We start from the raw sequence: 110643 nt of genomic DNA, 5'->3' as shown, positions 1-110643 counted from the left end.
CGCCCCAATGAAATAGTTTCATTTCCTCTTTTTGGTGACATCAGTGAATGTCCTCTGTACACTGGGGGAAATGTACACTTTTGGCTCTGTTATGCCATTGTTTCATGCACTAATGTTTCTAATAACTATTAAGTTAGATATTCAAAGAGATTGTTAGCGGCATAAGCTGGCCTTTGTCGCCAATTTGGAGACAATGAAAAACAAATTAAACACACTGTTGTTGCAGATGTACAGCAATTCCCTCACTCAGAAATGTGGTAGTATTTGTATTTTGCAAAAAAAAAAAAATAAATATATATATATATATATATATATATATTAAAATATATCGGTCTCTGTCTGATTTGTTATCATTGCCTCGTTTTAACAGGATTGTGTGAAGACAGATATACTGCAGTTTCAGTCAAAATGATGAACCCTACTGAGTATGTACAGTGGGGCAAAAAAGTATTTAGTCAGCCACCGATTGTGCAAGTTCCCCCACTTAAAATGATGACAGAGGTCAGTAATTTGCACCAGAGGTACACTTCAACTGTGAGAGACAGAATGTGAAAAAAAAATCCATGAATTCACATGGTAGGATTTGTAAAGAATTTATTCGTAAATCAGGGTGGAAAATAAGTATTTGGTCACCTCAAACAAGGAAAATCTCTGGCTCTCACAGACCTGTAACGTCTTCTGTAAGAAGCTTTTCTGTCCCCCACTCGTTACCTGTATGAATGGCACCTGTTTGAACTCATCATCTGTATAAAAGACACCTGTCCACAGCCTCAAACAGTCAGGCTCCAAACTCCGCCATGGCCAAGACCAAAGAGCTTTCGAAGGACACCAGGAAAAGTATTGTAGACCTGCACCAGACTGGGAAGAGTGAATCTACAATAGGCAAGCAGCTTGGTGTGAAAAAATCAACTGTGGGAGCAATCATCAGAAAATGGAAGACATACAAGACCACTGATAATCTCCCTCGATCTGGGGCTCCACGCAAGATCTCATCCCGTGGGGTCAAAATGATCATGAGAACGGTGAGCAAAGATCCCAGAACCACACGGGGGGACCTGGTGAATGACCTGCAGAGAGCTGGGACCAAAGTAACAAAGGTCACCATCAGTAACACACTACAACGGCAGGGAATCAAATCCCGCAGTGCCAGACGTGTTCCGCTGCTGAAGCCAGTGCATGTCCAGGCCCGTCTGAAGTTTGCCAGAGAGCACATGGATGATGCAGCAGAGGATTGGGAGAATGTCATGTGGTCAGATGAAACCAAAGTAGAACTTTTTGGTATAAACTCAACTCGTCGTGTTTGGAGGAAGAAGAATACTGAGTTGCATCCCAAGAACACCATACCTACTGTGAAGCATGGGGGTGGAAACATCATGCTATGGGGCTGTTTTTCTGCCAAGGGGACAGGACGACTGATCCGTGTTAAGGACAGAATGAATGGGGCCATGTATCGTGAGATTTTGAGCCAAAACCTCCTTCCATCAGTGAGAACTTTGAAGATGAAACGAGGCTGGGTCTTCCAACATGACAATGATCCAAAACGCACCGCCCGGGCAACAAAGGAGTGGCTCCATAAGAAGCATTTGAAAGTCCTGGAGTGGCCTAGCCAGTCTCCAGACCTCAACCCCATAGAAAATCTGTGGCGGGAGTTGAAAGTCCGTGTTGCTCTGCGACAGCCCCAAAACATCACTGCTCTCGAGAAGATCTGCATGGAGGAATGGGCCAAAATACCAGCTACTGTGTGTGCAAACCTGGTAAAGACCTATAGTAAACGTTTGACCTCTGTTATTGCCAACAAAGGTTATGTTACAAAGTATTGAGTTGTATTTTTGTTATTGACCAAATACTTATTTTCCACCCTGATTTACGAATAAATTCTTTACAAATCCTACCATGTGGATTCATGGATTATTTTTTCACATTCTGTCTCTCACAGTTGAAGTGTACCTCTGGTGCAAATTACTGACCTCTGTCATCATTTTAGGTGGGGGAACTTGCACAATCGGTGGCTGACTAAATACTTTTTTGCCCCACTGTATAGGTGTACACATCAATAATTTTTAAACTTTCACATACGCTCACATATAATAATATCAAAATGCATTAAAATGGTTTAGTGATGGCATAGTCTGACATTATTTTATTTATTAAATTTCAGTTCAATTTTATTTATATAACACCAAATCACAAGAGCAGTCACCTCAAGATGCTTTATGAGTAAGCACTGGGCGACAGTGGGAAAGATGGCTCCCTTTTAACAGGGTAACTCCACCATTCCTCACTGTGTTACTGGAGGCCAAGCTAAGTACGCATCTGGTTATGAGATCCAGATCCCACAAACAACAGAAAATAAATTTTGATTTGAGCTCTCGATTTTTGCTGCATTGCCCAAAATAAGCAAGAAGACTTTAGCTGATAAATAAGTTTTAGGGGGGGGGGGGGGGGGGGGGGTTTCAAGGATTCAGCGAACACCTCCAGACTTGGAGATAAAGACTCTTCTCTTGTGATTCTCAAAGACTGGATTGAACTCATTTTACACTAGAAGCACAATCTGTGCTGTAGCCTGCTCTGCTCCAGTATCTTAGGACATTACCACATGTCAGTCACCGTACAAAGTTGTTCTTACTGACCACCTTTATCCTACTGTAACAGATTCTTGTTCTAATGGCAGTAATCTTTTTCTGGATGATGATTCCCATGAACAAATCCATTCATGCTCATCAGATCACAGCAGAGTTTAACAGCTATTGGAGCAAGGTGTTAGACATCCTCTCACCAACAACTGGTTGCAGGTGATGGCTGGCCCTCCCTGAGCCTGGTCCTGCCAGAGGTTTCTTACTGCTATTCCTTCCTTTATTATTGCAGGCTCTTTACCTTACAGCATAAAGTGCTTTGAGGTGAGTGTTTTTATAATTTGGTGCTTTATAAATAAAATTTGAATTGAATTGACGGTGCTGAGAATGAAGAATGTTGTTCAACCCTCACGCAGAGAAATGGAGAATTGCTGTGTAGGAGCTGGTCTCACAGCTGTAGCTCAGGAGGTAAGCAGTAAATGTACTCATCATAAGGTTGTTAGTCTTCCCTTTGTTTTTTCACTCACTAGTATTTATCTTCTTTATCTTTCTTCTTCTTCTTTATTCTTTATTTGTCACGTGCATAGTTATACAAGTATAACACACAGTGAAATGTAGCCTGACACGCTCTTCGACATGTGCAAAAATTGGGGGGGGGGGGTGTAGAGGATATCTGGATAAATATATGATAATTGCAAGTAATCCATACAGCACAAAGAAATCTTCATGTTTGTTTCAGCAGACTAACCACCAGAGGGCAGAAAAGACCGACAGCACTATAAACATTGGTTCTCATTTGTTAGGAATTACACCCTTTATTAGTCCAGTTTCAGTGGATATTTCTTGGTTTAAAAGCCAGTTTTACTAATTGTGTTTTTCATTTGTTACTAATCAAGTGTTTAAAGTCTTTGAATCCTTAAAAAGTATACATTTGATCTCTCCATGTACTCTGAGGCCTTATACACCTGAACTTAATATGACAGCGTGTGTGTGCAGATTAGAAAAGCCTGCGTACCTTCACCACTTCTCCCAGATCTCTAATGCAATCATAGATTGCTTTAACTCTGCATTTATTCACTTACCTGTAAATATACCTGTTTAATCTTTCCCAGTACTTAGCAAGTGGGTTTATGATTCTGCCGATCCATGACAGAAGACTCTGCCTAAAATTCTGCTTTGAAATACCCTAGGCACCACAAGTAAGCCAGCAGTCCTCTATTGTGGTGATACAATACTACAAGGTCATTAATGTCTGTCTATGAGGTCTGTCTGCAAACTGTTTGTTACCCTCAAGCTATAGCTGTCTGTGAACTTTGCCTGCTGACATACTCACTTTTACAAGCTGATATGCAGTGACCAAAGTGGGAACTTATCATGGGATTTTCATATGTGGCTAACACAAGAGAAGCACCTACCGTCTCTACACATCTCCTGCTGTGGAAACATCGACAGCCGCCCCTCCACTTAGTGCTCAGTCGCAGCTCACTGTAACACCACACTCTGGTCCGGTTTGGCCACCTCTGGAGGACATCCAGTCATCTCAGATATCTCCTGGCTCTGGCCGATGACATATGCCAAAGTCCCAATTGTGCTCTGCACCCTGCAACCCAGAGCCTGGTCCTGGTAAAGGACAGTAAGGAGCATACTAGGGAAACAAATCAACAAATTTGACCCACTGTAAAATGTTGATGTACCCTGCTTTCCAGTGCACAACCACCCAAATAACCAGTTAAGTTCTGGTCAGGTGTCTGCTCTAAAGCGGTTGATGCATCTGCCTCAGGGGTTACAGTTTGAGTACTGAAGAGGGGATGGCTGCCCGACAAGCCACTCCAACATCTCTCTTCATCCTGCCACTTCTTGTGATAGCCTGGTTGCCACTGGATTGGCTACTGCAGCTGTGTACCCTCTGCGCTCTCTCATCACTACACCTCTTGTCTGCCCTTTGTGGAGATAATTTCGCATAATTTCTCAACTGCACTGAACTTTTTAAACAAGATCGCCTTCAACAAATCCACTGGGGTTCAAGTATTCTGTCTGTAAACACTAAACCGGTTTATGCTTGACAATATTTTCACAGACCGGCCTTTAGGGTGTTGCGGATAAATACAACAAAATAAAACTAGTAACGGTACCGAAAAAAAGAAGATTTATTCATAACACACGTGAAAAGACCCAGGAAAATTGGGTTAACGATAAAAACGATAACAACGCTGAAAACCCTGAAAACCATACATTTCACACCTGAGCCTCAACTCTCGCCGCCCGGTACCAAACGACTCACGGACCAATAGATAGTAGAATAATACTTTTCTTCTCTCCAGCCATTTCTTTGGATGTTTGGCCTGTTTCAACTTTCTGAGGAAGAAGAGTTTCTGTTGTGCCTTCTTGTCTAGCTGGGGAATGTTAGTGTCAGCTGCACAGAGAGAGTGACTCCCCAACAACTTCTAAGCTTCTCCCCATCAACCTCCTCCAGCTGATCCAGCAGAACACCAATCACTTTGCTTTTATGGAAAGTAGGGGTGCAACGATACTCGTATCGATATTGAACCGTTCATACAGTGCTTTCGGTTTGGTACGCATATGTATCAAACAATACAAATTTTTACATTTATTTTATCAACTTTTCTTCTGACGATGCTGTCTGTGTTGAGAGCTCAGTGGATCTGCGTTCGACTACTCCGCCTAGGCTGCACTGTCGAGCGCATATCCACTGAGCGCAGCAAGCAATGATACTTACTTACAATGTTAGTAAGACATTGCCTTACTAACAATGTCTGTAAGGCATACACCATTAACAATGACATTTAAGGCACTGTTTAAAAAGTACATGCTTGCATTAACAACAGCCAATGTGTTATTGTACCTTGGCCCAGTTCAGTTCCTCTAAACAGGCCAAACCTTTTCCAATAAGCCAGTCACTGATTTCAGCAGCGGTAATATGGTAATATGAGCATATTTTATGCCACTGTTTATAGACCCAGATCAACGCCAGTAAATTTTGCATCAACATAACTACATATTAATGCTTGACATGTTTGCTGCTTGTGTGGCTGAATAAATTCTGCATCACAGCTTCAGTGTGAACTCTGTCTCCTTGTGTCTCATTTTGGCAGTCTGGCTTAGCTTGTTGGTCATCCGCAGGTGAGCAGGATTCTACAATAAAGGTCAAAGGTTCCAGTACGTTTCATACTTGAAGTAAGATAAATTCATTGGAAATAAAATGAGCCACTGTGCACATTAGCTCAAAGATTAAAACGTATGTTAGTCCATGTGGTAACCTTTTTGGGCAGGTTCAGAAGCAGTTTAAAACACACAGATCTCACCCAGCAAACCTCAGCTGTGTTTAGAAGTCATCAAGGACAGCCTGCCAATTGGCCGACAGCCCAGATTCCTGTCAAGCACTTTGCATGAATGTGTACACGAGTGCCTGGACTTCACTGTCTGCAACATACGCAACTTGCTAAAACACGCAGACACAGCAGAAAACAGGGCTTCATGTTTGTGTGCTGCACAATGAACAGACAGCTTAACCAAAGTTACACTTTAATTATTCATATTAGAAAGATGTCTGTTCAGAGGCATTGGACACAAGGTAACAAAGAGATCCTCCACTTAGTTGAGAGAAACCATCAGCTGTGCTGAGATCAGTGTAGCCACAAGATATTTTTTTCACATATCTGTATTTGCTACATCTTGCATGACTTTGTTGTGTGTGTGTTTTTTTTAATTTGGGGGGGACCAATTACACAGTAAGAGATTTGTAGGATTTGAGTTTCTTTATTTGCTTCTCATATTTAGGAGTATTTTGTGTTATTAGATTGATGCACATTTCTTTGTACTTTGTTTTTACCTGTGTTCTCTTAAACTGTGCTGAGCTGCCACACACTAAAACTGCAGCGCCAGAATCGTAATGTTGCACTTATACCTGTTTGTGCGTTTGAAAATGGTCTTAAAACAAACCCGTTTTCTTTTAAAGCAGTCCTGCCAGGCTAACTAACATGTGACTAAAGTTGGAATTATCTTCAGTACTTTCAATATAGTATACTGTTTTAGTCAGCCAGACACTGAAAAAGGCAACATTTCAAGTCAAATAACAAAGTAAGATTCATCTTTCATGGCAACACAATCAGGTCCTTTTAAAAATGTAAAGCCTATCTGTATGTCTGTCTCTTGGCACATGCCCTGCGTTGTCTCTGCCTGTGTTTCTTCATCCAGTTCAAACCAGTTTCTGTTTATCAGCCGGACAGAAGCCGCCTGTATAGCGGAAGCCAAAACACTATTCATGTGACCTCTCATCATTGTGTACTGGGTGGGTGGGGTTGTTTCGTGTGTGTGTGTGTGTGTGTGTGTGTGTGTGTGTGTGTGTGTGTGTGTGTGTGTGTGTGTGTGTGTGTGTGTGTGTGTGTGTGTGTTGTTATGTGAAAGTCTTGTGTAGTTAGATTCAAGGTAAAACTGAGTGAACAGAGGTGCAGCCCTCATACACAGTTTGTTTTTCACAGTAGATGAGGAAGAACAGCCTGTTCTAAGCATGCAGGAGCTCAAGACTGAAGACTCCTTCCCAAAAGGTGGTTGGCAAATCTTTAATTCTAAGTCAGAACTAGTTGGATCAGAATGAAGTAGAATTGTCGTAAAATATTATTATCCAAGGTGTGCTCTGCTTGTCTCCCAGTCACAGCTTGGATAGGTTCCAATCACCCTGTGACCTTGAGCTAGAAATTAGATATATGAGTGATATTTTATCAGAATTAAAGTTGGTAGTGACCGAAAGAACGAGATCGCGGATACAAGCGGCAGAAATGAGCTTCCTCCGAAGGGTGGCTGGCCTCTCCCTTAGAGATAGGGTGAGAAGTTCGGCCATCCGGGAGGGGCTCAGAGTAGAGCAGCTGCTGCTCCACATCGAAAGGAGCCAGCTGTGGTGGTTCGGGCATCTGACAAGGATGCCCCCTGGGCGCCTCCTGGGTGAGGTGTTCCAGGCATGTCCCACCGGGAGGAGGCCCCGGGGCAGACCCAGGACACGCTGGAGAGATTATATCTCTCGGCTGGCCTGGGAACGCCTTGGTGTTCCCCCGGATAAGCTGGAGGAGGTGGCTGGGGAGAGGGAGGTCTGGGCCTCTTTGCTTAGGCTGCTGCCCCTGCGACCCGGCCCCGGACAAAGCGGATGAAGATGGATGGATGGATGGATGGATGGATGGATAAAGTTCTTGTTGTGCAATAAACCTTCTCTGTCACTGATGTAGGTGTTTCAGTGGCTGCATGGCTCTGTTCTAAGACCTTCCTGTGCTTTGAATCACAGATGTGGAAAGTGTTGGATGGGAGTGTTGCAACTCAAAAAAGTAATATATTCCACATTACTTGTGACTTTCCTTAAAATAAGTCAGCAATTACATAATTGCTTTTTGCACTACTCATTACATACACATATAGATTAAAACGCATTGTTACATAAATACCAGTGAATAATATTAACTATCTTAATGAGGACACAAACATATGAGAACAAAACAAACAACAAAAAGCAAAAACGAAAACCTTAAACCAGTCCAAAGTGACTTTAAAGACTCTACAACAGTGGTTCTTAACCTTGTTGGAGGTACCGAACCCCACCAGTTTCATATGCGCATTTACTGAAGCCCTCTTTACTGAAAAATAAAATATGATTTTTTTCAAATTCAAGACATAGATATGTTTTTTACTGATGCACAAAATGAGCCGTGCATGTCACAGCGGAGGCTCTGCCGAACCCCTGAGACCGACTCACCAAACCCCTAGGGTTCGATCGAACCCAGGTTGAGAACCACTGCTCTACAAGAATAGGTGTTAGTAGTTTCAACGAAGCTGTGTCTGTCCTGGACAGAGCTTGCATTACAGCATCACACTCTTGTCTTTTGTGCAATAAAAATCAAGGTAATATCCTTAGCTACACTCCTCAAAAGTTGTAGACCCACTGTTTCTCCTCCCTGTGCAGGAACTGAAATCAGCTCATTGTACAGGGTGGGCCATTTATATGGATACACCGTAATAAAATGGGAATGGTTGGTGATATTAAAGTCCTATTTGTGGCACATTAGTATATGTGAGGGGGCAAACTCCTCAAGATGGGTGGTGCCCATGGTGGCCATTTAGAAGTCGGCCATCTTGGATACAACTTTTGTTTTTTCAATAGGAAGAGGGCCATGTGACACATCAAACTTATTGGTAATGTCACAAGAAAAACAATGGTGTGCTTGGTTTCAACATAACATAACACACACACCTTTCTCTAGTATTTAACATTATAACAAGCTACACTGGATTAGATTAAAAGGCTGAAGGCTGAAGAATTGTAAAATACTATTACTCCTACAGTTAAATATCTACTATGTTCCCCCAAATTACTTCTTTTTAGCTGTTGCTGACTGCAGCTACAAGATGGCAGTACTGTCTTTACAGCACATGGATGCAAACAGGCAAGATGCTTTATGAGCGTGCTCTCTGAGATCAAAGGAGATCGCTTTACTTCGGTATGTTTTGTAATTCACACCTATTTTTAGATTTGACATATGTCCTGCATTACACTCAACACTGGTAACAGGTCGGCCAGACACAGCTGATCAGGCCCTTTGATTGTACTACATTGTTAGCATGCTTTTAAATGCTATCAAGTTGTCTTTCTTAGCATTGGTTTCTTATCTGTCGCCAAAGTCAAGTGGGCATTCTAAGAAGTGCAGCTCTGACCTTAAAAATTGACTGAGTTCATCATTTGAAATCCTGCTCTGCATGTTTTCAGCAGCTGACAGACAATCTTATCACTGCAGGCTGTGATGCAGCAGCAAAAGTCATCAAAAGAATGTCAGCCAAAGGCTATGAGGTGTTTCTGTGGGGATTCCATGAGTTATTTCACACAGAATAAATGAGTGTTTACCCTCTACACACAAACACTCTATTTTTTCATGTAAGTAAGAGTGTACAACCAGCGTAAGACCAGTTTTTCAATTCAATTCAATTTAGTAACACAGCGCCAAATCACAACAACAGTCGCCTCAAGGCGCTTTATATTGTAAGGTTGACCCTACAATAATACATACAAGACTGTTTCTGAGAGAATGGAACAGAAAAGCATTCTCCAGCATTTCTATTTACATCTTTTTCCCTGCGAAGCTATGCCACAGCTCGAGTGAAAACAGCATTAAGCAAAAGCTTGACAGTGTGCAGTGGGGAACTAGGTCAGCAGCTCATGTGAGCTCTGTCCTACATCTGCTTTGCTACATCTCCAGCAGGCTGCTTGCTGGAGAGGAATCTTCAGCTGCAGTAACAAATCACAGGGTGTAACAAAGATTTTTACACAGTGGTGCTACCTCCCTTTTTTGTTTCTATTAATGTGACACATTTTTGCATTTTACACCATTACTCAGTGATGAAGGCCTCTTCTCCTTAGCAGTGTTCTTTTAAACTCCTGAAATATATAAATAAGATAGCAGTAAGTATTTGTACTACCACTTGATAAAAAAGTCAAATCAACACAAGTTGGAGAGCTTTACCTCCAATGGAAGAGCCACACGCCACATTATTTTTCTTTAATAAAAGTTCTGAAACCAAGTCGTGACATGTACCTTTAAGCAGGTTACGTCTCCAAACAAAAGCAGGCTGAGATCAGGCAGAATTATCAAATTGCTGCACTTTGACTTGAGCATCTAGAACCAGAACGGTAAGTTACATGTGTCGAGAAAAGATAAGAAAACTTATTATTTACAATTAAACCAGAATTTAGGCATTATTGGTTGTCTACATGTCTGAATTTAAATAATAATTTTTTGTTATATTATTCTTATTTTTATTGTTTGAACTTCTTAAATGGTGAGCAGACATGCCTCCTCGTACATAACGCTAAAATTTAGGAAATGTTTTGTACTGTACTGCTTTTTGATTAATGTTTTAAATTCCTGGAGAATTCCCTGCCCGTGATGCTAAGCTTGATTTTTGCAGTTTGTAATCACTGACCCACTGCAGTAGTTTCCTGGGTGTTATTGCAACATATAAGAATGATAACAAATACTCAGATCCACCGTCTTATGTTATAAAATAAATCTTTTATTTTATCAAAAGTTGATCATGACAACAATATAATGCGCAAATGGAATAGACAGCAACAGAGTATATGAAAAACTAGTGCAAAAGAAAAATCACAAATACAAAAATATATTGCACTTGGTAATCTGAAATTTTACGTGGAAGAAGTCATGTTTGGACAACATTCTCAATTTGATATATGCAACTGTAAACATTTACCTTTTATGCTTTGCCTTTTTCTTTTTTCTTTTTTTTGCAAGCACAAAGCTTCTGGATAAATCTACAGCAAGAGAAGCTCTAGTTTAGAGCTGAAACCAGCAGGCGACTTGCGGTATTTTATCTTAGTTAGTTGCAGTTGTGCTTTTTCTGTGGACCCAGTTGGGGTTTACACCTGGTCTCTAAACTTTCTTTCCCTCACTCACACACACACACACACACACACACACACACACACACACACACACACACACACACACTACGTGAGCTCTAAACGCTCGAGGTGGTCGTTGATGTGACACATTTCTGCATCAGTGATGCCATCTGTCTTTTTTTTTTTTTTTTTTTTTTGAATCTCAATGAATTTTCATCTTTGTTCAGGGGGGACAGTGGGGACAGTGGCAGCTTCAGGCCACAGTCACAAGTTCAGCCATCTGAACTACTGCAGATAGCTCTTATCCTGTCACTAATGTGCCCATTTAGAGTGAAATATTCTATGTATACATATACATATATATATACTGTAGCGTATAGGCCTGCGGCAATCTGCAGTATAGAAAACCACTGATAGTAAAACAGTAATAACGGCATGTGCAAAATTCACTGTGAGGCAGGAGGAGGCTTCTTCTGACCACTTGGAGTAGTCTTTGTTCTCTGCCTTGTCAGAGTCATAAAGTGGTGTTAAAAAACTGTCTTTTTTTGCCATGTCTTGAGCACACGATATGGCGGATCCAGCACGGCATGAAATCCCTGGTCCATCACTTCAATGGTCACCAAATACTCTCTCAGCTGATTTTCCCCGGGTCAGGCAGAGTCCAGCCTTATTTACGGTGATATATAATCTGGTGAGAAGCTGGCTGTGTGGGCCAGGTGGCTGAGAGCAGCTCTGTCTTTTTGTGCACAGGCTTCAGCGATCCCGGACTCTCCTCAGCGGGAGGGACAGGTGTCAGGTCTCCTGACCTCCACAGTCCCTTGCACCTCCAAGGGGTCAGGATAAGGATCGACCTAGAGGGAAGGGGTGGAAGGGGAAAACACAGCTTTATGACTACAGGATCCTCGTGAAGTGATAACTATAACACTGAAAAAAGGTGAAGTTTGTTTTTGTGAGGCAAATGTATTTTTGTGTGTCATTAGCCTTTATTAGTTGCGTCTACATCTTGTACCCATACAGGTGCTGCTTCCTAATTCTGTTTGTCAGTGATTTCACTTTGTTTTGGATAGGTCTGAAAATCATAAAAGTGGTTCAAATTCTATTTGTGATTTGGGCTCACTGAATGACATGTTATTTTAGATGTTTTTGTGTCTTGTCTGGATATTTTTTGTACAAAGACTGGACTTCATTCTAGGTCTGTTTATGTTGTTTGGGCACTTTTCCTGTGAGGCGACGATGTGTGTGTGTGTGTGTGTGTGTGTGTGTGTGTGTGTGTGTGTGTGTGTGTGTGTGTGTGTGTGTGTGTGTGTGTGTGTGTGTGTGTGTGTGTGATAAAAGTACCTCCGAATACAGTGGCGGAGGCAGATATCTGAACTCTGTGATGTATGTTAGCAGAGATCCGCGGTCCTCACCCTCCGCGTCAGACCTATCACATCCCTGCAGATAATCCTGCCTGTGAGACTCTGATATGGCCAGCTCACTGTAGCTTGGTGGAGCTGCAATAAACAAACAGGCGTAAGTTGACATTCTGTACCCTGTGCACATAAACATGCATGCAAGCATCTGCATTTACAGTACATACCCTCAGGTCTCTCTGGCAGGCCCAGCCAGCTCAAAGTGCTGCAGTTGCTGCTGATGCTGGAGGTGCGGGTGGTGCAAGCATGAAGAGGTATGGTTCCTATCACCAACGGCAATGAGAGTGACAAATTCAAACCACCTGGAATGTCCACGTACACCTGCAAGCAGGAAGCAAACATGCAAAGGAGACAAGTGAATGAATGTTTTAGTGTTTTAAAAGCAGGTTTATGATGAGTTTATTATTGTTTAAGGCTATCTGTACATCACAAGGAAGTAATATGTCTTTTGTTTTTGTACCAGCTTATTAGCCAAATAGTGCTAGGGTATTATAAAAAGGTTAGTCAGTTAATCAGATAATCAGTTCATATAATCAGTTAATCAGATGTCAGTAGCAAATAATTGTTTTTCTTTTGTTTTCTTTTATTTTTCGAAGGCATTTTTCATTGGATTTAAAATAGTCCAACGTATTTATCAAGTTGACTTTGAATGCAGTTTTATCAGACAAATGTAACCTTGCAAATATCCTGTATTCTGAATCCTTTGTTTCATGCTCCTGTCAGTGTCCCTGAATAAAATCAGCAAAGGGAAGCTTGGCATCATATTTCATTTAACATATGAAAAAACATGTGAACTCACCACAAGGGCGTATTCTACTTTGATGATGGGACAGTCCAGGATGGAGGGGGACACAGGAGGGATTTTGAGCAGTTTTCCCTCCCAGCTCTGGCTCTTCCCTTGTGGCAGAGGATCTCCTCGCACATTGGACACCAGCTGCTGGATCTCCTTCCCCTTCCCCTTAGCGAAGAAGGTCTGAGTCTGGTAAAGCGCGGCCTTAGGGACCACAACGCGTGATGAACAGTTCTCCACCTCAGCAAAAATTTGGATTGACTCACCTTGGAAAGAGGGGAGAAGAAATCAGTCTGTCAGACTGAGAGAGAAGCAAGATAAGTGAATTCCCAAAAATAGAAGAGAACACCTGGGGGAAGTTGTAGGAGGTGTGGCTTACCTGGTGTGTAGCCCTTTCGCTCTATTTTGGCACTGAGGGAGATGGGGCCTGAAGCACAGAACCAGCAGCACAGCGTTTTCTCCTTTGTACCAGCCTGAGGGGCCTGTTAACACATATGATCTCTTTAAACTGCTGGCAAAAGATTTTAAAGAAACAGCATTCAACTCAGAACCTGGACCCTTTAAAGGAGCAGTTTGACATTTTTAAAACCACTGTTTTCAGCATGAGAACAATGCAGCAATGGAAGAAGAACTAAGAGTAACACCACAATAAAAGCTGTCTATCTTTTTATTTGTGTGGATAAATAACATGTTACTTGTAGATGTGTTAGCAATGTTTCCAGTCTTAGTGCTAAGCTAAGCTACACAGCTGCAGTGCACTGGGAGTCATACGGATCTTTCCTCGTAAAGTGAACAGGCTTACCAGCAGCAGGGGGGTGTTGATGTCGATGTGTTCAAACACAATGAACTCCTTCTTCACTTTGACGGGGAGCAGCCATGGACGGTGCAGTTCAGCTTTCACCCAGTACCTCACACTGCCATGCTTCCCTTCAAAGGAAGTCGCCAGAGCCCTGAGAAAGAAAAAGAAAAGACGGGAAGGGAGGACGATTAAAAAGTGTGGGTGGTCTGTGGTTATGCTCTGTGTGCAAGTTCAACATCCTTTCCTTCAGAACAAGAACCAGTACAACAAGTCCTGGTACTCAGAAAAAAAATAACTGAAGGTCAGCGTCTCTTACTGCTGTCCCTCATTTTTAAATATACTATCAAAACCTAGGGGTCAAATACCTCCAAAGGTTCACAAGGTAAAACTCAGGGTCCTGGTATACAAATCTGTCTCTAATCTTTGTTTAATCTTCAAAAAAAAAAAAAAATTTAGGTAACTGTACCTGTCTGGGCCTTCAAACAGTTATATAAACAAAACCATGTGACAAATACAGACGGCAACAGTTACTTTAGTAAAATTTGCTTATAGACATCTGAAACATGAAGCCTCAGCTACAGTTACACAGGTCACGGAGCAGGTTCATAGTCGTAAGCGAAATCTTTCTTTACAAGGTAAACAGTAACCGCATTATTGTGCCTCTATACTGATACTATTTATTTATCCATACCCGCTCCACCCCCTTATTTTCCTAATTTTGTATTTCATCAGATACATTTGTCTGATTACAAATGTTTTGTTATCCAAGTTTCAGATTTTTTACATCATCAACAAGATTGATGTATCTCTCAATTACTTTGGTTATGTGAATATTAGAAGGTAGTATCTGTGGAAGATATGTTTTTAATGAGACAACATCAAGAGTGGAGACAGCAGTTAGGTTAGTGTAGATCGTACCGAAATAAGACTGATTAGTTTTATGTAATGTGAAATATTAGCTAATGGATACCACCATGGCAGTTTTGTATATTTTTGTATTACAACAAAAACATATTAGCTTAAAAATGTTAATTATACATAATCTTGTCCACGATGTGGAAGCACTCATTTGCAAAAATGTCCAGTGAAGAAACTAAATGTCAATTTTGGATAATGTGGGAATAAAATAGAAAACAGCTCCTCACAAACACATTTTTCTCTGTGCTGCGTTACATTTAAGTTCCAGCAGAAAATATATAAAAAAACAAAACAGGAAGTAGAGAGCATTCAGTTTTCTTTATTAATGTATGCATTTATTTCTTCACAGTCATGTCAGCAACCATGTCATGAACATGTTTTCACATCACATTTCTTCTTGTTGATCTTTGAGAATTTTTTTTAATCCTTTTGTTAAATTCTGATTATAAAAACAATTTGGTGAGTTTTCAATACAGTTTTAATGCAAATTATGTAATTAAATTACCTAAAATCAGGTGATTAGACTTTTAAATAAAACTGTGTGGAATAACTAGTTCACTGACATGAGGCAACAACAAAAGATTGTTTTATTGTAACAGGACAATAGTTCTAAATCTTAGGTTTAATCTTCAAATGTTTCTTCTCAAGACTGTAAAATTGTAAAACCTCAGCTCTGATGAAAATAAAGAGAAATGCAGTGAAGGGAAGAATTAATGATGAAATTCTCATGTACGTGTAGGTGTACGTGTACTCACATCTGAGGCAGGTTGAAGCTGAAAGCAAACTCATGTAAGCCTGGGTGCAGGACAGTCACGCCCTCCTCTGGACAGTCCTCATCTGAAAGACAGAGAACACTGAGACTGAGTACACCTGCACACTGCACCTAGCCTCCTACATTTTGGTACAAGCTATGGATGCACAATGTCAGGTAGCCTTATTACACAATGAACTCCAATTCACCTCAGAGGGATTATTAAACACACACACACACACACACACACACACAAAGAAAGGCATTTGATCACGAGGACAAAAAGGTTTGGAGATAAAAAAAAAAAAAAATGGCACAATTGGAGATGGAAAAATGGCAATACATTTTTTTTTTAAAGCAAAACTGCAGATTCTCCATTTGTAGCTTCCAGATATGCTGCTCTTTGTCATATTAAACTTTGCTATCAGCAGTTTTCAGCCTCTGAAACAAACAAGCCCTGCTTTACCTGTGCCTGTAGGGTGTTTACAATATAAAGCACCATGAGCCAACCGTACTTCTAGATAAATAAAATTGGATTGGTCTTTTATACTTAATATATTTGCTTTGTTGGTTAATCACAACAAGAATTAAAGATGCCACCCTGGCGACCTTCTGAATTTTATGAGGTTATGCCCTAAAAAATGGGTTGTTGGCTATATCTTACACTTTTTGGGAAGCACTCACATCCAGTCTTCTCTCTACTGTCACAAAATTCATTTGAGAAACTCTAGTAACAGTTGTTTTGCCTGAATGCGAAAAAGCAGCTTGTTTGCGGTGTCAGAGGGCTGCCAAAGCAACACACCCTGTGGGAGAAGCAGCACTTCCTCATTTCATCTCTTATTGTTTGTGTGTGATATTGCGTCTAAATGCTCCTGCTGAACTTCAGCTTCTTTCCACCTCAGTTCTGCTTCGTCCTCAGTCTCTGCTGTTTATGTATGTCTGTGTTTGCTATGAGAACTGTCATCAACGGCCAGTGTGTGTGTGTATGTCAGTGCGCGTATAAGCGTGCGCCCTGTCAAGTCACCGGCAACACGGAGCAAGCAGGAGTAGACCGGTATGAACCAGACTGAGCAGCTTCCTTCAGCTGGAAACTCCAACGCAGGCATTACAACTCGTCCTCCCATTGGTGGACAACGTGACATGAATTTGCAAGTCTCGCTCTGATTGGTTCAGCCCCGGCAAGCCCCTGCCCACAATTAGCCCAGCCATGTGGTGTGTGGCATGAAAGAGGAGAAGGTGGGGGAGGTAGAGAGGAAGGGTGTTATAGACACAGTGACAGCAAACTCCAGGTAACCTGCCGCTCTCACGCAAACTCTGAAACCACTGAACGGATGAAGGAAAAACGTCCTCTTCTACAGTCATGCCCTGTTATCAGAAGACACCCAGCTAGTTTCATCTTTCTTTTCTTACAGGCACTTCTGTGCTTAGAGAAAAGAGATATGACCCACGTAGAAGCAGAGTGAGTGAGAGTTTAGTGTTGAGGTTTTTGAAAGGGTCCAAACATGACCTTCAAGTTAATTTTACCAGCTGAGCTGAAATAATACTTAAAGTACTTTTAGCAAGCAAAAATGATGATATGTCTCCAAAGTCACCTTTTAAATGCGAGTGGTTACATCATTAGACGCTGGATATGTTCTGGTTTGGTTGATGTAAACTGTAACAGTCATTATTCAACTGAGCAAAGGATGACAATGATGAATTTTTTAACAGGAGATATGTGGAATATTCTGCCCTTCCATCATCTGCCCAAAAGAATTTTTATTTTAATGAATGAAATGACAAATAAGCCACTTAAATTGAGTTTTCTATCTACTGATTAAAAAATTGCATTTGTTCAAAAATACTGACAGACCTTTAAAAACATACAACGACTATTAATGGTAAGTCAATCAGTTAAACTTAAAAAATTGCAAATTTCTGATACTTCAAGGCTCGGACTTTTGAAAATGTGTTACTTTTTGTGTTGTCACATTATTGTACTGTGATTTGGTCAAAGTGAGATCTGCAAGGAACTCCAGGATGTTGTAAAGATGTCTTCAACTTACAACAAAGAGCCAAGCTGCATCTCCTGGAAGCTCATGAGATTTTTTGGAAGTCTTCAGAGACAGCCACCAGGTGGATGCAGCACTTTGTTTAAGTCTAAATACTCTGCAAGACCTGTGAAATTGTGTCTTTTCTTATTGACCTTTCCACCATCCATCGTTGAGTAAACAAAGAGCAAAAGCTGTGCCTCTAGACTGCTGGGAAAAGAAGCTCTGTCCACAGACCAGACTCCTGCAGGCTGCATCGTTTCAGTTTTGAGATTATTCATCTTCCCAACCTCTAATAATTCAAAAAAACCTGCTGAACAGACAGTTCACGTGTGACCTAAATCCTTGATGTGACATGTTTTACTCTTACCCAAATCATCTGGTCCTCCAACACAGGTATACAAGTGTTAGGAGCAGCAGCTGATTTTACAACACGCGCTGAGCGTCAGCCTGGTCCTCCCCCCTCCCTCTCTCGCTGGCAGTTTCTGAACAGGTTTGAACCGCTTCTAACAAAGGGAGTTGCCTGTGCTAGCCTAGTTGAAGATGTCATCAGTAAAAAGGTCCTTGTGCCATTAGTTCAACCAAAATGTTGCTCTAAAATACGAAGCGCCATGTTTTCGATTTTGCTCTTTTTCATCAAGTGTTTCACTGGAAGATTTCAACTTTTTCCCTCCTCCCTGTGATGTCAACATCCAGACAGTCCGCATGTAAAAGCAGACTCCCTCATCCCTTCGCGTATCAAACGTTTGCTTTAATAATTGGTTTTAAGTGAGGATGGATCGCGCCTACAGCTGCTGCATCAGTACCACTGCGCGGAGGGTCCCGGTGTTCTGTGGCTCTGGCACACGATTACGCACTCCGCGGTAAGAAAGTTTGGGGACGAGCTTCTGTCAAAAGTTTGCAGTGATCAGTTGCGCCGCACCACTTCACACAGATCACGAAACAGCAGAAGAAAAAGGAGCAACTCCTTACCTCTCTCCTCTCCTATCAAGGTGTCGTAATGATGCAGGTATTCCACCTCCTCTGTGTAGTTCTGAGTATAAGCCGTGTTTGCTCCGGCGTTTCTCGACTCTGTCCACCGGACCTTGGCGACTCCTCTCGCGGTTATGTCCAAGCTCTTGACCCGCACATCCCCAGTGACCTCCACAACAACCCTCCCCGACACCAGGTCTCCTCCGGAGAACACCGGCAGGTTGTTCTCATTCAGACTGTCAAAGTAGATCGCCAAGGCCCTCACTTTGCCCAGTACCATGATGACAACGAATGGACAAGTAAACAGGATGAGGAAAAGTGTCTATGGAGAACAAGTTGTGAGTAGAGCCGTGTGGCACAAATGCATGCGCCTCGCTCCGGGTGCCCAGCGCAGAGCCGGGTCTGCGGCTGTCAGTGATGGCTCATCTGGTAGCTGATGGTCCGCAGGAGATCTGCGCCCTCCTCCTCCGAGTGCGCCTGTGCTTCTCTACCGATCTTTGCTGGCGTCTGCTTCCAGCGCTGCGCTCTTAAAGCTTAAAGCTGGCCAGTTCGTGCGCACATGCGCACGAACTGGCCAGCCTGCTTACACAGAAAGGAGCACGGCTCAGCCTCCGCCGCTGACATAATACGACTTACAGACAAGACGTTTGCCAACTTGTCCCCACAGGGTTTGTCACAAAATGAGAGTTTTTAAAAATAATCTTGGAACGATAAGACGGTTTGTGGAAACACACAGGCACAGTGTGCAATAAAGAATTGAATAAACTGTTTTAATGCTCCCAGTTCCTTATTAATGTGACGTATTGTTACTTAGACGATTAAGTGACTGCTGCAACAGGCATAGGCCATATTTACTGAGGTATCAAATGGCGATTTAAAAGCTATAGTTTTACTTTATCTAAAAAAATATCTAAAAAAAAAAGTGTTAAAAACTGTAAAATATTTAAGTTAGCTTTTTCTGTTTATAAGGTGGAGTTTGTGTTTAAATGCAATATCAATGGAAGAGTATCCAGAGGGGATTGTGCAATACCTTTTAGACAAACGACATTCAGTAAACAGGTGTTATCAGTGAAAGGTAGTGAGATTTGGAACAATATTTGAGCTGTAATAAGAGAATGTGCTACCTTTAACAGATTTAAAACTAATTTCAAACAATGGCTAAAGAGGAATCAGATTTATGATCACTAGTTTCATATTAATATGTGTTATCTTTAATGTTGTATATTTTGTATTTATTTGTTGTTTTGTGTTTTATTGTATTATAACATTCTTTGTTGTAATTTTATGTATTTGTTGTCTGGATTAGATTGTTGTACATTGCCTGATGGCGTGCTAAATTCCTTATTTATTGTGTTTGTCTGACCTGCCAGGGACTGCAGATGCAAAGTAGACTTTTAGCTAATTCTAGAATATTTACATTTATCCACTGTCCCTTTTAAATAAATAAACTATTGTCCTGTTGATGACCCAGTTTTATCCAGGCTTTAGCTGTCAAACAGATGGCCTCACATTTGACTCTAGAACACTTTTGTATGCAGAGGAGTTTATGCCCAAATCATCATCCCTTCACCAGCAAGCTGACAGTTGGTCTGAGGTGTTTGTGCTTTTTGGTTTTCTCCAAAGGTGCTGCTGTGCACTCTCGACAAACATCTCCACTTTGGTCTCGTTATTCCAGAAATCTTGTGGTTTGTTCAGATGTATCTAGGGATGGGAATCAAGAACCGGTGCTTGTAGAGAGCCAGTTCCCAGTAGTTCTATTCGTTGGAAGTGTTAGCCTGCCTGCCTATCTATCCTGCTTATTGATTCCACTTGCACATGCACTACAATCAGCTGAATTAAGTGTGCAAAGTCACAGCAACAGTTGCTTTTTCACAACAACAGGTCATTTTACAGAGAAACCAGAAAGTAATGTAACAAGAATTAATGAATTACTTTCTCCTGGGAGTACTTAAGTAACATAATCCATTACTTTTAAGAAAGTAAGTAGTAGAACACTTTCTTGTTAAGCGAGACCTGCCCTCCGCTGGGAGATTGCACAATGATAAATTTACAAAAGAAAGAGCAGCTCATGAATTAACAGGCTTATGTCTTCTTCTTTTACTCTAATTGATGGGGAATGACAGATTCCCAGGAGAGTGTTATAAGTACTGAGGGAAGAATTGGTACCATTATTGCAAAAGATTTTTAATTATACTTCAAAACAAAGAGTCCATACCCCCAGAGTGAGGCAGTCATTTTGGTTATTCCCAAGAGCTGGTCTAAACAGAGTCTGTGTGTGAGTACCCTGAGTGATGGGAGTTATTCAGACCATGGCCCAGATTTGTAGGCAGGGTTTGGGTGTGGGGTGCTAATGTTTGTTAACTGTCCAAGTGGCCCAGGAGAAGAAGCTGTTTGTGAGGCTATAGTTGTGTAGTCATTGAGGCTGTCTATTCTAGTCTTTTTGTTGTTGGGAGTGATGCTGGAGGCCTTCAGACAGGTGGGAATGGTGGCGTGAGTCAGGGAGAGGTTGAACAACCTGGTGAGGATCCCTGCCAGTTGGTCCCACAGACTTTGACCTATAGCATACCAATGTGTGCCGCATATTGACCAGTCAGTGTAACGAGCCAGGATTTAAAAAAATATACACAAATATACCATTCTAACAAAAAGATTGGAGGAAGTGATGCCCTTTTTAATTGATGAGGATCAATCCGCATTTAGAGCTCAATGTTATTACAATAAGGGAAACGGAGTATAACATTTTTCTTCAGGCAGACAATACCATGATCAGAATTCAGAACGAGGAGTTTCTAGATTAATTAACTTGTTGCAGATGCAGGGTATACTCTTAATATTAATGTTTAAACTTCCCCTAGTCTCTCAAGCTATGAAATATAGGAGACCTTGGGAGCTACTTCTATATGTTATTTGGGTATAAGATTATGAATGTAGTAAATTTCTATTGAAAATTATGCACATATCAATAAAAAGAGAAACAAGGCTCTTGATAGATGGGCTCTCCTGCCATTAGAACTTGAGCAGAATAATGGTGGGAAAAACTAATATCTTGCCCAGACTGCTCTGTTTGTTCTAGTTTTGCTTATCCACATCCGTGATTACCAGTTTAGAGAATGAGACAAAGTGATAAATAGATTTATTTGGAAAGGTAAATTTCCTGGCGTGAATTATAAGCTCTCCAGTATGACACAATGAGGGAGGGATGGGCTTACCAAAGACTATTATTTATCAGCACACATAAAACTGTTATACTTTGATGGAGTCAGAAAACAGGAAACTCATAGAGCTGTCTTTATTAGGCAGGCCACTGCAGATGTTCACACAGTGGCCTTTCTAATAAAGACAGACTTTATATATTATCGATACTAAAATCATCTCAGACAGATGTGAAGTTCCTCATCAAGATTTCTTCTTATATCTCCAATTCAGACATTACTTTGAAAAGAGTATCAAAGGACTCATATGAAGTATATCAACTATTACATTATTACATAGATGGCTTCTTTCACTCCTCTTCGAGTGACCCACACCTGTTTTCACACCTTAACTCATGTGATTAATCAGAAGATCAATAGCGGGTCAAAGACATGAAAGGACGCTCCCAATCTGTCACGCTGGAAAGATTCATCACAGGGCCTTTCTTGCCATGTAAAAGTCTTCTAAATGCTTGACATGAAGATAAAACTAAGTCTGTCAATTCAAAAGCACAAGAAATAAAAGTTTTACTTCTTTCATAATGGTAAGATAAAACAAAAAAAAAAACATCCCATTCTCTGTTTGTTTTCTCTTCCTCCTCACCCCCAAACTGGTCACTTCTGGGATCTTCTGTTCATGAAAAGAGATTTCCTTCTCACCACGGTCTCCCTCTCTCTTCTCACCATCCTCATAGGGGATTGTTGGGGTTTCTGTCTAATCCAGTCTTGATCTCACAGTTCAAAGTGGCCTGACATTCAATATTTTGGTGCTATATAAAACTGAGCTCAAATAGATGGGCAGAGAGCAAAGAAAAGACATCAGTTAAAATCTGGCTTTGCACAGTTTTGCCTGTTTTGGTACTTCCTCATTCAGCATGTGTCTGTATGCTTTCTAAACTAGTTTGCATGGAAGCGATATTCACATAACTTTCTTGCATATTGGTATGGTGCAGGCTTCTGTTGAAACAGCTTAAATCCACTGTTTTTTCACATTTCACACCCTGAATTATAACAACAAGATTTTCTTAAAAACGTAAAACTGAAATATAATAATCTCTGACCTTCAGCTTTCTCAGAAGTGCAGTGCCACGGTTTTCTCCAGACATGGCACACAAAGTGAAGGCCAAATAATTAAATTCCTGGCCATTTTAAGTCTTTCAGCAGTTTTCAGTCATTTCAAGTCTCCTTTTTTCCTCCTTTTCAAACTTTAAACACAAGGCACACAACACCTTGCGAAGGCAATCATGCTCACATCCCATGTCTCAAATTTTGCACTAAAATCTCATCAGACAGGCTGTGAGAAGATTTGATCAGACTGACAAACTGAACTAAAAACATTTCCTGTATACATTGATTTTCTTTCAGGTGAAGTTGAGAGTATATAATGATGTTTCAGTTAGCTCCCACTTTATTCTAAAAATGTAGCTTTTGTTATGCTAGTGAATTTAAAATGTTAGCACATTTAGTTCAATTTTAGTCAACTAGAAGTCAACTGATACTTCTTGTTAAATTGACCCCAAGGCATCTTCTACCATCCACCATGACTTAAGGGGTCCCCCTGCTGGTAGATAAATACAAAGCCGTTACTGGCAAAGGGAGTTAAAACTCAGAACCTTGTTGCTGGAGTATTGAGATGGTAGTGCTAACTGCCGCCATCCATTTATCAGTGAAAGTAAATTTTGAAAGTAATCTTTTAGTTGGATGTTTGAGTTACAATCCTACCCCAGTGTTTCTTTGTGCTACAGTGAACTACTTAATAAAAAGAAATCGCTGAATTAATTTCATAAGCAAAAATTTGCAATAAAAAGTCAGAAGACTACAGCTTAAAAACAAAAATTTTACATGCAACACAAATCTTTGAAATTCAAATCTTCTACTTTACTCTGAATTTAAAATTCACTTTTCTCATTAACACTTTTTTTCCCTTGTGCTAATTTACTTAAAGTTAAAAGAACTCAATGGATTTATTTAGTCTGTCAAACATTATCATCACTGACACACTGCAGGCAGTCACTGTTTCACAAGAAGTGAACAGGAAGGGTGTAAATCTGTCGGCTTCATGGTTTAGGCTGTTTTAATTTGACCAGAGAGAATCCAGCTCCCCCAGGCCTGTTCCCAGTAAGCCCTATTCATGAGTCCCTCTATGTAGACACTACTTACCACCTTTGGAAATATAATGAATCTTTCTAAGGGATCTGCTCAAGCTCACTTTGTAAACTGCATATCAGACACAGAAAGCCATGTGGGTCTGTGTAGAAATATATTTTGCCAGAGGAATGCTACACACTTGATACAGTCTGTCCTACTTTTGGCTTCATTCCAACCACAGTAATTACAGACAGTGCAACAGGAAACAGAGAGAGATAATGTGCAGCGCGACAGACGTAATGATCTGGTGGTAAGAGTAAACAGTATCAGGTCAGTGCAGTTTGCAGAGATAAACACATTCAGCACCTTGCATATAATTTCAGTCATGCAAAACACATACAACCAGCAGCTTACGCAGACATGCAGATCACATCATGAAAACACGAGTGATTAAAAAGAACAGATGACGAGTAAGTCGAGTAACACTAAGATGTGGTCCAAAAAGGCAAAAAACAAAAAGAAACAGAGAAAGCAAACTGGAAGAAGTGAGAAGCAGACAAAAAGAAAAAAAACCACTGAGCTGAGATGTTAGTATTTCATCTTTAGAAAGAAATGTTTCCTGAAAAAGATAATATTTCCAAATAGGAGATTTTATTTACTGTAGGTGTATAAATGCATGCAGCTCTATCTTCAACATAGCATGGGACGCTGGCATCCCGTTTGAAATGGCACAAACATGTTGAGAGAAATCAAAAAGCTGGAGATGCAATGCTTACATGCAAACAGAAGCACATCTTCATTACATGCAGACTCTGGGACACACTATACATGTATACTCATGACAATCATTATTATTACCACAGTTACTTAGTTTGTGTGCAGAGTTCTTATGAGAAATGAGAGAGATTAAAAAACATGAACAGCTTCGTCTTGTCTTTTAAAAGATTTAGAAAATCAGTGTCCTTCCTCAGTAACAAAAAGAAAACACTTAACAGTTACAACTTCTCATAATAATTAAAATTTACAAGAAACATATAAACAAGATAGTTTACATTGTTTACAGCTAGCTCAGGTTTGTCCTCCGGCGTTTGCTGGGGCTCTGCCCGGGGTCAACTTTCAGCTCGTGATACTGCATCTGTCCATCAACACAAACAGATAATACTGTGACAACAGACAGACTCCAGCTCTGGTTCATACAGTATAGAATCTACCTAGAGCAGCACCAGTGACCTAATCTAACAACACAGGCCCAGCTTCACTTTCTTACAGAGAAAACACTGAGCTTTCTCTCTAGAAACAGCGTGAAGGGGAAATGCGCAGTCAGAGGTTGAGGGCAGCTGGGCAGGATCAGGAAATTCATTCTCTGAATGATTCCTAAGAGCTTAGATGGAGCACAAGAAAATCCAGGAAAGTCTCCTTCTGAAAAACCACCACATAAACCTGAAACCTGTATCTAACCACACCTGTACAAACGACCACAGAATATAAATTACTGATGTGCTTTTAATCAGGTTACATGTGTGTGTATGAGCAGGTCTCATGTTATCTGCTGCGTGATACCTGTAGGTGTTTATTAAAGCCACACACAACACTAATGCTCAGGCAGCTGTCGACAGCAAACAAGACTATGTGCTTCATCTATCATATAAATGTGACTTTAAAATGCTTTTCTATGACTTTAATGAAAATGCAAACACAGTAAATGACAGCTGTGTGATTCACTTAAATACTGTTCTTCCAATATGTTGAAAAGGAAACATTTCCAGTATTAACTGTGTCCATGCAGTACACTGACTGAGAACTCAGGGACTGAGGCGTGAATGCCTCGTGAATGACAGCCGCTGTAGCCTGAGGATTCGTTTTGTGAAACATCCTGTTCTGAAGTTCTCCTACATACGATGTACCTCTATTTACATGCTTTCTTCATGGATTACAAAATTACCCACCACTTGAACATCAGAGGGGACTCTGGAAAGGAAGTCAAGAAGCTCGTTGTTGTCGATCATGTATGGATCACGAAGTTTCTTGGTGAACTTATTCACACCTGCAGAAAAAACAACTGTTTGAGGACTAGCAGAGACCAAGCAGTCCAAGCTGAGACTGAGTCACCATGGTTCATTACATGATATAAATACAACAACACTAAGGCAAGATCTACAAGATCTTTTTGGTAACCATCAAATCAAGTTGCTTTGATAAAGTCCCATGTAAAAATGCTCATTTGCACTATGAATTAAGATGGTTGCAGCCTGGTATTTTAAAGAATGCCATAACTAATATAGTTTTTATTCTATTACTGTGTTACCTGGCAATAAGTAGCAGGTTTCTCTTCCAGGAAACTGCTTGCTTTAAAAGCTAACTCTACTCTCACAAATATGGTCCAAAAACCAACATGGTGAGCATAAATCATTTAGAACATAGAGCCCAGAAGATAGAAACAGGTGGATGTTTATCTAATTGGATTCCCATTAGATTAGTTACAAGTTTACCCACAACCTTAAAAAATAAAAATAAAATATGAGCACTAAGTATTTCATTAAACATCTAGAAGGGCAGAGACCTCATCCCCCTAAAGCCAGGACCATATTTCATAATTTTGAGGTAAACGATCTGGAGCCTCACAAAAATGTAACTGAAACTCCCTTTCTCGTGCACCAGCTCTACACCAACATAGCGTAACATTTTTTTGTCTGTGTGTGTAGTCGTCTGTGTGTTGTGAAATCAAGACTCACCCCATGCAAGCACGAGGTATCGTAAAGGTATGAGGTAGAGAAGAAATGTGGCCAAACACAAGGCAGTGATTGCCAACCAGCTTAGAAAAGGCACGGTCCAGTTAAAAGTGCTGCGGGTAGAAAAGGACAAAAGAGCTCATTAAAAAAAAACATTCAACTGGATGTATGTGAAAAATCACAAGTCACACCTAACAGCTTCACAACAAACAGCTGCAAAAAGGAATCAGAGAGGAAACTTGTTAACCCAGAAAACATACTTCTTCACTCTCTCTCCAAAGGACGCCACCTCATCCAGAGCATTCTGAACACTGATAAACACGTCCTGAATGGCGTACAGTTTATCCATAAAGCCTTTGGGCTCTGAGTCCTGACAGGGACAGGAGAAACATCATGAATACATAGGCATCATAGGCATGACTGTCCAGATGGTGATTGTGAAGTAATCTTTCCGTGTGTTTGTGTAGGAAAACACATCTTGACTTTGGAAGCCTTATCTTGGTTTTGAGGAACCTGAGACAGCTAGCTAGTTGTTCTTTCTAAAATGTCAGTCAGCAGCATCTAAACCTTCAAAATAAAAGCCCTAAAGACCTTAAACTCTTTAAGGACTTGAACTTTGTAAGACTGTACACAAAAAAACTTTTTCTTAAATGTTTGAAACACTTGTACTACATAAATTTCTAACAAAGAGCTATTATTATTATTATTACGAGGTTAATGGTCACAAGAATGCCAGATGCTACTTTTGCATATTTGCCTTCATATTTTTTAGGAAACTAATATTATATAATGTAATACTGAGCATGCAGATAGGCAGAAACACATTTTTATCTTTGAAGGCCTAAAAGGCAATCTGGGATAAGCCAAACACCTGTGTTCCTCTATTAAGAAGTCTCTTGGTTAATATTACATATTAATGTTTATAGTTTTAAAACATCATTACCTTTTCCTCTTTATCATCTTCATCAACTTCCCATTCAAACATGCCATCCATGGACTACAACAGAAAATGAAGCGATTATAACGTTGTCTGAAAGAGGAGCGCTTATAGAAGGCCTGCGTTTTACTTGTTTTCTCACCACATCAGCTCCATCCCTGCTGGAGCAGAAGAAGTAGTTCCACACAAGTAGAAGCAGCAAGGCTAGTGGCAGCATGTAGAGCTCAAAATTCCACACCACCACCACAAACAGCTAATAGAAAGCAAAACAACATGACACTCAGTAGATCATTCATCGGTCATGTGTACAGGGATGTGTGTGTGTGCATTAGTGCCTTTCATACCACAAAGGAGACAATGCTTCTCTGTGCAGACTCCCATTCAAAGCAGCTGTTGATGAAACTTCCCCAGCTAATCAGCACCATAATGCAGCGCTTGACTCTGTTGAAGTTCTGCTGGAGCAACTGAAAGACACAAAGATGTTTCTAAACATTTCAGTTGTTACATGACCTAAGCTGTTCCCCCGAGGATGTATGCTTGGACCACTCGTGTTCATCATTTACATACTGTCACAGATAATCCTCAACCATGGCTTAACTTCCTCTTCTGTGCAGACGATTAGCAGCTCTATATAACTACCAAACGCTCTGCCTAGCAACCCCCTTGATCCCTCTTCACTTATTAAATGTCCTTAGGATGTAAACACCAACAATATAGAGCTCCTGGTTGTGGCAATGCTTCAGAATTAGATTTACCTCTTCTAGTTCGTCTAGTTAAAGGCTACGTCTATGGTTACCAACAATGGTCCACACTCTGAGCATCATCCTGGAGTGCTCTTGTGACCAACATAACAATATAGAATAGAAAAGAAATATGCGTTATTGTCCCTCATTGGGGAAATTCAGAAATTCAGCAAAGAGACAGACAGACGGAGCACGCAAAATCACACAAAGATTAATTTAAAAAAAAAAACAAGAAACAAGAGACTGTACGGAGCAAATTTACAACATAAAAAAATACTGTACAGCTATTAAAAATAGCATATTCAGATTCAAAGAAATATGCAGCTGATTAGGATAATTAAAAAAATGTACAAATATATTATATATTACACAATTTCCTTAGGGATTATTAAAGTATTCTGATTCTGATATAGATACAAATATATACTTTTAGCACATAGTTGGCCTTCACTTTCCTTTCACATTGTCCTTTCTACTGGAAGTCCTGACAGTCCCAGTGACTCTGCAGTCATGGTTCACAAACACTCACATATGAAGTCCTGTATCTAGACTGGCTCCCACTAAAGTATCACAAAGACACAAGATCACAACAAAGTCTCTCTCCTCCTCACTCAACATCTCTTGAACCTTGTTCATTTCTACATCCTTCCCCCCCAACCCAAACTAACCTAAACATTGGGAAAATGACAGATCCCTTGGCACTTTGGAAAGTTTTCCTCTTAACACCAGAAATCTTGAAATCTATGACCCTTTTCAGAACCTTTACTCATATTTGTATTGTACTGGCTGGTTGTTTTTTAGTCTCAAGTTATAGAAGAATGATAAGTTTTGTCACCGGTTTGAAAAAACATCAGCAGGAAATACTGATACATACTTGCTTGGAGACTTTTGGTTCTTCTTCAATATATTTCTGTTCTGCAGGAACCACAGTCCTCAAAGCAGCTTTAACCTTAAAAAAGAGAAACACACAATACGGTCTGGCATAACATTTTCTATCTGGTCCAGGAGTTTGTAAAAAGTGGATGTACGTATTGTAGAGGTTTTACATTTTTATTGATTACATTTAGAAGCCAAAAACCTTGTTGACATAAATGTCCTGAAGAACTATGTAAATGGTAAATGGCCTGTATTTGTATAGCGCTTTTACTAGTCCCTAAGGACCCCAAAGCGCTTTACACAATCAGTCATCCACCCATTCACACACTGGTGATGGCAAGCTACGTTGTAACCACAGCCACCCTGGGGCGCACTGACAGAGGTGAGGCTGCCGGACACTGGCGCCACCGGGCCCTCTGACCACCACCAGTAGGCAACGGGTGAAGTGTCTTGCCCAAGGACACAACGACCGAGACTGTCCAAGCTGGGGTTCGAATCGGTAACCTTCCGATTACAAGGCGAACTCCCAACTCTTGAGCCACGATCGCCCTGTAAAACCATAACAAAAGCCAGCCTAAAGTCTTGCTTTGCTTAGTTCTAAAATGAGCATTCACAGCACAGCGTGACTCTCACAGCGTTGTAGATGACATCAATCTCTAGGTAGATGCACCCTTTGGTCGGTGCTGTCAGCTCCTTATTTTTCAACAGGTATCCCTTCTGCTCGCCATTACGAACCTAAAACACAAAAACATAATTGGGTTTGGCTTTAGTTACTATAACTGGTTATCGATTGTGGGGGTTTGTCTGTATTAATGTAGTCGCTTTACCTTACAATACAAAGTGCCTTAAAGCGACTTTTGTTGTGATTTGGTGCTATATAAATAAAAGTGAATTGAAACTGAACTGATTCTCTGTGATTCAAAAAGACTTTTACATGCTCAGTGGATGCATGTAAGACCAATCTAATGGGCATTCTCTGTTTTTTTAAGCACCTTGTAAGCTTTCAGTTTTCATGCTGCTATTCAAGGTACTACAAGCAATAATAACAGTCCAGCTACACACATGACATTTTGATCATTTGAGTTTCTGAATAAGTTTAGTATACTAAACATCCGCAAAATAGCTACTACAAGAATGAACTCTTTTTCTTTTCAAAGCCTGTCTGGGTTTGTTTTATATCTTAAAGATAGGAGCATCGTAACGTTGGTACTTGTGCCAACTCAGCCAGCTGTAGCTTATTGCTGTTCTCTAAGTCTCAGAGTTTCTGTGTTGATGGCTTCTTAACCCCTTTAATGAAATGATCAAACACATAATATGGCTTGCTATGTGGTGCTACCACTCTAAGAACTGTGTGCTATAGATTTGGAGAAATTCCAATATTTTCTTTGTCTGAATCGTTTGCACAATTTGCCTAGTGTCTGTTCATTACACCCATACAGCTGGATGCAACTCAACAACCAAACATGTTAGCACTTTACACACATACACATCGTGTGTCTTTCATATACTTTTATTACACTCACATTCAATAATGGAATTGCCACTTTTCCCAGGAAGTCTGCACTCCTGTCTCTGTCTTCATCAAACACTGTCACCTCCAACACAGAGTGAATGTCTTTGACATTACTGAGGAAAAAGGGAAAAAGTATGGTAAATGGACTGGTTCTTATATAGTGCTTTTCTACTCTAACTCAGCACTCAAAGCCCTTTATACAACTTGGCTCATTCACCCATTCATACACGCACTTTTTTCTATGCTCTTACTATGTAAGTGCTTTCTATCTAACATTCACACACATTCATATAGAGACAGATGCATCAGACAGCATCTTGGGGTTGGTATCTTGCCCAAGGATATTTGGCATGTAGATGGGGAAGAGAAAGACGGAACAGTTCATATGTGGAAATGTATTCAATATTTGGGAAGTGGCATCCCCTGCAGCTTAAGAAAAACTATCTATGAACACTATAACTTTTCTTGAAATTAATAAACCCATCCTTCACCCTTAATATAATGCTGTGTACCACAGCTTTGATCCTGATGTCAACTGTGAGTACGCTAAAACAAAAAGTTATCTAAGAGCTCTGTCAGAATGAAAGACAACAAGGCCAGAGGAAATGGCTGACGTCCTGTTGATTGATGTGTCTGACTGAAAATCAGATTTTGTTTTGTTTCTGATTGGCTACAGGAGGCTTTCAAAAGCAGCGCTAGTTCCACTTCTATTGGCATCCACCTCAGAAATCACCAGTCGGTTTGGCTCTACTTCATACATCGCTCGTGGAGAAGCTCATACAGAGATACTCATTCTTAGGGCTGGGTATCGGCTCTGATTTCTATAACTGATGGCCAATGCGATTCAATTCAGTTAGATTCAGTTTTGACTCAGACAGTCAAAAATATTATAATTTGATTATTTATCAGCACATATCCATATTTTATATCTATGTATAAAAACAAAGCTGACACTTATGAGACTTCCACAGAGGCGTAAGCATCACAGCAGATGCCTTTGTGTCGAAGTAACTGAGGATAAAACACAAAAACATAAAGGAGATTTTCCTGGCCTGGCTTGTTATAGCAGATAACCCCGTTAAAAATATTCTGCAGTAGATCATGTGGAGCAGGGAAATTATTTTACTGCTATTGTTAAATAATTGTCATCATTACCATTGCATTAATAATATAATCTGGAGTTTATATTGCATTCAGGGGTTGAACAGTGTGTGTCTTTCAGAAAGGCTAAAAAGTCACAGGCTGACAGGAAACAGGCTTGCAGAGAGTTGCAGAAGCAGGAAGTTATTTTGAGCAGCAGGCTAAGACGAGGCTTTAACAATGTAACAGACAGCTTTAAGAAGGCCTTAAGCAGTTATGACTATTTTATACACAATGCATATCTGTGCTTATTAAAGAGTTGGAGCTCGGTCAATTAATTGGGGGTCGGAAGCTTTGTTCGGCGCGATGTTCGGACAATCTATTGTGCAAGTGACTTGGAGCCATAGAAGGAATTGCAATACATGCTTACAAAACACTTATATATCAGATCATTTTATATTAAGCTTTTAAGTAGAGGTTCTTGGTTAAAACATTTATTTAGTAGAAGACATACACATAGTCTCAGTGAGCCTCTGGTCTAGTGAAAGCTCAGAAGTGCAACAGGTGAATTGAGAAAGAGCATTTGAGGACGAGACACAATTTTGAACCTTAACAATCAAAAACAGAGAAAAACCATGAATCAATATATGAACATTACCTGATGCTGGTTACAAGTTACAGAGGTTTTATTAGAGACACAGCCTAGCATTTTGTAGTTTGGCATGATTTGTAAAAGTTTACATTTCTTTGGTATTAAACAGCAGAAATTAGGCTTTCTTATTGGAGGTCATTTTTTTAAAAAAGGGAAAAAAACAAAACTGGGGCCGACAGCACTGAACACAACGGGAAACTGGTGCGTAATAAACAAGCGAATAATGCAGAAAATAGAGATTTTTTATGGTAAACTGGTAAATTCACGACAATGTTTTTTTGTGAAGCGCAGTTTTGACCTTCTTTTGCTGCTGGTTCAGTGAATTGGGTGGGAGTGACGAAACCTGCAGCATCAGAATCTGTGAGATGCCTCTTTCAGCACGCTATGGTGTGTCTGTGTACGTGCCACCATATTAACATGGGGATTCACACTTTGTGTTTCCATCTTTGTGCTGAATCTGCTTACTGGCTCTTTAATCATTTGCTGTTTTAGCTGTTTGGTGGTTGTTGAAATGATTTCCTGAGCTTTAACCTGAGATTCTGGCTTTACTGGCAAAATTACATTCATATTTAAAAATCACATTCTTCAAATTAAAATCGATTTGAGTCGATTTTTTAAACCCACCCCTCCTCATTCTACTCATCCATAAACTTTTTCCTCTGACAGCCAAGAAGGCTATATATGTATCACAAAAAGCATCCAACTCAATAATCATCATCTGTGTCACCTGCTTTTTAATGAGCTTGATTTGTTAACAGCTTATCTGCACTGAGCAAAGATTCATGAAGTCACAAAATTGCCGTGAAGTCACTAAGGCTTCAGTAACAGCTAAAGGTCCAGGTTCTTCTACTACCTAATTTAGTAGCAACACACAGAACAGTTACTAGAAAACCATAACCAATAAAATACAGCAAAGTGGCAATTTTCATGCATATATATTTTTAATACAAGGAGTTGAAACAAAGGAAATGGTTTGCTTTTTTCCTGGTTTTCACTGATAAATGTCAACTCACAAGGTGAAGACTTTGTTCCACTCTGGATTGAGGTTCTTGTAAACGGTGTGTGTCTGCAGCCTGTCATTGTTCAGCTCCAGCACACAGAAAGGGTCACTTTTACCTGAGCGACCAATCAAGATAATGATAATGGATGAATCACAGTAAGAATGAAGAATAATGCAAAGTATTATGAGCAAGCAAAGGCAAGAAATCAGAGTCATTTTTTCATTTACCGGTTACATCTGCAACCATGAGACCTTCTGCTCTCATCACCTTCACCTGTACTATGCCCACATCTTTTAAGTTAAAGAATGACTTCGTCACACCCTGCACAAGAAAATTGAGCACAACAGTGTAATATGTGTGTTAAGATGGTGTAGTTATTTCATCTGAGTTGCCCTCAGCGTGCTGCTTACATATCGTTGGAGTATCTCTCTACGCTCCTGTGGGTCATCTAGCGGGGTCACAGAGAGGTCGGCGATAGAGACAGCAGCCGAAGCGGTTAGTGTGACCAGCAGCACAACAAAGCCTTGAGACTCCTCTAGTGGCAGCTCCAGGTGATGCGTCTGCTCCTTAGCAAGAGTGGAGAGGTCCAACTGGCAGCTGAACCACATTCAAAACAAAACACACCGAGCTAATGAGCTGAACATTTAAGTAAAAATGAAGTTTGAACCAAAAACTGTTGCTATCTATCTATCTATCTATCTATCTATCTATCTATCTATCTATCTATCTATCTATCTATCTATCTATCTATCTATCTATCTATCTATCTATCAACACACAGACAGACAAACAGACAGATTGGGGGGCATTGCCCCCGAGTGCTCCGATCAGCACAGGTACCACTATCACTGACCACTTCCTTCACCCCTTGGTATTTCTCAACATTGTAATGTTCCTATGCCTGATGTTGCTCTCACTTGGTATAGTTACATGTATCTTCCTTATCTGATTCTCCACCACAACCATGTCCAGTTGGTTAGCCATCACCATCTGCATCTGAAAGCTCGGACATTCTCAACCACCCTAGGAGGCGTGTCCTGCTTTGACCTCTGGTAGGATTTCTTGATATCAGCCTCTTCTTCTGTCTGTCAGTGGTACATGCAGGCAGGGGCCTATCCTTTCATGATGGTTCTTTCTCTTTTCCTGTTCTTTCTCAGGTTTCTGATACCTGAGGTATTCACTACCACATGATCATTTGTGGCCATCATCCTGATGTATTCATGGATTTTTGCTGTTTTATCTGCTGGACTTGGGGTGAAACCCTTCATGCATGGTAAGGAGCTTCCTTGTCTTGATGTCAGTGGTTTCCCTCTCCTCCTTTGGCGGCCTTATTAACCCAGCAGGGTATCTGATGACTGGCAGGGCGTAAGTGCTGATTGTCTGGATCTTGTCCTACCGATTCAGCTGACTCCTCAGGACTTGCCTTACTCTCTGGAGGTGTTTGGTGGTTGAGTTTTTCCTAGCAGTCTCTTCATGGTTCCCATTTGCCTTTGAGCTTCCAGTATCAGTATCTCGTTCGTTCCTGTGATACAGCTTGATGTCATCCATGTAGAGGAGGTGACTAATGACTCCTCTTTTCTGTAGCAGTATCCATAGTTAGGCTTGCTGATGTTCTGGCTGAGAGGGTTTAGGCCTATGCAGAACAGCAGTGGGGACAGAGCATCTTCTTGGTAAATCCCACACTTGATGGTGACTTGGTTTGGTTTGAAGTTGAACTCTAGTATTGTTCACCACATCCTCGTTGAATGCTCTTAGGGTCCTGTTGATCTTGAATAGTTCTAGGCATTCCAGGATCCATGTGTTAAGCACTGACACATGGGTAAAATAAAATCCACTTTCAAACTGAGAGAAATTACATTACACTTAAACACTAGCATTTGTGAAATGTCAAATGTTCAACATGAATTAGAAATCAAAATCCTTTCTCCCAATAAAATAATAGCACACATTTCTGAAGCTTGTGTCCAAGAATGAGAACACAGACAGAACATTAAACACCACCTAACTAATGCCACCTCACTAACACCTATTAAAAGACAGTTTTTTCTCCATCACTTTTGCCATCTGTTTTCTCCTAGGGGACTGTTGGCTTGTTAGGTTTCTGTCTGCAATAATATAGGGTATTTACTTTGATAACGCTATATAAATAAAGTTGAATTCACACAGAAATCACCCAAACATAAGTAGAGACTGACCGCCCAATGAAATCGTCCCTTCTTCCAGTGTCTTTGTCCCACACCGTGATCTCTAGCACCCCACCTGTCTCTTCATACAGATGCAGGTCAAACTGCTCCCTCCACTGTGGGCTCAGGGTCTTTGGCACTGTCTAGACACACACACACAAATACTGACACATCTCCTCATTTGAAAGAGCTGGGCTTCAAACATGAAAGTATGACCTTAGTTGCACATGCTGTACCTTGCTCTTGTATTTCTGGGGCCCGAGTCTGAACTTGACATATGGGTCACTCAGACCGTTGGGATCCATGGGCATGAGGTTTCGACCCTCGATTAGTGCGATGCTGACTATCCCTCGCCAGAGCTGGGCTTTTCGATGTAGCTCTGACAGACGTATAGACTGCTGCTGCTGGGCCACACACACACACACATACACAACTTTATTTGCCACATAGTAACAACAAGAACACAATGCAGGGCTCTGTTGTTCCTGCTCTAAAAGATGATGATCAATCAAACCTCGAATCATGTTGCTCTGAGGTAAATACAAAAATTAAAAAAACTGCCAGAATAGAGGTAAAGTAGATAAGTCGATAAAGTCCAACAGCCTTGGGATTGGAGAAAAATAGATATTTATTTAAGATTTTTGTATGTTATCAGGCCATACATAAAGGATCCATAAAGTGAATTTCTTGAAAACTGACTCTGTTTTTTAATTCACTTTATGAACATTTTATTGCACAATTAGAATATTTTAGTGCTGCAGTAGCAAAATAAAATTTTGTGTTCAGCACATGTGCTTTTTATGTCTTTACTACACAAGTTTACTCAGCTGAGTTCAAACCCAATAGAGAAATGCAGAAATGTTTTCTCTGAGCAGATCCTTTTGTTTATGTCAGGAGGACAAACTGCTGGACATACTCATGTCAGGTACTTCTAGTAACACCTTTCTACTGAATTTGAGCAGTTAAAGCACTTTCTATTACAAATCCCATTCCACCAATCAAGAACACACATTCATACAGGCCTTTTATCTACATAAGCACTTTGTATTGCTTTCACACAAAATCCACCAACCTTTTAAATGGTAGATGATGCCAAAGGGGTTTGCATTTCCTTGATCTTGGGAAAATAATATTGTCCTCCTTATTTCTATATATAATATAGAAATATGGCTAAATAATGTAAAATAATACGATCATTTGAACTGAAAGTTATTCGATTCCTCTCATAAACCTCATAGGAGGCAGTTACTGTACAATGTCTAGACATTGCCTACGCCGGTATGCCATCTGTACAAACTGCCTTTCCACTCTTCCTGCTCACAAGTCTCTTCACATTCTTCAACTTTTCTTTGTTTGCTCCTTTTATGGGCATCTTTGATTAGTAAAGTTTATTCAAACAGGAGACAGAGCATTTATTGGGGACATGATTAAAGATTAGTAAATCATCCAACTTTTATTTGAAGAAGTAAGGAAGAGAATTAGCTTGGCCTGATAACACCATTATAACATGGATGAAGAACAGAGCCCTGGTGGCAGATAGTGGGTGGAAATGACAGCAGCAAGAGCAAAATATCTCTCGTGATAAAAATATGAACTCAGTAGGGAAAAAAAATCTCTGACACAAGATGGTAACAAGGCTGTCAAGGTAAAGACACAATAAAGTGAAGAGCAGAGTGATAAGCATAAAGCTGTAAGGACAGTTTAAGGAAAGCTGTTACTGCATGCACAGATGATGATGATGATGATGATGATGGGCATGGTGATTATTTACCTTAGTGGATCGTTTCCAGGACCTCCTGAGCAGCATAGTCTGAATATACATAAAAATGGATTATTTCTACTGACTTATGCAGGGTGGAAAAGTTGAATGGATAGCTGTAACTAAAGGGCTGCAAAGTGTGTCTGCATTTTTATTAAATAATATGAAAACAGCCAAAACCTCTTTCATTTAAATAGGGTACCATTGTGTTTAAGCCACTAGGGGAAGCTGTAGGATGGGGTTCTGTTAACTAAATGGGAAATAAAACTAAGGGGAGGTGTCCTGCTTCAATTAAGCTTTATAAATAAGGCACCAAAAAAAGAGTCTACCAAAAAAAAAAGATCTTCACCAGAACTGAGCATTCATTATCTCAGCCTCAGCAGTGTGCCAATTAGAGCCAATGAGACTTTGATCTGTCCAAGCTTTGATTTGAGTGTCATGGTTTTCTGTCTGTTGTTGTTTGTTGTCTTCCTTTCTCTCCGTCTCCCTCCAACTCTCTTTTTACTGCTGTTTCTCTGTATCTGTATCTCTGGCTGCAGCTGGAGAACAAATTCAGACTTGGCCTATTATGAATTTATGTGTTGAATTAAACATGAACAAGATGTGCTGTTTTTAATATCTCAGAGCTGAGGATACAGTTGGAAACCATCTCTTCATGCAGCTCCATTTAACTGAGCAGAAACTATAATCACAGCTAAGCAGACCAAAATAAATAGAATTACTGAGTTTATTCAATACAGTGCAGTCTATGTCTGCTGTATGCAGCTGTTTAAAGAGTTCTCTCCAAAGCCATCCTACTACACTTCTTTGTATTGGATTATGTTAAAGGTTAGCCCTGTCAAGTTGAGCAACTTGATTCATTTCATATCAAGTATTATAGGGCAAGGTTTTGTTTGCAGAGTTGGACAGTATAGCAATGTTAGGAAGTCAGTACAGAAAGAGAAAACAATATGTTATTATCGTGTTATAATCATATTATACACTGCTTTTCTGAAACACAAGTAATATATAATGATGAATGTAAAGACAGCTCCACCTAATGTAATACAGAAATGGGCACTCGCATCTCACACGGCCGACCCGATTGCAGCAAGAGTCAACTAGTGCTGTGGACAACGTTTCACAAAGTTAAACTTTTGCTTTTTACATAATACGGAATCCATTCATTGTGAAACATTGTGGGGCAATGTCACCACATTTTTGAAACATTTAAGGGAATTTTCATGAATAAAAACTGAGCTGGCTGCTGAGCGGAAAGACAAGCCTAGATGGGGATGCTGATATGTAACTCTAGCAACCGAACTGTGCAAAAATACCTCCCTTTAATTTGTTACATTTTGTTTGCAATGATCTCTGTTCTACAGCTTTCTGGAGGTCTTTCAAAGTTTTTCACTGATTTTGGCTACATTTTCACAAACTTTCTTCTTTGTTCTTTAATGGAATCTATGGAAATGCTAGATGTTGGGGTTTTGGGTTGAACTTCACCCAGATTTTGGGGATCTTGTAAATATTGATGAATTTTGATCCATCAGACACAATACTACCTGGAAAGCATCTAATCAGCAACACTTTTTTTTTCAGCACAGTAATTAACTAAAACACACTGCCAACACAGTGAGAGTTTACCTGGATGGGGAAAAAAAGACACACAGTGGTACACTATTACTCATGCACTGGTCTCCCCAGAGTCTGAACCTAAGCAGTATTGAAGTAGTATGGAATGATCCATATAGAAAACAGAAGAAAAGGCAGAAATATATAAAAAAGAAACGCCTTAAATGTCCTTCAAGAAGCCTGGAAAACTATGGCTTTCTGAAGGCTCCTTTCTGAAGAAAGCTGCCTCAGAGTTTATGCTGTGCTTTTATTTTATTTTATTAATTTTATTAATAAAATACATTTTCTTAATATTATTCTTATTCTTATTTCTTAATTATTAGTATTAATTTTAATCTAATATGTTTGCCCACTAACAATGAAAGGTCAGTCTATAATTTCAATGGTAGGTTTATTTGAACAGTGAGAGACAGAACAATAACAAAAAAATCCAGAAAAATTCATTTCCAAAAAGTTATAAATTAGTTTGCATTTTCATGAAGGAAATAAGTATTTAAGGCCTCCCTATCAATCAGCAAGATTTCTGGCTCCCAGGTGTATTTTATAGAGGTAATGAGCTGATATTGGGAGCCTCAACTTGTTACCTGTATAAAAGACAGCTGTCCATAGAAGCAATCAATCTATCCAGATTCCAAACTCTGCACCACGGCCAAGACCAAAGAGTTTTCCAAGGATGTTAGGGTCAAGATAGTGGACCTACACAGGGCTGGAATGGGCTACAAGACCATCGCCAAGCAGCTGGGTGAGAAGGTGAAAACAATTGGTGTGATTATTCACAAATGGAAGAATCATAAAATAACTGCCAATCTCCCTCGGTCTGGAGTTTCAATGATAATGAGAACAGTGTGGAACCAGCCCAGAACTACTCAGGAGGAACTTGTCAATGATCTCAAAGCAGCTGGGACCATAGTTACTGTACCAACAGTTGGTAACACAGTATGCTGTGAAGGACTGAAATCCTGCACAGCCCGCAAGGGCACCATTTGAAGCTGCTACTGAACATCTCAATGATTCAGAGGAGGACTGGGTAAATGGTAAATGGCCTGCATTTGTATAGCACTTTACTCAATCCCTAAGGACCCCAAAGCGCTTTACACTACATCCAGTAATCCAGTGATTAGTGGCTGACCTGCTCTGCCACCTGAGCTACAGCCACCCGTGAAAGTGTTGTGGTCAGATGAGACCAAAATTGAGCTATTTAGCATCAGCTCAACTTGCCGTGTTTGAAGGAGGATGAATTGCTGCCTACGACTCCAAGAACACCGTCGTCACCGTCAAACATGAAGTTGAAAACATCATGCTTCGGGAGTTTTTCTGCCAAGGGGAGAGGACAAGTGCACTGCATCAAAGGGAGTATGGATGGGCCCATGTTCCGTCACATGTTGGGTGACAACCTTCTTCCCTCAGCCAGGGTATTAAAAATGTGTCATGGGTGGGTATTCCAGCATGACAATGATCCAAAACACATGGGCAAGCCAACATGGATTGGCTCAAGAAGAAGCATATTAAGGTCTTGGAGTGGCCTAGTCAGTCTCCAGGCCTTAATCCCATAGAAAATCTGTGGAGAGAGCTGAAGGTTTGAGTTGCCAAACATCAGCCATGAAACATTAATGACTTGGAGAGGATCTGCAAAGAGGAATGGGACAAAATGTGTGCAAAACTTGACCTACAAGATATGTCTGACATCTGTGATTGCCATCAAAGGTTTTGCCACCAAGTACTAAAGCTTTAAAGCAGAAATTTGCAAAGGGATCAAATACTTATTTCCTTCATGAAAATGCTAATTAATTTATAACTTTTTTGAAATGCATTTTTCTGGATTTTTTTTAATATATATTGTTTTGTCTCTCACTGTTCAAATAAACCTACCATTCAAAGGTATGGCTATTTGAGGTTTTAATGTTTTTTCCTGACTGTATGTAGAAAGTGTCTGCAGTCCAAAAAAAGTAGTGGAGCAGCATGTAGCTAAGGAGATCATTATCGCCCTCAGGGATTGGTAGGCTCTAAAATCAGAGCACTGTAAATATTGAGTGATTATGTGGAAATAAATCACAGAACTCCATATGACTAGAAAAAGCACAAAAAATTGTGTTTCAGTGGTGTTTCATTCATTTGGAGAGTTTTTGTCTTTCAGTGGAGTTTTTGGTGTCTCATCGAAACAACAACTGTGACAGTATTTATATGTCAGAAAATCAAGCCTACTTTGATGAGGCTCCACATATTTGCCTTACTATAGTCAGTTTTCTGATTATTGCGAGAGCCAATCAGCCTGCAAAGACTCATCCATAAAGTCGGATTAGGAACTAAGATATTTGTTCTCTATAATCCCAAGTGAAACAACCATATGTTTGTGGTGTTAAAAATGTTGAAATTTAACAGCCAGCAGATATATCAGAAAAGATGCTACCCGTTTGCAATTTGAGATTAAAAGTTTGCTTCAAAATAACGTTTATGTAAAGACCCAGGAAGAATTTCATCTTAGCCTTTTGATCACTGGTGCAGGAAAATATAGTAACAGTGTTTATAATTCATGCTGATTTTATTTTATTCATAAGGGGTGCTGAGAAAACATGAAGCCAAAAGATGAAGATAAAAAAATTGAGAAAATGCTTTGAGAAACCTGAAAGTAAACATCGAAAGCTACAAAGACAAACTGACTGCACAAAAGTTATTACTAGCCTATACAAGTCTGACAGATGACTCTACTGCATTGTGCTCTCTATCGTGACTCAAAGCAGCTACTCAACTAGAGGTGACCTAGGAAAGGGTCAATCAAGGTGAAACTATGGAAAAGCACTAAGAGCCTGATCACCACTACACTTACTTTATGCACATAATGTTTTAGTCCATACTTCTTAACCTCCATCTGCAGCAGGAAACATAGAGACCCATCTTTACTGAAGGACAACAAAACTAAAATCAACTTCAAAGTTGATTTTTTTCCTATACATGTGCAAACCTGGAAAGTAACTAAATGTTTTGGGTTTATTAATAATAACATAATTATTAGTAAGCTACTGTATGCCAATTTTTCAATTCAATTTTATTTATACAATGCAAAATCACAATAACAGTCGCCTAAAGGTGCTTATATTGTAAGGTAGACCCTACAATAACATACAGAGAAAAACCCAACAATCATATGGCCTCCTATGAGCAAGCACTTTGGCGACAGTGGGAAGGAAGAACTCCCTTTTAACAGGAAGAGATCTCCAGCAGAACCAGGCTCAGTGAGGGGCGACCATTTGCCGCAAACAGTTGGGGTGAGAGAAGGAAGACAGGACAAAAGACTTGCTGTGAAAGAAAGCGTTACTCTGAGACAGCATATTTCTAATTTTAGAGATTGTGCAAATGGAAGAAAGCAGTTCTACATATTTGTTTAATATGTGCATTGAAGGACATATTCTGGTCAATAATAACTTCAAGGTTCCTCACAGCGTTACTGGAGGTCAAGGTGATGCCAACCAGAGTAAGAATCTGGTTAGATACCATATTTCTAAGATTTTCAGAGCCGAGTACAATGACCTCAGTTTTATCTGAATTTAGAAGCAGGAAATTAGACCTCTAATTTTCTACTTCAATCTTGCTTCCAGGTCTTTATGTCTTTAAGACATTCCTGCAGTTTCAAATTGGTGTGCGTTATCTGGCTTCATAGATAGATAAAGTTGGGTGTCATTGCATAGCAATGAAAATGTATGCTATGCCTTCTGATTATACTGCCTAAGGGAAGCATGTAAAATGTAAACAGAACTGGTCCTAACATGGAACCCTGTGGAACTCCATAACCTTAGTGTGTGAAGTGGACTCACCAAGGAGATGAACAAATTGGAGTCTATTAGACAGATATGATACAAACCACTGCAGGGCTAATAAAATAATAAAATATTATGGCCAACTGTATAGAACACTAAGGTCTAGCAGGACAAGCACAGAGATGAGTTCACTGTCAGACGCCATAAGAAGATCATTTATAACCTTCACTAAAGCTGTTTCTGTGCTGTGATGAGCTCTGAAAACTGACTGATACTCTTCAAATAAACCATTCCTCTGCAGATGATCTGATAACTGTTTTACAACTACTCTTTCAAGAATTTTTGAAATGAAAGGAAGGTTGGAGATGAAGGCTGGCCTATAATAAGCTAAGACTGCTGGGTCTAGAGATGGCTTTTAAAGTAAAGGTTTAACAACTGCCAGCTTGAAGGCCTGTGGTACATAGCCAATTATTAGAGATAAGTTGATCATATTTAAGATTGAAGCATTAATTAACTGTGGGACTTCTTTGAACAGTCTTGTAGGAATGGGGTCTAAAAGACACTTAGATGGTTTGGAGGAAGTAATTACTTAAGTTAAATGAGAAAGACCAAATGGAGAAAAAGACTAAATAAATATGAGTGGTACTTAAAGTAGCTCTAGATAATGTTACATCTGTGAGGTGATTACAGACAGTTACTGTTGGTGGGATAAGTAGTTGGATGCATAGTTGGAAATTCCATGCATAGGAAGCAGCATATGCTACGCTCTGAAAGTTGGTCTTTTGCATAAGAAGTTTTCCTCTGTGCAAGATGCAGCAACAGCCGAAGAGCATCTGCACATGCCACAGAATGGTATGTTTACTAAAAATTTACTAAAACTAACTTTAAAAAATAAACTAAGAATGCAAAATCAACAATACAAGTAAAATAAAATCAGGGTTGCAGGCAAGTGATACAATTTGATATCATAATGGGAAAATGGAATAACTGAAAAACAAGAAATACAAGGATGTTACTTTAGGCCATTCATAAGCCAAAGATATTAGAAGAATATTAGTTAAATTGATCTTCATATAACATCATGATTAGATGCAGCTTTATATAAAAAAAATTGCTCTACCTCAACAATTCAGCTTATCCATCAGTGCAAGAAAGAAGGAGAAACAGTGGAATGTTTTTCTACATAAAACACTTTTCATTTAATACTTTTTCACACTAACAGACTTCCTCTAACAGAACATTTTCTGTGTGTGTGTGTGTGTGTGTGTGTGTGTGTGTGTGTGTGTGTGTCTGTGTGCACGCGGGAGTGTTTAAGCTCTTTACCATGTCAACCAAATTTCACAGCTGACATGTAAAAATGATTTCCTTTCAACCTGCCCCTAAGTTCTGACTGCATTAACTCATGTCAGTGTATCAGTTGTGGTGTTTTTGACATTTATTTAACTAAAGCAGGTCAAATTAAAATAAGATTAAAAAAAAAGATCAAGTGAGAGAAATATCAGCTGACATAATCTTCATACATACTGTTGAGTCTCGGCGTTCCTCGATGGGACTGTCTTTAGGTGTCAGGTTGACGGCCAGCTCCAGAGTACCGAGGTCCTGATCAGGATACTGAGGGTCCTTCAGCACTAAAGTCACAGGTATCGTCCTGGAACACACAGTCATGAATATGTGCAGGTGTGTTTTCTGCTCTGCTTTCTGGCATGCTTTTTTTTTATAAGGCCAGTGTCACTACACGATGATTAGGTTCAGTAATTAGGTGCAACCTAATTCATTCGGTATTAAACGTACCTGTCTATGTAACTACAAATCATACCTATCAAATAGACTCCAAATTGTTCATGTAAATGGAGAGTCCTCTTCACACACACCAAGGTTAATTATGGAGTTCCACAGGGTTCAGTGCTAGGACCAATTCTGTTTACATTATACATGCTTCACTTGCGCAGCATCATCAGAAGGCATACTTTTTCATTGCTATGCAGATGACACCCAACCTTATCTTTCCATTAAGGCCAGATAACACACACCGGTTAGTTAAACTGTTTGAATGGCGTAAAGACATAAAGACCTGGATGACCTCTAATTTCCTGTTTATAAATTCAGGGGGAAAAAAGACACATAAATGTTTTAGATCGTCAAACAAATGAAAATATTAGAGAAAGATAACACAAGCAAACACAAAATGCAGTTTGTAAATCAAGGTGTTTATTATTAAGAGGGAAAAAAAACAATCCTACATGCCCCTTCATGAAAAAGTCATTGCCCCTTCCTATTATAACATAAATTAACTGTGATGTATCACGTCTTTTGGAAAGTTCAGCTCGAATAGGACCTGCCTGACAAAGCCTAAAAAAAGATCTTCAAAAGCCTTGATCCCCAAGACCTTTGTACAAATACTCTGTGGACTGACGAGATAAAAGCTGAACTTTTTGGAAGGTGTGTGTCCCATTACATCTATTGTAAAAAGTAACAGCATTTCAGAAAAGGAACATCGTACCAACAGTAAAATATGGTGGTGGTAGTGTGATGGTCTGGGGCCGCTTTCCTGCCTCAGAACCTGGAAGACTTGCATGGTACATGATAAATGGAACCACGAAGTCTGCTGTCTACCAAAACATCCTGAAGAAAAATATCCACATGGGCTCAAATTGTTGTCACCAAAATATGTAGTTTTTTGCTTTGTATCTGTAACCAGACCTTGAAAAAAATGTGTAACTTCTGTAAATATTTTTTACAAACAGACAAAAAAAATGTTATCTATGAATGCACAAACATAACATTTTCAGATATTTTGGTTTACAAGGTTATATAACTCAGTTCACAACTACGCAGTCTGATTTACAAGTACAAAATATTTATGACCACAGTTTGAACCCGGCCATCTGTTTGTGACCTCAAGCTGAAGCACACTTGGGTTCTGCAGAAGGACAATGATCTAAAACAGACCAGCAAGTCCACGTCTGAATCGCTTAAGAAAAACAAAATGAAGATTTTTGGGTGGCCTAATCAAAGTACTGACCTGAATCCAGTTGAGATGCTGTAGCATGACCTTAAAAAGGCGGTTCATGCTTGAAAACCCTGTGGCTGAATCACAACAACTCTGCACAACCAGTTATTAGGTTTAGGGGTTAATCACTTTTTCACTCTGGGCCATGTACGTTTGTACTTTTTTCCACCTTAATATTAAGCACCTCCATTTAGAAACTGCATTTTTTGTTTACTTCTGCTATCTTTGTCTAATATTTCTTCAATGATCTGAAACATTTAAGTGTGGAAAACATACAAAAAAAGGAAATCAGGAAGGGAGAAAACATTTTTTCACACCAATAAAAACATACATACAACAACATTTTATCTGTGTTTATTCTGTGTCTTTTTTCATTTCGTGAAACATGCAAAGAATTATTAAAATATTTCTTTATTATTTTGTTCTTGTTTTTCAGAACACAATGTTGGCACTAATATCTGACATACCTCTGCTGCTCTAGAGACTCCAGGTAAAGAAAAGCAGAACCCATGAAGTCATCCTGAAGGCCGAAGTCATAGTCAAACACCTGCAGAAGAGAAATAAACAATCTCCACTGACCAATGTTCATTAAGAATTTATATGGAAAAGCTGTGTATGTGTGTGTGTGTTAGTTCTAAGTCTTTACCTTGACATACAGAGGTTCATTCAGACTGTCAATGATTAAGGTCGTCTTCTCATCCCACACTGGGTTGAGGTTTTTATGGATGATTTTGCTCCTAAAAACCTCTTTGCCAGCAAGCTTGAACTTGACATATGGATCACTTGTTCCTACATCGACGAATAAAAATAGACAAATAAAGCTATCACACATGTATAAAAGCAAGAGCTGAAAAATGCAATTAACTACAGATGTCACTGCACCTCCTCTGTCTCGGACAGCCAGGTTGTGTCCTCTTTTCAGCTCGATCTCCAGCTTGTACATCCCCGACCGAGCTTGGTCAGAAGAAAACCCCGAAGGACATGAAGTACCCATTCCCTGTTAGCACAAATGAATGCATTAAATACATGCAATAAACTGCTTCTCTACAAAAGCCCTCTCAGCCACATCCTGACTTTAAACTCACCAACATTTTTTATGAGAAGTCTCTTCCAGCCTGTCACTGAAGTGTAGTTTCACTAACTCATGGTAGCTATCTACATCTAAGCTTACACACTTCCTCTGACCAAAGTGTCTAATTCAGCTTGGTATCTTGTCCCAGGGGTGATTACTAACAGGAAATTACATGAAAGAACCTTCCTCCTATCTGATCACAGTGCTGAGGTGCAAATTTTTTTCCATTTCCTAAAACTTTCATTGCGGTTGCAATATGATCACCTCTGTGGCAATGCAGAAACAGAATATAAGTAACAGCATGGGCACGAGTGGCCTAACGCTGCTTTAATACCTGTTATACAGTTTCTGCGAGACAGGACCGTTTAACTTCATTGAACATTTCTACACATATTGAAAGTGGAACTGTCACAGACATCTGCACTCTGCCATGCCAAAATCAACTATACATGGATATTTACAAAGACCACAGATGGAGCTCAGTGCATGGGTCAGTGGGACATGTTTCAGAGTCTGTGATCAGGGAGATTAATATAAGAACGACACAACTAGAGACAATAAATGACTATAAAAACTTACATACAAAGAGACACTAAATGACAGATATATAAACCTCATTTGTGGTCCCTGCATTGGCTGTGTGTCGTGACATGCTGCAGTTTTGTTATGGTATCACTATGCATCACTAAAACAAAACCCTTCCTTAATGCTGGTAAAGCCATTGAAAAGATCAAAACAGGAAGTAAAAGATTAAAGAGTTTCTCAGCATCAGAAAGCCTCATCTTTCCAGCTCCTGCACTGATAAATGATTAAAATGATGCTAAAGACTGACCCAGTCTCATGTTTGTGTCTTCCACCAGTTTGCATCTGCCTGCAACGATTCGCTTATTGAGTTCAGTCACTAATCCACAACTGAAAGGCACAAAACAACTACAGAGACACACAATACAACCATGGGTTCACCACTGTCAGTAAAACTTTACGCATTAGATAATGTAATGTAATGTGCAGTGAGTCATTTAATTCTTAGGTGTTCTTAAAACACCATACAGGTGGTATAACTCATCTTATTTTTAATTGCTGGAATTATTTCCATGCAATATTAAAGCTAAGACACTTCATTGAAAACATGTATGTAAGCAATCACTGACAATGAAACATCAATCTGCATCCATCACTGCAAATGTAACACAACTACTCTGCTGGGAGAGCAGCATCCTGTCAACACAAGCACTTCCACTCAGAGAGATGCTCTGATCAATATTTCTACAATATGATATTATATATGAGCTCCTTACAGTGGACTCACTGGAAAACAAACTGAGCATGTGTACTGTACTGTACACATATTCACAGACTACTTACAATAAATTTTTGCATTGCAATATATTGAATAATGTAGTGACAGCTGAAACTAATTTTGACTTTTGAGTAACTTCTTGATTTGTCTTCATTAATGGTTCAGTTTGACAACACTGTGAAAAACACTGTAAAATACCAAAATATCTACATTTATGATATAAAATGGAAAAAAAACTGCACACTGCAGAAAGAAAATTGGCTACAGACAAGTTTGTGATCTAAGTTTTCTAATTGTCTGTTTTATTTAATTCAGTAAACAGGTGCTACATTTCTTTTTTTTAAATATCCTGTCAAGTCTGGCAGCTTTTGTAATCAGAATTGCGATCTGAATGTATTGTGGTACCAAACAAATGTTGCTTTTGCAAGAACAGCTATATAGAATCTCTATAGCCTCCTCTTTCTTTTGTGAATCTTCAATATTTATTTATTTCTATTTGTGTTACTTCAGTTATCACATTTATAGGCAAGAGAGCAAAAAGAGGAGGTGGTGGTGCGGTAGAGGAGAGATACGGGGAGATAGAAACAAATAGAAATGCACAATGTATCGCCAACACCAGTACCTGTTAGAGACAAAACCACCCCTCTAATACGAGTTGAAAACAGGGTCCCAGGGCCCCAGACCACCCGGCAGAGCCCTCCCCCCCGATAAGGGAGATGTCCAGGCCACAGAGGGCCACCATGGGAGCAGCCCAGCGGCCACAAGAGAACATCAAGCCAACACCTTATTGTTCTACACTTTGGGACCAGAAAGAAGAGGAAGAAACTGAAAATCACTATGCAAAGAGAGTGAGTCATCAAAAAAACCTGAACCAGCAGAGCGCTGCAACTCAGCGCTGTACAGGGATGCTAGGTTGAGCTGTGGTTCACCAATCAGCTCGTTTGACCACTTAATTTGATTGAGTGAGTTTCTGTTCTTTAAAGATAAATCTCTAACACAGAGCAAAGGGATAAAATAAATTCAGTAAAAGTACAATAAAATCAAACCATCAGTTTTTTTTATTAGTTTGGCTAGTCGAAGTCTTGTCAAACATAATTATGAAGAAGCACACAGCTTCAGAGTTTCAAAGCTGTAAGATACAGCTTTGAATTTTGCAGCAAACTGTGAATAGAAAGAATTTTGTCAAATAAGTCAGAGATTTTGTGACTATAGTTTGAAATTAGGATTTTGTGGTTAGAGTTTTTTGGGGGGGTTTTAATGGTGGAAGGTTTCGCATATTGTGTTTTAGCGAGGGTGAAATAAGGTGACTGAGTTAAGACCTTAAGTCAAGACTATGTAAATATACATTTACAAAAAAAACTGTGGTAAAAGTGTGATTTTATATTGATGCAGTGATGTAACAACATAAATTATAAACCACTTTTAAAGCTTTATAGCATCAAGTCTTACAGCTTTCCTGCCCAGCTATAAATCCGGTAGACACATTATGAAACACAGGCTTGCTTTCTGAGGGTGAAACTTCTGAAGTGCGCCAAGTTATGCTCTGGCAAGCTGTGGAAATTCCACTGGCGGAAACAGAAAACATGATAATAAAGTGAGTGAGACTATCCTGTGTAACATGAGGAGGCTGAGTGTGTCAAGCTGTCTGTGTGGAGGCTGGATTGTTGGAGGAGGGCTGTTAAAGTCTTATGTAGCCTAGTCTCCACCCATAGCTGCATGTAACAAGTAGGGTAAGACATATGAAGAGATAAAATCCAACCAGCAGGCAACTCGTCTGAGTATAAAGTTTCCTGTGTCAATTTTACGTACTGTAAAATTACTGTGCCTGAGTCTTGAGCCACTCCTCATATCTTTACATGAGCTTTCTGAACGTCTTTCAAAGTCTTTCTTTAGACACTGGCTGCTCTTTCACTCGCTTTCAGTCCAGTTTCGCAGGACATCGCTTTTTCTTGTTGTTTGTCAAACCACTTAACTCTGACCTTCTAACTATTCCCAGATCAGTGTGGGTTCATTTTGTCAGAGAATCGACCAAAAGGCAGCGAACATCCAAAGAAGAAAACAAAGTCTATGTTACCTTATAAACTGTATGTGTTTTTCTATGTATATATTTTGAATAGCGAATGAAATGCAGACCTCCTTTTGCTCATTTGTCAGTGGTTGCGTTCATGATAAGGTTACATTGCATACTAAGCCTTTCTTGTCTGGATTTGGCTCCATGTTTCATGTCCTGTTTACATTAGGAATGAGTGCCTCTTTTTTAACTCATTATGAGAGCCCACTATTTGTGTGGGTTAACACAAGCATGTGCAGGTCATGTACAAAGGACAGTCTTGTGTAAAATGTAATCTACAGAGGTAGCTCTGGGTTATTATCACCTGGCTTACTCTAAAATTACCTCACAATGCTGGAAGTGATTGACTGTGTGCCCCAAAATGAGTCACTGAGCACATAAACTCATCGGGAAAGTGTTTGGAGAGGTTAAATCCAAGGGCCGTTTTCCCACTGACTTCTGTAGGACCAGATGTCTGTTTACAGCCTAGAGGAATATACAGGAAGACAGTATGTCTTCCAGAATCCAGCTTTAATGCACTTCCCACGTTGGCTTTGGGTTCAGATCCAGAAACTGAAATGTCCATTTTTTATTCTTTCTGTGATCCAGATCAAAGTACTGGATCACTGGTAATGTAGCCTTTTGCATGTTATTATCATCTTTTAAAACCTTGGGCATCAGAAGAGCTAATGACCTTTACACACCAAACACTTGAAACTCATGCAAATATTTTGTGTAATAAAAATTTTTCTCAGTTATTGCAGTTATTATAAAATGTAGCCATTTACACCGGCCATGAACTCTTGCAGAATTAATTTGCAGCATTTATTTTTTTGGAGTCATGCTTGATTTTTCAGATAAACAGATCTGACCAATCATACCGCTGCATTTGGCAACAAGCACACTCATAGCTCAAAGCCCACACCAGTACTGAACATGCAATGATATGGAAATCTTTTCGCAAGCCTCAACAGTTTCCCCTGTTTCAACTATTATGCTAAGCTAAGTGGATTCTAGCCTCAGCTACTTACTAAACACCCAGACAAACAAACAATAATTAAGTGTATTCCCAATGTCTGTTCCTTTGAGTTGTGAGAATTCATGCCAGTTTTACACTTGGTGGCATTGGTGATTGTACTTTTGCTTTTAAAGCGTGACTGGAGAAAATCTGTGGTATGAAGACTCTTAGAAAATGTACCAGTCACATCTCTTGTGTGAAGCTGTTTGTTATCTCTCATCTTGGCAGTCAACAGCAACCATCTATTGCGGTGTTACTTTGGCTTTCATTGCAACAGCTCACAGGTTTTACTGCTTCATTGTGACCCAGCATTAAAACGTCTTTGCACACCCTGCAGCCTATCACTTTGGCCGGTATGAAAGACGAAACAGATGAGTATGGAGGCCAAAAAGTGCACAAACCCAGTCCGAGGCTGAATCAGGATGTTTACATTATATGACTAACACGTTCTGCCAGAATTAACAAGCAGCTTAAGAAAGGCTTAAATGTCCTGTGGTACTAAATCAGGAAGCAAAGCGCCAAGCTGGGAACACCCCCAGCTACACCGATACATGCCTATTTTAGGACTGGACATCCATGTTTAAACACTCACCTCTACATCACATCTACAGACAGATATCATATTTTTGTAATACAGTATTTTATCTAAAGTAATGCAGATGTTAGTGTAAAGTAAGCCTATCATGACAATTGCTATTATATTACTATATCACTACTGTTATACACTTATAAGCTCACTAATTAATTTTAATTTTATAATCAAGTATGAAGGTCTGTAGTAATGCATCTCTGATGACATGAGTATACTCACTTTAACTGAAAGTAGTAGAATGGCTACTTCTTGGTTTTAGGAGATTTCACCCCAAATTTAAACTAACTACCTTAGGAGGAACCTCGTGTAATACTTCTATTAGAATGAATTAACATCGCATAGATAACAATAACAGCACTGCTTGTCTTTGTTCTTAATAACACTTTGGTTCTGACCACATCCGTCATCATTTTCACTCTGAATGAATCTGAAAGTCTTTCAGTTACTGATTGTCAAGCAGACAAGAGTTTGATCTGTAATGTGTAAAAAAGAAGGTTTGTTCGACAAAACTCTGGATTGTCATCAGTAAAGTTATATGGTAACGACTGCCATATAGAACCCAACCACTATAGGCAATATTTTGACATTAATACAAATATCTGATCATTTAAAAATCTAAATTTTTTTCTTTCAGACACAAAAACCATAAACAAAGTTCCCTACCATTTGATGTGTGCAGTTATGTCCTTGTTTACGCTCTGTTTACCCAATTGTGCTCAGCTGGTTGTTGTGTTTGTAGCATTACAAACATATTGGCAACAGGGAAAGTGCAGAGTGCCCTTTGGTGGACAAACTATGCAACGTCAAAGAAACACTCTTTAACATTGTTTCTTTACTTTTTCATTTTTATTTATCAACTGTTATGAATGTTAATACAGTCTGTCGGGCAAACAGCTATGATCAGCAATATCGTCCTACTAATAAACCTGTGAGGCGTCGTCAATGCACCCATTCACCTTCTTGCACTTATGCGAAGAAAATGGGAAAATACAGCAACATTTTCCAATTTCTCCCTGGAGGCCCCCAGGTCATTTTAACCCTTTAAAACTCAACCCATCAAAAAATAGCCAGAAAATTCGGATTTATTTTGGAGCTAAGATGTTTATTAACCCTTAAAACAAAATCCACATTTTTTTTTGCTATATCATGTTGTGTATGATCGGCAAAGACATGTCCGATCATAGTGTCCAAAGACATGCAGTTTGTGGGGATAGGTTAATTGATTAGTCTAAATTGCCCATAGGAGTGAATGTGAACGCGAATGGTTGTCTGTCTCTGTTTGTTAGCCCTGCGACAGACTGGGGACCTGTCCAGGGTGTACCCCGCCTCTCGCCCTATGACAGCTGGTCTAGGCTCCAGCACCCCCGGCGACCCTGAAAAGGATAAGCGGAAGCGAATGGATGGATGGATGGATTGGTTTTTGGCAAGTTTTTGTTAGCAACAATGGTAATTTTAGATTAAAAAAAGAAAGAGTTTTGTCCATAACATTTTGAAATGATGACAAGTATTGATCATGTTGAGGAGATAGAGGTCTCTGAAACTCATGTATCAAATATGAAACGAAGGGCGTTATAGGGTTAAAGCCAATAAGTTCTGGGTCTACCCTAGGGTGCCCTCCTAATTTTGTTTCCCCATAACAGTTTCATTGTTGCGCAGTTTTGTTTGTCAAAAGGCTAATTTAATTTTTTTTCTCTCTCTGCGGATTATATAAATAATTGAACAACTTATTACTGTTCAACTGTTTAATAACTGTAATGTGATTAATGAATTTTTTTTACTAATAATAACGTTTCACATCATAGAGTTACAGAAAAATATAATGGAATTACAGTATAACACTTCTTTGTAATGCCCCGGCACTGCTAATAATCTAATCTTTGTGTGTACTGTAAGTTTATAGGACACCTTTTAAATGGTGCTTACAGGTACCGTCACATGAAGCTGAAAATGAATCCAATAAAACAACAGAAAACTCAAGGTAGGAAATATCTTCAGCACTATATCTCTTTCATGTCCACAGCAGAGCCCTCCATAACATGTTGGCTTAACCTAATGTCCCCGATAACATAAATATCCCTGCTTATACAGACTGTGTGATCAATACAGTAACTAAAAGGCTGAGAACAAACCCGATTCAACAAAGAGAACACAGATGAGCTAAAGGAGTTCACTTTACACTTTTTTTTCACGGCGCCTACAAAGTAGCTGGACTGAGGAAACGTGTGAAAATGTGTGAGTTGTACTCTTTCATATTCAGTAAAGTTATAGCCGCGTTCAATATGTGAGCTCTAACATCATCGCGTGGTTGTCAACGCTGTGTGGTTAAAGTGACCAAGTAAATGGTTGCACCTGTGAGTGTGTGCACAGAAATGCATACAAACGCAGTTTCTCACGTACGCTCAGTAACCCCTAACACACACAGCAGATTTGTGAATTATGAGGCTGCTTCCTGGGTAGCAGAACCACCAAATGTTGTGCTATTTGCAGCAGTATAAATGCTGCAATAACCTGAATGCCCAGGAACACAGTCAAGCAAATCTAAACGCAAAAAAATGTGCAGCTAATCTCAAGTTTAAGAATGCTAGCCAGAATTCTTACTATTATTACCATCTCCTGTTTTTGAGAAATGACATATCTAGTGGAGCGTAAACCAGTTACCCACAAGATTAAAACCATCATCAAGCATCTCTCACACCAGGGCATAGACGCCGGACTTCTGGGATTGTCCTGTGTTGCCTCAGTGTTTATCCTTGGCCCTGACTGGGATCTGGGGAGTATGAGACCAGGACAAATGTTTGGTTGTATTTCTAGTCCCTTCATGTCTGCTTTAAGCGACTGCAGCTGTCAGGGAGCTCTCTTTAGGTGAGTGGTCTGTAACACTGGTCAGGTGGCTGGTATCGTTCCTATCGAGCTTCTCCAACAATTACTTAATACTAACTGCCTGGGTCTCTGCCTGAGTCACAGCTCACCTCATCATATTATTCAGAACCAGTTTCTTTCTCCTTATTTGTTTCATTTTTCAAAGTCAATTGCCCCAAATAGTCAATAATTGACATAATGAATGCTAGTCAGAATTATTACTAATATTAATATTCCCACAAAAACACAGAAAAAAACACAATCACAGAGCTGAAAGAAAGGTGGATAAAAACAAGTGATGGTATTAATGCTGGAATCCACTAGTGATGGGTCGTTCGTGAACGAAATGGCTCTTAGAGCCGGGTCTTTGATGTGAACGACCCGAGCCGGCTCCTTATCGCGAGTCGTCACGTGGGTTTTTGCTTTCTTTCTCTCAGCCTCTCTCTCGCACTTTTTTCCGCTTCACTCTGCACGGAGCCTTGTGCTTTACGCTGGGAAGAGGGGGGAGGGGCGGTAGTTACACTCAGTAGCACAGGAACAGAGCCAGAGGGAGAGAGAGAGAAAGAGCCAGGGACAACAACGTCACATTAGAAAGGTATAGTAATCATCCACAACTATTTTTAGTTGCGGATGATAAAGGATTCTGAAAGTTTATTCATGCAGGCCCATTTGACAGAGAATGTGCATCTTCTTTTTGTTTTCATATTTTAATTTATGTTTAATTGTGTTGTGGTTTGCAGTGTTTTGTGTTGTTTCACTTTAAATTTGTAAAAGGAAAAAGCTGAAAAATTAAATAGTTAAAAGTTGAAATGTGAATAGTTGATTTTTGTATTATATGATTTATTTATTAAATTTTATGTGGAGTGAATAAAAAAAAGTATATTTACGGTGGCCCCTACAGACAAAGCACATACAAACTTCAAATCACGTACGAACTCTGAAGCACATAAAAACTCAAAACACGTACAAAAGACAACAGAAGTGCTCCAGGATGCTGGACGCAGTGTTGAGCTTTTGTTACCTAGTGGCTACACAAGCCAGCAAGTACCAACGACCGGATTTGGTGTGTGGTAGTAACAGGTAAATGAACTTTTTTTTAAATTATTTGAATATATATGAGTGCCTGTGTATAAATACACAAACAATACACACATGCTTTCAATTGTGTAATTTAAGTGATCTAGTAGCTCTGCTTTGGAAGTTCAGTTCATGCTAGAAATGTGTTTTGGAGTTTGTACGTGTTTTGTCTCTAGGGGCCACCGCACATATATAAATAAAACCAACTTTTTTTTACGTTAGTAATTCCTTTTGTGCATAATTTTATATTATTGTTAATAATAAATTAATTAAAGCAAAAAAACAACCCGAAGAGCTGGTTCGGAGCCGAAAGAGCCGGCTCTTTTTAGTGAGCCGAACCGAACGAGCCGGATCTCTAAAAAGAGCCGGAAATCCCATCACTAGAATCCACAATGGCGCACATACTGAAGCACATATTCAAACAGCTCACCGACAGCAGCCGTCCACATGAGGAGATGAGGGGGAAAAAGTCATCCCTAGAGGCACAGCGGAGTAACCCCAGGATCGCTAGACGGGATTCTGCCACTGAGGCCTCACAAAGAAAGCGATCCAGGGTCGAGCAGTCACGGGAAGATTATACAGGCAAGGAGGTAAAAGGTGGAGTGAGGGGAGGGCAACTCTGACAGAGAAGCTCCAAAGGCCGGGACTCTGAGGATACTTCTGAAGCAATTCTACCCTGGCAGATGCACAAACTTCAAAAACCAAAAATGTTTCTCCCATGAAAAGTGTGGCAGCTGAAAAGGAGCAGGTGCAGTAGAGGAGGTGAGGAGGCTGAATGAAAGAAGCAGCAGTGCATGAGTGGGCGGGAGCAAGGTGAAGAATCATCCTGGTTGGCTTGCCTGTAATCCTTCCCTGGTGGATAAGCCTGACTGATGGCTGTACTAAGAGGTACACTAAGGGAAAACACCACAAGAGGTGTCTTAAGGTCACAGACCAAATTAAGGCCACAAAGCACAGCTCTAAACTAATATACGTAAGACTAAAAAGTCTCACAGCCAAGCACTCAAACATTATTCAGAGATAAAACTACACAAATAGGCTGGTAATAATATTGAATGTCAATTCCAATAGTGCTGGATTTAAAAAGACAAGGCCAAAAATTAAGCCTTAAAACTTTAGTGAAAGCACCAGCATTTACCCTGAAATCATGGTGGAGACATGCTCATGTAAAAACATGCACGTTGAATACTTTGAACCGAATACTGACAAAATACCAGTCTGTAGCCTGCAAACACACAGCTGCAACAGGTTAAATATATCCTACATTTATGAACTCTGCTAACAGATGCTGTTATGTCTTATTTAATTCAATTCAATTTTATTTATGCAGCGTGAAATCACAACAACAGTCGCCTTAAGACGCTTTATATTGTAAGATTACCCTACAATAAAACATACAGAGAGAAACCCAACAATCATATGACCCCCTATGAGCAAGCACTTTGGCAACAGTAGGAAGGAAAAACTCCCTTTTAACAGGAAGAAACCTCTGACAGAACCAGGCTCTCGGAGGGGCGGGGCCATCTGCCACAACCAGCTGGAGTGAGAGAAGGAAGACAGGAAAAAAAAACATGCTGTGGAACAGAGACAGAGGTTAATAACAGATAAGATTAATAAAGTATGATTCAATGCTAATCATACTTGTTATTAATGAAAGGTTTTCAACTAGAAACAATTCCTCAGTGAGAGAGATATCCTGCAGTATTCACCCTTTAATCAAATCGACCAACCTTAATCTAAAGTGACATTATGATCTTTTTTTAGCTTGAGCCAGGGCAGATATAAATGATACATATATCGTAGCACAGTAGCAACTGAACAAATACCCTGAAGTCCCTCTGCTAACAGTGTGACAAGAATGAGTATCACATTAGCTGATAGAGAGCCAGTCCGGTTTCACTCTTGTCCTCTCATGCTTCAGTTGACTTGCACACACAGGAGAGTCAACATAAGCTAGTCTTGTTCTGAGAAGCTGGTACATTTACTGAGGGGATTGGTTTCCCTTAGTCGGCTGCTCTTTGTACCTTACAACAACATAAAGCACCTTAATGCAAGTGTTGTTGCTCAAACAGCTCAAACTCAGTAAGTGGCACTTCTGTTGCCCACAGGATCACACTATTCACATGTATCCACAAAAGGAATCCACAGTGCTCCAAAAACAAAACTCTGTGTGAACGGAGCAGGACAGACACCCAGCAACAACCCTCGCACGTGGACCTCATCTCGCCTTTATAATGTCGGAGGGCTTTTTGTTGAGTGACCCCAGGTGGAGAAAAGGAGTGGCAGCAGGGTCCTCGAGAGAGCAGCACCACACACACATACACCCACACAGCTCCACAAAATCTAACCAAGCCCCCTTTTTTTAATTCTTGCACTGTAGTAATGGAGATTTGCATAATTCAGATTTTAAAATAAGCAATTATTAATCTTGTACTCTTCTTCTTCTTCCTAGCGGTTTATATCACCCGACGCAGGGTCCGCTATCTTGCATGCCTTCCTCCACTTCTTCCTATCGAGGGCGTCTTCTGGTGTAACATTCACAGCCTTCATATCATCCTTGATTCGGTCCATCCAGCGCTTTATTAATTATTAATCTTGTACTAATAGTGAGTTTCATTTGAAGTAAGAATTTCTGAGTTCCTAGTAAGGAACCCTCCTGTTTTAGCTCCTTGCCCTTTAAGAACACCTTTCTTGAGAGAAAAATTTCTCCCCCTTGCAAACAGAAGGTGGTAGAGCTTGTGTGTGTGATATTCATCCACTAATCATGAGATTAGAAAAAATACAGTTTGAAACCTGAGCTTTTGGCTCACAAGGATTAACTGTGCATGCTCTGACCTTTGACCAATGAGCATCTGTCCGTGGAACAGTGTATATATAAAGGGAAGGAAAACCATTAGCATCTGATTTACCAATAATCTTTTCTTATCTGCAATGACTATATTAATTTCAACATACATGGATAAGTAAATGAGACTTTGGAGTCTATCTTGCACAAGGAACCACACAGACCACAGTAGGCAGGGTAATATGATCCAAATGGTAAACTAAGATTTACAAATGTTAAAATGATTTGTGTGTGACTTTGGAGGACACACAAATGTGTTTATTGGGGTTCATTGAGTTACTGATTTAGTCCACTTAGACATGTTACTATTGACTAGCTACCAGGCCGCCAGGCGCACCTCTCTCTAGCCAATCCATTCTCACTCCCAAGTCATCACATACAACAATAGCAATAATATTATTTGTATAGCACTTTTTAAAAATACACAGTTACAAAGTGCTTCACTGTTGAATCACACATTCAAACATAAAAACACAGAGTCAAACACATGCCCTTATATTCATTACAGCAGACACACATTACCAGAACAATTATAGACAGAAATTTTGCAATGCTTCTGACATGAAAGAAACAAACTGGGTGAGCTTTGAAATGTGAAATTCAAAATGAAATGTTTTCTCAAAAATAACAGCAGCGTTCTTAGCAGATGTTAGTGTGATAGTGTCAGTTCATTTAAAAGTGTGATGTGACCACAGTGACGTCCCAATTTAAAGCATTTCACTTGCTAGGCCCACGTCCTCATTTGAGGTTTGATAGCGTTTTAGTAGATAAAGGTGAATGACTTGGACATGAATTGAGCTGCGGTTTAGGGAAGGCCTCAAAGGGGACTGGGTGGGCCCTGTCCGGCTAGAGAAGTGAAGAAGTTAAAGAAGTAAAACGGGGAGGGAGGGACGGTGGGGCACGTAAACGAGAACAAACAGCTTGTAGAACTGGGGGAACATATACAGATGAGAACCGGAAGGAGCGTGTTTGGAGGCGTGGCCCCGCTCCTGAATTTCAGATACTTTATCTCCAATTAGCTGACTGATTTGCCATCTTGGTTTTTGAAATCAGGTATGAGAAGCAAAAAGGTGACAGAAATATGAGAAGCAGGTCAGTCCTAAAGATGTTCTGCTTTATTTATATTTTTCACTTTATTAGGGACCAAAATGAAACTCAACATCATTTCCGTGTGTTTATAGAGCTCATAGAGGAGGGAAGACAGGGATCATTTTCCCAGAGAAGCCAAAGTTGTCTGGATCCCAGCAAGGATTTGAGAGCGATCTAAATGAGAGATGTGATATTACTTTTGTAAATTCAGTCTAAAGTGATGCCACTCACTTATGGCGTGCTGATGGGTGGGTATTTGTCAAGTGACCTAGAAATCTATTTCTCTCATAGGCCTTCAAAATACAAGAAGTCTACATGAAAACAGAGCCCCTTATTGGGAGTGTTATCACAGTTTATGGGTTATGGCTATTATTTAATATTATTTTCAAATATTTTAACTTATTTATTACAATGTAAATAATTTTATTTTTTAAATCTGCACAACAAAAATGCACAACAGAAGACGAATAATGCTAACTTCCACAAGCGGAGACTAATATAAGCTAATTCTATTCTATTTAACTGTCTGTGGACAATGTATATTTACAGGTCTAACTATTTAATAAAAGCACAAAGGAGGTCCCACTTTATTCTAACTAAATGTTGCATCATGAGTCTTTTTTTTTTTAAAGTTATTTATGCATCAGTAGCCCATGCTGCATTTTATATACCTCCAATGTCAGTCAGCGAAGCGGCTGCGGCACACCTGCACCAGGGCAAACCTCCGCCTACCCCACTCCTGCTTTACAGGTGAAAATAGAGCAACAGGACCGCTGAGTCTTTGATTTTATTTATTTTCTGCTGTGTTTTACTTGCATCTATTTTAAAGAGTGAGTGTAAACACAAAAAAATATTTTATTTTATGTGCTGGAATGTGCAGAAAATAGGTTTAAATGTTAAACAAATTTCTCCCAGTCAGAGAATGTTGCATATAATTAATTTTTTTAAAAGATTAAAACTAATAAAACAAGTTTTAAAAAGAGACTTTTCCATTTGATTACATTTTGTATGATGGATTATGCAGAAAAAGTAGAATTGGGCTGAAAGATCTATCGCTTTATCACCTATTCAGGTTGTAAATCTAAGTAATTAATTACTTTTGACAATAAGTAATCAGTAAAGTAATGGGATTGTCATGGTCCGCGGCCTGGCGTCCGGGGTGCTGCTGGGATGTCCACGCCCACGAGCGTGGCTGCTAACCCCACACCTGCATCCCATCCCAGGCGATCATCAGGTGGACTATTTAATCCTGCCCTACCTGCTGCTCCACGCCAGTCCGTAGTCGCCTCTCAGCGATCACAACTCGGCGTGTTTTTGTTTACGAGCCACCTGCCTGTCCACCTGTCCGCCTGAGATTTGGTTCACCATCAGCTTCGCCGTCTCGACCCCTTTTGGAGCTCCACCCCCCTCTGGTTCACTCGGCCCGGCTATCACCGTGAGACGCACACTCCACCTTCCCTCGTATGCTGCCTTTTTTCCGCACCCCAGTAATCTGTCTCTCTTTTTGTTTTACAGCCTCTCACAGCCCCGCTCTCGGCGTTCCCTGCGCGGTCCCTCGGTTTCTTCTGGTTCCATACGTTGTTTTTCAGGCTACCCTCACGGGACACCTTTAGTTGCAATAAAAATTACTTTACCTCCTACCCTAGTGTGTGTGTTCTGCTACTGGGTCCTGCCTGCGCTCGGAACTTCGGTTCATGACAGGGATTGCTTTTGGGGGAAGTAATCAGTAATTAGTTACTGATTACTTTTTTCAAGTAACTTGACCAACATTGATTGCTACACTCATCTTTGTTCCTGTCTTTTCCCTCACCCTCAACCAACTAAATCTCCTGAGATCTCTTCCTGTTAAAGGGGAGTTCTTGTACCCTGTGATTGCTTGGTGCTTCTTCGTACTCTGATGGTTATAACCATCCACATCCACAACCATATAGTTTGATTAGGTGGGCCCCACCTGTGTCATCAGTGCTAAAAAATATATTGATTACCTCACTTTGCCCAACCTGGGGCACACAACAACAGCCTATCCTTAAATTACTGTGTTTGCCCATGTCTATCCCAGGTGGAAAACCCAAGTGGGTCCTACGTGTGTTTCCCATTTTGGACCAAGTTAAGTGTTTCCCATGTTTGACCCAGCTAGGACCTACTAAAAGTGCCCACTTGGGATTGCCCATATGGGTTTAATGTGAAAAACCCAAGTAGGCCCCATACAAAAAGCCCAGTTTGAGCCCATGCCCACATGGTACCCATCCAGCCCAAGCAAAAACCAGGTGGGGCCCATATACACACGTTGGCTGGGTAGGGCTCTCTCTGATAAGAATACCACACAATAATTAAATACTTTATACAATGACTACTCTTAACTACTTAAAACACAGTAATGTGATGTAAAATGGAGATCACGGAACAGTTTTTTATTTTGTCATTATCTGTTAACCTATCAGATTTTGACGCATATGCCATTTGACACTTATCGCGTTACAAATCTTGTCATGTACTTGCTTGTTTCCGCTCACACACTCAAAACTTGTGATAGTTAACCTGCCAGTATGAATGAGGGCTAATCTAATAGTTACAGAACTGGCTCTCTCAGACATATATTCATTTGAAAACCCAAATCATCGAGGCAGGAGCTCACCAGCTGATCCTCACTGCTCTCCAGATGTGTCTTCTCCGCTGCGGCAGCTGTTGCTGCGTCGCCCCCGCCATCGCCGTCCGGAGGCTCGGCCAGCCTCTCCAGGCACGCAGACCCCAGAGAGGAGCTCTTGTGGTGGGACTGCACCAGCTGAGACACCGTGGGTTTGTTTGGGCTGGTGGACTTGTGCTTGATCGAAAACTGCAGCTTGTCCCGGCCGACTGCTTTGCCGCAGAGCTGTGCCTCCTTAATGTCCACATCATCCGGAGAGGAGAAGAGCAGGTCGGGCTGCGAGGAGGAGATTACCCGGTCCAGGACGACATTTTCCTTCCGCTTCATCTTCTTGAACATCCACATGCCTCGTTCCTTCTTGTCTTCTGGCTCTCTGGCGCCCAGCTTGGGGCTGAGCAGCGGCTTGGCTTTGGCTTGAAGCTGTTTCCACATCGTGTTTTGTTGGGATGAACTGCTCTCATTCTCGTCCGCCTCGCTCCGCTCCATTCCCGCCTCTACTCGGAGCTCCGGCAGGCTGTCACATCGGTGGACAGGACCACTGAAATACCCCGTTTGTACTATTTCGCCGCATCAGACGGCTGCAAACGCGCCGAAACCTGTGCCCAAAAGCACGGAAATACTTCCTCCAGCCAACAGGGCTGTGCGTAGCTCATCTGAAGACCTGAAACTAATGACGTAGTGCCCCTTACCCTGCACCATCAAACAGTCTACCAATAAGATCAGTTTACCATTAAACTTTAGATAATTTGTAGTACGAAAGTTTAACTGCACACCAGTCTTTCATTGACAAAGTATATAACTGTATATGAAAAATAAATGTTTAGACCTCATCAACAAAGAGATGAGCTACAATATTCTCACATGTAACCCTCAAAATATATAACCCCAGCAGAAATATATATTTTTATTTAGTCTCTTTGCTTTTTATACAGTGAAATTACATTATTTACTCTCCTGCACTGAAAAAAACCTTTGTACACAGTCTGGGAGTAACTTAAACTTTTTCTTTGAACATTATTTGCATTATTTTAAAAGAAATCAAATTATTAAAATTCATTTTACGGGACCTTAGAAACAGTGGGTCAGTGTAATAGTATAAATAATAACCAGCCTGGTTTACGACGCCTATTACTCTTTTTGGATAAGACGACGAGATCAGTGACTAACTTAAGCCTTAATCCAAATGGACAGGGTATTACTCAGTGGGTGTCCTCAGGATGAGCACCAGACACAAGCTGCTAAAGCAGCTGGATAAAAGGGACATTCGTCTTGTGCCAAAAGAAAGTTGGCAATGAAGCAACAAATGATGAAAAAGCATCCATGAACCCTGACTTTAGTGCATGTCGTTATGAAAGTTTAAATGGCAAAGAAACATCTTCAGGATCTAAATTTGTTTGATGGATTTCAATTTCAATTCAATTCACTTCCTTTTATATATCACCAGATCACAAACAACAGTTACCTAAAGCCACTTAATACTGTAAGGAGACCCTACAATAATACAGAGAAACCCAAACAATCAAATGACCCTCAGACAAGCACTTTGGCAACAGTGGGAAAGGAAAACTCAATTTAAACTGGAACCAACCTCTGGCAGAACCAGGCTCAGGGAGGGGCAGCAATTTGTCAAAATAGGTTCCTATGTCGTCCAGTGGTGCACTAATCTTAGTCTCTCACTGAGCATGCTCCTGTGACTGGCCAGCACATCAGGAATTGGTTGGGAGGTATTGTCCAGCATTGTCCTTATCTTGGACAGCATTCACCTCCCCGATACCACCGTAAGGAAGTCCAGCTCCGTCCCCATAACATTACTGGCCTTGCAGGTCAGTTTATTGAATCTGTTGGCATCTGCGACCCTCAACCGGCTTCCCCAGCATGCAACAGCATGCAGGATGACTCTGGCCACAACAGACTCATAGAAAATCCTGAACATTGTCTGACAGATGTTAAAAGACCTCAGCTGCTTCACAAAATAGAGAGGACTCTGGCCTTTCCTGCAGTGTCCAGGGTTTTTTAAATTCAGTCCAGGTTATTATCAGTGTGTACTCCGAGGTAGTTATAGTCCTCCACAATGCCCAAATCGACCACCTGGATTGAAACAGGGTGACAGGTTTCCTGGTCCTCCGAATGTCCACAATAGATTCCTTGGTCTTTGTCACGCTGCAGATGATTCTGCTCGCACCATGTAACAAAGCAGTAAACCACAGTCCAGTACTCTGTCTCATCACCGTCACCAATGCATCCAACCACTGTAGAGTCATCAGAAAACTTCTGAAGATTGAAGGGCTCTGTTCAGCGACTGTAGTCCTCGGTGTAGAGGGAGAATAATAAAGGGGAGAGGACAGTCCCTTGTGGTCGCCCAATGTTGCTGATCACCTTGTGAGACACACAATGCTGAAAGCGCACATGTTGTGATTTTCCTGTCAGGTAATCAACAATCCAGGACATGTGAGAGGCATGTACCTCCATCGCTTTCAGGCCTGATGGTACTGAATGCACTGGAAAAGTAAAAAAACACAACCCTCACAGTGCTTGCCAGCTGGTCTAGATGGAGGTAGACATGATTGAGCAGGTAGATGATGGTTTCCTTAACTCCAGAGCACTGCTGGTAAGTGAACCGAAGGGGGTCCAGATGTTGGTTGAGCTGAAAAAGTTTAAAGTATGGAGAAAGAGCAACAGAAACAGAAACAGACTGCATGCCAGTTAGTTCATGTGTCTGCAATAACAGACACATGGTAAAATAAGAAGACGGACACAAAAGAATTTTACACAAAAGAATTGTTTTATTTGTACCTATTATGGCCTTGTTATACTGCAAATCACTATGTTACGCTGTTCCTGAAAAGGGCTATGTTATAAAGAAAACTGTATCATCACCACATAATAAAGCTAGTATGTTACAAATATGGGATGTAGAACAATTTTAATTCAGGAAATATTCTCTAAAGCATTTTCAAAACCTCTGACATGACAGTCCATAAAATAACATCCGTAATATGGTAAGCATCAATGTTTCTTACACAGTGAGGATGTCGCCATTTAACCATGAAATTAAAACTAAAATACTGTGTCATTGTTGCACATATGACAATATCATAGTTGTAGTGAATAGTTGTCAAAAGATCCATATAAACAGAAAAAGTAACTGATGAACAACAGACACAAAAAGCCAAACAACACAGCGTTCCTCTAAATCCAAAACAATTTGCATAAAATTAAATCCTCAGTTGAGGACTTATAGCCAAAGACGCTTGGTTTAAAGAAGTACTCTGACTGAGCCTTCTTCCTTTAATGTTTATATTATTCCTCGCACTGGAAGGTTCGCCATCACTTGTCTTATCCTGCAGGTAACATTTGATCTGTGATTTTTTTAAATAACGACAATAGCTTTTTGGATTGAAAAGACTGATGTTTACCAACATATATGTTTTTATTATAACTATATTCTGTTGGTGAGAAACAAAGCGTTGATTCTGTTGGGATTTCTTTGACCCTTTTCCCATATTGTTTTCATCTTTTTACACAGCCAAACACACTGAAACAGTGTTCATCTGTCATAAATTAGAGTTACATGTTAATGATTTATGGTAATATATACAAGCTGATTTTTAATCTTGTGTGGAGATTTCAGTATTCCAAACTTTCGTTCCATATATCTTCCTTATAATGTAAAATCTCTGATGAACATGTTGCAAAAAGAGTGTAGAGCTCTGATATGATGGCTTTTTATTGTTTTTGTACAGTTTCAGTAAAAGTCTCATCAGCTCGATGTATATTTATTTTGACTTTAAATGCATACATAAAACAAAGTTCCAGATGAATCTGACTGATAGTATTATTGCTGTAATTATTATTACCATTACTGTTATTATTATGATAGATATTGCAACTTTTTTGTTACCACAGCAATCATGAAATAGAAATCTGATATTGCAACAGTCCTGTTGTATATAAAACAGAAACTATCTTGCACTGAAATGCAAAAAGGCAACATGAAATATACACCTGGTAACCCACAAGTGATTTTGTCTTACTGGATTCAAGTTGGTCTTAAAGTCAATTTATGACTACCCCTCTATAGTAGTGGCCACTTGGTATTTGATTAAACTAATTGTAACATTTGTTACATACAACAAACTACGAGGACTGCATGAACAGCATGCTCTGCTTGTGGCTCTGTTGGCTCATTCAGGTATATCTTTTTGCCAAACAGTGGAACTGCTTCACCTGTTTTGATGCTGCAGACCAACGCTGATCATTCATTGTGAATGTCATGAAGATGGTTTTATTTTTCTTTGTGTGGGTTTGTAGAAATACCAAATATTCTTAAAAAAAATAACAACATAAAAAGTTATGCCCCCTTTAAATACATGGATTTAAAAAGCATTTTGGCATTATCTTGTTTACCAGGCAACCCTTAAAGAGAGCCTATTTTGCTCATTTCCAGCTTTACTTTTATTTTTCTACAGCTAGGCCAGGTAGGAGGTGGTTCTGTACTCACGTCTGTGTGCGCCAGATGACCACATTATGAAGACCCACTCTCACTGACATCATGCAGAGCCAAAACCAGAGCTCATGTGAGCCTCTGGCCATGTTTAAATAAATAAAATCAGTTGTGTGAACATCGAACACTATAACAGCACTGAAACAAAATAGGTTCCCTTTGACTTTTTAGGATTGATATCTTTTTAGGTTGCACGTTACTCTTCCTACTCATAAATGCCTAGATTATTCACAATGCAAGACAACTGCAGACAGATGTGTAGGAGACTGTAATGTGCTTATTAACTGTACATTATATAAAATATGGATGCACCACCAGGTTAGAAAAGTTCAGCCAATGCAGAAGAGTCTTGATGTGTAATACCCCACCCAACCATCTCTGGGTTTAATAGAAACCCATTTAAAAACATCAGCATGTCCACTCAAATACAAAGTACTTTATATTATAATTTCAGTATTATGGGAAATAAGTTATTAGACTACTCCTGATCCTGAGTCCTGATCAGGACACTGATTATATTAAGCCTGATTAAGCAGATATTAAACCTCAAAGAGCAGTGTGTTTCTCCAGTCAGCATTTCAGTTCCACTCACTGTATCATCTGACCATTGTAGGAAAACCCCACATTCAGAATAAGTATTATTAGTATTGTTATTATATTACCAGCAGCTGTTCCAGCTGTTTGTCAGTCCACAAGTACAGTACAAACAATCAGTGAATAAACTACTTAATTCATTGAGGGCATACATGGAGCATTTCAAGTAAACTAACCATCCCTAAGCCTGTGGTCTAAAAATAACAAAGTGCAAGCTACTCCCTATTGTTTAACATGACTCACTTGGCTAATGACTGTACTTTATCAAACGGCAAAAACATCATGCTGTCATTCATCTACTATATTTTTTGTGACCAGAGTTTAAAGAATTAGGTGAAATATTGACACTGAAGAATTTTTCATCTCAACCCCTAAAAACATGGCATCGGTGAGGGATCACTGCCATCTAAATAAAGATATAAAGGGACAGAGATGCTGTGGGAGAGGGGAGTCACAGTTCCTGTTCATGCATCTGCTGCTGCATCTTCTGAAGCATCTGCTGCATCCTCCTCAGCTACAGACACACCAGATAAACACAAGACAGAGACAGGGGAGCAAGAGAAGCATGAAAGACAGCTTACATAATAACACATATGGGTCATCAATTCACATCAGTGTCTTGCTTATATAACACCCACTGTAATGTATTATTGAGCATCTGAGGTATATCACAGAGTCACAGAGTCGTGTTTTTGACACTCACTTCTTCATCTTTCGTCTTGATAAGCTTCTCAGCCTCAATATCTGGTGTAGACAGTGGCAGAATCGGGTTGGGGCTCTCCACACGCTTATCTGCATTCATCTTACTGTAACAGGACACATAAACATGAGGGATGAGAACAACAGGCTGCCGGCTTCCATTTGTTTCGCAGTCATCCATCACAGTAACACTGGATTTTTTTGTCAGCAAGACAGGAAAATGAGCTAACTCGTTCTTCTGTCTGCAATGGAAGCACAAAGTGTTAAAGCCTTTACTAACAGGATTGTTATCTGATAATAACTTCATTTGAATTATTATGATGGTAGATTCAAATGCAAACAGAAACCAAGGCTACAAAGTAAAATTGATGAGATAACAAGTCAAACTTTTGACTTAGTAATAAAGTCACATAATTTGGCTACGCAACTAATGACACAAAATTATGAGATTAAAAATAAATGTTGTGTTATTAAGTAAAAATGTATACTCACATTTGGAATATGCATATATACTGACTGCTCAAGAAAACTTTAAAAAATTACAAGAAAATCATGGTCTTAAGAAGTGTAATGTAATGAAATGAACTTTTTGTCACATACTTTTTGAATATGTCAAAGATCTACTAATCGCCCTGGTTTTGTTCTCCATATCTCAGTTTTACTCATAATTAACCATGTTTTGTGACCATGTGTAGGTTTTGTCAGGTTCACACCTCGTCATGTTCTGGATGCACTGTGCCCTGTAGTTCTCATAGTGACAGTCACTGGTGATGTCCTTCAGGTCGTGCATGTGGGTTCTTATCAGCATGGTTCTCAGCTTTACAAAGTCGCAGTGAGACGGGTTCTCCACTGCACGCAGGACAGGATGAACGTGAGGGTGAATCCAGACAGACTGTTGGCCAATCAGAATTGGAAAAGACAGCCGCACAGCTGCAACCTCCAGTTTAGAGCTGCTTACCCTCCACAATGCCCCAGGGGTAGACTCTCCCTCTCACTCTATGACCTCGAGCTTCTACCACAGTGTTGCTACCAATCACAGCAAACGGCGTGCTCTCCTGCATCACAAGCAGCAGCCACAGAGGAAAGATTCAGATTCCTAATGTCAGAATAAAAGTACAAATACTACTGTTTTATTTAGTGGTACTTCATTCCAAATAAATGTTTTCAATTTCATGTTTTTATTCAGCTAGAAGTAAGATTGTATTGAAGCAGGGGTTAGTTGCAGCTATCATCTGAAAATAGAAAACCATAAAGAAGGAAATTAAAGACGCTGTTTTGGACATATTCAATGTGAATCCTGCTCACCTTCAGCTCTTTATCTTGCTGCTTGAACTCTTCATCCTCATCCGAGTCACAGTGAGGGAACTGATAGATCTTTATCCCATATTTATCGATCTCTTCCCTCACCTGGAAGAAAAAACACATATGAGATGTGATGGATAGCAGCAGAACCACACACATACATACGCCCACAGAATGAGAAAATTTAGCAAGAAGTCAGTGCCCTTCTGTACTGTATATGAAGGCTTTAGAGAGATGTATGAATCATCCTGCGCTAAAAAGAGCTTCAAAAGATTTGCATGTCATCACAGAACTGGACCACAATTTAGGCTAAATGAGACAAAAATGGATCCTTTATTTTATCATTTTTTGTTATGTATTAGAAAAAACAAATAATAAATCATCAAAAACAACAAAGATTTTTCCAGCTCAGACATCAAAGGTACACTTTTATGAGACAGTGTAGCTGTTGCGTGCTATGCTTGCAGCACCCAATACCAATAAAAAAGTAAATTTGAAAAATTTTGTTTAGGAAATTGTTGATTATTTTGCTACGTAGATTATACATATCTTCACGAATACTGTTTCTTTGAGTAATTTTGTATTCAGGGCCACAGAAGTGTTGTTTAATAGTACTTTATATGTTTTTAACAATTTAATATTTGTTTAATTCCTATGCTTACAATATTATAATGCAATGCTAGCACTAGGCTAAAAAAATGTGTATTGTTTCAGAAAGATGCTAGCTGTGGACTGTCACATAAATAAAGGAAGTAAATGTTCAAATAAATTTGTATTCTTTTGATAATGTGGGTAACAGGGTTGCATCGGTTGAGTGACACTCAGAATAGTCAGAACAGATGAGAAAAACACAAAATATGTCAAAGAGGAGGCCATGAGGTTAACACAGAGCTCAATCATGTCACTTCCTTTTTGTTATGTATTTAATATATACTTTACGTCAGTTTATTTAACATTTATGTGTGTTTTCCTTAGGTTTTTGGTTGATATTTGGTCTCCATTAAAATTACAGTGCCATAATACTAGCAAAAGCATCTCCTAGTGAAAATGCAATGTGAATGCTGAAAATGTGAAGATTTTGCCTGAAAGGTTTAAAAATATTTGAAATATTCAAAGCTCAACTTGCAGAATAAGCTTAATTGCATAAGATTACCAAAAGATCAGCCAGCTTAAGTGTAAAAAACGAGAGTACCAAAACCTGAAAATGTGCTAAACAAAATAAAAAAACATACACAAACTAATCTTAATTTGTAGTCTAAGGAAGACTACGATGACCTGGGTGACTGAGAACCTTCACAGACATAATCTTAATTTGCTTACATTTGTGTAAAGGAAAGAGAAAGACATTTTTTTAATCATTCTCCACCCTCTTAGAGCAGGTGATGTCATCATGCAGTGGAGGAATAAATTCCATTAACTCAGTTTTCATGTTTGTAAAGTTTATTTATGGATGTGAAAGGGATTACTATTGCAAAAAAAGTAATTAAATTACTGTTACTTTCCCATAAGCACGCTGTGTCACTGCGTTACTGAACCGTGATTTTGTTAGTGAGAGTGTCTCATGATAATGACGTAAGCGACGGTCGTGGTAACAGACGTGTGTAGATCAACAATGGATAATATATAGAGTGCGGAGAGAGTACGACCGTGCAGCATTTAAAGCTTAAGTGCTGACATTACTTTGAGTTTGACTCTGTAAAAAGTGTCAAAAACATTAGCGTCCACTGTTCACTGCGTGGGAAGAAAATTTCTTTTTACAGCGAAAAAACTGAGCAAGTACTGAGCACGCTGCCACGGGAATGTGAAATTCACAGAGAGACCCCCGGATACTCCCACTGACATGACCGCTGCAGCACCGGGCAAACCTCCACTGGCTCCACGACTGCTAAACAGGTGAAAATAGATTAAGAAAATAGAAAATAGAGCGACAGGACTCAGAGCCGCAGAGTCTTTGATTTTATTTATTTTCTACTGCGTTTTACTTGCATCTATTTGAAAGATGCAAGTAAAACACAAAACATTATTTTATTTTATGTGCTGGAATATGCAGAAAATAGGTTTAAATGTTAAACAAATTTCTTCAAGTCAAAGACTGTTGCATATAATTTAATTTTTGCTTGATGCAATGTGCATAAGGTTTTTTGTTTTTGTTTTTGTTTTGTTTTTTGCCTGTCCCGTTTGGCTCTTTTGCCATCAGAATTATTGTCTAAAGGCGAAGAAAGATGCCCAACGGATTTACTTTACCAAATTGACCATCCCAGCCTTGCCGTAATGGTCCATTTGATTCACCTTTTATTGTTTATTTTATTTTCACTTACTGAATACGGGACAGACTTGACTGGGGGAAAGAAGGGGAGAAAGAAAGAGGGAAAGAAAAACAGCTGAGAAGAGGGACGGGGGAGAAGGGCAAAAAACAAAAACCAACAGAATAAGCAGAGAAAAAAAATACATATATCGATCACCTGTTGAGAAAGAAAAAAAGAAAACAAGCAGAAGAAAACAAGAGTAATAGAATAAACAACATCACAATGATATATGGGAATATGACAGTAAATACTAAATATTAAACATTATTGTGCAGCACATAAGATCAACAGAACACAGTGTGCTTTGAGGTAGGAGCCAAAAAGGGTGTAGTTTGTGTGTGTGATCACCCGTGTGTACACCTGTGAGCATGGACGCGCTTGTTTTTAAAAGGTTCCTTCATGTAATGATCTGCTAGAGCAGGGGTGTCAAACTCAAATGGGCCAGTGGGCCAAAATTCTAAACTGGAACAAAGTCGCGGGCTAACATTAATATTTATTGAAAAAAAAAAAATTCTTCCTCTAGATATAAGAATGAATCTTTTCTTATGGACTCAAACAAGTTTTGCTGAAAAACTGAATATGGAACAAGCAAAGCTTAATACTAAACAATATATATATTAGCTGTATAATACCAGTAGGCCTGCTCCAATAGTAATTTGGTATGGCTTTGCGGGCCAAATGTCATTAGGCTGCGGGCCAAATGTGGCCCGCGGGCCAGAGTTTGACACCTCTGTGCTAGAGGGTGTGGGGGAGCCACAGCCCCGTCCTCCAGGGCATGAAGCAGGTATGGAGGAGATCAAAACTCCAGACATCCAGAGGCCCCCAGAACACAAGAGACCAAGGAAGACCAACAGAGGGGCAGCCGCGCCACTGTCCCAGAAAGAGCTGAGGAGAGTCCCAGATGAGGGCTCACTCAGCAGCCGCGGAGCAGAAGCCAGGGGGGGTTGCAGTGACGCGCCCGTGAGCTCCGCCGGCAGCCAGCTGCGCCTGAGTGACCGAGCCCCAGGCCGAGAGGCCGGGGGCACCCCACCCCCGAAGTGGCCCGAGCAAGCCCCAGGCTCCAGGCCCCGATAAGCGGCCGCCAAGGAGTGAGCCGGTGTGTACCCGGACGCCCATCCCACAAAGAACCTACAATGCACCGATATCCAAGGGAGTCCGCCACCGGCAGGGGAAGTGGTGGGGGAGATAGGCCTCCAAACCTTGGAGGGCCTGAGATGTCCCCAGAGAGGTGGCGTCTGATACCCAACCTGACATATAGACACAGACATACAGGCACACACAGACACAAACATCCATCCCCACCCTCATGCTCTCATATGCACTTACTCCACACTCAACCAACGTGGAGACAGACATAAAGAGACGCTGTACACACGATCACACTCCCCAAGCGTACTCTACAAACCGGGTCTAGGTACCCTTGCCCCTGGAGGGGGGAACTGCACCCAGACCCAGGTGGTGTTACCCTTTTCCCTGCGGTGGGGAGAGGCAGACCACCCCGACTCCGCAGCAGCAGGGAGGCCCCACACTCCAGACCCCAGTCGGACGGCCAACTCCACCTAGCCCTCCCGCTCCAGCAGGCCGCAGAGAACGGGGGTGAGAGAAGACTCCAAACCTCCCTCCACCCGCTCATTGTAGTGTTGATGCATGTGTGTTCTAAGGTGCATTTAAAACCCAGGAGGGCATGGAGCTACCTGCCAGAGAGCAGCAGGTAAGCGCATAGCCCCTCCTGATAGCCCTCAATGTCTACGTGTATTTAAAATTGAGAGGTGGGCAGCGACGCCAGGGGTGAGGTGTACACCCTGATGGTAATTTGGACTCCGTGATTGTGCCCACCCCCAAGATCCTATATGTATGTGTTATGAGAGTGTGAGTAATGTGAATGTCTAAGTTGTGGGATAAAATTGAGGCAGAGGCAGCCAGAAGGGGACAGAGGGGGGGGTAGCCTCCTCTGCACCCTGGTGACATACCCCTACTCCAAGGCCCTGCATGTGTGGGTGGTTGTGGTGGAGCGGGAAGAGGGAGGCAGCTGGATAATGTGCATAAGGTTAAAGGATTAAAACTAATAAAACAAGTTTTAAAAAGAGACTTTTTCATTTGATTACATTTTGTATGATGGATTATTCAGAAAAAGTAGAATTGGGCTGAAAGGTCTATTGCTTTATTACCTATTCAGGTTGTGTATCATGTTTTTAATTTTGTTTTACAGTAGGTAATGACATCATGCAGTGGTGGGGAAAATGCCATGAAAAACGAAACTCTTCAGAAAACTTAAACTGTAACTTATAAGTTAGGGTGGATTTAAAGAGGATTGAAAGATTTCTCCATTAATTTGTCTGTAACATGAAGTATGCAGAATTGGTTAAGTGCTAGTTAAGGATCTCAGTAATGTGAATTTTTAAACAGCATTCACATTAATTTGGGACTTTTCATTTATTTTACAGTGAAAATACTTCAGCATAAATTCACTTTTTATTTTCCACATATAAAGCTGTCATAATTGCAGTGAAATCATGTGTCTTTATGATCTTACCCTTTCTTTGAGTTTCTTTATCTCAAAGGGAGTGAGGCAGTCAGCTTTAGCGATGAGAGGAACCACATTAACTTTATCCTGCAGGGCCTTCATGAACTCTATATCAACAGGATGAAGCCTGCAGGAAGATACGAACTTCCCTGAATCTGTGTACGATACATGTGTGCATATGTGTGTGTAAGAAAATATATATATATTACCCATGTCCGAATGGGGGTATGAAGTAGAGGCAGCAGTGCACTCTGTTGTCCTGTATGTTCTTCCTGTTGAGTCCGCTCTCATCTCTGAAGTACTGTTCAAACTGCTGGTCGATATAATCTGTAATGGGCCTCCAGCTAGAAAATAACGGCATATTTGCATATTTACATGTTTTGCTAAAAAACTGATCTACTTTTCTAAAGAGTCATTTTGATCTCGAAGGTGGTTTGCTTAGCTTACAGTAATAGCAGGTTTGTGTCTGTCTGAGCTAGCTTACCCAGTTCATTCACTCAAACATGGTCCAAAGCAGACAATCTGACCATATGAAAGGAGAGTCTACGTGGACTTTACTTAATAAGTAAAGTCCACTTTACTTAGAAAAATAAGAGGGCTTCTTCCATTTGATGTTTATCACCATGCTCATCTTGTTCGGTACAAACTCAACCCTTACCACGCCGTGTTGTTGACAGCATCTCCAAATCCTGGGGTGTCCACAACTGTAAGTTTCAATTTCACCCCCTTTTCCTCAATGTCCACAGTGTGCTTTGTGATTTCCACTGTCTGACTGATGCGCTCTTCGGGGCAAAACAACAAACAGATATGGATATTAAACCAGAGAGTTATACAATGACTCTGTAGTCACTGTATAACTGATGAAAGAAACAAGAAGAATGGTGTGAAGACGTCTGATAGATTAGTCACTCACCTTCAGCGTTGAGCAGCTTTCTGTCTTTATGAAGATCAGTGAGGAAAAGGCTGTTCACCAGAGTGGATTTACCTAGGCCAGACTCACCTGTAGGATACATATTGATCATTACATCAGTGTAACATGCTCACTGTCACATGGAAACTAATTTTATTGTCAGTTAAAGCAAGGGAGTAAAACTTGTGTTATTAATTAGTGTGGCTCGGATAAAGATTATCTGGGCCAATTGTTGTGAAGACTGAAATTTCTGGTGCTTGAATCTGCGATTTGACATGTTTACAGCAACGCTTTTTGCAGCTCATCTACCCCTCAAATAGTCTCGCACACCAAAACAAATCCCTACCCTAATGAGGACACACGCATGATCTTTCTCTTAGAATGTAGGTATGAACAAAGTCAATAGCACAAAGCAAATATAAAAACCAGCAGAAAGACACTTTAAAGTGATCACTACGGTGATTCCACCTTAGAAACATAAACAGGTAGAAACAGAGGATGCAGTCCGACTGCTCATCAGTTTGTTGTTACCTTTTGAAGTTCACAGTCTGGTTGCTGGGCTGGGGTCAGCATTCCCTCAGCTTTTCCTCAGCCTGCACCACTATTACCTCCTTCAGCACAAAACTGAACTCAGTTGATTGTAGTGCATGTACAAGTAGAATCAATAAGCGGGCTCGATAGGCAAACAGACTAGCAATTCCAAGAAATTGAACTACTGGGTACTGGTTCTTTACAAGAGCCGGTTCTCGATTTCCATTCCAATTTTGGTGTGTGTCTGCACATTACCAAAGTGATAGTTAAATCACACAAGCATATCCAGCATATAATTGAAGTGCAATCTCTCAGCCTTAACTCAAGGGCTTTAGCAAAAGATTTGTATTAATTAACTTTTCTGTTTTATTACTCAGTTACTTGCCATTAAATATCATTTATCGTCAGGGGGTTGCAGCCATATAGTTTATGGATGCAGGTGGCTATTGAAGTTTGCTAGCATTAGCTGATAAGCTAGCACTTAAGAGCCTGTTATCCAAATAAGGCCATTTCTGGTTCCAAAAAATGCAATAGCCATCTTTTATTTGCAGTCTGTGCGATACACACATTGAGCATTTATTTCTCAACTGATCAGGTAATCTCCAAAGCTATTCCTTAACAGGCAATATCAATTTCCCTCTGTCCTTAATAACAGGACTGTGGGTCAGATATCCATGCAACATGGATAACATGGATCAACACCTAGTCTATAAGGCGCCCAGGAGGCATTCTCATTAGATACCTGAAGCACTTTGCTTATTTCCTTTCAATGTGGAGGAGTAGCAACTTCTCTGTCTAATGCTGAGCAAATATACTTTTTGATGTTTTCTACTGCTTGTAGTCATAATCTCTTTCTTTCTACTCTTCACCACCCTGAGCTTGTGGCCATGGGTAAAAATGTAGATTGATCACCACAACAGACTGCAGAAGATACACCAATCAATCTGTCAGTCTTCAATCCACATTACCTCACTCATGAACAAGACCCTGAGAAAAGAACAGCAACTCATCCCCAACCGAGAGGGAGCTTTCCACCTTTTTCCAGTTTAGAACGATGGCCTTACGCTTGAAGCTGCTACTTCTTATTCCAGCAGTTCACACTCAGCTGCAAGTCTCTCAAGTGCAAGCTGAGGTCATGGTTCAATGAAGCCAACAGAACTACATCATCTCCAATAAGTCGAGATGATATATTAAGACCACAAAACCCAACATCCTCTACCTCTTGGCTGCACCTGAAAATGATGAACAGAACTGGTGACAGAAGACAGTCTTGGTGGAGTCCAGTACCACTGGGAATGAGTCTGACTTACTGCTAGCAATAAAAAACAAGCTGTTACTACACCAAGCTCCCACAACAATGTGCATGATACCTCACATGAACTTTGATGGCTGTGAGTTCTGGCCCTGATATGTTGATGGACATATTCTGAAATGCCCACATATATACTAGGTCTGTGAAGGTTCTCAGTCATCCAGGATCCAGGTCATCGTAGTCAAAGGAGCTTGCAAAGAAAAGCGTCTGGACTTCTTTAAGTTGCTTGAAGACGTTTCACCTCTCATCCGAGAAGCTTCTTCAGTTCTAAGGTCAAATGGTGGCAATTTCACACCTTGGCTCAGGCGATTAGAGGATCATCAGGGGGTCCTTTTGTCCCTCTTTGGGGGGATACTCCCACTAGGTTTAAATCTGGGACTCCCCACCATTTGACCTTAGAACTGAAGAAGCTTCTCAGATGAGAGGTGAAACGTCTTCAAGCAACTTAAAGAAGTCCAGACGCTTTTCTTTGCAAGCTCCTTTGACCACATATATACTAACTAGTCAAAGTTTTTAAATAAAATGTGACAGACTACTGTTAACCTTTTGCCTATAATATGTAGCTTGTTAGATGGCAATTCATATTTAAACAGGCTGTGCAGAAAGTGTAATGTGAAAGTTTGATGTAATGACATCCTGTCTTGGTTTGACACTTTTGGTGCATGACAAAGTTGTGTCCTTTTAAACCTCGTACCTGCAACCAAGAGTGTGAAGTCAAAGCCTTTTTTCACTGACTTCCTGTGCAACTGGTTGGGCAGTGTGGCAAAACCAACATATTCTTTTTCCTGGAAACAACCACACAGATAGAAAACAAAGCAGCAGTGGTTAACCCAGAAACTTTGGTTGACAAAGAACCACCTGTGTACACCAACACAGTGGATTTCAACTCAAACAAACAAGATGTGATTGAAGTGCAGATTTTTCAGCTTTAATTTAAAGGCTTAAACATCTTTCTCGGGCAATAACGAGTACAATATGCTTTATGTCTTAAAGATATGCCTATAGTTTAACTAGTCGGTATATGTCATCTAGCTTCATAGAAAGATAAAGTTGGGTATCATTTGCATAGCAACAAATATGTATGCTATGACTTTTATTGATACTTCCTTAGGGAAGCATGTATAAAGCAAAACAGAAATGGCCCCAGCATAGAACCCTGTGGAACTCCATGACTGACATCTGTGTGTGAATAAGATCCCCCATTTACATGAACAAACTGTAGCTTGTCTTATTATACGTGCAAAATCTCCAAGTATTCATAATACAGTATAGCAGGCAGTTGTTTCACAACAGGAGGGGGTGGAGAGAGTGTACAGTGCAGAGGCATACACGTATCTGGAAAGATGGGTGAAAAGGAACAAGAACCTTCAAACAGAGGCTTGAAAGAGACAGATGTCTCTGATATGAACTCAGTAGCAGGTCAAATATAAATCCAGGCTCTCCCATCATACATTAGATTTTCTCCAAATGTTTTCATCTGAGGATATTACAAGCTTTTAATATCAAATCTTATACACAGTGCATTAGCTGTGTTACTGAGCAGAGGTGGTTCTGAAGTTGGAGAATGTTTCTGTGTGTGTGTGTGTGTGTGTGTGTGTGTGTGTGTGTGTGTGTGTGTGTGTGTGTGTGTGTGTGTGTGTGTGTGTGTGTGTGTGTGTTACTGTTTTGCTTGCATATTGACAGTTTGTCTGTGAATGTGTTTGTAAGTCACACCCACACACAGATCATAAAATACAGAGATGCAGACTGCTGCGTCTGTGTCGGCTGCTCTGACTCAGCCTCAGCGCTGCTGTCCAACATGGCACCACAGCAGAAAACAGTGAAGCAGGATGAAGGCAAAAAAAATCAATTATTAACCACTCGTGGGATTTTGTAAATATAAATCTGAAAATAAAGAGTGAAGAGCGGATGCTGTATGTAAGAGCTGTCAGAATATCTTTTTGTGAAAATATCAGCTGCAGGGGAGGGGTGTAGCGGCAGTTCAGGGGGCATGGCTAGGGGAGGCTGGTCAACATACACCTGGAAGTAATTGTGGGATTTCACGACTCCTACTTCCTCCTAACAGTAGATGCTGGAGAGGGGTGCTGAGCCGTAAGCAGGAAGCAGTAACAGAGAGACAGGATGATAAGCCAGACACTGTTGGCCTGTGAAAATCACTGTGCTCGTGTGCATAGTGTAAATAAACTTGTCATCACTGCAACTCTTTGGCTGAGTATCAGGTCGTTATGCTACAAAAATGTTCCCTGAATCTCTGAAAAGCAGTCATTTACCAAACTGCACCAAATTTCACAGTAACATATTACAGTGGCTAAAGAGACTAACATAAAGTGATAAGAAACATTTTTGGAGTTGAATTCATTGATTATGTTATGAAATTTTCATCCAAATCATCTATGTTAACTATTTTTCAGCTTTGAACAGCTTGTTACAAAAAAACACACATCTTCTGACTTGTGACTAAGGATGTAGTCCACTCAAATTAGCTCTATGCTCTCATGCTTGGACACTAAAAAATGAACTTGATTCCTAGGTCATAAAAATTGTTCTTTATCTCATACTGAATTCATCCTCCAGATGCTCCATAACATCCTCCTTTAAGCTAATTTACTTTTCATTGACTGTGTGTTAGAAAAAGGAGGTTTGAACAATATAGGATGATTTTTCCAAGTTCGGAGATTGGGCTGGATATTCCTAATATGGTCATCTCAGTCACACAGCTCTGGATGAGCACAGACGCTAGACCCACATGCTGTCAAAACTTATCTATACAAGGGGCACTCTAAACAAAGGTGGGTTAAAGGGGAAGAAACTGAAATAACTTTTCAATTCACTACCACCATAGTTAGCTGAAATAATTAGCTAATCCAGTTGTACAGGATGTTTTCTAAGCAGAAATGGCAAAACCTCTGTAATTCTAGCTTCTTAGTGCAAGGGTTTGGTTTTTGTTTTTTTTCTGTTTCACATCACTCAGGATTAACTCGGGATCTTTAAGACTTGGAAAAGCCCAAGATGTGGAGACGTCACTGGACTAAACAGACTGACTCATTACTGAAACATTTTAATTTTTATTAAAAACTTTGACAGCCCTGCCAATGAAAGAAAGAAAAAGGCCCAAATACTGAGAAGCTGGACTCAATGAGATGATGACCAGACCAGCATAAAAGACCAAAAGTGTTCACAGAGCTGTCCAGCAGAGCTATGCTTACAGATGTGTGCAGATGTTACAAACTGCCCCCCTCCCTGCCAAGACTGCCCTATATTATTTATGTTATTTTTCCCCACTCTGTGAAAAAATTCTGGAGGCACCCATGCAGAAGTGGGGTCTCTGTTACTGCTGACCTGTAATATGCAGCGTCGTTGCTGCATATGCCACTGATCTTTAAGACAGGAAGAAGCGTCAGGAAATACTACAGCATTTCACCCGTGCAGGTGCTGCGCAGAATAGGGCTTTTATTTTGTAAGTCATGTATATATAAACACACACACACACACACACACACACACACACACACACACACACACACACACACACACACACACACACACACACACACACTTATCTGCTGTGTGCCTCTTACCTCTCCATCATCTGAGACGTGAAGCCAAATTCCATCAGACACGAGGCAGGGATGGCAGGAGGAGAGAATCCGAGCAAACACACGTTAAAACGCTCACGCGCGTCATGGAGGCACCACTAAGCAGCCTTGCTGAGAAAGCTTACCTGTCTGGGGCGCGCGGCTCTTGTACCTGCTGTCGGCAGTCATGCTGGACACAGCTGGTGGAAGATGCGTCCGGAGTGAATGAGAGAGGAGGGTCTGAGCCGTAGCTCAGTGGGCGGAGGGCTTCAGCACGAGCTCTGACATGTGCAGAAGTAAGAAATCATAAGACATAAAATACATAAAACCCTCTGTCGTCGTGTTCTACTCTCTCTCCCGCAGGTTTGCAGCATATTTATTGTGTAGAGGAAAAAAATGGATTGCAGTTCACGTGAAACCCCAGGGGGAGGCGCCACAACCCCATTATTGCGCAAAGAACGTCACTTTCTATGTCATCTGTCCCCCATTCCACTGTCATTTGTCCCCTTGACCCACATTTTGAGATGATGTGCCCCTGCTTTTAATAGGTACGTCCGGCAGAGTAGGCTGCCTTTGTGGGTCAAGCGCAGGTGAGCAGATCAGCCTGCTCTGCTGTGCCCACATGCGACTCACAGTCACGTGACACTAGCTACACATTTCGGCCAGTGTGATAAATGAGTACAGAAAATGCAGCTCTAGTAAACAATTGATTACTGGACGAACAGACTCAGGTATCACGTGACAGTTAAAAAAGAGAGGGGGGGGGGGGGGGGTGATGGCATTAAATGCATCGATGCTCTCAGAAAGACTGTGCTGCTTTCAAAGAATGATTGTCACTTTGTTGGTGAGTCAGTGTGATATCAGGTTACTTTGCATCTTTCGCTTGGAGGAGTGTGAATGTGCATATTGAACAGGTATGAACAAAATACAAACCTGTGCCTCCTAAATGCAGCGGCTCCCAGCCCAGGGATTTAGGCTTTCAAAGGGTCAAACCTATCACTGCAAGGTTGACCAGCTGGAGAGAAAGCTAACAAAAAAATCCAAGTGTGGAGTAATTTATTGTAGGGTTGTTTTTTAATGAAATGCTAGGAATTTCAGTTAAGTGAAAAATGATTACCACTGTAGTGAAAATGGTAAATGGTAAATGGCCTGTATTTATATAGCACTTTTTACTAGTCCCTAAGGACCCCAAAGTGCTTTACATATCCAGTCATCCACCCATTCACGCACACATTCACACACTGGTGATGGCAAGCTACATTGTAGCCACAGCCACCCTGGGGCGCACTGACAATATATGTTTAGCTTTATCCTTTCTTTAATTTCATTTTTAGCACTCATCATCTACTGTGCCAGGGGTGTCTGTATATTATTTAAATGACTGGGGATCACCATTTTGACCTTAAGGTCAGAGATGCAACATAATAACCTAGAGCTCAGTGATTTAATCCCTGCTTGAAGAAAATACCATGAAAACACCATTACAGAGCGCACACTTCTAAACTGAAAGTGCACCACTAAGACCTCTGATAAGTTTGCTACTGAACACAGAAACTGTATTAATGTTTAGTGAAATTTAAATACATTTTGTATTAAAATCATTTTTTTGTTTAAAACAGTCATTTAATTATATTTTAATGGCATTTTCATTTAAAATGCAAAGTGGAATGAGTATGCTGTTGTTCTGTGTGGCAGTTCTTTACATTGATTTTATTATATTAATTGAATCAGTTCCCAAAAAGCACTGTTGAACTGCTCGCATGGCTTATAGGGCACTGCCTAAAGTGACCGTCAGGTGTCACAGCTATACTTACTGAGAGAAAAATAACAAAAAAACAATTTAAAAAATCCAGAAAAATGCATTTTCATGAGCGCCACAGGGGGGATTTTGTCCCACACCTCTTTGCAGATCCTCTCCAAGTCATTAGTGTTTCATGGTTGATGTTTGGCAACTCGAACTCTCAGTCCCTCCACACAGAAGTTTGTGGAATGTGTGCGAAACTTGTGGTCAACTACAAGACACGTCTCTGTGATTCCCAACAAAGGGCTTGCCACCAAGTAGGGGAGACCGGGGATAGTTGTAACATTTTTGACATTTCTGTCTGTAAATTGGAGCTCTTTTAAGGTAGTGGATTCAAAATGTAATGCAAAGTATTTACATGTCTCTGCTATTAAATAGTGCAGCTATTTTCTCTGCAGCACAATTACCCATTGCATGGTATGGTCTCAAACACAAAGAGTGAAATGTTACAATTAACCCCATAGTCTGGGTTAGTTGTAACATCCTGGGGTAAAATGTAACACAATGAAATAAGGGTACTAACAAAATATTAACATGTAATCTTTGTTTATTCAACACATGAATGCACTTACATCCATTTATGTAGCTGTGTGTGTGTGTGACAGAATGCAGAAATCTAGCTTTTGAACATATTCCAACCCCCCAAAAAAGACAAATTATGGAAATTTCTGCAACTGAATATTTCATTAACTTTGGTTGGTCTTCCTTGAGTTTGGCCTCATTGGCTCAGTGGGCATTATAACCTACAACTCTTGCACCAATTTTGAACCTAACAATGAAGCTGAAAAAATGTAGTTGTTCACCAGCATCGCAATTCCATTACTTTTTATCATGGCTTACCTTGGTGTGGTTTGCAAAGTGCTTCAGAAAGATGAGGAAATCTGTTTCTTGCACTCATCCTGATTTATTTCCACTACCAGTACTTCCTACTGGTCCATCTCTGACACAGAGGTCTGCATAATGTATGTGTGGGAACACAAACAGTGGAGGAATTGTGTTGCCAATGGCATTAACCGCATATACAAAAGCGACCAGTGAACGTCTCTCTGCTGATGTCGTTGCCCCAACTTGTTTAATATAAGTTAAAGTAATAGTGTGGTAAGTTGTAACATCTGCATTATTGTTACAACTAACCCAGACTGTTGCTGTTACAACTAACCCAGACTCCTATAGCCATGAACTAGCTAACATTACAGCCAACGGCTAAAACATTAGCACTAAAGACCTACACAGAATATATCCCCATAGACATACAAATAACATGATTTAAGTTTGATGACTCTAACTGCAAAGCAGATAATGCTATTAAACATTGAAATAAAGTAGAAAAACTTACTTTTTGGCATACAAATTACTTTTTTTGGTGTTAAATTGTCTGTTTTTGACAAAATGTGCTGATTTTTCACATGTGATAGCAGAACTGAATTGGGCATGCACAGGATGAGTCACATCATTTGAAACTTAGCCCTGATTGGAGAAATTGGAAGTGTTACAACTGACCCACGTTACAACTATCCCCGGTCTCCCCTACTAAAGCACGTTTTGCAAATCAAATGCTTATTACATTCATAAAAATGCAAATTCATTTGTTCTGTCTCTCACTGTTCAACTAAACCTACTACTGTAATATAGACTGATTACAAAATTAGCAGGTGTTCAAATAATTTTTTCCCTGACTGAACATTTATGTATAAGTTATGACCAAAGTTCATTTCATTTTTTCCCTTTTCTTTTTGTGCTGGTGGAACATATATTTACTGTATGTAGCTTTGTGAGCATATACGTGTTTCTTCCTTACAGACAGAATTACAGTCCAAGGTCACACGGCGACTTTAGGAAACAGGCTAATGCAGGAAGGCTGGAGCATAGCTCAGTACAATGGCTGATCACACATGTTTTCTGTTGATTCCTCTGATGCTGCTGAGCGAACCGCTTTGCAGGAGGAAGTACTTATTGTTCTGAACAAGTATTTTCGCCCTCTCTCTGGCAGGTGGACAATGGAATCAGTAGAGAGTAGGGGAGAGATAGCCACAAGAAGCAAACAGTTTTATTTGTTTCTTGTAAATGACGCAGGAATACCAAGAACATTTTTTTATTAAGATTTACGGTCAGCATGTTGGGGGTCATACAGAAATTAGCTTTGTTTCTTGCTCACTCTAAAGGAACTAGGTGGGTCAAAATACCATGATTAACCACTGATAATAACAGCGACAGACTAATTTTTAATTTGTCACACCAATGTTTAATCTTTCAAGATTAGAGAGAAACAGAAGTAGGAGAAAAGAAAATGAATAGAAAGAGAAACAAAGGTGAAAATGGGAGAAACGGTTTGGTTTTTCTGTAATCGCTGATGGTGCTCCACAGAGGCAGGAAATGGTGCTGTTACACATAGGAAATGACCTGATGAGATAGATAAAGGCTCCGGAAATCCAAACAAATCTTGGCAGATACAGCTGAAGGGGACACAGCTCACAGAAACATCTGAAACCACTCCCATAGTGTGATTCACGGGCCACATAGGAAAGAATAGAATCAAATAGAAGAGAAATGTCCTTTATTATCCCTCATTGGACAATTTTATTTTTTTTTGCCTGTCCCGTTTGGCTCTTTTGCCATCAGAATTATTGTCTAAAGGCAAAGAAAGATGCCCAACGGATTTACTGCAGTGACATGCCCGTGAGCTCCGCCAGCAGCCAGCTGTGCCTGAGTGACCGAGCCCCAGGCCGAGAGGCCGAGGGCACCCCACCCCCGAAGTGGCCCGAGCGAGCCCCGGGCTCCAGGCCCCGACAAGTAGCCACCAAGGAGTGAGCCGGTGTGTACCTGGACGCCCACCCCTGGACACAAAGAACCACCGACGCACTGATGTCTGAGGGCGTCTGCCACTGGCAGGGGGAGTCGTGGGGGAGAAAGGCCTCCAAACCTTGGAGGGCCTGAGATGTGCCCAGAGAGGTGGCGTCTGATACCCAACCTGACATATAGACACAGACATACAGGCACACACAGATACAAACATCCATTCCCACCCTCATGCTCTCATATGCACTTACTCAACACTCAACCAACGTGGAGACAGACATGAAGAGACACTGTACACACAATCACACTCCCCAAGCGTACTCTATACCCCAGGTCTTGATACCCTTGCCCCTGGAGGGGGAAACTGCACCCAGACCCAGGTAGTGTTACCCTTTTCTCTGGGGTGGAGAGAAGCAGACTGCCCCGACTCGGCAGCAGCAGGGAGGCCCACATTCCAGACCCCAATCGGACGGCCAACTCCTCCCAGACCCCATCGCTCCAGCAGGCCGCAGAGAACGGGGGGGACTCAAAACCTCCCTCCGCCCACTCATCCTGAGGATGTTTTACCAGTCAGTGTTGCTGGAGTACTTTTCTATGCTGTGGTGTGCTGGGGGAGCAGCACAGCAAAGAAGGACTCATCCAGGCTGGAAAAACTGATCAGGAAGGCTGGCTCTGTGGTCGGCATGAAGCTGGACACTCTGGTGACAGTGGCAGAGAAAAGGACACTAAAGAAACTGCTGGACATTATGAACAATGCTGGGCATCCTCTGCACATGGCCATAAACAACCAGAAGAGTCTGTTCAGTGACAGGTTGCTTCTCCCAAAGACAAGAACCAACAGACTTAAAAACTCCTTTGTCCCACACGCCATCAAACTGTTTAACTCCTCTCTGGAGGGGAGAGGGAGGGGAGACAGGAGGACAAAGGAGGGGGGAACAACTAAGCTGTAGTGCCTCTTCACTTCACCGTGCAATACCTTTTGTGCAATACTTTTTCTTAATAGTCAATGGTGCAATAGACTCCATACTTAAAATGTGCAATTCACTTGTATTTTTATTTTTATTTTATTCCTATTTATTCTATTTATCCCCTTTGTAATGTCCAATGTCCTCATTGGACAAATTAAGGTGTTACAGCAGCAAATTGACAGGCAGATAGAGCATGCAATTTTAGACAAAAATAAAGAATATGAAAATAAAAAGTAAGAAATAAGAGACTGTAGAGTAAGGGAAATTTTTTTAAATGTACAAAATGTTCTGTATATTTGTGGTTAAAAAAAACAGACTTTTAGCAGAAAATGGAAAAACTGGGCAAATAACAATTTTTGCATAACATGAGTAATACAGTTGTTCAAAGTTGCTTTGTTTTCATTGTCAAAAGAGTAAAAATTTGTTAAAGTTTGTAAATGATAGCTCATAGAACTAAGCTGAGTCTCATTCAGGACAGAAAAAAAGAGAGACCCATCCATCCACTGTGACCTCCTTTTGCTGTAGCTTTGAGAAACTGAGTGTGGCCAGTGTAGATGGTTTTTGGCTGAGCTGATTTAATGTTAAGTTTGCTCAACTAATGTTCTCTGAGGATGGTCGTGTAGGAGATGATGTTCATAGTATTCTCAGTATTCTCAAAATATTTGTATGTATTTAATATAAATTATGGTATTTGGTGTCCATCTATTAATCCAAAATTGCCACTGGAAATATTGTGACTATGCAGTATTTTTCCCACGCCCCTTTATCCTGCCAATCCAACAATTTTTGTCCCTGTCCTTGACATGAAGGAACATGTCATGAGGCAGCAGCCTAAGCAGAGAAGCCCAGACCTCCCTGTCCCAGCCACCTGCTTCAGCTTGTCCAGCTGTGAGATAAATTCTCTCCAGAGTGTCCTGGGTCTGCCTCGGGGCCTCCTCCCAGTGGGACATGCTCGGAACACCTCACCCAGGAGGCATCCTGATCAGATCCAGCTAACAGGCCTAGTCTGGCCCTGTACCGTCCTTCTGGAGTTAACTGGCCTAGACCCGGCTCTACACCATCCTCCAGGAGCCAATTGGCTTAGGCCTGGCCCTGTACCATCCTTGTGGAGCTAACAGGTTTAGCACCGGCCTCGCATTATCCTTGTGGAGCTAACTGGTTGAGGTCCGGCCTTGTACCATCTCCGATGAGTTAACTGGCTTGGGCCTGGCCCTGCACCGTCCTTCAGGAGCTAATTGGCTTAGGCCCGGTCCAGCATCTTCCCACAGGAGCAAACTGGCTAAGATCTGGCCCTGCACTGTCCTTCTGGAGTTAACTGGCTTAGGCCTGGCCCTGTGCCATTTTCCTGGAGCTAACTGGTTTGCTTCACCCAGAGGTCTGTACTGTTCACTTCTGTTAAGTACTAAAATTGTGGATGATGGCAGTATTTACTATTCTTATATGCCTCTTGGCCTTTTTGGACCCTCGGATAAGCAATTGCTTATGGACACATAGCAGGGGAACCTCTGAAAATGATCTTTATTCTGAAAAAGGCACATGCTCTATAATGCTGCAATGCTACAGATGTCCAAACTACCTCAACGGACTCCTTTTGATGTGGAGGAGCAGCGGCTCTACTCTGAGCCCCTCCCGGATGGCCAAACTCATCACCCTATATCTGAGGGAAAAGCCAGCCACCACAATCTCTTTCTTTTGGTCATTACCCACAGCTCGTGACCATCAGTGAGGATGGGGACGTAGATCAGCTGGTAAATCAAGAGCTTCACTTTTACACTCAGCTCTCTCTTCACCATGATGGACCGGTACAGTGTCCACATCAACATGCAGCCACAGCACCAATCCGTCTGTCGATCCCTCGCTCCTCTCTCCCCTCACTCTTGAACAAGACCCCAAGATACTTAAACTCCTCTACTTGGGGCAGTAACCTTTCAATATTGTAAAAATTGAAAGTATTATGTGGGGGTTTTGGAGCCAAAAGAGCCAAAATGCAGAATCAAACCTAATATTGCAGAGTAATGCACTAATAAAACACTAGAAATGACTCACAGTTCACAGACTAAAAACCAGTGTTGGGTAAGTTACTTTAAAATAGTAACTTAGTTACATTACTAGTTACTTCTCTCAAAAGTAACTCAGTTACTTCAAGTTACTCGTTACTTTCAAAGTAACTAGTTACTAGGGAAAGTAACTTTGGTTTTACTCAGAATTCTCTTGTTAATGTGTTTCTTCCATAACTTTGCAGTCTTCTAGCTTGCTTACTTGCCACAAGTGCACTGTGCCACCTACCAATAGAAAGGAAACGATAATGTGCATATTTCCACAAGAGAAATCCCACGCCTGGACCGTCATTGACTGCTTCCATGATTCTAGCCTACGTCACAGCGTCATGTGCGCCTTTTACATCCAACACAAAAACTGCAGTCGTGGTGCTTTCGATTGTACTCAGAACTCGGAAATTCTGCCTTCTGAATAGGAAGATGTTGGTAACACCAGACTGCAGATGAGCTGCATACAGAGCTGGACTGGGACAGAAAATTGGCCCGGGCATTTTGACTAGAGACCGGCCCGCCATTATAGGAAAAATCATAAAGCCTTTGAATGAAAATAAACACTATTGTGACAGTGATGTACACTGTTTTGATGGTATATATGCATCAATCTATCAATCGTTTGTTGTAAGATTCAGATAATTATTTTTTAAAAGCTAGACATTTGAAATGAGAATAAGAAAGAAAAGTATTTCTTTGCGCCCACCTCTCCCTGTTAATGCCCTACATGCCCCCCTGGCAAAACTTTGCTAGATCCGCACCTGCACAGTTACCAGCTGTCAGCTACCTAAAAAAGGATCCTGGGGTTATTTGTCTCTCAGAAACAGTTCATAACTTCCCTTCAACTCATTCATGTTAACTAAAAGGTAAACCTGTTTCTCCATCACCTGTTCAGCTCTGATGATTCAGTAAGGACATCTCCTGGTTTCATCTTCATGTTTCCCTCTCACCAGATAACCAAACCATATCATGACCAGCAGCTTTTTTGCAGCTGTGGCTCCAGCAAGCATCAGCTGATAGTAGAAAGTAATATTAAATAAATTCTAACAACAGCTGATCAAGCTTAAAAGTGCAGCTGTTGTTTAGCGCAACATCCGCTGGTTTCCTCTTTCGGCGCAAAGTGAGCGATAAACAAACAAGAGAGCCGATCAGCTGATCATTGATCAGTTTTCATGATTGAAGTAGAAACGGGAGAGGGAGGGGGAGAATGAGAGAAGAAGAGGCAGCTGTGCAGCAAAGACACAGAATAACTCCAGCTTTGTGCCTTTTTCATTGTAGCTGAATTACGGGACAAACTGTTTCTTTTCACCTCAATAAGAAACGCGTAATATTTTCTCTGAATACCAGACAGGACGGTTGACAACTCTAATAACTTATGAACAAAATAAAGTTAAACATCATTAACTTCATAGCACCACCCAGCTGTATAGAAACTCCGTCATGCTAGCTAGCACGCAGTACGGAAAAAGTCAGAATAACGAAAATAAACTCCACCTAAACTTGGTTCATATCTGACCCAGAGAGACTGCAGGTCATAACTTCTTACCTGAAGTTCAGTTCACACTTGGACCGGCGGCCGCCTCGGGTCTCTTTTCCTTCTGCGTCCCCTTTCCTTCATCCACCTGCTGGCTTCCACCACTTGCTAATGTTACTGAATCTGTGGAAGCTCCGCGATAGCCACCACACGAAGTAACGAGTAACGACCCTATCTAAATCCCAGTAACGACTAACGCGTTCCTGATTTTGGCATAATAACTAGTTACCGTGCTCGTTACCACAATAATAACGTAGTTACTGTAACGCGTTACTTAATAACGCGTTAGTCCCAACACTGCTAAAAACACAAATGATTTTAGTGAGTCCAATAATTTAATTATAAATGCTCCAAAGGAAACAAACAGCACAAATGCTGTGAAAGAGTACCTGGCTGGCTGAAAACGTATAGGCGTATTAGTAGACTTTAGTTTGTTCTTGTCACGATCCTGGGTCTTATGACCCAGTGTTTTGAGTTTTAGTTCATTTTGATGTTGATAGTATGTTTAAGCTCATTAGGTCTCCTATGTTCATTTGCTTATTAGTTCCCCCTTGTGTTTCCAACCCATGTTAAGTCTCCCCTGCTCTTCATGTGTTTCATGTCTGCGTCTCATTATGTTTCCTATTTTATTTTGAAGAGATCTTGTGTTTTTATATTATGTTTTGAGTCCTTTGTTGTACTGTTTCTTGTTTCCCTAGGTCTGTTATGGTTATCATAGGTTTAGTTCTTTGGCTTTGTCATATGGCTTCCCTGTGTTCCATGTTATGTCTACTGTGACGTTTTTGTACCACGTTTCAGGTTCCTATGTTCTGTCTCCCCAGTTGCTGTTAAGTTTGCATGTTTAGAGTTCAGTCAGTGTGTTTCCTGTTTTACTTTGAAAGTCCATGTCTCATGTGAGTGTTTCTAGTTTTGCTTCCCTTGTCTCGTCCAGCCTGATTACTCCCAGCTGTGCTCTCCTTCTGTGTCTCATTCCCTCATTATCCCTCTGTGTATTTAAGCCCTGTGTTTCTCTTTGTCAGTGTTGTAGTCTCCCTCATGCTGTGTGTTTTGTTAGTCATCCCAGTTTAGATTTTGTAGAGTTTTTGGTGTTCAGCAATAAAAGCTGCCCTTTTGCGTTCAATCCTGTCTCCAGTGAGTTTGCGTTTGGGTCCAATCCCTGCCTGCCACACAGCCGAAACATGACAGAAGACTACGACCATTACATGGCTCCAGCAGACAGTGAGCTGTATGAGCGCCAGGAGGCAGCCCTCGCCCAGCTGGAGGAGGAGCTCCGCTGGAAGCCGTGGCGCGCTCCGGATTTTGAGCACATATTCCGCGGAACTCGGCTGGCTTTTGGAGGTCCCCGAAGTTGCCAAAAGCCTCCGCCTGTTGCCCCGCTCGCACCCAAGCCTCGGCCGCTTCAGGTGGGAGTGCTCCGTTTTTCTTCGGATGCTCACGCTCCAGCCTCTGCATTGCCATCCCGCACGTCAGAGGCTCAGCTGTATGCCCCGTCAGCTTCCTCACCTCAGAGGAAGCGATGCTCATACCGCTGTCACTTTTCACTTGCTGAGCAACTCCCGGGGGTGAGTTATAATGACTGCCTTTCACACATCCCACCTGAAGCCATAACTGAAAAGAACAATAAACTCACCCCAGACACTGTTGGAATCTCCCTTTTGGACGATGACATAGACTGGGAAAAGTTTTTTCATTTTGCTCCCTCTGAACAGGGAGAAATCAAAGACAATAAGCACTCGCCAAAGGCTGTAAATGCTGTTAAAGGAAAAACTGAGTAATGTCACCAGGTCTCAAACACACAGTTCAGGTTCTGTCAGTTCAGGTTTTGTCAAGTCTGGTTCAGTCAGCTCACTTTAAGACTGTTAACCCAAGGACTTCAAAGACTGTACAACATGGTGGGAAAGATGCAAAATACATTTTTGCTAGGTCTGTTTTTGTCGACCCAGTACATATTAACCCTAAGCCTGCCAATTCTAAGACTGTTTTTTTCTGAGCCTGCTCCTTTGCCTGTTCGTGTTTCTGCTGCCAGGGCAGCTCAGGCCCAGCGTACCCCTGCACCCGTACCATTTCCTCGGGTGAGGGAGGCTGAGGTCCAGTTGGTCCCTGCTCTGGTTTCCAGGCCGGCTCAGGCTCTGTCAGTTTCTGCACCCGTACCAGCTCCTCGGGTGAGAAGGGCAGTTGCCCAGCCGTTGCCGGTGCCTGTCCCAGCTTCCAGGGTGAGGGGGGGCTGTGAACCAGTCCACCCCTGCACCCATGCCGGTCCCCAGGGTGAGGTCAGCCAGGATACAGCCCGTCTCCGCACCCGTACCTACTCCAGGGGTGGGAGCGGCTAGTGTCCGGCAGGTGCCTGCACCCGTTCTTGTTTCTGCTGAAGGCTCAGGCAACCCCGCCCAACAGTCCTCCCCGTGTTCCAGAGGCTCAGGAGTGTTCAGTCCACAACCATCGCCACCATCACTACTGCATGCTTTTCAGTCTATAGCTCAGTCATTAGCTCTGTTAGCAGCCCAGTCCATAGTTCATTTTCCTGTGTTTCCGTTAGCTCAGCCCTTAGCCCACTGTGCAGCTCAGCCAGCTCCCCAGCTGCTCCGCCGGAGGGTCCGAGGGGCCCGTTCAGTCACCAGCTGCTCCACCAGCATCCTCATCCACGTTTGCAGCAGCCGTGTCTCCGCCCATGCCATCGCCTGGTCCGGCTTCTGCTTCATCCGTGTCTTCATCCGAGTCTGGTCCCGCCTCGGCCTCTGCTTCTGCCACGCCTGGTCCAGCCTCTGCCACGCCTGGTCCAGCCTCTGCACCTCGGGATCGCCGGCCACTTTCCGGGCCACCAGCTGGACGTCACCGCCATCGAGCTGGTGGCCCGGTGAACCGTTTCCATGTTGCCGCCGTTGCTGTCCGCATGGACGGCCCCCGGAACTGTTTCCATGTTGCCGCCGTTGCCGTCAGCCTCCGGGCCGGCCCCCTGAGGAGTTGTGAACCGTTCCCTGTGCTCCTGTGCTTTTGATGGACATTTTGTTTTTGTGGCTTTGTTTTGTTTTGCTTTGTTTGGACCTGTAGCTCACTGTGCGTTTTGTTAGTCTTCCCAGTTTAGATTTTGTAGAGTTTGTGTTCAGCAATAAAAGCTGCCCTTTTGAGTTCAATCCTGTCTCCAGTGAGTTTGCGTTTGGGTCCAATCCCTGCCTGCCACACAGCCGAAACATGACAGTTCTGGTTGGAGGTTCTTATGTTCCCTGTTTGGTTCCTTGTCCATTTAGATTCTCCACCGTCCTCTGTGCGTCCCTCTGTGTGTGTTTGTGTTTATGTGTGTGGACTTGTGTCTTGTTTCTCTTTTCTGCCATCTCAATCTCACTGTCCTGTGTCGTGATCTCCCTCACTCATGGCTGTGTGTTAGTTTAGATTTCAGTATTCCCAGTTTAGGTTAGTTTTGTATTTCTATGACACCCTAGCAATAAAAGCTGTGTTTTGAGTTCAAGTCCTGTCTGCGAGTTTGCATTTGGGTCCAATTCACCTGCTCCACACACAGTTCATGACAATAATAATACATAAACAGACTGTTTTGCAACCAGAATAGTCTGTGAAAACTCAATGAAAACAAATTATTTACATCATGGAAACATTCATAATTATTTTCTTATCCATCCATCCATCCATCTTCATCCGCTTTATCCGGGGCCGGGTCGCGGGAGCAGCAGCCTAAGCAAAGAGGCCCAGACCTCCCTCTCCCCAGCCACCTCCTCCAGCTTATCCGGGGGAATACCGAGGCGTTCCCAGGCCAGCCGAGAGATATAATCTCTCCAGCGTGTCCTGGGTCTGCCCCGGGGCCTCCTCCCGGTGGGACATGCCTGGAACACCTCACCCAGGAGGCGCCCAGGGGGCATCCTTGTCAGATGCCCGAACCACCTCAGCTGGCTCCTTTCGATGTGGAGCAGCAGCTGCTCTACTCTGAGCCCCTCCCGGATGGCCGAACTTCTCACCCTATCTCTAAGGGAGAGGCCAGCCACCCTTCGGAGGAAGCTCATTTCTGCCGCTTGTATCCGCGATCTCGTTCTTTCGGTCACTACCCACAGCTCGTGGCCATAGGTGAGGGTAGGGACGTAGATCGACCGGTAAATTGAGAGCTTCGCTTTTACACTCAGCTCCCTCTTCACCACGACGGACTGGTGCAGCGTCCGCATTACTGCAGCTGCAGCCCCAATCCGTCTGTCGATCTCCGGCTCCCTTCTCCCATCACTCGCGAACAAGACCCCGAGATACTTGAACTCCTCCACTTGGGGCAGGAACTCATCCCCGACCCGGAGTGGGCACTCCACCCTTTTCCGGCTGAGAACCATGGCCTCAGATTTGGAGGTGCTGATCCTCATTCCCGCTGCTTCACACTCGGCTGCGAACCGTTCCAGTGCGAGCTGGAGGCCCTCACCCGATGAAGCCAACAGAACCACATCATCTGCAAAAATCAGAGATGAGATTCTGAGGCCACCAAAGCGAAAGCCCTCCGCCACTTGGCTGCGCCTAGAAATTCTGTCCATAAAAATTATGAACAGAACCGGAGACAAAGGGCAGCCCTGGCGGAGCCCATCACCCACTGGGAACGAGTCCGACTTATTGCCGGCAATGCGAACCAAGCTCTTGCAACGGTTGTATAGGGATCGAATGGCCCGTAGCAATGGGCCAGACACCCCATATTCCCGCAACACCTCCCACAGGACACCCCGAGGGACATGGTCGAATGCCTTCTCCAAGTCCACAAAACACATGTAGACTGGTTGGGCAAACTCCCATGCACCCTCAAGTATCCTGGAGAGGATAAAGAGCTGGTCCAGTGTTCCGCGACCAGGACGAAAACCGCATTGTTCCTCCTGTATCCGAGGTTCGACTAGCGGACGAACTCTCCTTTCCAGCACCCTGGCATAGACTTTCCCAGGGAGGCTGAGGAGTGTGATCCCCCTGTAGTTGGAACACACCCTCCGGTCCCCCTTCTTAAAGATGGGGACCACCACCCCGGTCTGCCAGTCCACAGGTACTGCCCCTGATCTCCACGCAACATTGCAGAGGCGTGTCAACCAGGACAGCCCTACAACGTCCAGAGCCTTCAGGAACTCGGGGCGGACCTCATCAACACCAGGGGCTCTGCCACCAAGGAGTTGTTTAACTGCCTCAGTGACCTCGCCCCCGGAAATTGGCGGGTCATTCCCCTCATCCCCAGACTCTGCTTCCTCCTCGGAAGACGTGTCAGTGGGATTAAGGAGGTCCTCGAAGTATTCCTTCCACCGCCTGACAATTTTCTCAGTCGACGTCAGCAGCGCTCCGCCAGCACTATACACAGTGCAGGTAGAGCACCGCTTTGCCCTCCTGAGACGTCTGACGGTTTGCCAGAATCTCTTCGAGGCAGTCCGAAAGTCTTTTTCCATGGCCTCTCCGAACTCCTCCCACACCCGAGTTTTTGCTTCAGCCACTGCCCGAGCCGCATTCCGCTTGGCCTGTCGATACCTGTCGGCTGCCTCTGGAGTCCCACAGGCTAACCAAGCCCGATAGGACTCCTTCTTCAGCCTGGTGGCTCCCTTCACCTCTGGTGTCCACCATTTGGTTCGGGGATTACCACCACGGCAGGCACCAACCACCTTGCGGCCGCAGCTCAATGCAGCAGCTTCGGCAATGGAGACGCTGAACATGGTCCATTCGGACTCAATGTCCCCAGTCTCCCTCGGAATGCTGTTGAAGCTCTGCCGGAGGTGTGCGTTGAAGATCTCGCGGACTGGGGCCTCTGCTAGACGTTCCCAGCACACCCTCACTACGCGTTTAGGTGCACCAGGTCTGTCCAGCGTCCTCCCCCGCCACCTGATCCAACTCCCCACCAGGTGGTGATCAGTTGACAGCTCAGCCCCTCTCTTTACCCGAGTGTCCAGAACATATGGTCGCAGGTCTGCTGATACGATTACAAAATCGATCATCGACCTACGGCCTAGAGCGTCCTGGTGCCACGTGCACTTATGGACACTCTTATGTTCGAACAGGGTGTTCGTTATGGCCAAACTGTGATTAGCACAGAAGTCCAATAACAAAACACGGCTGGGGTTCAGATCAGGGAGGCCATTCCTCCCAATCACGCCCCTCCAGGTCTCGCTGTCGTTACCCACGTGAGCACTGAAGTCTCCCAGCAGGACAACAGAGTCTCCAGGTGGAGCACCCTCCAGCCCCCCCCAGGGACTCTAAGAAGGCTGGGTACTCTGAACTGCCACTCGGCGCATAAGCGCAGATGACAGTCAGGACCCGTTCCCCGACCCTAAGGCACAGGGAACAAACCCTCTCGTCCACCGGGAAAAACCCCAACGTACCGGCAGCAAGCCGAGGGGATATTAGAATACCCACCCCAGCCCGCCGCCTCTCACCAGGGGCAACTCCAGACTGAGACAGAGTCCAGCCCCTCTCCAGGAGACTGGTTCCAGAGCCCAAGCCATGCGTAGAGGTGAGCCCGACTATATCTAGCCGGTACCTCTCAACCTCACGCACTAACGCAGGCTCCTTCCCCACCAGAGAGGTGACATTCCATGTCCCTATTGCCAGTCTTGGCAGCCGGGGGTCAGTCCGCCAGGGCCTCCGCTCCTGGCCGCCACCTGGCACACAATGCACCCGACCCCTATGGCGCCTCCTGCGGGTGGTGGGCCTGCGGGAGGATGGGACCATGTCTCCTCTTCGGGCTGTACCCGGCCGGGCCCCATGGACTAAGGCCCGGCCACCAGACGCTCGCCCTCGGGCACCCTCCCCGGGCCTGGCTCCAGGGCGGGGCCCCGGTAACCCTATCCCGGGCAGGGTAAACTGTTCCCTCGGTGTCCTTTTCATAAGGGTCTTATGAATCGCTCTTTGTCTGGTCCCTCACCCAGGGCCAGTTTGCCATGGGAGACCCTACCAGGGGGCAAAAGCCCCCAGACAACATGGTCAATCAATGGTCAATGGTAACTTTATTGTCCCTTATAGGAAATTGATTCGCAGTATGTCAAAACAAACAACAAACATACAACCAACACATCACGTACACTCATTAAAAAAAAAAAGCCCCTGGGATCCCTGGGACACACAAACCCCTCCACCATGATAAGGTAGCGATTCAAGGAGGGGCAAGGAGGGGAGAATTATTTTCTTAAATATTCTTATTCTATATTGTTATATTTATTATAAAATCTTTGGACTTTGTACTGCTGGTTTCGTAAAAGAAAATACAGCATCTTGGGGTATGAAAATTATGAACAGATTTCAAACAATTTTCTGCTATGAAAACATAAAGAAGCTGAAGAAAACAAAACCATCCGTGACTGCAGCCTTGTTATAGTACTTGTGGTGTGTGGTGGTGTCATGAGAATACAGACGAGCTGAATTCTTACAGGATGAGTGTGTTGTGAGCTAAATGAATGTGTCATATCCACCTTTTGTTAAAACAAGTGGAACCAGAGGATGAAAAGGATCAGAAGGCACGATAAACCCAGTAGTGCAGAACATCTGTCTTATCTGGGCAAGTTGGTGACTTTCTAGTGCTGGGATTTCCTCCAGTGTGAGTCACCAACTTGTTAAATCTGTGACTAAACTAATTAAAGTCATTATTATGGAAGCTGTACTCCCTTGGGCCATATGTGAAGTAGCTTATGACAAACCATCAACTAACCTCACGCTGTAAAACAGCATTAGTAATTTCAGCCAATTGACATTGAAAATGTTTTTTTAGGAGGGACCTGCCCAAGAGGGCAGGAGAAATTAACAATAGCACTAGTTCTATGAAGATAATTTAAGTAGAAAGGACTGGATTGCTTATTATGTAGATAAAATAACGCAGTCATTAAGCTACTTGCAAAACAAGCAATTTATTTTATATATAACCCCTTTGTAAATCCTGTTTACTGAAGACTGTTTATCAAAATAAGTAAAGCGATTCTCATTTAAAAAAAACAAACAAAACACCGGGACCCTAGGTGTTATGGTCAGGGACCATTAAAAAAAAAAATGGCGATCCAGGATCGCTGAGTTGTGCACGTTAAAATAGTATAATAAGAATATTCTAATAAAAGCTAGAGAGGGTTGGAAAGCACGTGTCAGTGTCTCCAGTGTGGCTGTCCTGTGAATCCTGGCGGTGCTAACTGATCGGCGCATCGCACTGTAAGGACCAGTTACTTGGACATTATGTCATGTCAGCTGAAGGGCTGACTGAATTCTAAAAGCTTAAAAAGTCACGATTAAATAAATAAGATGAGTAAATAAATAAACAAAAGCTGAAATACAGAGTCGATTCTGAAACAGAAACATTAGATAAAGTAAAGATATACTGAGGTAAGGTAAAATAAACAATAAAATAAAACAGGATAAGCGGTGGTCCTCCTGGGGCTCTCGTTCTCGTCCATGCCTGCTTCGTGTCCTGGGGGGCAGGGCTGTAGCTCCCTACACACACTATTAGACCCTTAAATGTAGAAACCTTATGAACACAAGTATGCTCACACACATAATTTGACTAATATAATATCACCATCATATTTGTTGGGCATTTTTTTTGGCCTTCAAACAACAATTCTGATAGCTACACTGCCGGACAGGACAGGCAAAAAAAAAGGAGAGGGAAGTTGATGGGCTATAATTGCAGTAATTGCAGTAATTGCAGTAAGCTGAAACTGGAAGTGCTCCACGCCGGGTGACAGAATTAATGTGTCACAGAGACCTGAGGGCAGTTGTGCTTTTTCCCTAATCGCAAAAAGGATTTTAGATTTGAGAGGAAGCTAGATGCTGAAAAATGTAAACAGTTAGTGGGAAATATAAAGCAGCAAAAGTAAGAGCAAATTAGAGAAAATTGGACATGCACACATGATTGCATGGTTAGAAGAAGCTGAAAAACTTAAGCAAACTAAAATCAGGGACAAAAATCGATCTGAGGCTGGAGGAGATACGACCCCACCTGAGCCCACACAAAAATCTCAACCCACACTGTATCTTCCCGTCACCCAAGCATTTGGGAAGCAAGAGGATGATTACACAAGCCCCCTCCAGGCCGAAGCCCTTATCCTTCCCGGGCTGGAGCGGAAGACAGCCATTGGCATCCCTGTTAACAGTGAAGGAACAATCACTAACTCCCCTATTGCATCTATTTCTACCACAAAAATCTCCATTGCTATCAGTAAGCTGCCCGCAGTGGACACAGCCACCACCTATCAGCACACGCTCTGTAATACAAAACCCTTTGCCAAGCCAACAGATTAATCTCTCCAATTCCATTTTTGGATGTCAAACAGGGAAATCAGAGGATAGGAAGAAGCAGGGGAAGGCCAAGACAAAGCAGTTAGAAATCGCTACAACTGTGGTGGGGGCCGACATTGGGCACGGGACTGTACTGAAAGGAAAAAGGGCAGGAGGGATGATGACCACCAAGTGAGATGGGAAGCAAGACTAGATGTGGGGAAGTGAGAGTAAAGGTGTTATTTTGTGCTTATAATGTATAAAAATAGTAAAATAAAAAAAATGTGATGACTTCAAATTACAGAAACAAAAGTCTAGCATAGCTAATCCAACAGGGGGCAAACAACTCAACATCAGTAAAGATTGTCCACAGCGATCACCCTGATTAGGGAGGAAATTGGCAGGGATCAAAGAAATGAGGGTTTTAGTGTTGCTGCTGACTGTAACGTTAGGTCTGATAACAGTGGGGGAGAAAAGGGGGACAAAGAACTAAATTAAATAGATATCAGCACAAGTCAAACGACAGGCAAATGTTATTGTAATGCATGGGGTTTTGTAGCAGCTAATAGAGGTCATGAGTGGAGATACATGCTAAAACACAACATAAAGAGTCACCTCACCACTGCAAAGAAAGTAGGTAAAGAACATAGGGTCGTAAGATCTTTGAAAAATGCTGAAATGGGGGACAGGGGGTTGGATGCATTAGGCATTTGGGCATCAGGCACCAACCCATTTGTACTGTTTAAAATACTGATACAGATCCTGGATCTACACACCAGTTTACACTGCAACACATACCACAAACCTCACAGGAGTAATGACCATAAACATAACAAACGCATTAGAACTAGAGACAGGTTACACTGACAAAAATAATGTTAGATTGTGTGTTTTGGACTGCCTGACAAGCTAATGTTTCTAGTTGCGGCGTGCGCATCCAGCTAGTTTAGCATGTATGCTCTGGTTGTTAGCTTGCACTTCACTGCCCCTGTGTGAAACTTGTTTGCATTATTTGTACCCACCCGTAAGACCATAACCCCTCCAAAACATATCATGGAAATTATATCTATTTTTATAGGAATGGGCAAGGTCAGGACCGGCGTGACTGAAGCGGGTGCAATGTCCCCCAGGACATAACACAAGCCAAGGACTCTTACCTCAATGATTAGTTTATGCAGATTAGTCTGAGAGCTGGACTCCCCCCTGAATGGAAAGGAACCTGTGCACTAGTTCCCTAAAAATGCCTTTCAAGTTTTTTATCCTCCCAGAAATTAAGCAGCTGACCCAAGCTGTAAAGAGCGGGGAATCTGAAGAACAAAATGGGAGTTGTATTCCCGAGAGTCTGGAGGTGGGTATGTGGATGCCAACAGTGTTCCATGGAGAGTGCCCGATGAGTTTAAAGCTAGAAATCAAACAGAAGCAGGTTTTGAGTCAGTCTTTTCCCAGAGGGTGACAGTTAATAAAAATGTAGATTAGATTAACTACCTTAAATGCAATCAAAAGAGATTTGCATGAAAAAATTGGTCCAGAGGCTGATCGTCACTGCTCTAACCAAGACCATCTAAATGTAAAGATTTAAATGCCAAGTGCAAGGATTCTTTGGCCATAAACAACTATAACCTAAGACAAAATGAATTAAGGTGCACCATGCAATGACCTCAATGACCTTTCATTGAGGTCATTGCATAGTGGGGTTTGGGGGGTCATTTCCCATACATATGGAATATGTAATGGAGTGGAGACCCTGGGATGTTACACCCATAATATTGCATTGTAGCAGTCATTAGTGGTGTGCGATACTGCTGATTTTGGGGAGAGCAGTGTATCATGACTTATGGCATGAATCATCATAGGTTTGCAAATTCTGAACACATTTTACTTGTTACTAAATCACTGTGATTCTACAATAATGAGTTAACACAATAAAAGCACATCTTTCAGCCTTTCACAGAAACTGGAGACCTGAAATGTGAGCGGGTATGAGCTACAAGCTATAAATGAGCTGTGAACCAAATAGACCTGACAGTCAACACAAAAAAGTTCAGATATTTTTAATTATGGATGTTTGACATATATCATTTTGAATTCCACAAAATTCAGTAAACATAGATAATAGAAACAAAGAATTGATCCTCCCACACTAGCACCAGTATTGATCCAATAACAATACTAGCATTGTTATTGATAGTATCAATATTTGTATGAATTTGCCCACCTCTAACACTCACTGGAGTTATTTATGAGGAAAGCAGCACCAAAGCACCAAAACTTTACTTTAATATTGCCCAACACTAGAATTTTAATTCTCATGAATTTGCTGTATGATATTCATATGTCTTTAATTACCTCTGCAAAGGAAGTTATTTTATTTGGGCTGATTGGATGGAGTAAATTTAGATCCGGATCTGGATCTAGAGACTGGAAGTTTTGGAGGGTTTTTTTTTAAACTTTTGTTAGACAGGGCAAATAGTTCATGTTTATACTTTGAGCTGAATTATGCCCAAAACAAAAAACACACACACACACACACACAGGATGACCAACTAACAGTGAAGAAACCAAACTGCTGGCTCACATGGCAAACACTGGCACCAGGACAATGCCAAAGTTACCACAACAGTGTGCCAAGGTCTTACACCTCTAAAAGTGCCAAAAACTCACAGCAGCTTAATTTGATTGTGGATTATAAAACAGTTAAAGAGAAAAAGAGGAGAGTGCCCACAATGGTTCAGAGAACAATGAGCAACAAAGGGAAGTGATAACAGACAGGATATCCTGACAGTGCTAGTGCTGCTAGCACGTCACAGCAAAATACTGCCAGGACAAAGCATACAAGTACTCACAACAAAGCCCAAAAAGATGCCTCCTTGTAAAGATATTCATTCTGAATTTTTTAAGCTCAAGTTATTATATTCTAGACAAGCCTCCACACACCCTGTGAAGTGAAATGAGTTGGAGCTGTAGTTGGAAATGTGTCAAGTTCAGTGAAGTAATTCAGACCTGGAAATGAGTTCAGCTGGGATCTATGGATTAAACTAAAGTCATGTAAACCAAAGTTAAGACAAGGTGTGTTAAATAAAATTTACAAAATGCACAAGCACAGCTGAATAAGAGTTGAATTCAAAATTGACTTTGAAGCTGAGCTGAGCTGACTAAAGTGAGGAGCAAGTGGAGTAAGTATAGTTAGTTAGGTCAAGTCAGTTTTATTTGTAGCACAGTTAAAATGACAGGAGTGAACCCAACATGCTTCCCAGACAAAGACAAATCAAATAAAGACAAATAAAATCCAGCAATAGAAAAAAGACTAAATAAAAGAGCAGTAAGAAAATGTTCACAGTGGACTTCACAAAACCACAAGCCACCTCATGCTTCACACAGAGAAAAGTTGTGACCTAGAGGAAAGATCTGAGGCTGGGCTGAGTCCAGTGCAGTGAAAGGAAGTGGAAATATGCAGACCTTACTTAGCTATGCTAAGCTGAATTTAATAGAGCAGAAAGGAGAGGAGTGCAGAAAAATACAGTCAGGTAACCTGAGTTGTGATCATCAGAGTCCAATTAAGATGCCTCGGTGTCTCCTGGCATCTTTGGACTTATTTATAATTCTTATGTTGGACTAATCTTCACAAAATGTGATTTTATTCACTGAAAGTAGATCTCAGTGTTAATTCATCAGCAAATTATGCTCGCTGGAAGTATTTCTGTGTGGCTGTAAACACAGAAAAAAGGAGGAAGCATCTGGCTTTCTGAGGACATGTGCATTTTGCACACATTATGTACACAAACACACACACACAGTTTTTTCAATAACTATTCTTTCTGCCTGCAGGGACAGCAGTCAGAGTTTTGATTAGAGCAGCGGTTGCTATCGTGTTGTTGATCCAACAGGAACCCAGTTTTCATGACCCACTCACCTACTACGTGACATCATGACTCTTCTCCTTTATATGCATGTGTGTGTGTGTGTATGTGTGAGAGAGAAAACAGCTCTTGTAGTAATGAGTTTCCCAGGTTGAGAGCTGATTATGTTTTTCCTGAGGAGGGTCATTTGTCGGCATGCTGACGTCCAAGCTGGAGTAGCACCTGCTACCTCTGCCCTTAATCTGAAAACGTGATCATGAATTGGCCATCACGTTTTCAGTAAGAGCAAACATTTTCTGTTTGACTGTTTTCATCTTGCCCATGTATTAATCTCCCTCAGTATAGCTCTGATTTACTGCTGTTCTGGTTGAACCTGTCTGTAACGGTACTACAGCTGGTAGAGACAAAAAGATTTAACTGCTAGAATCTGGAAACTGCTTAACCTCTGCCTCTGCTTAACCTCTGCCATCTCCTGGGCCTCCTCCCGGTGGGACATGCCCAAAACACCTCACCCAGGAGGCACCCAGGAGGCATCCTTGTCAGATGCCCGAACCACCTCAGCTGGCTCCTTTCGATGTGGAGGAGCAACGGCTCTACTCTGAGCCCCTCCCGGATGGCCGGACTTCTCACCCTATCTCTAAGGGAGAGGCCAGCCACCCTTCGGATGAAAGCTCATTTCCGCCACTTATATCTCGTTCTTTCGGTTACTACCCACAGCTCGTAGGCATAGGTGAGGGTAGGGACATAGACCGACCAGTAACTTGAGAGCTTCACTTTTACACTCAGCTCTCTCTTCACCAAAGTCCACTGCGGCCGCAGCACCAATCCGTCTGTTGATCTCCGGCTCCCTTCTCCCATCACTCGCGAACAAGACCTCGAGATACTTGAACTCCTCCACTTGGGGCAGGAACTCATCCCGACCCTGAGTGGGTACTCCACCCTTTTCCGGCTGAGAACCATGGCCTCCGATTTGAAGGTGCTGACCTCATCCCCACTGCTTCACACTCGGCTGCGAACCGTTCCAGTGAGAGCTGGAGGCCATCACCCAATGAAGCCAACAGAACCACATCATCCATGAAAAGCAGAGATGAGATTCTGAGGCCACCGAAGTGAAAGCCCTCCGCCACTTGGCTGTGCCTAGAAATCCTGTCCATAAAAATTATGAACAGAAATCCCTGCATCATGTTAGTCACTATTTTAGTGGTTTGGAGCTTTGTAGAAGGTCTTTATTACAATGCCTCTTTCCTACCTCCACCCTGTTTGTGTTTATTTACTGTGTGGCATACAAGTGAGTGAATCAGCCCTTCTTACCCCCCCTAATAGCACTGCTCCCCTTCTGTCTACAGTGCAATGTCGGCATAACTAAAACCTAAAACACTGATGTTCTGGGACCCCACTGGTGATAGAGTAATTACTATAGGTGTGGTCCAGCTTCTATCAGCATGCATCATTTTCTCTACAGTAAACACACACACACACACGCGCGCACACACACGCGCGCACACACACAGGGTATGTTAACTTCTGTTTTCCCATTAAGAAGCTGATAAAGACAAATCAATAACGGTCTCTGCTTTGCTTCTGGGCTTCATATTTTAGAAATAAAAAGATCTTTGTAGAGTAGGAAGAATGATGTATTTACAAAGATACTTGGTAAAATGTACAGCAAACTCAGGGATCATTTTTAAGACCACATTTGACTGCTAAAGAGATTGAGTCTATCCATGTTTAGAGCAGGGATAGCCAATCAGAGGCAAGGACTTTCTCTGACGCTCACTTTGAACTTCAGCCGGTGGTTATGACTAAATCCATTAACTCACTACCATGGGGAATTTGATATTTGTATTAGTAGTAGCTGTATCTAATAAACTGGTGAGTGTATGAAGGTCAGTCCTATGCGAAGCAAAAGGGTTTTTTTGGTGAAGCCAATATAATACAATTAAAAATAATAATTGCAGTGAGATACATAAATATATAAAGGCATCTCTGACTATTGAAGGCATCTGTCTTCATTTAATGTCACTGAAGTCAAAGTATGGGGTGGAAACTGTCAGTTTTAAAATCTTGACTTCACTGAGGGCGTTTGAGGAAAGACAAAATTGGAATCCAGGGTAAGCATTTCAGTCATTTCACTGGCAGGTTTGGTTCACTTTGAGAGAATCAACAGAATTCAAAATGTTAAACTGCTCAACCCAACTTTAATATGACTAATTAAGTTAAAGCAACAAATTCAGACCTTCAATTAACACATACGAGTTGTCATACAAGTAATTCCTGAAGATGTTGTATTAAATATATTTGCATATTTGTATCAATATATGGGTTCTAGAGTTTAAGCCATCCCACAGACTGAACTCCGGTTCGCTGCACACAGGAGCGTGCCTGCTGATGCACGCTTATAATTGGCTGAGACAAAGATGCATTCGCAGCTGATTGGCTCAAAGTTTGCGGCTTCTGTTTTTTCAGGAGGCTGAGCAGCAGCGTGATAAAAGAGCAGCCTGTGAGCGCACGCTGTAAAAGGCGTCAGGACAGGACGGTAGAGAGCAGTCAGCAACCAGAAGACTCCCTCACTTCTCCTCCCACACAAAGAACATCAGAAGAGCTACAAGAAGCCATGCTCACCGCTTGCTTGGAGGTCCTGGGCTTGGCGCTGTGCGTCACGGGCTCTCTGCTGGCGATGGTCGCCTGCGGGCTGCCCATGTGGAGGGTGAGCGCCTTCATCGATTCCAACATCCTGGTGGCTCAGACCCTCTGGGAGGGACTGTGGATGTCCTGCGTGGTGCAGAGTACCGGCCAGATGCAGTGCAAAGTGCATGACTCCATGCTGGCTCTCGAGCAGGATCATCAGACGGCGCGCGCCCTGACGGTCATCTCCGCAGTCCTGGGGATCGTCGCCCTAGCGGTCACGGTGGCCGGAGCGCAGTGCACCAACTGCATCAGGGATGAGACGATAAAGGCGAGAGTGGTTCACGCCGGGGGAGTGATCTACATCATCAGCGGACTCTTCGTGCTCGTCCCGCTCTGCTGGATGGCCCATCGCATCATACTGGACTTCAACAACCCCAACATCCCTTCCTCCAAGAAGAGAGAGATCGGAGCGGCAATCTATGTGGGCTGGGCGGCCGCCGCGCTGCTGCTGCTCGGCGGGACCCTGCTGTGCTGCTCCTTCTCCCAGACGGTCAGGGGCGCAAATCCCATGAAATACACTCCGACCAAGACGATCGCAGTGAACGGGGAGTTCAACAAGAACCTGTATGTGTAAACTAGAAGACATTGTATACAGGACACTTTGATTTGTAGCAGTTTTGCTATTTTGAATCTCTGAAAGATGCGGTGCCTCTATACATACTCATGTGACGTACTGAGGGCGCTCATTTGACGCTTAATGCAGCTGTAACTGTAACTCCGGAGCACGATCGTGTCACATATGTGAGTTACTGCTCTGAATATTGTGTAGTATTTTTCCAATAGCGGAAGTAGTCAGCAGTTCACTCCTGAGAAACGCGTTTAGGATTGAAAAGATGTTGAATGTGTTGCCAGGAACTTTTAATAACCATGTGGCTGCTGAGGCCGAATGTTGAGCCTCGGCCTCTGAACGGCTTCAGTGTAAATATGTTTTCCTCTTCCTCTCTCAGTCAGTGGACTTATTTCGATGTTTGTGAGAATTCGCAGGGTTGGCAATAATTCAAACCCTGCGCACCCAGGCTCTAATCAAGGGGACAGTTTGCATTTCTCCTTATGCCTTCAGGTATTTTTTAGAGTACTTTTTCTAATAAAGAAGAAAAAACACTTGTGTGCCTTTACTATTTATATCTCAGTCAATCAATCACTACGCATTTGCCTGCTGTTATCAAAAAATCGTGAGGAAAATATATGAACTATTTCAGTTGTAGAAAATTCTAAGGTCCGTTTTGTAAGTGGCTGTGATTTAAAAGCAAATTAAAACCTTTCATAATAAAGTGATTAAAATAATGTGACAAAACAAGTGCTTCCGATTTCTGTCCAAAACAAGAGTGATGAAGAGAAATGAAGCTGAACTAGGACCAGGATGTGTGTTCGTGTAATACCACTTTGGAACACAAGATGGTGCAACAGTTTTCTCCCCCACCTAACTACACTCAGTATGTTTTATAAGAATATTTGCTAGCTATTCTAATTTTATCCCGTAGAGAAAACACACTGAAAGAGCTAACAGATGATGAGGCATTGAAGAAAAATCCAATACAAGGTGTTGCTTCCTTTTCAGGGGGACAAGAGAACCCAAAGCACACAAGCAAACTACCCTCCACAGCACAAGAGAGCCACCACACCCTCTCACTGAAGCACTCACAGTTTCAGGGCTTTAATGTCTTTTGTTTCCCATTTGGACCAACAAACCAATCCAGAATCTTGAGTATAGCAAAGCCAACCTTTTCCGTCACAGAGCAGCCTAACCCGGGATGGGATGTTTACTGGCTGTTGGTTTAGGCATCTCAGTGGGTGCTTTAAAAAGATCTAGACTGTTGCTGTTACTGTACTAACATGATGGTCCACACTCTCTGATATTACCATGAGCTTCACTTCTTTTATAAAGGTCTTCTGGCCTTCTGGTACATTCATAAAGTAGGTGTGACAGTGTCATCAGCAGGTTTGTCTGTAAAGGAAACTAAAAATAGAAAAACAATGGCAAATAATCAGATTCCTGGTTCTTGCACCCTAACAGAGTGGTACATGGGAGAGCCATTTGAACAGTGCACCCAGCACATCATTAGGGTCTGTGCAATCAAAAGGGTGCAACTCCAGCCACAGGAAGCTTGGCCTAGATCTGGGAGAGTGGAGCAATTAGTGCCCTCATGTGCATAAACAGAAAAGGAAAACATGCACACAAACACCATCAGGACAACAACCCCGCACAGCACACACACAGCACACACACACACAGTATGTGGCCAATCGCACGAACATTTCCCCTCTGACTGAGATTCCAAGCAAGTGGAACAACAACTTCCACTTTTCAAAAAGAAGCCTGTTTTTGGTTTTAGTGTTGCTTAAAGAGAAAGCAGCCAAACCCAGTACACTGTAAATACTACATGTGTGTTTAGACAACAAAGTCTAGAAGATCAATGGTGCAAACTTGGAGTTAGCTCAGAACTTTAAAAAAAACCAAACCCCTGACAACTGAATGCAATTACCTGAAAAAGTCTTAAAGGTTCTGTTTTTAAAAGAACCTGAAAAAAGAACTATTTGATTAAACACGTCTAAGCACATTAAAGCCAGAATTCTATCCAAATGATATAAAAGCTAGAAATGACAAGGCAAGAACACTATTCTCCTGCATTCCCAGTGCTTCCAACCATACATCATTCTAAAACATGGATAACACTGGGACTAAGCTCAGCACAATCAACATGTTGCCACGGATCTACTAATTATTCAGTGTTCGGAAAGCATTCACGATAGCCCAAGAGAGCAAAGACAGTCATGAATGTTTTGCATGTTTATATGGACTGTATATAAAAGATGGAGCCGTCTTCTTTGTCTTCGAGCTGCTCCCTTCAGCGGTTGCCACAGCAGATCATCTGTCTCCATCTCATGCTGTCCCTAGCACGTCCTCCATCACTACTGTGACTTCATTTATTAGTTTCATAGGCCTGTCGTAAAGAAACAGGGACACTGTGCTCCATGATAACTTCTAGATCACAATTATGACTGACTTCAAACTTTAATATGAGTAATTTAAAAACTGAAACCGTCTGCGATCCAACTCTTTTTTGAGCTATGAAGCTTCAATTTTAAAGTTGGACATGCTAACATGAGAGTCTGTGGGGACTGACTCACTTTTAGGGTGGACGTTTTTGGCAGTAGTTGCAGTTTTGTACCCTTGGTACCAACTGAGCATCATGTAAACCCCAGAGCCGACCGGAGCATTGTTGCTGACGTCTTTTATGTGATGGGACATAATTTCCAGTTTTCATTCACTCACAGATCATTTTTATGGCATCAGCAATTCTTTATTATCAACATCTGCACACTATGTGTTACGATAAAATATGTACAAGCCACTGAGGCACAGGAGGTATGTGAGGCAGATATACAGGATTTTATTACACAACCTCTAACATTCACACATAAATCAAAAAAGTGACCTCCTTCAACCCTTTATCTTGAAAAAACTGTAGTCGGCAAGTGGGAGTTCGCTGATCTTGTGTCTGTGATTATAGTGCAGTGATTGATGACTCAATCAGTAATTAATGAGCCACAGATGAAGGCACTCTGTCGCCCACTGGTGGCTTAACCTCCTCATAGGAGGCCAAAGAAAAGAGTCATTTGTCCTCCAGTTCATGTATGACACCCCATCAAAGGTGGGTAATATTCATGATCCCAGAGGGTTTCGTTACACAGTGTTTGCTCATAGCACCAACCCACACTGACAAGCCCAATAGTAACTAATGACAATAAACGTCGTCATGTATGGGGAGAGAAATGTGTCTCAAAAGGGTTCCAAACACGTACAATACACATAATACGTGCTGGGTGTGTTCAAAAAGTACCTTCCTTTTCCTATTCCCAACCTCTCTTCCTTCCTACTACTTTTCCTTTTTTTAAAGGTAGGAAAATTGCTATGGACTCAGGAAAAGTGAAGCTTGGTGAGCTGAGAATTGGAACAGCCTTTCGCTTGTTTCTCCTCATCAGTGTGACGACGAATGTCCGCTATGTTGAAACTGCAATATGCAGAGGATAGATTACAAAATGCGCACCTTACATGGCCACAATGTGTTCAAACACTGTTGTTTATGGAGGTCGAATAAACCAGAACAGCCTGTGAAAAATATCCCACGATTACAAAGGTTGGCAATTTCAAGGAGGAGGAAGATTTAGTGCCAGACTAATATCTACAGCAAACGAAAGCCTTCTTCACGCGTAAAAAATCTGCTGGGTTTAATAAAGAGACTCTGTGTCTGTTTGTGACTGACAGTTGTAAACAGGAGAATTTTTGTGGCCGGTCATACGGTAGATGTATTTGTATGAATTTCAAATCCAAATTCAAATTTAAATTTCGAATTTGAATTTGTTGTGTATTTGTATGAATTTGACATTCAGCAGAATTTTTAATCGAGTCACACAAATGTGAATGAAAAAGTCTGTGACATATAAAAATACCAGTATGTCACAGCTACTTCACACACATGGCACAGCAATACAGTGACGGCTGTTTTCAAAGAGGCTCTCGTATTAAACATGAGGTCACACTGGATTATTCTGGTCGCTAGGCCTCTCCATGCTCTAAGCAGAATGCTGCTTTTCACTGAAGTGAACTGGCTGCATCTTTGTATAGAAATTACAGCGGTTCACCCTGCGACGCCTATAAAATAGAATGCATCTTATTTTCTTATATTTTCCTGCTGCGATCCAGTGGAACTTGTTTCCTCCTCCATGTTTGGGCTTATTTGATTGCCTTTAATTGTTTTAATGAACAGTCATATGGAAGCAATAAAGGAAGCATGGAAGCTCCTTTCCTTAGTATTTGTATTATTATGTATATGATCTTAGTGTTATGACCACCACACAGATACTTCTGGGTCACATCTCTCAGTGAAGAACCTTTATAAGCAAAATACTTTTGGAACACACTCTCCCTTTCTTCATTTCACCAATTATTTTGTAATTTTTAGTCTTTTGCAATTTTCATACTTTTATTTGCATTTGTAAACCACTCTACAATGCCACATTTCCTCTCCTGAAATTTGAAGCTCAAAGTTTTCTACTATATTTCAGGTCTGTTTGAGATTTGATGCTTCTTAGCGTGGATTCTCCAAGTCTCTGGAACTGCATTCATATCCAAAAGAGAGCCCCAGTTGTTTTTTGACTG

The 110643-nt window shown here is 41.5% G+C and overlaps 5 protein-coding genes across 10 annotated transcripts in view; 1 reads left to right on the top strand and 4 right to left on the bottom strand.

Annotated features, from left to right (window-relative positions):
- Positions 1 to 10619: 10619 nt before the first annotated feature.
- Positions 10620 to 19786, bottom strand: LOC113025187 (arrestin domain-containing protein 3-like). The gene is made up of 8 exons (XM_026172681.1): positions 18662 to 19786; positions 15664 to 15745; positions 13994 to 14141; positions 13571 to 13673; positions 13201 to 13457; positions 12569 to 12722; positions 12328 to 12482; positions 10620 to 11840 (listed from the first exon to the last, which is right to left on the bottom strand). Exons 1-8 carry the CDS (start codon positions 18939 to 18941, stop codon positions 11763 to 11765), a joined length of 1257 nt encoding a protein of 418 aa, XP_026028466.1. The 5' UTR covers positions 18942 to 19786; the 3' UTR covers positions 10620 to 11762.
- Positions 19787 to 24095: 4309 nt separating this feature from the next.
- mctp1b (multiple C2 domains, transmembrane 1b) lies at positions 24096 to 63013 on the bottom strand. Of its 6 annotated transcripts, none has more exons than XM_026172673.1 (22): positions 62327 to 63013; positions 46672 to 46786; positions 46436 to 46578; positions 46257 to 46336; positions 44304 to 44427; positions 41852 to 41893; positions 37426 to 37464; positions 35891 to 36058; positions 35667 to 35797; positions 33882 to 34068; positions 33699 to 33792; positions 33484 to 33586; positions 30749 to 30851; positions 29859 to 29960; positions 29224 to 29298; positions 27951 to 28070; positions 27749 to 27859; positions 27613 to 27666; positions 26930 to 27039; positions 26673 to 26782; positions 25887 to 25984; positions 24096 to 25075 (listed from the first exon to the last, which is right to left on the bottom strand). In XM_026172673.1, exons 1-22 carry the CDS (start codon positions 62819 to 62821, stop codon positions 25004 to 25006), a joined length of 2676 nt encoding a protein of 891 aa, XP_026028458.1. In that variant the 5' UTR covers positions 62822 to 63013; the 3' UTR covers positions 24096 to 25003. The 6 variants fall into 6 exon arrangements, with proteins under 6 accessions (XP_026028458.1, XP_026028459.1, XP_026028462.1 ...); XM_026172674.1 differs by having other exon boundaries at positions 35891 to 36055; XM_026172677.1 differs by lacking the exon at positions 62327 to 63013 and adding an exon at positions 56188 to 56764.
- A 2082-nt stretch (positions 63014 to 65095) lies between these two features.
- On the bottom strand, positions 65096 to 80998 carry septin5b (septin 5b). The gene is made up of 12 exons (XM_026172680.1): positions 80739 to 80998; positions 80596 to 80606; positions 77712 to 77802; positions 75178 to 75264; positions 74923 to 75046; positions 74474 to 74608; positions 74274 to 74391; positions 69438 to 69539; positions 69091 to 69187; positions 68846 to 68981; positions 68137 to 68239; positions 65096 to 67947 (listed from the first exon to the last, which is right to left on the bottom strand). Exons 1-12 carry the CDS (start codon positions 80779 to 80781, stop codon positions 67885 to 67887), a joined length of 1110 nt encoding a protein of 369 aa, XP_026028465.1. The 5' UTR covers positions 80782 to 80998; the 3' UTR covers positions 65096 to 67884.
- A 24290-nt stretch (positions 80999 to 105288) lies between these two features.
- On the top strand, positions 105289 to 106766 carry cldn5b (claudin 5b). Its single transcript, XM_026172672.1, has one exon. The coding sequence runs from the start codon at positions 105409 to 105411 to the stop codon at positions 106054 to 106056; it is 648 nt and encodes a 215-aa protein (XP_026028457.1). The 5' UTR covers positions 105289 to 105408; the 3' UTR covers positions 106057 to 106766.
- A 1993-nt stretch (positions 106767 to 108759) lies between these two features.
- acads (acyl-CoA dehydrogenase short chain) overlaps positions 108760 to 110643 on the bottom strand; it is a 9772-nt gene continuing 7888 nt past the window's right edge. The window contains exon 10 of the mRNA XM_026172668.1: positions 108760 to 110643. This exon is cut by the window's right edge and continues 527 nt beyond it. The gene's annotated coding sequence lies outside the window, so the exon portion shown is untranslated.

This window comes from Astatotilapia calliptera, chromosome 7 (assembly GCF_900246225.1).
Source record: "Astatotilapia calliptera chromosome 7, fAstCal1.2, whole genome shotgun sequence".
NCBI lineage: Eukaryota > Metazoa > Chordata > Actinopteri > Cichliformes > Cichlidae > Astatotilapia > Astatotilapia calliptera.
Note: the sequence above shows the minus strand (reverse complement) of the source record. Positions and strands in the feature narration are given on the sequence as shown.

What these genes read in the sequence shown, in the direction of transcription:
- mctp1b (XM_026172673.1), bottom strand. Translation starts at nt 62,821, where the DNA reads ATGGAGCGGAGCGAGGCGGACGAGAATGAGAGCAGTTCATCCCAACAA. An exon ending in TGGAACAAAGTCTTCACCTT is followed by an intron (nt 30,852 to 33,483) that starts GTGAGTTGACAT and finishes CTTTTTCCTCAG; the next exon opens with TAATGTCAAAGACATTCACT. An exon ending in AACCAAAAGTCTCCAAGCAA is followed by an intron (nt 28,071 to 29,223) that starts GTATGTATCAGT and finishes TGTGTCTTTCAG; the next exon opens with TTGCTCCAGCAGAACTTCAA.
- septin5b (XM_026172680.1), bottom strand. Translation starts at nt 80,781, where the DNA reads ATGACTGCCGACAGCAGGTACAAGAGCCGCGCGCCCCAGACAG. An exon ending in AGCAAGATAAAGAGCTGAAG is followed by an intron (nt 69,188 to 69,437) that starts GTGAGCAGGATT and finishes CTTGTGATGCAG; the next exon opens with GAGAGCACGCCGTTTGCTGT. An exon ending in TCAAGACGAAAGATGAAGAA is followed by an intron (nt 67,948 to 68,136) that starts GTGAGTGTCAAA and finishes GTGTGTCTGTAG; the next exon opens with CTGAGGAGGATGCAGCAGAT.
- LOC113025187 (XM_026172681.1), bottom strand. Translation starts at nt 18,941, where the DNA reads ATGGTACTGGGCAAAGTGAGGGCCTTGGCGATCTACTTTGACAGTCTG. An exon ending in GCGAAAGGGCTACACACCAG is followed by an intron (nt 13,458 to 13,570) that starts GTAAGCCACACC and finishes CCTCTTTCCAAG; the next exon opens with GTGAGTCAATCCAAATTTTT. An exon ending in AAGTAGAATACGCCCTTGTG is followed by an intron (nt 12,723 to 13,200) that starts GTGAGTTCACAT and finishes TCCTGCTTGCAG; the next exon opens with GTGTACGTGGACATTCCAGG.
- cldn5b (XM_026172672.1), top strand. Translation starts at nt 105,409, where the DNA reads ATGCTCACCGCTTGCTTGGAGGTCCTGGGCTTGGCGCTGTGCGTCACG.